The sequence below is a fragment of the Carya illinoinensis genome, chromosome 4 (genome assembly GCF_018687715.1).
Source record: "Carya illinoinensis cultivar Pawnee chromosome 4, C.illinoinensisPawnee_v1, whole genome shotgun sequence".
NCBI lineage: Eukaryota > Viridiplantae > Streptophyta > Magnoliopsida > Fagales > Juglandaceae > Carya > Carya illinoinensis.
This window is the reverse complement of record NC_056755.1, coordinates 1,043,727-1,152,706: the sequence shown is the minus strand read 5'-3', so window position 1 is coordinate 1,152,706 and position 108,980 is coordinate 1,043,727. Positions and strand designations below refer to the sequence as shown.

The window sequence follows — 108,980 nt, the reverse complement described above, 5'->3', positions numbered from 1 at the left end:
AGTGGCGCAGGTCTAATAGGCTGGTCAAAGGATGGCTTACAACCACCTTGTATAAGGAAGTGTTATGGATTGTTATTGGCCTAAACATTGCCTCAGAGGTTTGGAGTGCTCTTGTTCATGCTTTTGCAAGAGTATATTATGATCGTAGTCTTGCTCTTAAGCAAAGACTTACCTCAATCACGAAAGAATCTAATTCCCTGAGTGAATACCTGAGGAAATTTAAAACAATTTGTAATGAACTTGCTACTATTGACAAGCATGTTTCTGAAAATAAGAAGTCTTAGTAGCTTCTCAATGGTCTTAGTAAGGACTTTGAAGTTTTTACAGCAACAATGCTTAGGCTTCTTGTTCACTCATACTTTGAAGTAGTAACTCTGTTGGAAAGCTATGCTGATAGATACAAATCTAATACTGCTCCTTCACTTATGGTCTTCTATGGATAGAAGTAACACAAACAAAAGAAACCACCTGCCAACACAGGTTCTTTTACATCCAAAGGTCATGGCTTTGTCCAAAGCCAATCCATTGGATCCAAATCAAACTACATCCCTAGCAATTAGTCATGTGGTCAACCTTTATCCTTCAATCTCAAGTTTGTCAATAGAGCGGAAATTATTTGTCAAATCTGCAACAAAAGAAACCACACTGCACTCAAGTGTTTCAATCGCTTTAATCATTCTTTCACAAATGACAATCTTCTTTAGAGTTTTACAGCAATCAAGGTGGATGAAGCTCCTGACACATCTGCATGGCATCCAGACACGAGTGCCACTGACCATATGATTGCTAATGAAGGTAATCTTCACTCTTTAATTCCATATAATGGTCCTGATGGTGTAATGGTTGGAAATGGCAAAGTCTTACCTATTACTCATGTTGGTCATGCATTGGTTGGCTTCTCTCACTCTCCAATTCAGTTGAATGATGCGCTTGTGGTACCTAACATTAAGAAGGATTTATTATCTATTAGTAAGCTCACATCTGACTATCCACTGAAATTTGAGTTTGTTCGACATGGTTTTGTGATAAATGACAGGATAACCATGAAGACAATAGCCAGGGGCAGGAAGAAGAAGGGTCTATACATTTTTGATGATGTTGTCCCGACTCCTCAGAATAAACAGACCTATTTCTCTTCAAGATTTCGATCCACCAATAAAGAGAACTGGCATCTTAGGCTTGGACACCCAAACTCTAGAGTATTAGACTATCTTTGTACAAAGAAGTTTATTACTCTTGATTCAAAACATGTTTCTTCTGAAACTTGTATAAGTTATCAAATGAGAAAAGTTTGTAAATTGCTTTTCTTTCAAGAGAAAATACTGTCAGTATTCCTTTTCAAAAAGTTCATTGTGGCCTATGGGGACTTGCTCCCATTCTCTTTAGAGAAAAAATAGATTCTATGCTATTTTGTTGATGAAGCTACAAATTTTACATGGTTGATTCCTCTAAAAAACAAGTCTGATCTTCACTCTGCCTTCATTCAGTTTCATATGTTTGTCATGTGCCAATTTAATGCCAAAATCTATATTTCAAACTGATGAAGGAGGTGAATTTAATGACAAGAACCTCACCCAATATTTTCACCAACATGAAATTCTTCATCAATCTGCCTGTCTTAAAACACCTGAACAAAATGGCAAGGCTGAAAGAAAACATAGAAGTGTAACCAATTTAGGTTTGACTATGATGTTTCATGACAAACTCTCATCTAGATTCTGTTTAGACCGTTTCTCTACGGCTGTTTTCCTGCTTAACAGACTGCCATCACCTGTGCTCAATATAGACTCTCCTTTCTTCAGGATTTATAATAAACATCCTGATTATAGCATTCTTAGAACAATTGGGTCTAGATTCTTTTCTTATCTTGGAGATTATAGGTCAAATAAACTTGAACCTAAGTCATTGCCATGTGTCTTTATTGGATACAACATTGAACACAAAGGCTTCAAATGCCTTTATCCACCAACTAGTTGAATCTATACATCTAGACATGTTGTGTTTGATGAATCTGTCCTACCTTATTCTAAGCCCACTATGCTATATGATTCTCTTCCTGTTGAAGGGGAATTCTCTAGTTTCCTTGAATGGCACATTGGCACTTCCCAGGAACCTGTCGTGCAGCCTTTGCCTTTACCCTTTGACTTTGCTTCTCTTCCCATATCATTAGCTCTGCCAGAGAGCAACAGTTTATCACCTCCTATGATTATTGCATCACATTTTGACCTAAGTCCATTGCACAATATAGATTCTCCTATTCCTGCTGTGCAGAAACTCCCAATCCAACATCCTATGCAAACCAGGGCAAGGTGTGGAATACACAAACCTAACCCACGTTATGCAAACTTGCATAATCTGGTCTCCATTCTTGCTGAGTCAAAGTCTATCAAATCTGCAAGAAGTCACTTTGGTTAGTCTGCTGCAATGGAAGAAGAACTAGCTGCAAGTGCAGCTAATAAAACTTGGGAATTGGTACCAAGAACTTCTGACATGAATGTCATTGGCTCAAAGTGGGTGTACAAGGCTAAGCTAAAAGTAGATGGCACACTTGAAAGACTTAAAGAAAGATTAGTTGCCAAAGGGTTCAATCAAGTGGATGGTTTGGACTTCTCAAAAACATTTTCTCCAGTTGTGAAGCCTGCTACTATAAGGGTGGTTCTCACACTTGCCACTATTAAAAATTGGGCACTTCATCAATTAGATGTTAGGAATGTCTTTCTTCATGGCTTCCTTAACAAGCCTGTTTACACGCAACAACCACCAGGCTATGTCAATGAGCTTCATCCTCAACATATGTGCAAACTCACTCGAGCCTTGTATGGCCTCAAACAAGCCCCTCGAGCCTGGTTTGACAGACCTTTGAGTCACCACTGTTGCGGCAAAATTCACGAATAATGCACGCCATGGTGCGGCTACCTTCTAAGCTAACCTTATTATTAATTTTATTATTATTATGAGTAGCTTCCCTTAGAATATTTTGAAGGAATTGACACAACACAACAATGCACATCTTGTTAGGCGTTTGCAATTGTATATGCAATCTGGATAACCAAGCTAACGTGCTCCCAGTTGAATAATCGTTGCATGTAATTAAAGATGTTTTGAGAAAATAATATCTCTCGAGTTACATGAGAGAATATTTTGTCATTCATATATATAGTGCCATGTACAAACAATGCTATCTAAGGAAACTATACAAAATAGAAAGAATGCTAGAATAAAGGAAATTACACATTAACTATATACAGCAGAGCAGGATCAAATAGAATTGACTTTCCAAGTTTGTTCATGTTGTTGAGATATTGCTTAATTGTAGCTCATCTGGTTTATTGTTGATTTTATTCCTTATATTCCCCCTCAAACTTGGCTGTGGTAGGTGACAAAGGCCAAGTTTATCTCTCCTCAATTTGAATGGACCTTTAAGCAAGGGCTTTGTAAAAATATCAGCAAGCTAATTAAGGAAAGTCACATACTTAGTCTCCAATGAGCCGAGTGCTACTCTTTCTCTGACATAATAATAATCAAGTTCTATATGCGTTGTTCGAGCATGTAGAATAGGATTTACTGACATATACAGAGCACTCATGTTATGACAGTGTAGAATTGGTGCTTTTGGTAGTGGCACTCCAAGGTCTCTGAGAAGGATTGAGAGCCAAGTTAGCTCAACTTCAGTAGATGCCATGGCCCTATATTCAATCTCAGCACTTGATTTGGACACTGTAGATTGCTTCTTTGCACTTCCATGAGATACAATTGCTTCTTTGCACCCCATGTTTATATTGGATTATTTCTTTTTAAAGCTTATAATTATATGGTTCAAGTATATTTAACCAAAAAAAATAGCTATTTACAAAAAAATACCTGTCCAGATCTCAATTCAAACAATCTGACAATGATATTAACCATAATGATCTCACTAAATAACATGGTTGGTTGGTCAGTTCAGTCATGGCACCTATCAAATGAGTCGTGAGTGGCTTTTTTATCCATCTCAATGGATTTAGGGAAGGATAATAAATATTTTTTAAATTATATAGCATACATTTTTAATTTAAAAATGAAACTATAAAATATAATATCTTAGTATTATATTAATTAATTTTAAAACTTAAATTTAAAAATATATATATTTAAATAGATAAAGAATATAGTACTGAAAATTTGAATTTAAGATGTCTTATGATATTATGTGAAATTATCACTTATACAAAAAATTTAAATTGATAAATAAAAATATATTTATATGATTTAATTTATATCTTAATATTAATTGAGATCTTTGGGAGTATCAAGAATATTAGACCACATTATTAAATAAACGAGAATTTAGAAAATGTTTGAATAATGAGTTAAGATGAATTGATATTATAATTAAAAGTTGAATAAAATATTATTTTTTAAAATTATTATTATTTTGATATTTAAAAAAATTAAATTATTTATTTTATTTTATATGAAAATTTTAAAAAATTATAATAATTAAATAAGATAAAATAAAGATTTATTTTTAACCTAGCCTTAACAAATACAATTTTTCCTTCAAATAGAATTCCAAAAACCTTTTTGCCTCAACGGGTCAACGGTCGTATATATTCTGGCGGGAACTTGCAGACGGAGGTGCAGTGGTCCATCCAAACGTCCTTTTTGCAGCCCCGTCCTTCCTAACTTTCATGGCGGAGGCGTCATCACGGACATCACCGCCCTCCGCCATGATGGTGAATATGTTCATATTTCTCGAATCTTCTGGTCAATCATCTATCAAGGGATCGTAACGAGTATTAGCAACATCGCACCCCGTTTTTTAATACACAACAATTTAACAATTACAAAGACTTTTCCTTCGAACATCACAGAAACCGTTTTGTATCAACGGGTGAATGGTCAATATATTCTGACCGGAAATTGTTGACGGAGGTGCAGACGTGCAGTACATGCAAACGCCCTTTTTGCAATCAAATGCTTCCAATATTCATGCCCGATGCGTCATTACAGACATCACCTCGATGATCCGGATGTTCATTAAACATTAACTTATTCGAAGACTTTTGCATATTTTCCGCACAAACATTTTTGGTACATTATTAGTGGTTACTTATTAATCTCATCCCCACTAGGTGGGGATTCCATTGTTATATTATTTGTTTTTCAAAAAATAATACGTATAAAATCAGTTTCGTATTTTTTTTTAATCCAAAAGATATTTTTAAAAAATAATTAATAAAAGTTACATTATTTTACAGAAGAAAAATATTAAAATTATAAAAAAATTATATAAAAATAACTTACAAACCGACGTGACTATATTTTTTATTTTTATAAAAATATTCTCAGTTTATTTTATATTTTTTTGTGGGTCTGATTTTTGTTGTTTTCCTTTTGGGTTGGTCCACACCATTCTTGGAGGCTCCCGTTAGGTTAAAATATTTTTTTTTTGCATAATTTTTTAATACTTTTAAATATTTTTAAAAAAATTATAATATTATTAAATAATATTATCTTAATCACTAGATAAATAAATAAAAACTTTAAAAAAGAAAATTTGGAGCTGTAGGTCCAAGCGGAATCTCCAGCATCCCTAGCTTTTTCCATTCCTTTTACAGTCGTTTGGTTTTTGTTGGTGAAAAAGCTGTGCTCTGGACAGCCTAAATATGAATTTATGGCAATTCTACGTCCAAGTTCAGAATTATGACGATTGACGGCATTCACGTTGCAGTTTATTGTAAAGTACTAACAAAATAAAGTTCGTGATTAAAAATAGGAGATATTTCTATCAAATATACATAAACTTCAACGATTCATGATGAGTTTTGAATGATTCAGTTTGAATAAGATTTTTCATCAAATATGAAGTGATTTAGCCTCGTTTGGTTATTAGAAGAGATCAGATATTTTATTAAAAGTTCAATAAAAGTTTACTATAATATAATTATTTAATATTAATTTTATTTTAAAATTTAAAAAAATTAAATTATTTATTAAAAAATTATACAAAATAAATGAGATAATTTGATTTTATATTAAGATGCCAGCCAATTTTAAACGGTCAATGCATGGTCAATTCAAGCGGCAACTTGCGGAGGGAGGTGCAGACAGTCTAAACGAACCTCCTATTAGTTTGCAGCCACATGCCTCTAATTAATCTTCATGGCCGAGGCGTCATCACAGACATCATCACCGCCGGCGGAAAAGCTGATGATAAATGCGTTAATATTTTAAGAGCACGCAATCTATGGTCCAATTGTATAAATCCCCAGTTGGGTCTGGCATTTTATTCATCCCACTTCTTGTTGAAATCAAGTAATACGAGTATAATCATCGCAAATGACTGCTAAAACTCCCACCATTCCTCTTCTCACTCCTTACAAATTGGGGAAGTTCGATCTATCCCATAGGTATGCACCTTGCAAAGTCCTTTTTTTTTTTTTTTTTTTTTTTTTTTTTTTCCGTATTGATTATATAAGTTGTGAATATTGCATTCACAAAAGTTGAAGCATTTGCAATGTGTGAATGATGGAGAAATCATGGTGGTCGAAGGACCTAGAGGATCTCTTCATTTCCACTCTCCTACTACACAGATTTTTCCTGAAACTTCTCTGTTTTGCATGGAAATCTGGCTGTACTTGAATCATGATTAATGAACTCAACGAAAAATTTCATGCTATTATAACGAAGATAAAGAGGCATATCATTTTATTCTTCTAACTCTCAACGGGCAACGAATATGTGCTCTGTGTAATGTACCTTATTCCCCAGGTTAGAAAGATTTGTTTCTCAATTGAGTTAATGTGTCATTTACTTTCTATTTTCAGAGTAGTTTTGGCGCCAATGGCCAGAAACAGATGTTACGGCTATGTTCCTCAGCCACATGCCATCTTGTACTATTCTCAAAGAACCTCCAAAGGTGGCCTTCTAATTACTGAAGCCACCGCAGTTTCCGACACTTCTCTGGGGTAATTTTATCTTGTAAAGTTCTTTCTATGGTCCACACTTGATGGACAGCTAGAATTTTGAGGATTCCCTTTCTTTCCTTGTAAATTTTGTATGACTTACTTTTGTTTCTTTGGCGTTGTAAAGGTTTCCGGAATTACCAGGCATATGGACAACAGAGCAAGTTGAAGCATGGAAACCCATCGTAGATGCTGTTCATGCAAAAGGGGGGATCTTTTTTTGTCAAATTTTGCATGTTGGGAGGGTTTCAAATCAAGGTTTGTCTTTAAAAGTGACCTTTACTTCTTCTCTTCCAACATTGAACAATTGGGCTGCGCTTTTTGCCTGTGAATGGAGAGAATTAAATGTTGACAAGGTATAAGTGACAAAAGCTTTATACTTATTAAGAAGGAAGCATTGTAGAAAAGAATGGTTCTTTCAGTCAGTTGTTCTTTTGTAAAAGTGATATTTAGATAATTTTTTTTTCTTGTTTTTGATAGGCAGATACCACTTGCTTTATTTCAACTTAGTCAAATACATGTTTTGACCCTTAATCAATTCTAAAACCAGAATATTTTGTATAAAGAAGGCATAACAGCTCTATCATCTCTGTCTCTCGCACTTCATTTATTTCTTCAATGTTTTAGCTTTTTTCTTTGTGGGGCTTTGTGAAGGAACATCCTGTTTTAAGTACATATTAACAGATCATAACTTTTGTTTTTTAGTTCTTAACTTTTTAAGGGGTGGTTTCTGATTTCTTTTCAGACTCGCGTGAAGGAAACATTGTATTAAACATTAATTCTAAGCTCTTGTTAATTTGGATTTTTTTTCCCCCCCCTCTATCACATTGTTTTTCTACAGCTCCAATCTCTTCAACTGACAAACCTTTGACCCCACAAATGATAAATAATGGAACTGATGTTCCACGTGAGTTCGCTACTCCAAGGCGGCTACGGACAGATGAAATCCCTGGAATTGTCAATGAATTTAGGCTTGCAGCAAGGAATGCTATTGCAGCTGGTAAGTTCTTTTCATAAAATTACTATACTACATTCGATTGTTGCGGGGGTAAGATACAAAGTTTATGGACAAATATGAGACCTACGGGAAAAAAAAATTATTTTTTTAATAGTAGTAAACTCTACTTTTTTCACATGGAGTATGTTGAGTTTGCACGTCCTACGATTGTATCTAGTATTACTCTTATATTAATACACCCAACGGAATTCAAAATTGACATGTATCAATCTTGAGAGCAGCAGGAAACATATTGCTTTTGTTTGTTTATGTAATCTGGGAAAAATGAGATGTGATTTTTTGGCATGTGTTGCCCCTCGGATAAAGTCAGTTTCTCTTATTTTGAGATTTTCTTTGTTAGGTACTCACGATAAGCATTCTGTAATTAATTCCATGAATAAAAAAAGTTCACAAATGCTCGTCGGATTGAAATGAGATTATTACAGCTTTTTCACAGTTCCTTGTGTCTAGTGTCAAAATATAGCCTTTAATTTTATTTCTTCCTTTCTGAGATATTTTTTGTCTTTTGCATAGGTTTTGATGGAGTTGAGATCCATGGAGCTCATGGTTTCCTAATCGACCAGTTTATGAAAGATCAAGTGAATGATCGAACGGACCAATATGGTGGATCCCTTGAAAATCGTTGCCGATTTGCTCTTGAAATTGTTGAAGCTGTCGCCAATGAGATAGGAGCTGAAAGGGTTGGAATAAGGCTATCTCCTTTTACAGACTATATGGAATCTAGAGACTCGAATCCAAAAGAATTGGGACTTTACATGGCTGAGTCCTTAAACAAATATGGGATTCTCTATTGCCACATGGTTGAGCCAAGAATGAATGGAGTTTGGGAAAAACCTAACACTTCCGACAGTCTTCTACCCATGAGAAAGGCTTTTAAGGGTAGTTTTCTTGTTGCTGGAGGTTATGATAGAGAAGAAGGAAATAACGCCATCATAGAAAACCGCACAGATCTTGTTGCTTACGGTCGTCAATTTTTAGCCAATCCAGATTTACCTAGAAAGTTTGAGCTCGATGTTCCTTTCAATAAGTACAACAGAAAAACATTCTACACCTTCAATTCTGTTATTGGTTACACTGACTATCCATTTCTTGAAGATTCTGCTTAGATCTCCACAAATAATATTAATAGTCTAAAGTAATCCCTCTTCTAAATCCTATGTTTTTTTATTTTTTATTTTTCCTGAAGTTGTTTCATTGTGTTGCACAAGTGCAATGAAGATATGTTTATAGATTTATAATATAATAATTTTGTCATCTTTGTATAATTTCTTTGGTTATTTTGTAAATACAAGGATGATTACATGTAATTGCAGTATTCTTTGGCCATAAGTAAGGATTATCAATAAAAATTGAGGTCTTGTCCTCTTTAGTTAAAAAGGGCTAAACACATGTTGGTCTGAATCTGCATGCATGTCTGGCTATCAATGGGATTTGTAATTTGGCTATTACAAGCAACAGTTCTTCAGCATGGGAGCACGTTAGCTTGGTTATCCAAATTGCATATACAATTGCAAACGCCTAACAAGATGTGCATTGTTGCGTTGCGTCAGTTCCTTCAAAATATTCTAAGGGAATCGAAGCTACTCATAATAATAATAAAAATAATAAGAAGGTTAGCTTAGAAGGTAGCCGCACCATAGCGTGCATTATTCGTGAATTTTGCCGCAACAGTAGCCGACTCAACAGCATAAGCTTTTAGCGGCAGTCAAGCGTCGCCATAAAAGGATAAAAGTAGCCACAACAAGTTGTGACGACAATACTCCCGCTGCACAATGTTTCTTTACCTGTAGGTTTTTCACGGCAAAAACTCAAATTTGTGGTGATATTTAGCTGACGCCGGAAAGAAATTGCCGCTATGCTAAAAATCACTTTTTGTGGCTAAAAATCAGTGGCCGGAAATAACTTTAGCCACAAAAGCCCATTTCTCTATTCTTTTTTATGAGAACAGTTGTTTAATTATCGAGATTGGAGGTAATTTAGTAAAATCAATGAGCATACACTCTAACGAGGCCGAGGCCCCAGAAGGCTCTGCCATTTTTTCTTTTCCTGAAAGATTTATCTTAGTTAAATTTATTTCTTGTTTTATTTTAAAATTTTAAATTAAGATATAATATTCTTATTATATTATTTCTTTTTAAAGCTTATAATTATATGGTTAAAAGTATATTTAACAAAAATCTCCACTTTCACTAAAGAGCTAGCGACGCAGTATGTAATTGCGTTAAGAGAGACACTTCTAAGAGGTGTCACCTATAAGTTGGTTTTATCGGAGACCAATAAAGAGCTGCCACGTAATGGGTTCTTCAAGAGTTGACTTTGGACGCATAACTGGGGATCAAACTCTCATTCGCTCTCAAATTGAATCTAGCCCCTTCCAATCTCTACTCTCTCTCAAATTCTCTCTCTCTCTCTCTCTCTCTCTCTCTCTCTCTCTCTCTCTCTCCCTTTCACGGTCTCCCCTTCCCTCTTCCTAGAACCGAAACTCCTCTAACCTCATTCTCTCTGTCTCTACGTCCCTCTCTCTATCTCTGTCTCCTTGCTATCTCCCTCCCCCATCCAAGAAACCAGAAACCCCTCTAACCTCCTTCTCTCTATCTCTGTGTCCCTCTCTTTGTCTCTGTCTCCTTGCTATCTCCCTCCCCCATCCAAGAAACCAGAAACCCTAAATCAACTCCTCCCTCACTCGACTCCTCCATAAAACCCGAACCCTCCCTCACCCAACTCCGCCATAAAACCCTAACCATCCCTCACCCGACTCACTCCTCCATAAAATTCGAACCCTAACCCTCATTCGACTCACTCCTCCTAAGGGAAAAGTTCAAAAAACAAAAGGAATGAGAGAGACGGAAGGTCGGTAGTGGGATGATTCCCAAGGTGAATTGCTGCGTTTGATCGCTCGCCCAAGGTGTGAGGACTGCGAGTATCATCGAAGGGAGGGTGCCGCACTTGTTGCTCTTGGAGATTATGACAGATAAAGGGGCTGGAACTATGATCACTGGGAAATAAAAATGCGACTTGGTTTTAATGTTCTTTCTTTTGGTTTTGATGCATGCATAAGGAATTGGAAATGGAAATGGAAATCTCAATTACTTGGAGGATTTGTGTTATGTGGCTTGTAATGCTTTGAAAATCTCTATGATGTTGTTATGTGACTATGTTTGTGACAAACTAAACAATTTGCTGATGAGAAATTGAGGCAACTAATAATCATATATTGATTTTTTGAAGTTGGGGGGAAGTATGTGACTATAAGTAATATATATGTGGTTAATCTCAGGTCACAACCTCACGTCTCGAAGCACATCATTTTCAGTGCGACTAAGCCTAACCCTCATACGACTCACTCCTCCGATGGTTTTTGAAGGAGAGGGAAGGAGAGAGACGGTAGGGGAAGAGCTAAGTTCCTGGGTTGGGGATGATTTTCATAATTGGAATGAGAGAAACGGAAGGAGAGATTTGGGGGGAGAGAGAGAAGCGTTGCGTTTACACGTTAGAGACGCTTCAATCACCTGCAACGCAGCTTCTGGCTGAGAAATTGTAACACTCACGTGTCACTTAATTATTGGACTCCGATAAGTAAACTTAATAGGAAGCACCGGTTTAAAGTTATTCTTTTGCGCTAATTAAAATCTTTTTGAATATGTCACTTCTATACATTATTCATTGAAATAAAAAACTAGTTTATGGTTTACGTTTTTTTATCACTTTATTAAATGTATTTTTAAGAAAAAATCAATTTAAGCATTTATTCCAAGCCTAAAAATATCCAAAATTATAATCTAGTTTCCCTGAGCATAGACATTGGATTTGACCAGAAATCAGAGTCTGCTTGACTTTTTAACACATGCATGAACCTAACTACTAAAACTTGAATTTCCCCTCATTGATAAATACTTAGATGGGCCTGCAAATACTTACTGAGAAATACTAATTCTATCCAATATGTGTCTTAAATGTGTCTCAATTTTTTTTTTTTTTTACTTAGTGTTTAAGGACGTATTTTTAATAATGTTGTGATTTTTTTTTAAATATTTGTGATGATTAAAAAATGCATAAAAAAAGAAAAGAAAAATAAAATAAATGAAATGCACTATTTAGAAAACTTTTTCGGAAGATTCTTTCGATGACTATAGAAGGACTCACAGCTATTTACAAAAAAACACATGTCCAGATCTCAATTAAGAAAGTCCGACAATGATATTAACCGTAATGATGTGACTAAATAACATGATTGGTTGGTAAATTCAGCCATGGCACCTATCAAATGAGTCGCAAGTGGCTTTTTTATCCATGTCAATGGATTATTCAGGGAAGGATAATAAATATTGTTTAAATTATATATCATACATCTTTTAATTTAAAAGTGAAACTATAAAATATAATATCTTAGTATTATATTAATTAATTTTAAAACTTAAATTTAAAAATATATATTTAAATAGATAGAGAATATAGTACTGAAAATTCGAATTTAATATATTTGTTATGATATTAGGTGAAATTATCATTTATATAAAAAACTGAAATTGATAAATAAAAATAGATTTATATTATTTAATTTATATTTTAACATTAATTGAGATATTTACAAGTACAAAAATATCGAACCACATTATTAAATGAATGAGAATTTAGGAAAGGTTTAGATAATGAATTGATATGAAAGTTGAATAAAATTTTGTTAGAATATTATTTTTAATATTATTATTATTTTAAAATTTAAAAAAATAAAAAAATATTTATTTTATTTTGTACAAAAATTTTAATAATTAAATAAGGATGTATTTTTAACGTAGCCTTAACAAATGAATTTTTCCTTCAAATAGAATTCCAACAACCTTTTTGCCTCAAATGGTCAACCATCGTATTCTGGCAGGAACCTGCGGACAGAGGTGCAGTAGTCCATCCAAATGTCCTTTTTGTGACCCCGCCCCATCCTTCCTAACTTTCATGACGGAGGCGTCATCACGGACATCACCGCCCTCCGCCATGATGGTGAATATGTTCATATTTCGCGAATCTTCTGGTCAATCATCCATCAAGAGACCGTAACGAGTATTAGCAATATCGCACCACGTTTTTTAATACACAACAATTTAACAATTACAAAGACTTTTCCTTCGAACATTACAGAAGCCGTTTTGTATCAACGGGTGAATGGTCAATATATTCTGACCGGAAATTGTCGAGGGAGGTGTAGACGTGCAGTACATGCAAACGCCCTTTTTGCAATCAAATGCTTCCAAGATTCATGCCCGAGGCGTCATCACAGACATCACCTCCGGGGAAAAAGAAGACGGTGAATATGTTCATACTTTTGCAAGAACGCATATATTGTCGTTTGTATAAATACCCAGTTGGGTATTGCAGTTTATTCATCCCACTTATCTCTGAAATCAAATAATACCAGTACTATCATAACAAATGGCTGCTAAAGCTCCCACCATTCCTCTTCTCACTCCTTACAAATTGGGGAAGTTCAATCTATCCCATAGGTATGCACCTTGCGAAGTCCTTTTTTTAATTATATAAGTTGTGAATATTGCATTCACAAAAGTTGAAGCATTTGCAATGTGTGAATGATGGAGAAATCATGGTGGTCGAAGGACCTAGAGGATCTCTTCATTCCACTCTCCTACTGCAACACAGATTTTTCCTGAAACTTCTCTGTTTTGCATGGAAATCTGGCTGTACTTGAATCATGATTAATGAACTCAATTGAGTTAATGTGTCATTTACTTTCTATTTTCAGAGTAGTTTTGGCGCCAATGGCCAGAAACAGATGTTACGGCTATGTTCCTCAGCCACATGCCATCTTGTACTATTCTCAAAGAACCTCCAAAGGTGGCCTTCTAATTACTGAAGCCACCGCAGTTTCCGACACTTCTCTGGGGTAATTTTAACTTGTAAAGTTCGTTCTATGGTGGTCCACATTTAATGGACAGTTTTCATTTTGAGGATTCCCTTTCTTTCCTTGTAAATTTTTTATGACTTACTTTTGTTTCTTTGGTGTTGTAAAGGTTTACGGAATCACCAGGCATATGGACAACAGAGCAAGTTGATGCATGGAAACCCATCGTAGATGCTGTTCATGCAAAGGGGGGGATCTTTTTTTGTCAAATTGTGCATATTGGGAGGGTTTCAAATCAAGGTTTGTCTTTAAAAGTGACCTTTACTTCTTCTCTTCCAACATTGAACAACTGGGCTGCGCTTTTTGCCTGGGAATGGAGAGAATTAAATGTTGACAAGGTAGAAGTGACAAAAGCTTTATACTTATTAAGAAGGAAGCATTGTAGAAAAGCATGGTTTTTTCAATGTGTTGTTCTTTTGTAAAGGTGAGATGTAGAAAATTCTTTTCTTGTTTTTGATAGGCAGATACCACTTGCTCTATTTCAACTTAGTCAAATACTTGTTTTAACCCTTCATCAATTAAAAAACCACAATTTTTTGGCCAAAGAAGGCATAACATCTCTCTATCATCTCTCTAGCACTAAATTTATTTCTTCAATGTTTTAGCTTTTTTCTTTGTGGAGCTTTGTGAAGAAACATCCTGCTTTAAGTACATATAACAGATCATAACTTTTGCTTTTTAGTTCTTAACTTTTTAAGGGGTGGTTTCTGATTTATTTTCACACTCACGTGAAGGAAACATTAATTCTAAGCTCTTGTTAATTTGGACTTTTTTTTTCACATTGTTTTTCTACAGCTCCAATTTCTTCAACTGACAAACCTTTGACCCCACAAATTCCATCTAATGGAGCTGATGTTCCACAGTTCGCTCCTCCAAGGCGGCTGCGGTCAGATGAAATCCCTGGAATTGTCAATGAATTTAGGCTTGCAGCAAGGCATGCTGTTGCAGCTGGTAAGTTCTTTTCATAAAATTGCACTTGGGTGCAAAAACATTCCTGAGAAAGGAAAAAGGATGCCGTGCTGAGTTTGTTTTACAAAACAACACTAGCTACCTTCTATTGCTGCAGGGGTAAGATACAGAGTTTCCCATACGGTTCTGTTGAAAAATGAGGATAAATATGAGACCAATCTGAAAAAATTCATCTTTTAGTAGTAAACTCTAATTTTTTTCACATGGAATATGCTGAGCTAGCACATCCTAAAACTGTATCTAACATTTATCATATATTAATGCATCCAACGAGTGCAAAATTCACAATAGACATGAATCAATCTTGAGAGCAGCAGGAAACATATTGTTTTTATTTGTTTATGTAATCTGGGAAAAATGAGATGTGGTTTTTTGGCATGTTTTGCCCCTCGGATCAAGTCAGTTTCTCTTATTTTGAGATTTTATTTGGTAGGTACTCACGACAAGCATTCTTACAGGATTAATTCCATGAATAAAAAAAAGTTCACAAATGCTTGTCGGACTGAAATGAGATTATTACAGCATTTTCGTGGTTCCTTGTGTCTAGTGTCAAAATAGCCTCTAATTTTGTTGCTTCCTTTCTGAGATGTCTTTCTGTCTTATGCATAGGTTTTGATGGAGTTGAGATCCATGGAGCTCATGGTTTCCTAATCGACTAGTTTATGAAAGATCAAGTGAATGATCGAACGGACCAATATGGTGGGTCCCTTGAAAATTGTTGCCGATTTGCTCTTGAAATAGTTGAAGCTGTTGCCAATGAGATAGGAGCTGAAAGGGTTGGAATAAGGCTATCTCCTTTTGCAGACTATTTGGAATCTGGAGACTCGAATCCAAAAGAACTGGGACTTTACATGGCTGAGTCTTTAAACAAATATGGGATTCTCTATTGTCCCATGGTTGAGCCAAGAATGAATGGAGTTTTGGAAAAACCTAATACTTCCGACAGTCTTCTACCCATGAGAAAGGCTTTTAAGGGTAGTTTTATTGTTGCTGGGGGTTATGATAGGGAAGAAGGAAATAATGCCATCATAGAAAACCGTACAGATCTTGTTGCTTACGGTCGTCCATTTTTAGCAAATCCAGATTTGCCTAGAAGGTTTGAGCTCAATGTTCATCTCAATAAGTACGACAGAGAAACATTCTACACCTCTGATCCTGTTATTGGTTATACCGACTATCCATTTCTTGAAGATTCTGCTTAGATCTCCGCAAGAAATATTAATAGTCTAAAGTAATCGCTCATCTAAATCCAATGTTTTTTTTTCCTGAAGTTGTTTCATTGTGTTGTACAAGTGCAATGAAGATATACTTATAGATTTATAATATAATAATTTTGTCATCTTGGTATTAATTCTTTGGTTATTTTGTAAATACCAGGATGATTACATGTAATTGCAGTATTCTTTGGCCATAAGTAAGGATCAATTATCAATAAAAATTGGGGTCTCGTCCTTTTTAGTTAAAAAAGGGTTAAACGCATGTTGGCTTAAATCTGCATGCATGTCTGACTATCAATATGAATTGTAATTTGGCTATTACAAGCAACGATTCTTCAGCATGGGAGCACGTTAGCTTTGTTTGAACCCCCATCTCAAAATTCTTCAGCAACTGATGAATATCGACTCCAGTAAACTCAGCCACACTTACGTGCCTTGTAAGCATTCTTATTTGTGCTCCCCGCATGCACTCCTCCAGGGCGGCTAAGGACATACGAAATCCTGAATTAGTTCTAAAATTTAATATAACAGGGGTAAGATACAACGTTTGGTTTAGGCTTATTTGAAATGATGTCATTTAAGTTTATATTAATGCACCAGAAGAAGATCGAGGGCATGCAAAGTCAATCTTGACAGCAACAGGAAGCATATTGGTATTATTTGTTTATGCAATGTGGGAAAATTAAGAAGTACAGAGTCTCTTTTTAGGCAACAATGTGGGAAAAAACAACTATTTAAAAAAAAAAAAAAAAATCATGATTGCTTGGCGCCTTCCCGGAATGAAATCAGATTATCACACCACTTTCATGGTTCCCTCCCCCTCTTCCTCTCTCTGGACTTCCTTCCTTCTTTTAAACTTACTATTTCTTTTTTCTTTTCTTTCTTAGTTTTTAATTAAATATGGATATATGCATCTGCCTCATGCTTATTGCGGGAGTGAAACTGATCTGTATTTCTTAAATTAAAAAATAATTTCTGTTTAAGTGATATTTAAAAAGAAAATTATAAAAATTCTTTAGATGAAATGAATTATTTTCAACTCACTTCTGAAACATGCCCTTTCATTTCATGGTCGAGGCGTCATCACAAACATCATCACTGCAGGCAGAAAAAGCTAGCTGATGATAAATATGTTCATATTTCATAGTTTAAGAGAACACAACATCATGATATGGTGCAATTGGATGCATCTACCTGCTTATGTTGATCCATGGAACTCCATTTTTTTTTTTCTTTTGAAAAAGTAAAATATTCCTTAGATTTTGTTTATAAATTCTATAAATATAGAAAATACTCCAACAAAATTTAACAAAATTTATAATGCCTATATAATTTCTATATATATATATATATATATATCTATTTTTAAGGATGTGACCCCATCAAAATTAAATTAAAATTATTATTTTTTTAAATAATAAACTTGTTAGACCTAATTTTTTTTATTATACGTACAATATTAAAAGCAATATCCAAAAGTGAAAATACAATGAAAAAAACATTTAAGCTGGTTCCGCCACTGGTGAAAGTGATCTGGCCTTCCTTAACATTTCTCTTTCTTGACACTCTCGTCGTTTGTATATATACCCAGTACTTGGGTCTCGCATTTTATTCATCCTACGTACTTCTTGTGGAAATCAATTAATACGAGCATATATGATCATCGCAAATGGCTGCTAAAACTCCCACAGTTTCTCTTCTCACCCCTTACAAACTGGGGAAGTTCGATCTATCCCATAGGCATGCACCCAAAGATATGAATTATCAGTATATGTGATGTGTTTTGACTTCTTGTACTCATGTTAGGGGCGGGAATAGTTCTGTTCTCTTTTACTTTGCAAGAAATGTGTGTGTTAGGGGATTTTCTTGAAATCTCCCACCCCTCCCACACACCAGGCATATGGACAAGAGAGCAAATTGAAGCATGGAAACCCATCGTAGATGCTGTTCATGCAAAAGGTGGAATATTTTTTTGTCAACTTTGGCATGTTGGGAGGGTTTCAAATCAAGGTTTGTCTTTAAAACTGGCCTTTACTTCTTATCTTCCAACACTGAACAATTGGGCTGTACTTTTTTCCTGTGAATGGAGAGATCAATTAATTGACGAAGGCTTTATACTTATTAAGAAGGAAGCAATATTGTAGAAAAGCATGGTTCTTTCAGTGAGTTTTTTTTGTGTGAAAGTGATATATATGTAATTTTGGTCACTTTTGTTTCTTTGATATTGCTTTCTACAGGTTTTCAACCAAATGGACAAGCTCCAATTTCTTCAACTGACAAACCTATGGCCCCACAATTTCCATTTCATGGAACTGATGCTCCACAGTTCACTCCTCCAAGGCGGCTGCGGATAGATGAAATCCCTGGAATTGTCAATGATTTTAGGCTAGCACCAAGGAATGCTATTGCAGCTGGTAAGTTGTTTTCATAAAATTGCACTTGGGTTCAAAAACATTCCTGAGAAAGGAAAAAGGATGTCGTGCTGAATTAGTTTTACAAATTAAAACTAGCAACCCTCTGTTGTTGCAGGGGTATATATATAAGATACAAAGTTTGGCGAGATGATCTCATTTAAGTTCATACTCATCAAGGAAAATGATTTGTATAGTCCTAAGATGTGCAATGATGTTTTTTGTATTATGCATAGGTTTTGATGGAGTTGAGATCCATGGAGCTAATGGTTTCCTAATCGACCAGTTTTTGAAAGATCAAGTGAATGATCGAACGGACCAATATGATGGATCCCTTGAAAATTGTTTCCGATTTGCTCTTGAAATAGTTGAAGCTATTGCTAATGAGATAGGAGGAGAAAGGGTTGGAATAAGGCTATCTCCTTTTGCTGACTATTTGGATTCTCGAGACTCGAATCCAAAAGAACTGGGACTTCACATGGCCAAATCCTTAAACAAATATGGGATTCTCTATTGTCACATGGTTGAGCCAAGAATGAATGGAAGAAGGAAATAACGCCATCATAGAAAACCGCACAGATCAATTTTTAGCCAATCCAGATTTGCCTAGAAGGTTTGAGCTCAATGTTCCTCTCAATAAGTACAATAGAGAAACATTCTACATCTCTGATTCTGTTGTTGGTTACACTGACTATCCATCTCTCAAAGATTCTACTTAGATCTCCACAAGAAATCTTAATTGTCTAAAGTAATCCCTATTGATCTAAATCCTATGTTTTTTTCTTCTTCTTTGTTTCCTTGAAGTTGTTCCATTTTGTGTTGTACAAGTGGAATGATGATAAGTTTATAGATTTATAATTTTGTTATCCTGGTATAATTTCTTTGGTTATTTTGTAAATACCATGATTATTAGATATAATTACAGTATGTTTTTACTACAAGTAAAAATTATCAATAAAATTGAGGTCTCTCCTCGTCATCTTTAGTTAAAAAAAGGGTAAGACTTGTTGGTGTGAATCTACATGCATGTCTGACTATCAATGCGAATTTTGTAATGAAAATTGATAAATCTACAACTAGTCTATAACCATTTTAAAATTTTATTTAAAATAAAAGGTATTTATGTAAAATTGAAAATATTTTTTTAATAAAGTGGCACAATTACATGAGTACATTCTTCTGCTCAACGGCTTTACACTACACATCTGTTGAGAAAAAATAAATAAATAAAAAAATAAGAACAGGTGGTGTAGAGCTATTGAATAGAAGTTTTCCAATTTCTTTAGTTGATTTGAAGTAAATAGTAAAATAATTATATAAAAATTGTAAAAGAATTATCCTTTTGTAACATGAAAGAGCATATATTGGGATTTTGCCTAAAGCCCTACTATTTAAATTGCGTTGAACTAGCCGGAAACCTTTTCTCTGCCCCAATGGCCATTACACAGATTTAATGGCCCGAATCCAGGTGACCCCTGGCTCATAATTCAACTTCCTAATCTAAGAATCACTGAATGGGCTTGGCACTTAGGCTTATTTTCAATCCCCACTCACCTTTTGAAGGTTGCACATCGGAACATCAACCATTTCCAGAACACGACAATCATCTTCATGGTCATAGAGCTGTTTGAAAGAAAGATCAATAGTCAAGTTCATCGCTTCCAGCAGATATATATCCTAAGCCATGGCTGCACCCACCTAAGCTTTATTCATTAGCTTTATCATTAGGAAAAAATTCTAGCCACATAATGATTATATAAAAATAATTTCATAAATTAATTTAATTTAATGTGATTCGTCAGATTATAAAATTATTTTTATTATAAAATAAATTTAATAGATCATATAAAATGATATCAATTTATAAGATTATTTTTATATAATTATTTTATGAGATATAACAGTGATCTATTATCCTGTATGCGACTCTTTTAATACAGATGTGAGTCATGATTGCCACAAAATCCAACCTGGGCCCAATTTAATTGTTAAATTTAATTGAAATTAATTTAATTTTAAACTGAAAGTAATATTTAAACACTCAAATCTTTTAAATTATTAAACTTTTAATAAGCCAGTTGATCTCTATTTCCGATGTATAACATTAAATAGAACTTTGCTAGATGCAGTCGGTAAATACAGTCGGTATACAAACGGCTGTACAAAATAAATAAAAAAAATTATAAAATATAATTTTTTTCATGGTTATACAAAATGAATAAAAATAATTATAAAAATAATTTTTTTTTCATATAAATTTCATATTAATTTATTTTTTTCAAAATGACTATACGCTAACTATATTTACGATTGCAAAAATCATTTCTCCATTAAATATAGATTTAGAATATCAAGACTCCATTCAGATCATTTTAATAGAAAAATATATTTACGGTGAATCGCACGCTTTTCAACAATTTGTCCGAAACACGACAATCGAACTTTAAACAAGCTACTTTTCTTTTCAACAGCAACATCTTTGTTTATGAGAAAAAATAAAAATAAAAATAAAAATCTCTGTTTATTACGGTTTTCGTTTCTTAGAATTATACACATCCTTTATGCTTAGTTTCGATACTCAAATTTAAATTATTTTATCTCATTTTTTATAATTATTATATAAAATATAATAAATAATTTAATTTTTTTTAATTTTTAAATAAAATTAATATTAAAAAATTATATTATAATAATATTTTATTTCATTTTTAATAAAATATCTCTTTTCATTTTATTTAAACTTTATAACAAAACGAGGTATAAGGTTAAATAAAAAATCTTTCTCCACTACTACAAAGAAAAGCGTATCTTTTTACTGTTCATTCACGGTTCCATATTAACCCTAGTTGGGGATGTCAGAAAGATTCTGAATATAAATCCGGCAACCCTGTATTACCTTCCCTTCCCCCAATCATCGTTCTCCAAAAAAAAAAAATATATATACATACACATACAATTAAGCAATAAAAAATTATATTTTTTCACGCACTTTGAACGGTTGTTAGGATATATTTTCGAATTAAAGTGGAAAAAAGATATTTTTTAATATAAAACTATAAATAAGTTGTAGGGTAGTTGGTGTTGTATTCTAGTGAGATTGAGATCATAGATCACCGGACAACAGCTAGCCACAGACCCACGTACAGGCCTGGTCGGGGAACTGGAATTTCTCAGGCACTAAACTGGCATGCATGACCCAGTGGGTCTCTGTGCGAAAGGGCTCTCGACTGAGACAATGACTCGTCAGAGTAAAAGGACATAAACCACTTATTACATTCACGTTCGAACAAACTCAATTAAACCCCGTACATGTTTGTCATCACAATGTCTTACTCCTTCATCCCATCTTAAATTGAAATCGATGTGGTATTTTTGATTCAGCCAACAGAAAGGAATGCGTGCATATGCCATGGGCCTTTAAGTTTTCTTTATCGATTATTTCTTAAATAATGTAAGTTAATGATTCAGAAACCCCACTGCATGCAACTTGGCCAACTTCCTCCGTCTGAGGGTTGGATTCTTACAAATTCATTAACACAATAGCAAAACGATACACTGCATGAATTCTTTTACTATCTTTCTTTTATATATATAATTATGTTTCGAATTGAGAATATTATTTTTATATAAAAATCCTTCATTTAAAACAGAATTATGAAGAATATTATATATTTTTCTCGATACAAATATTTTATTCACAAAACTAATAAATAACTACGAAACCAACTTCGACTTGCATGCATAGGAGCGGGTCCAAAAGGTGGGATTTTAGCAATGAAAGCCACTAATATTAACTTTTTCTTTCAATTTCCATATGCTTCAGTGCTTCACATTATCAAAAATCAAACAGAATACGATGTTGTGCGTAAAGAAATGAACCAACATCATATTTTTGCCGAAAGATCTCGTTAGTTTCATCGATCCAACGGGTAGAAATATCCCCAAAATTTTATTACCAAAGTACGAGTGTGGAATAAAGAAGCCAGAAAGAATCATCCTAGACACGCAAAAATAAAAAACGCAACAGGTAAAATCTGCGTAAAGATGCGCGATTATCTAAGCAAACTCGTAGATGAGGGAAGGTTAGGTACAAACGTGGAGGGGTTAGGTACAAACTCGTAGGTGGCCGGAGGGGAAGCTCTGCCGCTGGGGGACTTTCTTTCTTTATTTTAGATTTTATTCCATTTATCGATGTGATATTGAGCGTACATATCAAGAATTTGAATAGTATTTATTTATTATGTTTTATATAACATGTGTGATTAGATAGGAAATGAACAAATTAAAAACATTTGCTATTTTAATTTTAAATGTGAAGGGAAAAAAATAAAAATAAAAGAACACAGATGGCCTGCGAATTGCATGTCCGTCCGTGTTATTAGATTCCGTATAATAAATGAATACTGATACACTAACCACCGGTCCACAGTTGTTTCACCATTTTATAATAAAAAAATGTTAGATAAAATTATAAAATATGGAAATTTTTTGTAATTTTTTTAAAATAAGGTTTATTATTAAAAAAATAATTTTTTTATATACATTCTAAATTTATCTATTTTTTTTAAATATATGCACAGCGAGATTTACATATCTTAAGACGGTAAATATCATTTTTATTAAAAAAATGATTTATTATAGAAAAGTAATTTTTTTTTATATATAGTTCTTAGATTTATTTATTTTTTTAAAAGACATGCACGAGACTTACATATATATAATATTATTTTTTAATTTCAAACATATCAAAATAAAATTAAAAGTCAAAGAAGATCTTAAAAATTAATTTATTATCATTAAGTTGTAGAAAACTTGTATACGCTTATCATTTTTTTATAATAAATAAGGAGGTTATCTCTCATGCACATCTAAATTCAAACGTATCAAAATTAAATTAAAAGTCAAAGAAAATTTAAAAAAATTAATTTGTAGAAAAATTGAATACGCTTATCATTTTTTATTTATAATAAATGAGGAGGTAATCTCGTGCACATTTTGTATACGAAAAATGTTTACTCTGCATGAGAATTTTATAAAATGAAATTTATTAATTAATATAATTTGTTGGGATATATTTAATTGATAGTTTTATCATAAAATTAATTTGACAAATAAAAAAATGTTAGGTGAGTTTATTCTATTTTACTTTTCTTAGCATCTGACACTGTGGACAGAAGTGAGGGATCTGCGGGAGCTAGCTGGTCCACCGCCACTCACGTGATGCTGCATCCACCTGATCCAGTTTCACACATAATCAATTAATAATTAGAACATTAAAAAAGAAAACAAAAAGGAGTCGATGAGAAACTGGATTTCGTTTCGCAATTGTTAGTGTAGACTGGGGGAAGAGGGCGAGATTTGATAAGTTAATTGCCTGCGTACTTTTTGGAGAGAGAAAGAGGGAGAGACCGACCCTTCCAGCTAACCTTTTCTGCCCTTCAAAGTTTCTCTCTATATATACCCAGTTGGATGTCACGTTTTTCTCATCCCGCTTCAGCCAAGTGCAGAATTGAATTGCAAAGAAGAAAGCACACACAGCATAATCGTTACAAATGGCAGCTGAAGCACTCGCAACCATGCCTCTTCTCACTCCTTACCAATTGGGAAAGTACAATCTATCCCATAGGTATATACGTACACGCATATATACTTTTGTTAAGCTATGTTGGTTCTGTTTTCTTGGGGTGTTTTTGATGCCGAATCCGCATGTATCCCATCCTCTGATTTGCCTACTCTTCCAATTTGCAGAGTAGTTATGGCACCATTGACCAGACAGAGATCTTATGGCTATGTTCCCCAACCACATGCTATCTTATACTATTCTCAGAGAGCCTCCAATGGTGGTCTTCTAATAGCTGAAGCCACTGGAATTTCCGACACTGCTCAGGGGTAATTTTAACTCTTATTAATTAGTTTTGTAAAGTTGTTTCTATGATCCATTACACTTGAAGGACAGATTAATCCATTTTGAGGATGCCCTTTAATTATTGCCTAATTGAAAACCGATCTTGACTTCGGCATTGTAAAGGTATCCAGACACACCTGGCATTTGGACCAAAGAGCATGTTGAAGCATGGAAACCCATCGTAGATGCTGTTCATGCAAAAGGTGGAGTCTTCTTTTGTCAACTCTGGCATGTGGGGAGGGTTTCAAATGAAGGTTTGTCTTTGGAAGCCATCATCTCTTTCCTTTCTTGCATGATCTCTTCTAACAGTGGCGTACTGAATCACTGGGCTTCTGCACTGTTAAACATTATGACTAAATATTGCTAATTTGGAATTCTTTTTTCAATTTCACACTGCTGTTGTCTACAGAATTACAGCCAAATGGTCAAGCTCCAATTTCTTCCTCAGACAAAGCTTTGACCATTATACCAACTCCAGAAACCGTATTTGGTCTTTCCCATTACTCTCGTCCTAGGAGGCTAAAGACAGAAGAAATTCCTCAAATTGTTAATGATTTTAGGCTTGCAGCAAAGAACGCTATTGAAGCTGGTAATGAAGTTTTATTAGTTTGTGCATTTTGCGAGAAAAATTAGATGATGTACATAATGTTAAATAGCCTTTAAATTGTAAAATAATATTGTTTGCCTTTTTACATATATAGGTTTTGATGGAGTTGAGATCCATGGAGGTTATGGTTACATACTGGAGCAATTTATGAAAGATCAAGTCAATGATCGAACAGATCAATATGGTGGATCAATTGAAAATCGTTGCCGACTTACTCTGGAAGTAGTTGAAGCTATTGCTAAGGAGATAGGACCAGAGAAGGTTGGAATAAGGCTTACTCCTTTTGCACAAAATATGGAATGTGCAGACTCAAATCCACAAGCATTGGGTCAATATCTGGCTGAGTCCTTGAACAAATATAACATTCTTTATTTGCACATGGTCGAGTCATTTACTGGTGAAGGCAGTCTTGTGCCACTGAGAAAGGCTTTTAAGGGCACTTTTCTTGTTAATGGAGGTTATGACAAAGAAGCAGGGAACAAGGCAATCACAGAAAATCGTGCAGATCTTGTTGTTTATGGGCGTTCGTTTTTGGCCAATCCAGATTTGCCTAAGCGATTTAAGCTCAATGCTCCTCTCAACGATTACGACAGAAAGACATTCTACATTCCTGATCCAGTTCTTGGCTATACCGATTATCCTTTTCTTGAATGAACACTTGGGAGTTGGAATTCAGATTTTCTAAAATAATATCCCTTTGATCATGAGGAATCCATTAATGCTTTATTAATTTGTTAGTTGTATTTTTATTTCATCTTGTACTGTGTCAGTGCTCATTGAGAACATATTCCTAAAGCCTAGTATTTTCAAGGCGCAAAGCTGGTTGTCATGCGCATCTTTTTGTAATGTTGGCATGCATGCATGCGTGCATGCCGGACTAGTAATAATATTTTGAATTAATGCTGTCTGGCTTTTTGATGCACTATCTGAAATTGTCGGGTTACGGATTATTTACTTGGATTTGAAAGCCTATTGAAATTTGAGTAATGATTAGGGAAATATTGTTTTGTTATCTTTTTTACAATTCTAGTAACCAATGAAAATGCTAACCGTGCGCCCATGCGATTGCTTCTTATATTTTTATGTTTGCTAAAAAATTATGACAAGTCATATGATCTAATTTACACACACGTACGTGTGTATATATCATTATAAGAAAAATAAATTTTTGCGTTTAAAATTTTGTAATTAAAATGCATGATTATTTTAATAAAAATGTAATTGTTTTAATCGAAAATAATCATTTAGGTTATAAAATTTTAATCGCAAAAATCTATTTCTCTTGCAATGTATTTGTGTGTGTGTACACAAGGGCAAGAAGATCATAATACGTAAGCTATTACATACGCAATAAGCATATATCTCGAAAGATACAAGCAGACTCAGGTCGTGTTTGGCAAACACAGAATTTTCAAGAATTTTCAAATTTTCTGTAACTTCATTCCCAAATATACGGCAGATCACTAAGGCCATGTTTGACAACCAATGAAAATTCTAACCGAACCGTGCGCCCATGGGAAAATATGAGAAGTCTCACTTACGTACGTACGTGTATTATATATATATATATATATATAAGAGCTAGAAGATTATAATACGTAACGTGTATTTTATATATATATATATAAAAGAGCTAGAAGATTATCATACGTAAGCTATTACATAAGCATGATATATCTCGAAAGATAAGGTCATGTTTGGTAACAGAAGATTTTAAAGGTTTTCCACCATTTCTCAAATTTTCTATACATCAAATTCCAATACAACAATTTTAAAAATATTTTAAAATTTTTAATTCCCCAAAACCTAATCTCAAACGAATTCTCATATATTAATCTTACACATTTTTTGTATATATATATCCAAACTCACTGCTATTATGTATGGGAGATTCCTTATAGTATTTACAAAAAACACTCAAAACACAAACATTTTTAATATGCAATATGCATGTGTCAATATACAATTAAGTTTGGACATTAATTAAAAGATTTTTTAATTTCTGACATAAATTTTATAGTATAGTATATATGTAGTAAAAGTTTGGTGTGACACGCTTCGATCTATTTTTTATGCAATATTATACGTACGACGTGTCAATCTGAGTTTTAAACTCTGCTCAAATGGATGGGACCGTGCATGGGACGTACGTAATTCGGGTAAGCATAAAACTACGATGATAGAAGCATTCGGCCCAAAGGCAAGATGATCAATATGCATGGTACCTGTACAATTTAGTTTTTATTCACATTTTCCTTAATTATGAATACATATATGCAACACGACATGTAATATATATATATATATATATACATATATATATTATTGTCCATTAAATGATATCTAAATATATATTTTTGTTTTAAATTTTTATGATTGGTTGTATAAAATCAAGGAAAGAAAAAGAAGAAGAACCAAATGATCAATTACCTTTGTATCCCGGTCGACCTATATGTGCTGATCATATCCCGGTTGATTTATGATCTTTTATTGCGTTAGCACCTGTCTTCCGATAAATTATCGTAGAAATTGGCAATGAATTAATATTAATTTAACTAACCCATCTCAATGAGAAAAAATATCATCATATATTATTATATATACATATATATAAACTCCTGGCATATTTGGGACTTGCATGCTATTTTGATTAAAGAAATGTTTTAATCATAAAAAAATTTTATAAAAATAAATTCATAAACTAACGTAATTTGATGTATTACGTTATATTATAAAATTATTTTTATTATAAAATATAACTGATTAACGTATTAGATAAAATCACTTAATACAAATGGTATGCTTATTCAGACTGTGGGCTGCTCAATCCGCCCGAGGAATTGCATGCAATTACCTCTGCCTGTTATTTGGCTACTACTACTACCTGTACGTGTAATATAATAAATATCACACATACGAATGACATATTTTGCGATTGCCTAAGGCTGCAAGCTGGCTGCATGATTCCTTGCACGAGATAATTAAGCGTGCATACAAATCATGAGGAAGCTTCCTAGGCCTGTGCATATGACCCGGCAAACTGAGTGACCCAAATCAAATCGACCCGGTAGATGACGGGTTATAAATCATCGGTTCACCGATCCGACAAAATAGACGGGTTAGATTTTATCGTTTAACCGACCGGCAATCTTCAATTTTCTCAAATCGGAGCCTCCAAGTATGTGAAGCTCAACTAGGATGCGATTTCCTTTACCTAAGACTCAACCGAATCAGGAAATGGATTTGTTTCAAAACCAAAAAAGGTGAACAAAAACCAAACCAAAATACAATGAACGGCGAGTACTCCGGCCAAAATACAACGATCTCAGCCCAAGAAAAGCCACTAACAGACCGAGCTTCAACGGAGAAAAAAATCCATAATTCAGATCTACTGCAAAACCATAGAAACCAGCCCCCATGAACAAAAACATGAAAAAATTCAAGAAAAATTCGGATCGATCAAAGCCCATTAAACAAAGGGGTTTGAAGATACCCAAAAAGGAACTTCGTTTTTTATCAGAAGAAAGACATGCTGGTCTCCTCGCTCTCTCTCTCTCGCTAGCATGCTATGGTTTTCCAGCCTAGAGGCTTATAGATCTAGACACCGTTGTTTTAAAGAGTGTTTTGGGGAGACTCGGCTACTACTGCCGCCGCCGCTGCTGGATTTTGTAGTGTGACAGTCTTCTTATTGAAGAGTTGATGCTCGGCAGGTCGAGGCTAGGGGGTGCCTCACCTTCTCAGCTCAGGATCTTCTATTTCGCCAAGACCACTTCTCTCCCTTCCTCTCTCTGTGAAATATGTTTTTGTTGCTGCCATCTATTTGTGAGTTTTTGTTTCTGACCGCATGGAAAACGACGTAGTTTTTGAAGTCGGGTCATACGGGTTCGACCCGGTTTGGTTTTGTTCGGATCAAGTAGGTTCGGATTAGCGCCTAAATTGTGGTCTTGCGGGTCGGGTCAATTACAAAACCGGCTTTACCAGCCGGGCTGCAGGCCTAAAGCTTCCCATGTTTCTGGCCTTTCAAATCTTCTAAAGGTTGACACACTCTTGTATCATGCACAAGAAAATAAATATTCCTCGTAAATTTATTCTTGAGACCCAACATATATATATTTGTATATACGTTCATCATGTAAACGATCGATGTTCAAGTACTACTTTTAGCTTGTGATCAACGACACCGTCAGTAATATTAGTATCCACGCACGGCCAGTACTTCCATGCATGCATATTATAAAGTATATATAGCAACGTACGTGAATACAAAATTGAGTACTTAAGAAACTCCCTTATTCGAAGAATCAAAATAACTTTAATCCTCAGCCAAAGATTAATGGAATCTAAACTTTATACCTCGAGGAAAAAAGAACGCATCCACTTGGCTTTCTCTAAGGAGAATATCCACGTGGCAACTGTTCACGTCTCTCCATACATGCAGACTATGATTTTTTCACATCATGTTAAAGAAAATATATATTTAAAGATTTGTGTTGAATCTATATATCCGATTTGACAGGATCAGTCTAATTGCCTTCATAGTTAAGATGTGAGAATTAGAAGATGGTGAGGAAAATAATATAAAGAAAGAAACATCCAGCAAAAGGTTAAATGAGAGTTGGGTGGGGTGCATGCTGTGCTGACCATCCTTAGTGTTTAATTTGTTTATAAAAGTTCAGAAAAGCAAATAAGCTTATGATTAGTAAGCTTCCAAAGCTTCTTTTTTTCTTTTTATAGCTTGAAAAGTAAAAAATTAATAAACGAGGTTTGTGATCATCACAAAAACAAATGGCAACGCGCGGCAAGAAATTTGGAAAAGGTAGTGCTAAAAGCCAAGAAATCCGTCATGTATGTGCAGCTCATTGGCTCATAATCGATGGGTCACGCTCACTACAAGAAAATTAGATAATTATTGCCACTAATTTCTTATAAAGATGACTATATCTTGTTAAAATGAGACTGTTTTAACATAATATAATCATTTTTACAGAAAATAAATAGTAATACCAGGTCAATTTTCTTGTAGTGACTTGCAAATGTAATTTGTATGCTAATCACTATGTTTTTATTTTTTATTTGTTCCCCTCGCTTGAATTCAGATTTCATACTTTGACAAACTAATTAATTCTTGGATTTGTTTTTGTTTTGGAAAAAGGCCTATACTAGATCGATGAATGCTGTGAATATATTCGGATGCAAATATATATGATTTTTTTGTGAACTTTGAAGCAAAATATGTGGGAGCTGCGAGTACTGTGTGTGTGCGAGTGGAGAGAGAGAGAGAGAGAGAGAGAGAGAGAGAGAGAGAGAGAGAGAGAGAGAGAGAGAGAGAGAGAGAGAGAGAGAGAGAGAGAGAGTACTACACGAACAAAGCTTGGTGATATGTAAGGGAGTGAGTGACCTAACTTATAATAGATTAAACAAATATTAGTGATATGTAAAAGTAAAGCTGCAGACCAAATATTATTCATTCGCCAGGAGAATGGAACCATGAAATATGAATTAATATGAGAATTCATATGGAGGTATATAAAGCCAGGCAACTGTCGGAAAAGTTTGGAGAGGGCAAGAATTGCAACAACCTCGAAGCTAGTTCAAACTAGTGGGAGGTTACCTGCAGAAAATAACGGACCTCAAAAAAATTAACAGAAAAGGCTCCCAAAATCAAAGGTAGATATCCATGGCCTGTGGTAATTGGCTGGTACTTCAGCTGAAGCGGATCGAGAATCCCGTGCATAGGCTGCATGCAGGTTACCTTCTGCAGGCGCCAAGTAGGGCTAGCTTCTTAAGAAGGCCAAGGAGCTTTCTGTGCTGTGTGATGCAGAAATTGGCCTGGCCTGTTCATAGATCTTTCAACGCGAGGAGAGACTGACGACTGACGAGGTCAATTTCTGTTTCACACAAGCACTGAAAGCTCCTTGACCTTCTTAAGAAGCTAGCCCTACTCGGCGCTTGCAGAAGGTAACCTGCCTCGATCCGCTTCAACTGAACGGCCTTACCACAGGCCATCGATGTCTTCTTTTGAAATATTTTCAGTTAAAACACAAAATTCTCACATAAAAGGCAAATTTTTTTTTTTTACTGAAAATAAATTGTAAGTATTGTTGATGTATTCTATAATTGTAGAGGATTCTAGTAAATCAGCTCTTGATTTACGGAATCCTCCTTTATTGTAGGAGATATAGTTTAGGAGATATGTTTTCCATTATAATTATCTTTCCTATTCCATTGTAATTATCCTTCCTACTTTATCTCTTTGTATTCAAACTCCATTCTGTTTTATGCGTCTATATAAATGGAATACACCACTCAAGATAAGTGTGGTAGTTTTACAAATATTGTTATGGTATCAGCCTCTTTTTTGGATTAACCTCCCCGATCCCCTCATGGCCGATTCTTCCTTCTCCTTCAATACCACGATCCACATGGTTACTATTAAACTCTCCTCCACAAATTACTTTTTTTGGCGAAATCAACTTCTCCCTCTTCTTCAATGTCAGAATCTCCTCAGCCATGTTGATGGTTCTGTTGCAGCGCCTACACCCACTCTTGTCTTTGATTCTTCTTCTCAATCGAATCCTAAATTTGTGGAATGGCACCTTCAAGATCAACGTCTTCTTAGTCTTCTCTTCTCTTCGTTGACTGAAGAAGCTATGGCCAAAGTTCTTGGCCTCACCAACGCTCGTGATGTCTGGCTTGCTTTGGAGAATTCTTTTAGCCACATCTCAAAGACCCGTGAGCTTCACATCAAAGATGACTTGCAGCTCATCAAAAGGGGCACGTGAAGTGTCACCGATTACTCTCGTTCATTTAAGGCTTTATGTGATCAACTCACTGCCATGGGTCACTCGGTTGATGATATAGACAAAGTTCACTGGTATCTCAAAGGCTTGGGCGCTGACTTTGCAAATATTTCTACTGCCCAGATGTCTCTCACCCCCTTACCAGCTTTCAAAGACTTGGTTCCCAAAGCTAAAATTTTTGAGATTTTTCAGAAGTCACTTGGGTCCTCCTCCCCTGTTTCGAGTTTACCAGCAATCGATTCCAATCTCATCTTTGACAATTTGGTATCCATCACCAAATGTCTTGCCCGTACACTCCTTCCCAAAATGGTAGAGCTGAGCGCAAACATCGTCATGTGATGAAAACTGGTCTTGCTCTCCTCTTTCACTCTCACGTTCTCCCTCGGCATTGGCTTGACGCTTTCAGCACAGTGACCTACATTATCAACCGGCTGCCTATGCCCGTTCTTGGTGGTCTTTCCCCTTTTGAAATTTTATCTGGTAAGTCTCCTAATTATGAGAATTTCCACCCTTTTGGCTGTCGGGTTTACCCATGTTTACGTGATTACGCACCTTACAAATTTTCTCCCCGTAGTTTACCATGTATTTTTCTTGGTTATAGTTCTTCCTATAAAGGCTTCCTTGTTTTGACACTACAACTTCTCTCATGTATATTACACGGCATGCTCGATTTGATGAGCAATTTTTCCCATTTTCAAATACTTTCAGTGCCCTTTCTCTTACTGATATTGGTTTCTCAAATTTTTTCGAGCCTTGCTCCATTGAACCCTTTCTTCGCACATCTTCTCCTACCTTTACGCAGGCCTCTGCTATTTCCCCTTGTCATTTTTGTGCAAATGACTTTGCTGTTGAGCCCTTGCAAAATTCTTCTTCTGCTACAGAGTCACTGATTTCTTCAGATGCAGTTGCACCCAAACCTGCGTCTACTACGGACTTAGCTTCTTTTGCAGCTCTAATGGACCAACTTCAAGTCTCCACTTCATTAGCTCCTTCTAGCTCTCATCCCATGATTACTCACTCCAAATCTGGAATTTTCAAGCCACGGCATCCTGCTCATCTCAGTTTTGTGCAATCTTCTCCTTTGATTCATGCATTGCTTGCCACTTCTAAGCCTAAGGGATTTAAATCAGCTGCCAAAAATCCAGCTTGGCTTGCTGCTAGGGGTGTACAAGAAATCGAAGAACCGCCCGTGACCGACTCAGACCGGCCGCAACCGCCAAGGAACCGATCGGCGGGCGGCAATGATTTAGAGAAACCGCCTATCGTCGGTTCGGTCGAGGTTTGAGGCCAGCTCAAACCGCTGAACCGGCCGATGTAATAACACTCTTTTTTTTTTTTAATTTTCTCAATATGAAACGACGCCGTTCCACTTAAGTTTAAGTGGAACGGCGTCGTTTTACCCTAGGTGTTTGTCTCTCACACAGATTAAACGACGCCGTTTGTTATTAAACCAAACGGCGTCGTTTTGTCTATAAGGTGAGAAAAAAAATTAGAACGGCGTCGTCTGGTATTAAACCAAATGGCGCCGTTTCAAAATTACACAGTCGTCGTCTTCCTTCTTCCCCGTTTCTGCGTTTCAGTAACCCTTTCTCTCTCTCCTCTGCAACTCTCTCTCTCTACTCTCTCAGATGAACGATGCCGCCGGAGGGGAATCGAGAACCGACCGTAAACCGCTAGAGAACCGCCGGAGTCGATACAGCCGGTTGTCCTCCCTCCCATCGACTGGTTACAGTCGGTCCGTCCACCGTTTTCCCCCTCATCGGTTGGCGGCGGTTCTGCCCAAAAACCGTGCCGAAGGGGTCGGTTTTCACCCCTACTTGCTGCCATGGATGACGAGATGAAGGCGCTTCAATCAAATCATACTTGGGATCTTGTTCCGAGACCCTCTAATACTAACATTGTTGGCTCCAAATGGGTTTTCCATACTAAATTCTTTCCGATGGATCCATTGAACGCTTCAAAGCATGTCTTGTTGCAAAGGGCTACACTCAATGATGTGAACCCCAATAGACTTGCTTTGAGACCCAACAACAATACTGGAAAAACAACTTCAAGAAAGCCAAACTCAGGTATATGGATGGAGAATCTAGACCCAATGAGAACCCGTTCAAAGAACCTAGATTATATCAAAATCTAGACCCATTGAAGAACCCGTCTCAAGAACCTAGATTACAAAGGAAGAACGCCACAAAGGTTTTGATTTACCCTTGATAAGTTCAGAAGTTCAAGAAGAACAAGAGGAGGTCACTCAACTCTCAATCACAATTCCATATAGTCTGCCTCTCAAATGAGGTTACAATTGGTTTAAATAGACAATCCCCAAAAACCCTAAGTAAACAATTCGTCTGGTACTGTAGCGTGAACAGTGCCATACGCCGCGCTACAGTAACTTCTGAAACCCTAGTAAGACATAAAATTATAACTTTCCAAATAAACCCTTGGCCAAAATACAAGGCCTTCCCCAAACCCTAGTTTATTAGAAATAAGACGTGTGGGCTGGACATCCCCGGAGCCCAATTATTCTTGATTAATTCATTTGACTAATAAATTAAGCCCTTTTAATGAAATAAATAAATCCATGGTCTTCCATAACAATAGGCCCAAGTCGTGTCTTCTATAGCTTGGATCAAGTGGAGCAAAACTGGTTCTCCTTCTTTCAAGCCCGTCATGAGTGTTGAGCTCTTGCTAGCTTGATCCCAATTGGATTGCACCAATTCTTGCATTGCTCTCTTGATCTTCGTGGCTCTTAATCTTGTAATTGATCCTTAAGACTTGGTCCGCCTTGGGGCCCATCATTCCCCCTCTCCTCAAAAGGATTCGACCTCGAATCTCCACCTGGATCAAAGGGAAAAACATCAATAACATTGAAAATAGCAAACACATGATACTTACCTGGAAGATCCACTAGATATGAAGTATCTTTAACTTTATCAAGAATTTGGAAATGTCCATCCAAGCTACTTCTGTCATCAACAGGTAAATGCATTAAATCAAAAGAAATAAATGGATTAAAACCATAAATAATTTCAAAAGGACAATATGAAGTAGCGTTATGCATGATCCTATTATATGCAAACTCTATAAATGACAAATGATACTCTCGCAAACGTTCATGTAACAATTCAATAATTGGAAAATGATACTCCTAGAAACGTTCATTTAGCAATTCAATAAATGGAAAATGATACTCCAACAAACGTTCATGAAACACATTTAAAGTCTTCCTTACACCAAAATGACCATTCCAATTATATGCGATCTCAATGAATGGCAAACCATACTCCCAAAAGTTTTCATGTAATACACGTAAACTCTTCTTTACACCAAAGTGACCACTCCAACTATATGCAAACTCAATGAATGGGAAACAATACTCCCACCAATATTCATGCATTATGTCTAAAATATTCTTTATACCAAAGTGACCACTCCAACTATTTGTAAACTTAATGAATGGCAAGTAGTACTCCCACCAATGGTCATGCAACACGTCTAAAGTCCTCTTTATGTCAAAATTTCTCAACAGACCACATCCATGCACAAGCGACTCACGCATAAGACTAGTAGGCACACAAAGTCTTTTCTCTCTAAACAAGTACCAATCTAGTCTATATAATTGAGAAAACGATGCTTTCTTACGTACTCCATACACACTAGCCAAGCCATCATCATTAACAAACAAGTTCTTATCATATTGAAATCTCAATAACTTTGCATCCAAAATGAAGACAAGGACATACCTTCTTGATAATGCTTCAAATACAAGATTTCTCTTACCATATGTGTACTGAATCACATGAGGAAAGGTCTCAATGAATTGAACCCACTTGGCATGCATTCTATCCAACCTAACTTGTCCCTTCAAGGGCGTCAAGGACTTATGCTCTTCAAATAAAGGTCGGTTATGTGACGCCCCCAAATTCCGTTTGGGATTGGACGGACATTTGAAGCGTCGAGACATGCAACACAAGGTTACCTGCCCCCGTTCATGACATATAAGATGCAATAATCCTAACATGCATCTAACATTATGCAATATTCGCAGCGGATAATTTTTTTCTTTAGCAATACTATGCACCAAATTAAAATATCCCAAATACTTAAAACATACTTCATATATAAAGATACATTGAATAACTAAGATCACAGAACTATTCCAAAATAGTTATGATCTAAAAGTACTGGAGATGCAACTCCATCGTACAAGTAGTAATTTAACTACTATATTAACCTTAACGACGCACCGTCGTTCAGTCGACTGTATCTAGTTGGTCAGCTCCTGATCTTCCTTCAGGTCCTGTAACAAGATCTACCATTCGGGGGGAATGGTAGTTGGGACTACCACAGTGAGATTTGATTACAAATCTCAGCAAGTTAACAAAAAACTTCCATACAGACTAATGATGCATGTATGACAGTAAAAGCATAAATGCATAATCAAATTCATAAGTAATTAAAGTATAACTTAGCGTACAACATAGCATAATTGACATAGCTTAAATTGAATCATGAACTAAACTTGACTTGACATGAATTTGATCTGAAACTTGACTTAGCATGAACTTGCTCTGAAACTTGAATTAACATGAAAAATACATACTCCACAGTTGTTGTGGCCCCATGTATTGTACATGTAAATACATACTCCACAGTTGTTGTGGCCCCATGTATTCTACATACTCCACATACTCCACAGTTGTTGTGGCCCCATGTATTCTACAATTTACATTCCTCATGTAAATTTTATCCTAAACTTAAATATCAACTCAGAAAAATTTAAAACAAAACACAACTATGAAGAACACACTATGGTTGAAACATCCATAGGCCATTTCCCTTTATTTTTGTTGCAATTCCTTCCAACTTCAAAACTCATGTTTAAACCAAAATTTTGCAACAAACATCTTCCAATCCTAAGTTCAAAACCATACTTAAAACATCCATTTAGAAAAAGCTAATAATCAACACCAAACTTTTTTGTAAAAAGATCCAAGCACTTGAATCACAAGTTTTGACATTAAATCAAAACATCTCCAAGAGTTTCAAAAAATCAAATCTTACTTCTAACATATTCATAATATCATCCTAACATCAACCATGCTTTAAATCATCAAACCAAAGTCACCAAAATCACAAAATAACATTTGGAGTTTTTGGTTTTACACTTAATCCAAAAACAGAAACTTTTTCCTCAACTAGTTTTGATAAATATCTTGATCTATGACTTATAAATATATGATCTTCAAACCAAACCATCACATGGTTTAAAACGATGTCCTAAAACATATATAAGCTTCTAATTCAAGATCACATGGTTAGAAATTAACCAAAACATAAATTTAGCCAAGAATATCCACACTTTGGCTTGTTTGAATATCTCTTTGCATAAAATTTCATATCTTTGAAACTAACATCAAATATCTTCAAAATAATAATATAACATGTATATAAGATACTTAGGATCCTCCAATAAAATTATTAAAGTCATTAGAATAGGTTTAGACCACCAAAGAGTTAAACTTTCTCAAAACAGAAATTGTTTTTCTTCTTCCAGTTTCTAAGTTTCTAAATCTAAGTAAATCTTTCATCAAAACCTTTAATCATGCAAAAATCCTCAACCAATAGTCACATATACATGTTAACAATACTCCATAAAAATTTCGGACCAATATCTATCCATTAGCTTGGTCAAAAACTCCAAACTATAACATATTCTCCAGTTTATCTCCCAGAATGACCTTTCTATAGTTTATATAATATTTGACTGACCAAATGATCTTCAAATGGGGCAAATAAGATATCCATGTAAACTAGACTAAAAAAGGAACAACTTATATGAAGGAGATTTTATGATAAAACACTTACAACAGCTTCGCAATGGGCGTGCAAAAGACCTCCTAAAAGCTGTCCGAGAGAGAGTGTTTGATAATCTTTTATTGGAAGGTGTAATTAGATAATTTCGTGGGGAGAGGTGGCTGGAGATAATTATGGATGAGATATGGAAGAGATGAGGCTGGAGTTGAGAGTTGAGTGTAGTTTTCTCCTACCCAAAATATCTATAAAAGATTATCTCATAATATTTTATCTAATAATATCTATAAAAATCAACTCAAAATATTTTTACCCAATAATATTCATGAAAATTACCTCAAGATATTTCTTTTTATCCAATAATATCTACAGTTTTAAACATACGTTTTGACCGAAAATATGAAAAAATGTTATTGCGCCATAAGACTTTAAATAACCCTCCGAGTCTAATGGCACAAACCATAATACATTTTGACACTTCTAACTATCTCCAATAATCAAAAACACACTTATGATACCATAGTAAATAATAACACTAACTATGTAATTAGACAAAAACCTATATGATTAATGGATTCGTGAAAACTTATGGGGTTTTCACGAGGTTCTTAAAGTTAACAGAAATTTCACAATTGAATTTCTAGCGGGCTGTTACAGGCTAGGGATTGTCACACCTGACACAAGATCAATATATTACTCTATCTCTCCAATAGGTGGCAATCCACTAAACACACCGCTAGGAATCATGACCTCATATCCCTGCAACAAAGAGATAACAACACTAGGCAAAGATTTGTTAAGTCCGTTAGTATTAAAATTTGCCTTAGCATAAAAACTCACTTCTCTCTTTGTTTTTCTCTCACTTTCTTCGCTCTCATTTTTCTTTTCACTCTCTTTTTTTCTTGTGGTTTTAACATCACCCTCATTTCTTTCACTCTCTTTTTCCTTTACACTCTCCTTTCTTTCAATCCCTTTTTCAACATCTTTTTTTGAACTCTCAGCCTCACAATTGTTTTTCAACTCATTCTCTCTTTTTCTTGGGGTTTCACTATTTCTTTCTTCCCCAACCTCACTTTTACTCTTTCTTTTTTGATCAACCTCACTTTTCAACTTGAGTTGGTCCTCATGGACCTGTGTTGGAGTTAAAGGAGCAAGTTTGATTGTTTTTTCATCATTTTCAAAACTGTACATGTTCCTAAACCCATCATGGATCACTCTCCTATCACACTGCCACGGCCTCCCCAACAAAATATGGCCAGCATGCATAGGCACTACATCACAAAGCACCTCATCTTTGTACTTCCCAATTGAAAAAGAAACTAGCACTTGCTTATTTACCCTAACTTCCCCACAATCATTCAACCACTGCAACTTGTATGGTCTAGGGTGTTTCAAGGTAGGTAAATTCAATTTCTCAACTAAAGTAGTGCTAGCAACATTAGTACAACTTCCCCCATCAATTATCATACTACATACCTTGTTGTTGATGTGGCATCTAGTATGAAAAATGTTCTCTCTTTGTTGCTCTATATCATCCATCTTAAATTCTGTATTGGGAGCACGCCTAACAACAAGGGACTCGCCATACTCTTCATTCTTATCAAACTTATTCTCAATACTAGGCTCATGTCTCCTCCTATCTTTCCCACTTTGTAGATTTTTAATCACTGCACCTCGTTGATCCATCCTATCCCTTACTTCTCCCAATACCATGTTCAACCGCTCAAATTGTTGTTGCATGGCTTGCAGCACAAATGAATTATTTGACATCCCTTTTGGTTATGAGTCACTTTAATGAGTCATTGTATGTGCTGCACAAAAAAGAATGTTAGTGGAAAAAGACATCACGCTCTCTATCTTACGTGTTTACACTCAAATAATGGCACTCCACTCGTGTTTCACACTTAATTGGCTTTTTTTTCTGATAATGATCTCACACTCTCTTGCCTTTTATCTCAAGAGTTTTCCCACTCAAGTTCTTTCAGAACTAATTGAACTAAATCAAGACAATACAACCTTGTCTTATTCCAACTAGTAATTAAGTCCAAGAAACAAGAACAAGAGAAAACACTGAAAGAATAAAATGACACAAGACTCAAGGAAATGCTACAAGGGAAAGAGTACTCACAAGACAATACACCAACTATAAAGATATATGCAGCCCCTTTGAAATAAAATAAAAATTCGGATTTTTTTTTTTCGATTTTTTTTTTCTTTTCCTTTCCTTTCTTTTCTTTTCTTTTCTTTTCTTTTCTTTTCCTTTCCTTTCTTTTCTTTTCTTTTCCTTTCTTTTCTTTTCTCACTATTTCAGTCAAAAACAGCAATATTCAATTGCAACAATCAAACAACTGAATTCAAACACATAAAAATTGGCAAGGAAATAGAAGAGAATCAATGAAACGACACTCCAAGGAATTGACAAACTTAAAGATGCAAGAAACTCCAGAAATTTCCAACCTCTATATGGTGTAAATTTTGGCAGCTCTCAAACCAGCAACTTAGCCAACCAATGTTGATAAACATGAAACCAAAATGATAGAGTAATCTGGCAGCCCTAGGAAAAACGAATTTCTGCACTTTTTTTTTTTTTTTGTTTTTTTTTTGCAACCCTAGAACAATGAAACCTTAGAATTAAAGATGCAATAGATAAAAGATAGAATTACACCTGATTGGAAAACCTTGCTCTGATACCAAATGATGTGAACCCCAATAGACTTGCTTTGAGACCCAACAACAATACTGGAAAAACAACCCCAAGAAAGCCAAACTCAGGTATATGGATGGAGAATCTAGACCCAATGAGAACCCGTTCAAAGAACCTAGATTATATCAAAATCTAGACCCATTGAAGAACCCGTCTCAAGAACCTAGATTACAAAGGAAGAACGCCACAAAGGTTTTGATTTACCCTTAATAAGTTCAGAAGTTCAAGAAGAACAAGAGGAGGTCACTCAACTCTCAATCACAATTCCATATAGTCTGCCTCTCAAATGAGGTTACAATTGGTTTAAATAGACAATCCCCAAAAACCCTAAGTAAACAATTCGTCTGGTACTGTAGCGTGAACAGTGCCATACGTTGCGCTACAGTAACTTCTGAAACCCTAGTAAGACATAAAATTATAACTTTCCAAATAAACCCTTGGCCAAAATACAAGGCCTTCCCCAAACCCTAGTTCATTAGAAATAAGACGTGTGGGCTGGACATCCCCGGAGCTCAATTATTCTTGATTAATTCATTTGACTAATAAATTAAGCCCTTTTAATGAAATAAATAAATCCATGGCCTTCCATAACAATAGGCCCAAGTCGTGTCTTCTATAGCTTGGATCAAGTGGAGCAAAACTGGTTCTCATTCTTTCAAGCCCGTCATGAGTGTTGGGCTCTTGCTAGCTTGATCCCAATTGGATTGCACCAATTCTTGCATTGCTCTCTTGATCTTCGTGGCTCTTAATCTTGTAATTGATCCTTAAGACTTGGTCCGCCTTGGGGCCCATCACTCAACTTCCCAGCCTTGATTACACAAACATTTTCAGCCCTGTGATCAAAGCCTCAACGGTTCGTGTTGTTCTCTCCCTCGTAGTGTCACAACAGTGGCCCTTACGTCAACTTGACGTAAAAAATGCCTTTCTCAATGGCATTCTTCATGAAACTGTCTATATGAAGCAGCCCCCGAGTTATGTTGATCCGCGCCATTCTCTTCATGTTTGCAGATTAAAGAAGGCCCTCTACAGCTTGAAACAAGCACCTTGTGCTTGATTTCAACATTTTAGTTCATTTTTACTAAAACTTGGTTTTTTTTTGCAGCTGCGTGGACACTTTTTTATTTGTCTTTAATCGGCATGATAATCTTATTGATCTTATTTATCTTTTCCTTTGCGTTGACGACATCATTCTCACTGGGAATAACTCTACTCTCATCAACCAATTTATTTCCCAGCTGCACTCTAAATTTCCTGTCAAGGAATTAGGCGCACTGAACTTTTTTCTTGGCCTTGAGGCATCTTATATTCCGGATGGCATTTTCCTCAGCCAAGTTAAATATGCTACTAATGTTTTGGCTCGTGCTCAACTGCTGGATAGCAAACCAGTTGCTACTCCCATGATTGTCTCTCGACAACTCTCTTCTGAAGGTGCTCCCTTTACGGATCCAACCCTCTACCGTTCACTAGTTGGCGCTTTGCAATACTTAAAGATTACACATCTTGATCTTGCCCATTTAGTCAACTCTGTAAGCCAGTTTCTTCATGCGCCTACTGATGTTCACTTTGAGGTAGTCAAGCGAATTCTTCCCTATGTAAAAGGCACACTTCATTTTGGTCTCAAGTTCACTTCATCCCCTTCAATAGGCTTAGTTGCATACTCGGATGCCGATTGGGCTGGCTACCCGGACACTAGACGTTCCACCTCTGGCTACTTGATTTTTCTTGGCAATAATCTTGCCTCTTGGAGTGCTAAGAAACAGCCCACGGTTTGTCGTTGAAGCTACGAATCCGAGTACCGCGCTCTCGCTCTTACTACTGCTGAAGTTTTATGTTTCACTCATCTCATCCGAGATCTTCGAGTTACTCTCACTCACAAGCCTCTTCTTCTTTGCGACAACAAGAGTGCAATCTTTTTGAGCTCAAATCCCATGTCTCACAAGCGCGCCAAGCACATCGAATTTGATTATCATTTTCTCTGTGAACTCGTTGTTGCTGGCTCTCTTCGTCTCCAGCATATTCCATCCAACTTACAACCGGCCGACGTCTTCACCAAGAGTGTATCACGGGATCTTTATGTTTTCTTTCGATCCAAGCTTCGAGTTTGTGTTAATCCCACTCTTAGCTGGCGGGGGGCTGTAGAGGATTCTAGTAAATCAGCTATTGATTTACAGAATCCTCCTTGATTGTAGGAGATATAGTTTAGGAGATATGTTTTCCATTATAATTATCTTTCCTATTCCAATGTAATTATCCTTCCTACTTTATCTCTTTGTATTCAAACTCCATTATGTTTTATACGTCTATATAAATGGAATACACCACTCAAGATAAGTGTGGTGGTTTTACAAATATTGTTAATAATCTATGTCTAAGTACAAAAAATATATTATTGCAATCATCACTTAATTAATCAAGAGACGTAGAATTTTAGTATGTCGATGTTTCTTTATAATATGATTTTTAAAATAACATTAGATTATATTGATCACTAGGTAATTCGTAGTATATCTACCAGATCATTATATTCATGTCCCAAGTTTAGTAGTACTATTCTATTGTTTATTAATTATACTAATGTATGATCTAGCTGTGACATTAATTATATCTTTCATGTCTAGGATGCAAAAGAGGAAATAATTAACATGCTGAAAGTAGAGATCGAATACTTCAAAGCAAGGCTCTCGTGAGGTATTAAAACCTTCATCTTCAAATGTATTTATATAAAAGTAATATATTATCCTTGCTTTAGAATAAATACTACTGTTCTTAGAGAATATCTTTTAATTTTTTCTTAACAATCAATTAAATCCAAAGTTCTGTTTTGTTTTATCATGGCCATGTTTATGAACAATATATAAGATAATAAGTCTAATATAATTGCGATTAGTTTATTTAGAACTATATTCGGATTGGAGCCTTCCAAGTGAGACTGGCATATTAATATATTTTCTTTTCTCGGGAAAAAAAAGTTGGAGGGGGCAACCAAATATAGCATCCCTACTAAGACGTGACCATGGCTAGTAGCACCCAATCCGTTTAAAAGCCAAATAAAAAGGGTCTAGACGGTGAGAATTGAAGGCAATTCCTACAAGTAAGACTTGAATCATAAACTGATCTCAATCCCACGAAGTCATCAATGATCTATAAGCTAATGGGTCATCAATATTGTTGGTCTCATCAATCTTATAAAATTATTACTCAAGAGGTTAAGCCAAGGATTTGGCGCGAAATTATACAGCGTCAGTACCAGACAGTACTATGCTGTCTAGGCGCACACTGTTAATAATTTCTTGCAAAATGAAAAAGGTCATATTGATCGAACCCGCTTTCAAAATATCAACGAAGTCAAGTTACCATTAGCATGCTCGTAGGTATATGTTTGGAGGTGGATCTTCAGATTTGGATTTGTAATACATGTACGTTCGAACAAAGGTATGTACTAATCAGTGGCCGACCCACGTAATTCGGCTTTGGGGTGCCATGGACCCCTAGCTTTTTTTTTTCTTAATTTCAAAATTTTTCTAAATTTTATTTATAATTTTATAAATATGGAGAATAGCCCTCCAAAAAAAAAAAATTTATAATCTCATATTAGAGTTTTTTTAAATTTCAATGAGTAATACTTCATACGTACAAATAATCATGGAATATGAAAGTATCACGTAATACTGACTTTATTATTAAAAAATTAATTTTTTTATATAAATATCTTATTTACTCATTTTTTTTTAAAAATATTATACTTCCCTTATGCACGGTACGATAATATAATTTCTCTTTTAATCTTAAAGGAAGCCGAAAGATACAAATATATATCCCCAAGCTGATAAGGTAATGAAGTATTGATGCCAATTATCAATCGTTTAAAAACTGAATTTTATGCTTTTTTTTTTTTTTTTGTTATATGCGAGAAGAAGCTTCGCCTAGCTAACTGCTGACATTGCAATTGAATGTTTGTGCAGATAGAAGAGAACACTGCTGCAATTACTGACTTTGCACCAATTACCAGTACTAATTCCCCATATCCACTAACATTAATAAAAAAATGAAATATTTTAATTCTAGCATTGGCTCAAAAAAATACAGAGGTATTTTACGTACGTACTGATCATGTTGTACTAGTGTAGGACTGTAAGCCAACGTCGTACGTTGTGTAAAGTCAATTCCCATGGACAAATCTTGTCGATTGATGATGTTTTGCCAAATGCCAACCTAGCTAGTACTGCTACTTATGATCTCCCTCGAGACTTGTGGGTGGTTTAAGATTCTAAAGCATATTATTCACTGAGCGGTGCTACTCTGCGCCGCAATTGTTATCGCTTTCATATATTGAATATTTTTTTAAAATTTTAAATTTTACTAATATATTTAAATATTTTTTTAAATAAAAAAAAATACAACATCACACTTAAAATCACCTTTTTAATTATTAAATAAAAAAAATTACCGAAACGATCAACTAGAACAATAAATTTGGGGAGACATAGTAACTATTTTCTTATTCGTTTCTTGGATCCAGCATTCTCAAGATGTACGTAGTTTTGTTCAAAGTCGTGGAAAATGGAAATGCTAACGATCGATGTAGTGTTGAAGTATGAATAGAGAGCGAGCACGTACGAGGGTACCCCTTTTTGGGTTCTTGACCAAAGGCTCAAAGCAGAGTCCATCAGTATGATTAACGTATATATATATATATGCTATCATATGCATGTTATCTCAAAGCGTAACGGGGAAGAAACTGTGCTCATGTTTAACAAAAATATTGGTTGGCATGGGGGGTAGCCATTTAAGAAGAATAGAAAGAAAATGAAGAAGAATTTAAGAACGCATGCAGCTTCTGGCCGGTAAGATGCTTTCAGTGATAAATCTCAAGAGAAGATCATCATACCATATTAATTACTAGCATTTTCATGGACAAAGACAGAGCACCAAGGCCTTTTGAGTCTTTGACACCCCCCTTCTCTCTGATCTTCCCTCTCTCTCACTCTCTAAATTGGCGTAAATGTTATGAGGTTTCTTAAATTTTTATAAACAAAATATATAACGTGAGTAGATGCGACAAATTTAGTACCCAATAAAGTTAGTTTGTAAAAAGGGTTTTGCTAGATGCAGTCAGAAAACACAGTCGGGATCCAAAGGGCTGTACGGAATAAATAAAAAAAATTATAATTTTTTTTCATAGGGGACTTACATGAATAAAAAAAAGTTATAAATTTTTTTTTTCATATAGGTCCCATATTAACTCACTTTTTTCTTCATGATTATACATCGACTTCAATTTTCGACTGCACAAATCATTTCTGTCGTAAAAAATTAATTTCAATCCCAAATTACGAGTACTGTCCAATCAATACATGAGACTGACGTGCTTCTATCTCCTGAACAAGTGCTCTTATTTTATTTATTATTGACTCATTATAGAATGACAAGTCATCTGCATTAATTATTTATTTACTATTTAAAGGAGTTGTTGTATTATCCTAATTTCTCTTTATTATTTTCAAACCTGCCAGCTGCCACTACTAAAAGTAGAAAAATTAATCGATCATATAATTTGTTTACAATTACACCTTAATTTATTACTTTCATAATTTTACTTTTCTGGCCGCTTAATTAATAGCTAGCAAAGCTCTGATCAATGCCCCTACACAGGGCGGCACACATGCACGTGTCCGACCGTTCTGCGTGCATGGCGATGACGACTAGGCGGCCATGATTATTGTTATTATTATTTTCCATTAAGCAGCCCGCTGGCCAATTCTCTTGGGAACAGCAAAAGGATCTGGCAAGGGATAGGAGGTTTGATGGTCAATTGCGTGAGGGCAATTAATGCATGGGGTTTGCGCAAACGAGCTGTGTTGAAATTTATCGGCCTCTCTCTCACTGTCTCTCTCTCTCTCGACCTTTCGTCCAGGGCTAAAACACCGAGTAATCTGATTTTTATGGCACTGGTACTATGACCATGTATGTCTGACTACTGACTGCCATTTTCTATCTATATATCTTATCTTTCCATTAACACAGCTTCTAATTCATTAATTTTACGTGTGTTGACTTTCTTGATGGTGGAACATTAACTGGCAGGCATTCAGATTCAATTTTAAACTCCGTTTTAAGAAGTGTCTGAAAATGATCAAATGATCGATATTCTTTAACGTGAACGCGACTTAATTGAATTGGAAAATTATGTATATATGCATCCAATATTAATAAAAGTTGATATTTTCTAAGTGCGATCGAGATCGAGTTGAATGTGGTAAGCTAGCTTATGTGATATGACAAGTAGTACTAACGTGACCGACCATTGCACTGAATTAATTGTAAATTGGCCGCTTTATTTGTTTGTACCATCTATAACAATGAAATCAATGCAACCTTCATTCAACAGTAATACTTCATTGAACTCTCGACCAAGTATATATATTGACTACATTATTATTGCAATATCTATACTTATGATAAAATTAACGTAGAATTTAATGATCAAGAATTTAAAAACCCGATTAAATTGCATTAATTTTGAAAAATAATAAAAAAGATTACATTGATGAAAAGAGCAAGCAAAACGGGAAGAAGTAAAAGATACCCTGCACGCATTTGTTGGCTGCTTTAGTTAGTGAAATTACTGCAATGGAGAGAACAGATGAATGCATTTATTACTTTCAACCACCATCTATGAATTTTTTTTTTTTTTTTGAGAAAACCATCTATGAATTAAATAGCTATGGCGAGATCCTACCTTGGCTATTTACCTATAAAACCTCCCGGCCATTCACTGTCTCAAACTCGACTTTCATAAGGTTTACAACAAAACTCTCTCTCTCACATACGCCGTCACACACAAACATACACAGAGGCACAGACCACAAATAGCCATTCATGGCTAAATATTTGAGGTCATCTACCAGCTTGCTGATGTTTTTGATCTTGGTGTTCATGATGATCAATGCAGCTTCAGCCCAAGTTGGAAGTGGGAGAGAGATGGTGCCTGCCATGTTCATATTCGGAGACTCCCTCATTGACAATGGCAACAATAACAACCTTCCTTCCTTTGCCAAGGCCAACTATTTCCCTTACGGCATTGATTTCAATGGCGGTCCTACCGGCCGTTTCTCCAATGGCTACACCATGGTCGATGAAATAGGTACTCAACTCTATCTCTCTCTCTCTGATCTATAACGGGTCTCTTTTTCATTTGTGTCCCTGCCCTCTCTTTTGTCAAGACGAAGTAGCAATATTGGAGCTAAATCGACATACTAACCAGAGGGCAGAACCTGAGAGAGATCAGAAGGATATATCCAAATTTAAGAGTACATAAGTAATTGATCAAACAAAGTGGTCATCATAAACTTGCTCGTTATAAAATAATTCTTTGCTCTCTCTCAAGAGAACGTACCGTACGTAGAAGTGGTATTCATGATTGTCGTCGTCGATGCTGAGAAAAAATTCCACCATGAAATACTTTATGTCAATTAAACAATCTTTCTACGAAGAAAATGATGTGTTAGAATTTACGTCCGACGGTTCATTAATAGCTTTCTCAGTTAAAGTTGCTATCTTCGACATAGCTACCAAACCTAATTTTCATATACTATGTCACTTCATAGTTCATACGCATTAATTGTAACATTGGTGTATAATTGTACGCATGATTTGCAGCTGAATTGCTTGGACTACCATTGATTCCTGCATACTCTCAAGCTTCCGGTGAACAAGTTCTTCATGGAGTTAACTACGCCTCTGCGGCCGCCGGAATCCTCGATATCACTGGAAGGAATTTTGTATGCACCATGTTTTCCCATTTTTCATGATTTGCATCCCTACATTATACATATGGTTCATTTGCATTATTGCATGCATATATGTCTTGCTGTCTGTAGTAGATCTTTCTTCTTTTGGACATTTTACTGAGTTTGATTATTCCTAAACCATGATTCCTAACTATTCATAAATCATGAACATGAATGACACTGTAAACCTACATGTGACTCTGCCGTTTCACTTATAAATTATTAATGCGCTTCAGCAATTTACTGTTGCCGGACAATTAATCGTGGCATGCACGCATCCCCCCATTAGATATTTTACTATTTTCTACTCAACGGCAGTAGCAACAATATTTAATGCATGCAATATTATCAAAAATGAATATATATACATATATATATATATATGTGTGTATCTCAGTATTTAATTAATAGCTAATATATTTTTTTTCATTATTTGATCAGGTGGGTCGTATACCGTTCGATGCACAGATCGGAAACTTCCAGAGCACGCTCGATCAGATAACAGATCGTCTAGGTGCAGATGATGCTGCCCGGGCAATCGGACGGTGCATATTTTTCGTTGGGATGGGCAGTAATGACTACCTAAACAATTACCTGATGCCCAATTTCCCAACCAGGAATCAGTACGATGCACAACAATATGCTGATTTCTTGGCCGCACAGTACACCCAACAACTCACCGTAAGATTTTTACAACCCTTTGTTTTTTCTACGTGGAAGTATATCCAGATTTTCATTTTGTGGTTTTGACGTTTAAAACAGAAACTTTACAATCTTGGAGCCCGGAAATTTGTTCTAGCAGGGCTTGGCTTAATGGGTTGCATTCCGAGCATCTTGGCTCAAAGCCCAAACGGAACTTGCTCAGAAGAAGTTAATCTTCTTGTTCAACCTTTTAATGCAAACGTGAAGACAATGATCAACAACCTTAGTGCCAATCTACCAGGAGTTCGATTCACTTATATCGACGCTGCACGTATGTTTGAAGACATCATCGCCAATGCTAGAACTTATGGTAATTATCATTCTCTTGCTCCCAAAGACTAGCTTAATTCTACTGCGCAAATACGAAAGATCTAGGCAAAAACTGCACCTTTCGGTTCATTATCTTGAGCTCCTTTTTAATTCCAAATATGATTTCATTTTTAACTTCCAGGATTTAGTGTTGTAAATCGTGGGTGCTGTGGCATTGGGCGAAATAGAGGTCAGATCACATGTCTTCCATTCCAAACACCATGTTCAGACCGAGACCAGTATGTGTTTTGGGACGCATTTCACCCAACAGAAAAGGTGAACATCATCATGGCGAGGAAGGCTTTCAATGGAGACCAAACCTTTATTTATCCGATGAATATAGAGCAGCTTGCAAATCTGGATAATGAGATTAATTAAGTATTTAGTGTCTTTATAGCCTTGCAATCCTTAATCCTAGACGCATCTATATATAAATATTTAGCAATTTTCGTCGGCAAATTTGAGCAGAGAGAGTGGTAACTAGCTAAAACAAGTCAAAGAACTATGTTGTGGGTGTACGTACTGCTATGATATCATTGCAACTACTTTGATTTCTATGATGTCCATTCTCATGTTTGCTACGTTGGAATTATCTAGTATATGGTCACGCCTATAATTTGAAAAAAATTACAAATCCCACTTGAGTTTACACAAATTGAACACACACACACCCACACACACACATTGTGTTATATTTCACTCAGTTCACATTGTGGCATGCATTAGCAAGCCACTGTATCTCTCCAACTGTGAAATTTGAAGACAATATGGTCCAAGCTCGCATGAGATTGATTTGATCTTTAGAACAGAGACTAATTATCCATCATCGTTAGTTAATGGATTCAAACAAAGCTCGTGTGATATGTGAGCCTCATTACGTCCTAATGGGGCATGTGTCTCACTTTTATTTCATTCAAGGGACTAAACAACTTTCAGCTCATGATTATAATTAAAAACCATGGGATTTTTATTTATTTATGGAATTACCAAAGAAAGCAGAAAATGCTGAAAGACACCGGACCAATATAGGAGTAGCACGCATGTTCCATCTCCAGCATTGCTAGTTGTTGTATATTAATTGGATATACACGACTGTTTTCGAACTGTGTGAACTCTTGGGAAATTAGATCTTAGCCACCTCGGTGGATGAAAGGCATCCCAGAACAGGTACTTTCTATGATCCTCACATGATTGTTGAAGCGGAAGACAAGTAATTTGCCCATTGTTCCTCCACACTCCACAGCACCCCTTGTCTATCACTTCAAAGAACCTTCATCATTTCCAAAATTTCAAAGTATAGTCAACCAACTTCGTTCATGAAAGCATTAATGCATAAATAGCCAGTAAGAGTATACCTGTTTCCGTAGAGTTAAATCTTACACTCATCTCATCTGCTCTGCTACATGACACGAGCTTTTGGTCTCATCCAAATTTCATCACAGCATATAAACATATAGAGAATTCACTCTCAAGCATTGATTATGAAAGCGAACTGGTGAACTTACTCAAACCCTTGTAGCTCATGTCGCAAAATCTATTTGCAAAATCATGAATTTTTATGACCCTGTAGGGATCCCGTGGAATTTAGAGATTACATTTAAACTTTAATGAACAGTGTCAAAGATAAAATAAGTTCAACTAAATTCACACTGCCTTGCTCGATGCCACTCCTCATTCATCTAACTCGACGAGCTTTCTCTTCCTGTCCTATCCCAAGTGATTTCTGGGCATTTTCAATACCTTCTGGATCTGCAATGCAACGACTCTCATAAGTTATATTGCACCGAAATTTAGTTAGACTGAGATAGCACATAGCAGAAATAAATTTTAGCAGTCTTATAATTTTTTTTTTTTTTTTTATAAGTAATAATCTTTATTGAATATGAAGAAACTATGCAATGCCCAAGTACACCGAAAGTATACAAAGTGAGACACCTAGTTACATTCTAGTGGACTATAAAGAAAATAGAAACTCATGAACATTCCCCCCTTTAGAACAATAGCAGAAAACCATTGAAACAAAGAGAATACAAAAAAGTTCCAGATTTCCCCCACTCCACGCTCCTTATCATTAAAGCAGCTCTCGTTCCTTTCCGACCATAAACGCGACATTAAGCACAAGGGCATCATCCGCCATACTGCTGCCAGTTGAGCGCTGTTGCGTGGTCTATTCCAGCGTGCAAGTAACTCCTCCACACTCCTAGGCATAACCCAATTTAGCCCGGTTCTACTAAGTATTCCAGCCCATAACTCCCCAGCCACCTCACAATGTAAAAGCAGGTGATCTATTGATTCCCTACTCTTTTTGCACAAATAGCACCACTCCATGACAACCATACCTCGCTTTCTAAGGTTATCAATCGTTAAAATCTTCCCCTGAGCAGCTGTCCAAATAAAGAAAGCAACTTTAGAAGGTACTAAGTTACTAACACCTTCCATATATTCTTCCACGGAAAGAAAGTTGCTGTTGGATTGTCAAGGCCTTATAAAGTCTTATAAATTTTAAACACTGGAAAGGGAAAAGTGACGGGCTTTGGTCACAAGACCTAATCCTTCAGTCTTTCAATGAACTCGGATGCAATCATGAGACCAGAGCTAACTATATTTAAAGGATCAAATTTTTTGGTTCGGGTGTAGCCTCAACCAATTCTGAGCTTAGAAGTTTGATCAGATAAGGTACCTTCATTGGAAATATTGAGGGTCTATCTACCCCATTTTTTTTCTTTTTATTTACTATTCCTTCTATTATATATTTATTTGAGAGAGAGAGAGAACCATCTCCCTGAATTTATGTTTGTTAGTCCTTAAAACAGTTCTGGAACTCTAGGGAATTGAAACTTCCTGAGAAATATACTACTTCCACCTTCCAAGCATAATAGCTTCTGTGAAAGAAAAATATTAGCTCAGAAGAAAAAAGGGGGAAGTTTTTGGTTTTTGGGGTCGGGGGGGACGGACAGACATAGTACATTGTAGTCACTGAAACACTGAAAATGATAGATAAGAACGAGAATTCGTTTTTTATGGGTAGCTGAGAATGAGAATCCTTAGAACTAACAGGTTGAAAGTATTGTATAGTATCGATTAAATTGTACTATTTTCCACATTCTTAATCCTCACCACCAAGAAATGCACAAGGAAATTAACTTACCAAAGAATTGGGTGAAAATGCGAGTGAAGAAGTTCAAGTTGCGGGAAATATTATAGGCCATGGCAGGTGGAAGAGGTTTCACAATGGTGTCAATACTGAATACCCGTTGAAGAAACTGTACAAACAAAAGATTATTACTCTTCAAACTGAAGTATGAACAAATTCAGATGCAAAAATATAATGAAAAAAAATACAAAAGATAAATGAGTTATTTTTTTTAATATGTAACAAAAGATAATAAGTATTAATTTCAATGACGTGGAACCTACAAAGGTAGGGCCCTTTGAACCCACCATTGGGGAGTACACCTGGATACATTGTGTGTCACCTGCCAGAACTGTGTACCAAGTAATCTAGGAAATTCCTAGTGTGGAGTCGAACACAAAATATCTGAATCCATAACCACCAGCTAGGCTGCACCTTGATAGGTAGGAGTAAAAGTTTCATCAACGACCAATCAAAACACATACAAAAAGCTGTCTGTATATATACTTCAAGCAGCAAGTATCTGGAAAGCTATAATCGTCTGTCATCCACAAAATGATCCTGCTCACTATCAAACCTTGTCCGTCCCATGTTCTGGATTCATAAAATGTGTTGTTTTTCAATTATTCAATTTGATTTTCGATATTATGCTATTTTTTCTTCTGGCAGAATACTTATTTTATAAGTAATCGGCCCTATTGATGTGAGTATCAGGAATTCAGATTTACTCCCAGTGATCACTGTCCACGTTTAGTTGTTTTAAGCAAAATTTCTTATGGAGACAAAATTAATGCCGAAAGGCAGTTGGTAAGCCCACTGGGTACCTGTGTAACTTACAATCAAGGAAGGAAAGGAATCCACCAAAATGGCTCTAAACACTCTAGTGCTCTCTCCAACGTCTATTCTTAAGATGTACATGCATGGACTAGTGGAATATGTGGAGTATGTTAGAAGACCAACTCTGCGAGTGCGAGCTATTTATTTTGTGGACATGGACTAGTGTGTCATGTTTTGTGCAACAACGGGAGCTGGAAATGGCAACTCCTAAAAATTTAGATATGGGAACACCAGTGAACATATTGCCAATTTGTATCAAAAAAGTTCGACATAGCATGACCTGCCATGGTCCATCTCTTTGAAACTTCTTTCTGCAAGTATCTTTTGGAACTCCGACGAGGTAAAAGTTCTAATCCACTGCTAGAAATTGTGTGCCGGTATTTTGTTCTCTGTTTGGCATTGAGCGGTAATACTAAGGTTCTAATAAGTTACTCAACCTAGAGTCACATTATAGAGCTGACATCGTTCAACTGGTCGAATATGGGAATCAATATGGAAACTTTGTATCAGAGCTCACATTCCAAAAATCACCTTTGAACAGAAACTTAAATAAGCTATGAATTAACGCATAAATCAATTCTATTTAAATATTACGAACTACCATGACAAAAAAACTCCGAAGGAGGGTCTACGACTAATGAAAATACGTACTTTCAACAGCAGCAGCCAAGTAATCAATAAACTACGAATTGGGTAACCAAAGCTACAAAATTTCAAGCAAGTAATCAAGAACTCTCTTTATGAACCGCAAGTAATCAAGAACCTGTATTTAACCTACAATTTAGCCAACAAAATATCAACTGTTGACGAGAGAGAGAGAGAGACACCTGGTAGTTACGCTGAAAGCTGTAGCGGAGCTGTGGATCAATCTCGACGAGGGAATTATCGTCTTCGTGGTCGTAGCGTTTGGACTTGTCCTTCTTCTTTTGGGGGACGTGCATCACCGGTTCGGCTCCAGGCTGCTTCGTAACTTTGAGCTTCGCGTCTCGAAACTCCTCGGTGGACTCCTCTTCAACCCTCCATGGCGCTGACGACATCAACTCCCTCTTCGCCTTCCCCATTGCTGTATCTCGAATTTACTATCATAGACAATCAATTAGACAATTTACCATGCGTCTCACAGCGAGAGAGAGAGAGAGGCAGACAGTTCTTGCTGTCCGTGGATGATAAGGTTTCTGTTTCGTTTACTTGGTTGGGGGTCAGAATTTCCATGCAACTATCTGGGTTTAACCCTATTCCAGTTCAGCATTTTTTTGGGTTATTTGATCCATTCAAACGTTCTCGGCCACTACTAGGCCTGGCCACATTTTTTTATAGGCTACTGGGCTTTGGCTACATATAAGCTGATTAAAATTTGTCTTCACAAAAATCAATAATCACTCGTTTAAAAATTAAAATAATTTGGCTAAAGCCCTTTTAAAAATGATTTGGGGAGGGGATTGAAGCCCAAACCTCTCTTTTGGAGGTGGGGCTTCGTGCCATTAGGCCTTAGGCCTTTGGTAATTTGGTTAAAGTTTTGGTACCAAGTTTTGATATATAATTTTATATATAGTTATGAAATGTGTAGATATTATATAATCTCTTTAAAAAATAATAAGATTTATTATTAAAAAATTAATTTATTTTTATATTAATCTAATATTTATTTTTTATTTTTTTAAAATGATTGCAGTGCGCTTGTTTAGCCATAACTGTAAGTATAAGTTTTTAATATTTTAATAATTTATACTGTTTGAACCATTTTTGTTTTTAAAAAAATCATGTCATCGAATAATTTTGGGCATATGCTTTTCATCAGACGGAAAAAATATTTTCAGAACTTGACAAAGACGGAGGCTTCAAAGGAAATACAGGATATGGAAGACGGCCATACGGAGAGGGGGTTATATGTGCGATCGAGCTAGCTCCTTAATCATGGCAAATTTCTTGCCCATTTCACCATGAACATGGCGTACGCACACAACAAATGGAGTAGCTGAGTTCTGACTTTCCCGAAAAGGAACAACCATAAAAACCTGCTTTTCATTTGCATGTTAAACATTGTTAAGTCCTCTGTCAATGTCTTTTGTGATTTCTTTTTCACTATATTAAATTTATTAATGTAAATAATGTTCTACAACAGACTGTAGTGTGGTTGTTAGGATGATCATTGTCTATACATAATGGCAAACATTAATATATATATATATATATATATATATATATGCTTTGACAAGTCTTCACATGAACTGTCAAGTAATTAATCAAATATATGATCTACCTTCTTTCTTACAGATCATCGTGAGAGCATTAGGTTCATAAAAGCGATGCTTTATCTGCTTCTCCTTGTTACACCGTTTTAGTTGGGAACGCTTTTTGACATTTTATGTGATAGGTTTTTCTTTGTTTTGACGATCTTTAGATCGGTTTCTGTGGTAGCTTTAGCATTTGGGATGATCCCACTCTATATTTATCTGGTGACATTCCTCTTTGGAGTTTTCAGGTGTATACCACTGATCATGTTGATCCATTAACAGCTACAGATATCTCGTAATTACAACATTAATTGCGCCAAGAGATCGCATTTTCACCCAGATTGATTGTGTTATATCAAGGGTAACCCACACACATTGTGTTTTTTTGGTAATGCTTATGGTCCGTTTAATCTTCTAAATAAATAATTAATTCTCTAGAAAAATAAAACAATCTGAAAATCTCAATAATATGTAACTTCATTCGGTGGAGACAATTAGTAACATTCACAGAGAATATATGAGAAGCGAAAATCGCAGCTCCAATTCCCTCCAAGTAATTAATATATCTATGAGCTGCAAACAAGAACTATATGAAAAACACAGGCAACGAAAAGAAACCAAAAAAGGGGGAAAAAATGAGGAAGAAGAGTATTGAAATCTCTATGGGCAGAAGGGTCTGCCCGGGCGAGCCCTATGACTTGGAATGGTGAAATGCCTTATCCTCCCTTCTTGTTCGCTCAAGTACCCTTCACAAAGAAAAGTCCTAGAGAACTTTTCCTCCACAACTCTATCTACATCATGAACAAACACATCCGTCTCCCCCGCCTCTCTATTCCTAGCCATCAACCCAGCAGTGTAAATGGCACTCATCCTCCCCGGTGCATCCTCATGATACCCAGTAGGCGCATCAACCATTATCAAGTCCCACTCTATGTCGTACACCTCATTTGGAAAGCCCTTGAGGGCAAGTTTGCACTTGGAGAATCTTGGATCACTCACATCTTTGCATTCTTCTTCCATTCCAATCCTCATAAGCTCGTCAGCCTGGTGAACCTTGGTGTCATATACAACGTGGTATGACTCTAATGTGGGTAAACGTTGTTGGATTTGCCCGATCCAGGCCTTGTCTTCTTCCAGGAAAACAGTGCGACCACCGTGGTTGAGTGCTGTCCACATGAGGCTGTCGTGGCCAAGGCCAAAGACCAAGAAGTTACATGGGGATTTCTTTGCTAGGACTCTTGCTGATACTGAGATTTCCTTCAAGGTTTGCTGTGGGGTGATGTTGGTCGTTGCATAGTGGATGAGAGCGTTGGCCAGGGAGGGTGGGGTTTTGGTGCAAGTTGGTGTGAGGAGGGATGAGCATGCTGAAGATGTTGCTGTTTCTGGCCCTTGGGTGGGGTTTGTTGAATTTGAGAGGTGGATTTCTGGGATGGGTGACTGGGAAGGTGAAATGCTTGATCTTACTATCAAGAGGAGGAGGATGAGAAAGAAAAAGCAGAGGAGGATGAGCTTGAGGTTAATGGAAAGTTGAAATTTTGACTTCATGGTTCTTGATGGTCTCAAATTTCGTTCTGGGGAAGAGAGAGAGAGTATAATGAATTCTTCGATTTTGGTCTGAATTGAAATTGAAAAAGGTGAGCTAGAGGGAGAGAAGACTGTGAAATTGTGAATTGTTTGTTTGTTTCTGGTTTGGTTGGAAAGAAAATGGAGATCAGCTAGATGGAACTATTGGCATCTAACTTCTGTTTCGTGTAAAGGTCGGTCCAATACAAACGTTACACGAGCTAGTAAGCTACATAGGAAGACACAAGGAAAATCGTTACGTTCAAGGCCAGAGATCCAACCAGACTTTGATGAAGATAGGACATTGAGACCCGAGGTTATGAAAGGGGGTGACTTGAAAGGAAAGGAGGAGAGGCAGAAGCAATCGTGATTTCTATTTTTTTTTTTTTTTAAATAAATTTAGTAGAGATGAAGCAAGGAAGTTAGCATGATGTAGACACGAAAGCCACTAAGGTATCCGTCTGGTATAATAGCACGGTTGGTAGATCCACAGGTGTTTTTGCAGTATTTAAGTCATTTTTGCCCATGTGGAGATTTTATGTAGTTGGAGAGGTTGATCCTTTGTACAAAATAATGGGTTGAAAGGTATCGATGTGGTGGTTTCAAGGAAACATAAAAAGATCCAGTTGTGGAGTTTAAAGGAAAAATAAAGAAAAAGGTATAGAGTAGGTATGACTTTATGCCTTTAATTGTTGGAAAGTGAAAGTATTGCCTCCTAATAATGAAACCTTCAAAATTTATCGGCTTAATCCTAAGGAGAACCGTTTCTTGAAGCAAATGGGTCATCGACTTTTGGATACAGATGTACATTTTTGGCTGGTTTTATCTCCCTGTCCCCCGTCTCTCTACCCTCTTCCATTTCACAAAAGTCAAAGCAATCAGGACTCCACCATTCAAGGGTCATTCTCCACCATTCAAGGGTCATTCAAAATATAAAAACACCCCTAGCGTCTTTCTAACCTGTAATTTATAAGGTGATACTGTCTTCCAACGACAAAAATCGTCTAATGCTCAGGAAAAAACTGGACATAGAATTTGTTAGACCATCAATGGACACGCGGTTAATAAAAAACTTGTCACAAAGACCTCAATTGAGCGAAGAAAGAGACTATCCTCTAAGAACATTTTGTCCTACATTTTATTAGTACAAGTGCCAAGAAAGTGACTGCCTTGAAGATGATTGCTAAAACAGACTAAATGCTATGTAACTTTAACCACTCAAAAAGAAAAAAATATTGAAAGAAAATGACAGATCTGTCTTGTGAAGGGGCAGGGGAAGGGGGAGGGGCAGGGGCGAAGGAAAAGGGGAGGAGGGATGGAGAAGTTGGAGGCTTAGAGCTCCTTCCCTGGGAGAGGGGTTTCTTCAAACTTTTAAGTTGAGGGAGTTTCGTAGGAGCAGCTGAGTTAGTTTTTTATCTGATCTTGGTGATTTTCCTTTACAGCATATAAAGAATTGATTTGATCATATCAATATATATATATATATATATATATATATATATTTTCCTGTGGATGAGTAAGAAGCCACATCAATATCTACTTTCCTCTATATTTCTTCGGGTAAGCAGGTAAGAAGCAATACACTACCAGAGGAAAAAAAAAAAAAAGAGTGCACAGGCACTGAGAAACGAAGAAGGATATATACACAATTTAGCCCTATACAGTGGCTGCCGCATATGTCTGGAACAGATAAGACAAGATCTTCTTGTAGTTGCCAAACCGAACACCGGTGTTGGGATCAATGAAGTAAGGTACCTGTGAGATAAGATAACAGCCGTAGTCATTCTCAAAGTTGCCCAAAGTGAAAAAGTGCATGCAAGCAAAATACATCCAACATGGCATGAACCTTATAAGATGGATACACAGTGTATGCGCAGTTGTCTTCTTTCTGTAATCATGATCATGTAAGGCCCATGCCATAGGATCTTCAGGCCAATGGAAAGGCACAATGACTAGTAAAATACTTGCATAATTGAATTGTCTCAACTAAAGTACATTCGTAGATAGAAATTATATATTGCCTAAAGATTGCCAACCTCATTTGATCCAGATACATCAAGTAGCAGCCTTGTCCGCCCAGAACCTTCTCCCACATTATGGAGAATGTATGGTAGCTCCAACTCACATAGTGCCTCACGCACAATTCGTGCATACTGGATATAAATTATGGTGGAAGAAAAAGTAAGTGAAACATAGTAGGTATGACAGAAGATGCTTTAAACTGCCAGAAGATACTTGAAGAAAGTATAACAGGCATGGGAGCTCTAGAAAATGATTTTGTGCACAATAAAGATCCTAGCATTCTCAGAAGGTGTAGTAGCTCTCTGATTGAGGAAAATGCCTTGACTTGGCCAAATGAACGTCATAAATCAAACTTAGGTACATATCGAAGAGCCCATCCTCTATGTCTTACAAGGAACAGATAGCTAACCCAGGTTAAGAGCCTCCACTGACCCTCTCCCCAGCATCCCTCCTTGATTTTCAAGCATCTATAGATTTTGTTAATTTTTATTCCACCAGTTTTACCCCGTTCAACTACCTCCATGGGTGGTTCCCTTGTTCAACTCTGATAAATGAGATAGGGCATAAACCATCTGGCCCCACTGCCACCACTGCAGCCTCCCTCCCTTCACTGGGCCCCTCTCTTTTTTCCCCCTTAGTTTTTCTCTCTCATTCCTCCGATCTGTCCTTTTCTGGTCATTTTTGTACACCACGCACAACCCATCCCCATTGCCTCATCCCAATCTGCCACCCCACCCTTTTGACCACCACTCCATGCAACATGGGGCGCCCACACGCCGCCAAATCCGCTGGCCTTTTCCATAGATCTGTTCCTTCCCCTCCATTTTGCAAGAAATCCAGTAACAACATTTAAACTTCTCCATATAACCTTGTTTCTTATTAATATATAATGCTGTGATTTGCCCAAAAAAAAAAAGAGACCATTTAAAGTATAAAACACAATCTATCTCAAAAAAAAAAAAAAAAAAAACAAAACTGTCAAGGGATTTGAGAAGCATTAACGTACTGGATTGTTTTCATATGAGAAAAGTTCCAATTTCTTGGGTGGTGGATCTCGTCTGGCCTTTTCCCACAATGCCATTCCTCTACCTGCTCGAAGAATTGTAGGCATCCATCCCGTGAACAATGTGCTACATGAAACATGAGAGAGACAGAGAGAGAGAGAGAGAGATTTAGATTGAGAGCTAAATGAATCCAAAATTGGTATGGCTGACAAGTAGGTATTGATTTATGGGTATATATATCCCAACACATGCCAAAATCTATTTGTACAAAAAATGTGACATCTTTATATACTTTTTGAAATGCATATAACAATTATAGACCCAAAATAAACTTATTGCTTAATACTTTTACATTACTTGAAAATTTTAGCATAAAAACAGGAGTTACAAACAAGTTAACAGCATAGTCACGTGTGTAAATGACGATCTGAAAAAATAAGATATGGTATTCAACAGCAATCGAAAACGTCATCCCAAGTCTCAAAGTTGTACTTATACAGAATATGTTATTCTTGACCAACAAAATAACTTCTGATATCCATTACCTTTCCAAAAGTCCAGCGGATGGGCTTCTCCCACCGTATTGCTCAAATAGGTAATTCACAATATCACCTATCAGCAAAAGTTAGAATCCCTGTCAAAAACATCTGAACACAATGAAACTAGGTCCAAGAACTTCACCCCTTTAACTATCACTCCTTTTGCAACATGATCACCGAATTATCAAAACAATCTGTCTATACCACAAACCACCACTCCTTTTGCAATTCAGTCCCTCCTTTTAGTGGTGCTCGTATTGCAAGGGTGATAATTTGGAAGGGGTAGGTGTAATTTTGATAGTTTCGTGATCATTGCAAGAGTGATGTTTGGAAGGGCTAAGGTATTATTTTCCCTAAATCTATTTATAAGCTAAAATTTACAAGTTATGCTTCTAGTTATATTCACAAAATCAAGTATGGGACTACCAAACAAAGCATAAAACTATCCCTTCAAGTATGCATCATGTAAACAATGAATTCATATTTAAACTCAAAATGTCAAGAATGATTTTATTCAATCAGTCCTCTCTGCTGAGTTGAATAATGTTTCACCTCATTTTCAAAATCAGACCCCAACATGACATAGTCATTGTCAGCACCATTACCATGACCATTAAGGAAATGGCTCCATGGATATACTTTATCCAAGTAACTTTATATTTCAAAGTCAAATTTCTCTTTAGCCTATCTTTGTATATGCTGATCACACTAGATTGTCCGATTACCCAATCAGTCTGGGTTCTTATGGCTTCAGGATAATTATAAGAAGGTTCACTAACTGGCAGTCCAATGATTATTACCTATGAGCCATTCGTGGATTTGCAGAATCACTGTGTTTTCTGAATTATTATACATACTGAGCCAAAAATATTTTGGGTTCATTCAGTGAGTCTGGGTTCGTTCAGTGAGTCATAGGATCCATCTTCTTTGTCTTTCACTGCTGCAACTAGTCTAACAAGTTAGCAGTTGGTAGCTTGTTTGTAAGAAAGATACTATCTAACCCCTCTCGACACTCTCATCAAAAGTCTTAAACCTATGTAAAGATACTATCAAACAAGTCAGCAGTTGATAGCTTGTATTTTCTAACTTATAAGAGCACTGGATTAGAGTACACCAAATCCTGTAAGAGTTTTAAGATGTTTATGCATCTAGTCAGTCCTGTCCTACAATTCAGAATGAGCTCCTAATATGCATACTCCTATGCAGATATCTTCTGGAATTTTAAGAATCTTGCAGTTTAACTCGTAAAAAAAAAATCTTGCAGCTCATGGCTACAGTGTAGCCAAATTTGTTCATGAATATCTGACCTTATACAAATAAATCACAAGTAAATAAGACCACATGCACGTATGTGAAAATTAGCTCCTTGCTTACCGCTTTCATACAATGAAATATCAGAATTTGGGTCAATGAGGAAAGGGAACCTGCACAGAAGTTCTGTAACTGAGGAAAGAATACCTTCATGGAAATTTTATAATGACAAAATTGAGGGAGGTGAAGAAGACACAAATGATGGATGAAGCTTAATCTTTTTGATCAACGAATGCATGTCCAGAATAGATTAAGAATGTCAATACCACTAAAGGCCCATATTTGACCAGTCACATTGCATGTCATAATTATCTTTATTAATAAAATTATGGCAGAAAGAATTACATACTGTTCTTTGCCCCCGGATCTTCTAACAATTTCTCTATGCCTTACAGAGCCTTTTGGACAGGGAAAGACCTATGGATACTTGCCATTGAGTTGAAATCAGGAAACTGAATGACAAAGGAGCACCAGAAGGCAAATACTTTCAAAATATTACAAACAAACCTAAAAATTTGAACACGCACTTTCAGTTAGTAATGCACTTTTAGAAATAAAGCAGTTCGGATTTGACAAGCATAGAGGGTTGATGATTGAAATTGAAATCCTTCTCTTCTTTTTTTGGCAAGTAAAATTGAAATCCCTTCGTAAGCAATGAAATTAATATCAAGGAATTTAGCCACTTATGCCAAGTTACAGGATGGAATAATTTTTCATGAGATAGCAATATAACAGAGCTACCCCAACCGTCTAGAAGGCTAAAGCTGGATATTCCCCCCCCCCCCCCCCCCCCCCCAGTGTATAATAGATGAAAATGGACCTAGAATCAAGTCCATATTTCTCAGTTTAAGCAGGGGCTCAAACCATCTTTGATTTTCCCTTTCTAATTAATTTGTGATTGAGTAATATGCCTTGGGCACAAAAATAGAATGGTGTAGAATCAATGAGGCAGCAAAGAAAATGTGAGCAATCACTCTAACATAGGTCAGCTACCAGCAAACAGAGTCAGATAACTAAGGAGTTGGTAATTGCATCTAATGTATAACTTTCGCACCTCTACAGAAAGATCTAGTTCTGTCATGGCCTCCCGAACCCTCCGGCAAAAGGGACATGCCTCTGTTGACAAATTATATTTGAAGAGTTAAACTTACAAAAATATGCCAATTGCTGAAAACATTACTCTTAAGTATACAATAATAATTAACAACAATCTGTGCTCCACGTATAAGAACTTAGTTGAAGAATCCTTATCTTTAAAGGTATCAGGACTCCCTTGAACAAGAGTTTACTAGCTTCTTCATTATTGTACAAATACACCAATATCTAAGCTTTAGGCCAATGTTCAATCATCTTGACCCTCATAACTTAAAAACCACATGAAACAGAGGGTATTTTCCTGATTGCAATAAACATTGACTATGACTTTGTTGATGTATACCCCGGCTGTAAAATCGGTGAGAAGCTTACCAAATTCAAAAAGTTGCAAACGCATAGGAGGATCTGTGGTGATCTCTTGGCTGTTTAAAGTATTCGATAGCACTTTTGCTCCCCATGGAAATCTAGCCAAGGTGGACATGGAAGATGTTGCTACCTACATTCAGAAACAAATCAGAGGTGCCTGAGTGAGCTAGAAGGTGAAACTGTTGAAATTGAAGCCTGCCTAGTGCAAAATTGACATTATTACACAAACACGTGCATGCATGAATACATACAGGGACGAAGCTATAAATTTAAATTGGGGGAGCTAAGGTACACGTAAAACTTTATATAAAAAAATATCACACAACTCCAAAAATATAATAAAAAATATATATTTTTTAAAGTAAAAGTTTGAATGCATAAAAAAAGTGAAATATAACCAGTTATGCTAATTGAGTTCATCACTCTTTCATTTAATAAAATTCATCAATTATGGCATCCATGCTAAATCTTTCAGCAATTTCCTTCTCAATGTAGGCTGCTAAATAATCTCCAAGAAAGTCATCCACCATTTTGTTTCGAAGCCTTGTTTCCGATTAATACACAGTTGAAAGAAAAAACTGAGTAGTGAATTTACAGAAGAGTACGGTGCAAGAGAATATAATAGGTATGGAGCTTGCAGCACTGGTTTTTATACCTTTTCAAACTCATATATAAAAGTAAGGCAACTGTACGTTCGTGCTCTGGCCCCCCTAAACTTCGTCACTGAATACATGCATACATAACGCATACATGCAAGTGCAAGGACAAAACAAGATACCAGTAAAGTGACATATATGTTATAGTTAATGAACTTTAAGATATAGTAATTCAAATAGGTTTATTGTTTTTAAATGTTTTATCTTCTACCCATCCAAAGCAGTTGGTCAATAAGTTTATACCACAATATGCGTTTAGCATTATAGTTATTTATTCACTGTATCTTTTAAATTCGTTTCATTTTCCATGTCTCTTCTATGAGACCAAGAAAGGAGGAGACATCATCTAGGAACTAAAAATAATGAAAAGGAAACTTTTTTTTGGAAGTATGGAACCTGAATAAAGAAAATAAGACAGCTCTTAAATGAGATTACCTCCAAACCATAATTTCGCTCTTGAGAAGGATCTCCCCCCTGCAAGAAAGAAGAGAAATATATTGGTAAGTTAAAATGACAAACCCAAAAATAAGGAAACACTAAATAGGGAATGAATTACAACAACAAAAGGTTGTCCAATCAAAAATAGTACATCACAAAGCATGCATACAAAGTGTAAATTTAAAAGACATTTTCTGATGCTCTCGCTAGGCTTGCAACCCTTAAAGAGTACCTGGCATAAACTCAGGCAATCCAAGTTGTACAGGCTCCTTACATCTCAATTTGTACAGCTGGATTTCTGTGGTTGCAGCTCTCTATGCTAACACGCCAACTGTAACTTTTTTTCTTCTTTCAAAATTCATCCATTTACTTTATGAGAATACAACTCAATACATACCAATTGATCAGCACCACTTCACCCTATCGTTACATAGTCAGAGCTTTTACCTTATTCGTTAAATTGTCGGAACCTCGTTCCTTCATTTTAGTCATAAAATAAAGATATCTATGCGCTCATGTAACATGTAAAATTGACAAAGTCCGAAGCTTCTCTGTACAACCACCACCCCCCCCCCCCCCCCCCCGCCCCACCCCGCGGCGCCCCCCCGGGGGGGGGGGGGGGGGGGGGGGGGGCGGCGCGAGAACCGAAAATGATTGTAATTTACAGGGGATGCCATTATAATTCACTTCAGCAGATTTTTTTTATGTTAATTCAATCCTAGAATCCATTTCCTGACAAGTACCGGTGCCATGTACACATTTTCTTGAAGCAATTAAGACATGAATATCCATCTCTATGACCAATATTTTCGTCCTATGCCAAAAGATGCTATAATAGGCAATGGGTTTCCAAAAAAGATGCATAAAGGTTCCAACTTACAAAATTAATAGGAAAAATAAAGGGGTAGAGACTTTACAGAGAAGAGCTTGAGCAGGGGACAAAGAATAGACAAAATACTGGAGGACGGGTTGCCACCACTGCTGCGAATTGTAGCATTTTCCTCGGACAACCGGGCGGATGGATCGCTTGTATTGGGTTCCGAATCCGTAGATTTTGCATGAATTCTGTTCTCGTGAAGAATCCAGTTCCCTTTTCCCACTAACCTTTGAGAAAGCAGTGAGAATTTCAGAGTAGGAACAGCAGTTGAAGTGCTCGGGAATGGGAAGTTCCTAACTTTTGTAGGAAAATGTTGAAGTGGTGAGGTTGACAAATAGGACTGAGAGGATGCCAGATATAACAACGAGTCCGACATTCTTTTGGAATTTGGATGGTGAGGAGGCCGGCGTCTGCTTCGCTATCCTACTGATAATGCTGCATAAGAGCAATGAAAATAAGGTAGCCTATTTAGCAAAAATAAGTAATTAAGGCAGGCAACAAAAATAAGGAATTAAGGCAGGCAATTCTCAACTTTTGACCGTCTGTGGGTGATGGGACCGACCATCCTAATTCCTATGTAAAACGTATCGTTTTAATTTATTTAAAAAAAGGAAAAAAACCTTAGCCCTCAGGAACTGATTGAAATTCACGTCGCAAGACTCGCAATTTCCTTGACTTCCTCCCCCCCCCCCGAGAAAAAAGATGAGGGCCTTCTCTCTGTATCAGAGAAACTCATTGTCACTGTGGAGAAGAAAAAAACCGTGCTGTCTCTACTCCTCCGGTCCACTCTATTCGGACGCCAGCACTAACAACACCGATGAGGTCCAGAACTCGAGGGTTAAGGTTTTCGATCGCCACCTCAAACGCAAACAGGTCAATTCTCCGACCATTTCAGTCTTTCCTGCTCGTTTATTCTGAAACCTCTCCAAGGGTCCGTTTAGTTGGCCTTATTCTTGGGCACCGTTTTCTTCCTTTTTCTCAAGGAGAAATTTAAGTTTTTTTTTTTTTTTTTAACCAATTAAAATACTTTTCCGCCTAGTTGACCAAACAACAAATCATTTTTTCGGTTTCAACTCTAAACTTGGTTTCTGGATTGAAAGGGATTTTTCATTTTGAAGATTTGTACGAAGTTCTTAGTTTTAATTGTGTAAACAGCTTTCTATTTGTTGGGTTTTAGAGTCCGCCGCTTTCCTTTTGGTAGCGAATAAATGTGGGAAAGGAACAGAATGTTGAAGTTGAATTTTATTTTCGCTGAAGTTGTTGTCTTTATTTATAAAAAATTTGAGGAAATGTTAGGAATGTATATGAAATTTATTCATCACTGAAGCCTTATTTTGGATTGCTCGGGTCCCAATTTTAAAACTCTCCTCGGAGTAGTAAAAACTGGTTTATTTGGTTTCTGAGGGAAAAAGTATGGTGTTTTTTTTTTTTTTGGTCAATTTCTTCTGGTAAAGATTGTAGGCCTGAATTCATTTTCCTTTATTATGCCATGGCTTCATTTAATGCAAGCCAAAGTATTCATACTAGATAATTATTACATGAGCCGTAAGGTCCAATCAGGAGATGGGAAATTCTGGATTCTTTAATAGTCTTTTGGATAAGTTTAGACTTCAGAATCAGACACCCCTGCTTTATAATCTTTTTTTGTTTCCCTGTTTTAGTCTCTATTTTATCGTCTCTGTATCTGTTCCTGGGTTGTACATATGTTTTTGGTATCCTACTGTTGATTATTTCTTGGTGGCAGCGTGATCGAGCCGCTTGGTTGATGCGTCCAAAGGATTGTTTGGTTGATACTGTTGCTGACAATTTATTGGATCGCTTGGAGGTCGTTATAAGCATCTTCATTATTTAGATGTTTTTCATGTTATTCAGTAATACTAAAGGGTTTAGGGCTTCTACAACTTTTTTTTCTATAACCATTGTTATTATTAACATATTATGATGCCCCTAGGCATTTTCTAATTGCTTTTTAATAATTGGTAGAAACTCTTTCTGAATAAGAGCTGAAACTACTCGTAGAAGTTATTTTAGTAGTTGTTAGTTGCAAAAGAAAAGGGGGGAGTGGTCATTTTAAAACCTTCATGGTAAAAGGGTCCATAGATTAATTTTTGCTTTGCTTAGTAGAGGAGCATTCTTCTTGTTGTTTCTGCTGATATCATCATCATCATTATATCTACTAACAATCATTAATTGCTTCAAAAGCTTATGCTATTAGACTGTTGCATGAAAACTTGTATGTAAGACCCCCCCACCCACCCCACCAATAGTAGTTGCTCTGGAAAATGCTTTTTCTTGTAACCAAATTTTTAATAATGGTATTAGAGCAGGTGCTTTTGTATTATAGTATTGGGGCCTGCCTAAAAAAGGTTTTAGGGTACGAAATCTTTCTGAATTTATTTTCCCACGCTGATGGGGTCCTCATGAATTGTCATTGAGTATATTTTCCTGTCTTTGTTTCAAGCTCTTTGGAAATGCGTTTTGCATTCTTGTTCAAATATTACGTCCTGCCTCATTCTCATTTTTCTATTTCCAGTAACTTATATTCTTGAAAATAATTGTTTGATTTTGTTTCTCTCTTTTTTTATTCTTTATGAAGAAAAAAAATCATTTTGATTTCAGCACCAATATGTTTTTATAGGCCATTGCAAATTCACTTACAAAGTTTGAGAATATTCTATGCCGCAGTCAAAAGCAAGTCTTAAATATGTTGTGACCATGTTAACCATGTGGTTACCTTTTGGCAGGATTGTAAAAAAGCATTTCCAACAGCATTATGTTTGGGGGGTTCATTGGAAGCCATCAGGCGCTTGTCACGAGGTCGTGGTAAGATTTGAATGGTATCGTTTCTCTTCCAACCACGTATCTAGCTTTTGCTAGGAGTTTGTTGTCCAATAGTCTAATTAGTTATTTGCAATTAGTCTATAATTTAACCAATTTATTGGGAGGCGAATTAGGAAGAACAATATATCATGAATGTGATACTTTGGAGTTTCTAGAATTTTGGGCAATAAAATTTGCATGAAGGCGGCTGTTTTTAGTTTTTATGCATTTCTTTTTCTTTGTTTTGCAAAGTTTTGAGTCCGTGATTAAGGAAGATGCTACTTGTACTATTGGAGCTATGTGGTCAGTTGTCTTCATATTGATAGTTAGAGCCATGTCGTATTTTGTTGACCTCCCTCTTTTCCCCCCCTCTCTTATATGTTAGTTTTATCGAAAAGATCCTCTTGTGGATTCTAGAATTATAAACACTTTCCATGATGGCAGGTGCCATTGAAAAGCTCATTATGATGGATACATCATATGACATGGTAAAAGTTTGCAAGGACGCTGAGAAGGATATGCATGACACAAACATTGAAACCTCCTTTATGGTTGGTGATGAGGAGTTTTTGCCTCTGAAAGAAAGGTGTGCATATAGATTTACATTTCCTTCTATAGATTCATGTTAAATTCACTGTAGTCTATAGTAGGGGGTTCGATTTTACTTATGTACTTTTCATTTGTGATTTGAAGCTCTCTGGATCTGGTAATAAGTTGCTTGGGGCTCCACTGGACAAATGATCTTCCAGGAGCCATGATACAGGTGCATCATCTTGGTTTTGAGTTTAGGTGGTCTGTCATGCAACAAATCACATTTATTTCTTTTCTTTCATCCTTCAAAAACTTTGAATAGTTAATTCCAAAGCAATGTCAAAGATAACTTGAAAAATAATTTGACTACCAAAAGTAAACACATGCCCCCCTCCCCCCGCCAACAAAAAAACCCAAAAAAAAAAAAAACAAGTATTTTCCCTACTAAACTTGCTTGCTGTGTTTATTCATTATTGTTGCGTGAATATGTCTGGATGTGGGTTGCAATGTCTAAAACATGCTTATCCTTGACAGTGTAGATTGGCATTGAAGCCTGATGGCCTGTTCTTAGCAGCTATTTTTGGTGGAGAAACCTTAAAGTTAACCGTTCATATTCATTTATTTGTTTATTTAGTTGAAGTCACACTATATGGCAACGCAAGAAATATATAACTGCTTTTTTCTTATTGCTCATACTTGTGACTAGGGAACTGAGAATAGCCTGCACTGTGGCACAAATGGAGCGTGAAGGAGGCATCAGTCCACGAGTATCACCTTTGGCACAAGTATGCTTTATTTGTTGAAAATCTTCCCCTTTTTTCATTTTCATTCTTAAACATTCCCATGTTGTTGGGTGATTTGATGTATTTTATATGCACATCATTCTTGTAATTATTGTTTTATTGTCCTTGATTCTCTTTCTTTTATATTCTGTGACCTCAAACTATTTTTTATTTTTATTTTGAGAATTCAATTTGAAAATAATAGAGTAAGAAACATAAAATGAGGAATATATGTCAATTACAGGCCCTATTGGACATTCTCAGATTTTCTTGTTTAGGTGCGGGATGCAGGTAATCTTTTGACTAGAGCAGGCTTCAGCCTTCCAGGTGTTGATGTCGATGAACATATTGTTAAATATCCAAGTGGTAATTATTTTCCTTTCTCATCTTTTGATGTATGTTTTCATGATAAGAATAAAAGGTTATTGTTGGTTTGCCAATTCAGTAGTCTAGATACTGGTGTTCACCAAAATACCTCTCATTTGATATGAGTCACAAGTGTCAACTTAGTTCAAGTTAGTGATTCCATGTTTCTATTATGCTCCACTTGCTTCTTCTTTTTTTACCATTTCTGGATTATTATTATCTCTCTCTCTCTCGCTCCAAAATCTACTTTTCTGATAGCTTTGATGTTCTAGACTATTATGTTGCAAAATTGATACGGATATCTAATCAATCTCCTGCAGTTTATCTTCACAAGAGGGTAGAAGCTTGGTGATTAATGTAGCTATCTCATGTAAATCACCAAAAAATAAAGGCATATGAATAATTTCATGAGCATAAAAGCCATTTTGGCATCATTACACAAGGGAAAAGCCTGTCCTCATTGTCAGTGTCCTTTGGTTCAGGAAGTAGCTGGATTGCACATTTCGTACTGGGATGTTAAATAAAGTCCAACCTGGAAAATTCAGGATCCCCTTTGCAACTCAATATACGTGATCCAAATACGTGCCTTTTAGTTTTTGTTATGAATCAAAGATTGGCAGATTTATTCTCATAGAAAAGATTAGCCGATTCACATAGCAATGAAAAAAATAATCTTCACTTGACCAACTTATACTTGAACTGATCCATTATCTCGAAGCTGTTTGAGATATAAGTTACCTTTCTGTCTCAATTCTTTTTCTTTTCTTTTCCTTTAATATTCTTTTCTCTACTGTTTAGTGTAGCTCTGGCGCTGATAGAACATTTGCGTGGAATGGGGGAGACTAATGCTCTTCTACAAAGGAATCCTGTGAGGACTTTTATCTCTTTATTTAATACTGAAAATCCTTTCTTTCCAATGAATATGTTATAATGAAGCCTCTTTTAAACGTTGGTATGTTATCGATGAAACCAGATCCTAAAGAAAGAAACAGCCCTGGCAACGGCAGCTATTTATGACTCAATGTTTGCAGCAGAAGACGGAACCATCCCTGCAACCTTCCAGGTGAGCGTGGTAGAGTAGTTTCTTTGTTAATAACATTGTCCACATCTAATGAAACTGAGAAAATTCTGAATAAATGCCATATGCTATAACATGATATTGCCGTCTATAATAATTCAATAAATGCACAGATAAAGACTATGGAGTTATTTGTGATTAGTACCACTTTTGCCATCAACAATTGCCTAGGGTACTGTAAAAGCAAATCATTTTTTAGTCTGGTGGCCATCCTACCAAATTTTGGAAACGAGTAAAGGTATAGTTTCCAGGTCACACTGTGTACATGTGTGTGCACGTGGATGTGTGTTTGTTTGTGTGTGTGTGTGTGAGAGAGAGAGAGAGAGAGAGAGAGAGAGAGAATCTAATTTCCAAGTCTTCATATATGATGATACTCGCATGCAATTGTTTGCTTAGAATGTATCATTGCAGGAATTGTTTGGTCATTTGTGAGGCAGTTATGCATATTTAGATCTTTAATTCCACTCAAAAAAGGAAGGATCCCAAAAAAAAGAAGCTTCACTACCTAAAACATTCAGGAATGTTCAAATCTCTGTGGGCTAGTATTCTCGAATTTAAGGGAATTATCTTCGTTTTTGGCTTGGGCACACTAAATCAAGGCCGGTCCATTGTATCCTGATTTTTGGTGCGGCTCTTTGCTGTAGGTTATTTACATGACAGGGTGGAGGGAACATTCTTCTCATCAGAAGGCCAAAAGGAGGGGGTCTGCCACCATATCCTTCAAGGACATTCAGAAGGAGTTTGGAAGTGAGAGTTGAACCCTCTCTCTCTCTCTCTCTCCATTTTCCTTTAGATGAAAATCTCAAATCAACCTTAGTGTGAACAAAAAAGCTTATATAACCTTCTTTCTTTCTTTCTTTCTTTCAATGCCTTTTTCTTTTCTTTTTTTCTTGTTTAAAATTCCCCACCTGTTAGACTTGAAACATTTTCAATAAAATTCATGAGTTTTTCACCTGGTCATGAGAGACAATACAGCATATGCAATTTTTTTATATGAACAAGAAAAGATTATCTAAACGGGTCAGTGATGATCAGCAGCAAATATTCGTGAAAATCTCAACTTGCTGAGAGATTATTCTCGAACTTGCAAGCTTAATAATGGTCACAACAACCTGTACCCATTCTGATTCATATCAGCGTTAATGGGAAATAGACACGTTCGATTGTGGCATGACTAGCTTCCCCATACTCATGTTTTGGGGTTTCCAATTTGATTCAAGATTTGAAACACACACGAACACAGATATATATATATATATATATATACATATATATATATGTATTCACTATTTCCAAGTTTCTACGAAAGGTAAAGAATGAAGGAAAAACAAATCACGATAATTCTAGCAAAAGAGTCTCGATCAAAGTTTATATGTATCCTTGATTTAAAAAATATATATATATTAAAAAAAAAAAAAAAAAACTAGGAGAAGATCTTGTAGGTCTTGGCCGAAACGATAATTTGTCTTAATCCTCCTATGGGTGCGAAGACTGCAATCATGACGCCCAGGATGATCGAAACCTGAAATCAAGCACACATGCATGTTAAAGAATCTACATACACAACACAAATCATGTGCTAGCTAGTAACATAAAAATATAGGATAAAGCATAAACAGATAAAAAAAATATCAATCGTACCCAAGACGCGACCCAATGAAAGCTCCATGTTTTCGGTTTTCGAATGATAAGCCAGATTATGCATGGGAGCTGCATGAACAAGATACAAAGTAACAATCAATTATATACCCACTGTGGATGCATTTGGGTTTTGTAGTTAAAACGGGGTGAATATCAACTCACGAAGAATGATGTTGACGTAAACACTAGTCCTCCAAAGAATCCCAATAATCCTCCAAAGAAAGGAACGCACATTGCAATAAATCCTGCTAGGGCTGTCATGAAATTCATTATAAACAGGAATTGGTGATCATTGAAACTTATAAAAGTCTACTTCTTTACTAACAATACCCAACTACGCAGTTGTAATTGGCATCAGCACAAAGAGTACTACTGAAGATTACTACGATTTTGATTTTTTGTAGCTAGCATTCTTACCAACATATGTACTACGCCCAATGAGGCGTAGAGCTCGTCCAGGTGTGAAATGTAACTTAAGGACCAAAAATGACTCTAGCAAGTCGAATAGGGGCATAGCAAAAACCTGGAAATTAAACAAAGTAAAAGAACATGATCATGACCATAAAGTTGGCTATCTTTGAAAATCCATGGAAAAAGAACTATTATTATATAGATATTACGCACCTGATAACTTCCTAGGACATGGAAAAACACCATAAGGTTAGCAATGGCAATAAGCAAACGTGGTTTTTCCAGTGAAACGAGAATATCGTCATCCACAGCGTTGCCAAAAGCCCAGAAACCTGATATTGAGACAGAGAGATAGCAGAAGGCAACAATGATATAAGCCCAAAGGCAACCTCGCCACATTGGCTTCTTTGAGGGCTTCTGTGGAGATGAAGGGATTGTGGCCTGAATTTCTAGGGCCACACTGTGTGCTGCAAACGCAAATGCTACGGTCCCAAGTGCATTTAGAGCATCAAAGATTTGTCCCCCTGTCGAGTGAGATCGAACTCCATATGTAATTAAATGGTGATCATTATGACTGCCCCTAATGGTTGATGCCACAAAAGCCACCAATGCATAACTGCAAGGACAATTCAAACATGGTTGTAATCATTAGTTTTGCTAGCTCCTAGATTAAATATAAAAAGTACTTAAGACATGACTTATCTGAGATATCAGATTATAACCTTTTTTTTTATTAAAATTAAACAATTAATGAGAGAAATCAAGAGTCTAATTTTGTTGTTACCATAAAGACATCACTGCAGCAAGTAGGGAAATTCCTTTCAAGGAATTAAAATTAGGGGTTTGGGAGATAACAAGTTGCAGGCAAGAAAACATGAGGATGAAATATGTTTGTCTAACACCATTAGCGCTCGGAATGAGCAGATCAAAGAACTTCTTCAACGACTTCCCGCCCGTAACCGAATACACTATGGTTGTAGCCGCCTGAACGCAGGCTTGCTGGGGGACAACAATCCAGTACCCGAGTTTCTCACCAAAAGCATGCTGTCCCAATTCATGATACCGATCAAACCGTTTTCCGGGCACTGCTTCATGCAGTTCAACCAGTTGCCACAACGAATAGAAAGTGATCAACCAAGAACCCAATATGGATACGATTCCAGGGATCCTACACGTACGTACACATGATTTATTAATTAATCTTCCATTTTAATTATATAAGAATATTATATGGTTAAAAAATATACGAACGTACATTAAAAATGATATCCAACCGAAATTAATTAACTGATCAGTAGGAGTAGGATCGAGGACACGTATATACCAGCCAAGTTGGGATATTGCAAATGGCAAGCCTAGTATCCCAGCACCCACCATAGCAGTAACATTGTGGAAAGCTGAGTACCACCACTTTGCTTTCCTGGATGCAGTTACTGGTAGCCATTTATTCAGATCTGCTTCCTGATCAGTTCCCCGGCCAGTTTGAGCCTGATCTCTGTCCACATTTGCACCGTTTGCCTGAATTTGGATTGCATAGCATTAGATATATATATATATGATCAATGCTTTAACCATATATATGTACATATATATATACATATATATATATATATAGAGAGAGAGAGAGAGAGAGAGAGAGAGAGAGAGAGAGAGAGAGAGAGAGAGAGAGAGAGAGAGAGAGAGTTTTAGAAGTGAAAATATATTTGCATGGATAAATAAATCACACTAACCATGTTTGGATCGAGTCTCGGGGACGTTACACAAATCTTCTTCAGCAGGGTACGTACCATCCTTTGCTGAGATCCATTACTAATGCAACCAGCAAATTAATTCATCTACTGTAAAAAAACTCTCCGAAACAGTGTTTTAGAGCATTAGGATCAAAAGAAAACAAAAACAAACAAAGATTTTCTTTTACAGTCGAAAGTCTAGGATGCATATATGCATGTTCTAAAGATCTGCGTGAACCCATGGCTAGCTAACTAGTTCAAGAGTCAAGACCCAGATCATTTCCTTGATTTGAAAAAACATATTATATATCCTGACTAGGTATCGAACTAATAAGCAGGCTCAGCATGAATAAGATGGTCATCATGTACACATTCTGATTTTCTCAACGAGGAGGATTGCATCTGTATCTTCCGAGTTTTTTCCTGTTTTTCTTCACAAATTCAGAGGATACATAGTTCTTAATTACTTCTTGGCTTATAACTAGAAACACTACATTAAGAGAAAACGATTACTTTGATTATATATACGTACCTCTTCTTCCTTAATTTCTTTATCAGCTTCTTCCGTCAAGTCTCGTCTATATTCGCAGTTACAGCCGCCAGGTATATTAGAATTTCTAGATCATAGCGAGGTTAGAAGGAAACATTCATAACCTTCATAAGAATCAGAATTCGATCCGCCGTTTTTATCGGAAGGAGTTGAAAAGAATACAAATAGTCGTACTTGACGGATCGAGTAGGATCGATAAATCATAATTAAGATCAATAAAAACTAGGCAGAACATGATAATTAAAGTTTGGTTCGGATAATTAATTATAACACTGTTGATCTTATTCCATACAAGTTCTTTTTTCATGATCAGATCACCTTCCAATATTTTCTGTTGAAAATTTAATTTTCATATATATAGCAATATAATTACGTACTCTTGTTATAAATGTAATACTATTATTACATTAACCATTTTGGACGACCTGTCCTGGCCGGCCGAGCGTCTTGGATATTTATGTTGTTCTAGAATAAAAAATAAAATAAAATAATCCTGTAAACCTTATTTTTTCCTTGTCATTGTATATAATCTTGTACGTGTACGTACCTTTTCAAATCCACGGGTGTACGACGTTAGAACTTCTCGTTGGATCGTTCTCTTAGTAGTAGAAGTTTAGAACATGATCTAGTTCATGCCCTCTTGTTCATGATCGATCTCTTGCTAATACCAATGATCTAGTTCTCTAATGAATCCGTTAGACTAGTTCATGACAAGAGTGAATCCCCTCATGATGCATGTTGTGATCATTTACCCCCGGCCCGGACATGATGAGGATCATTTATTTATCCTCGCGTACGTACAATATTCTAATTTGTTCTTTAATTTATAGCTTTTCATGTAATATTGGATCAGCTTACTTGCGTACGTATCTCATCGATCCCTCCTGATTGATCTGTGCCCACTGACATTATTATAAAGATATGATCATTTGTTCGAAAAGATGATAAAAAGTAGTAAATAATCCACCATGCATACATGTAGCCTAAGGATCGGAAGTCTTGACCCACAGTACTAGCAGCTAATTGAAGATCATGAACATTCTATGGATTCCGCCCCCTTATAAGGCTTTAATCACTAAGAATGCTGAACAGTTATTGTTACTTACTTTTTTTATAAAAAATGATTATTTTTTGTTAAAAAATATTCATTTTAACATAAAATAATTATTTTCATAAGAAATAAGTAATAATAACTGTCTAATTTTTTTTGTAATAAATTTAGAAAATCAACTAGACATGATTTAACCACATGACGACCCCAGTACTTCACCATGCAGCTTATTATCTTTATTATTGGAGACTAACGTATATAACCCATAATCCTTTTATAAGTCGGTGAAGCTGATCAAGCTGCCTTACGTATGGAGAATCAACAACTACATTATAGGAAAAACATGTCATTTTTTAAAATGATTCTGTTATTAATTGGGATCCATCTATCTCAGACCATTAAATTCGGATCCCTAATTACGTGAATTACTCTATCCAATTTTCAAGTGAAATTCAAAGAATCTAATATTGGCCAGTGAGAGTTTGTGAGATGCACTTATTTTGGATCGGTGGCACTACATGAGCTAATGTGTCCAGAACAGACGAATCTCATAAACTTCCTGGCATATGAACAGCTAATTATGAGAAATCTTAATGCATGTCCATCGGCCAGGACAAGATTGGTTTGCAGTCATGATCATCAGGGTCTTGAATGCTCACTTATACACAGGAAAAATTAGGAGAATGCTCGTCTTCAGCTGTGTGATTGAGGATAAAGACAACAACCATGATCCCATTCTTATGTTTTATCGTTTTTATTTTTAAGAATTAAAAATGTAATATTATCGTTGATGGATAATTTTACTGTTTTACAACATAACGACAGTAAAATGGGAACAATAAAGCACGATAAATCCTAAAGTGCCGAGCAATTACTATAAGCCGCGCGCGCACTCTCACAAGAAGTCGCAAGAAATCCTACACAAATAACTCTTTTTTAATAGGTGATCGATCATACACACTCGGACACACCCGTCGACATCCAAAAACGTAGTGGCACAAACACAATTCGGTTAAAAATAAGCATATTCCCTCCCTCGTTCTTTTCCAATCTATCTCTCCCTTAATTTGCAGTTCGCTCTGTATCCGTGTGTGTGTGTGTTTTTTTTCCGTTACAGACTTTCGCACCTTTCTTTTTCCTTCTCAACGTTTCCAACGTCAGCTAGAGAAAAAGAGAGTGAGAGAGCCACACAGGGACAGAGTGAGCCCGAGAAAATCCGAGGCCTTTTTCCTGGAAATCGTAGCGGAGGAGGAGAGATGGATCTGTGGGCCTTGCATGTCAAGAACACCACTCGAACCCCTATCTTGCTCCGAAACTCGTCTCCCGAGATACCCATATGCTTGAACCTGGGAAAAAAAGTCAATTCTTTCCGCAAAGTTGGGGATTGTGGGTTCTTTGAGATCAGGGTTTTGAGAAAGCGCAGGGTTTTCACTTCTTCTTCGTTGGTTATCAGAGCTATGGCGAAGAAGAATCACGAAAACTCCGGTATGCGTTTCTTTTCCTTTATTTTTTTTATTTTTTTTTGCGTTAGATTTCTGGTGTAATCCTCGTGAATTTCGGTTACTGGGATTCTCGGATTTGGTTTCAATTCTGGGTTTGTTTCGGTTCGGTTGGTGTGTGTCTGATTTTCGGTTCGACATTTCCAAGGTTGACTCTCAGTTCCGTTTGGTAGCCAACATAACTTGAGAGATAGAAATGATAATTATATTAGGTATATATTTACCATTTAGAATTGATTTGAAAGTGTAAGGGTTTATTTTTATTTTTTGTTTTCTCCTTATGGGCAGAAAATTATTTACTTACAGCAGAAAATAACTGATCCAGATCTACTTTGCGTTTTCAGATTGCCTGAATTTAAGATTTCCAACTAGTTTAAATTAATTTGAGTTGAATATTTTATTACATGATCAAGCTCTTGTAATTTCTTCTTTCTTCCTATTATTTTTTGCTATTGCTATTTATAATTTATAAGGTTTAATAATGTAATGTGGAGAAGTGAGTTTTTGTATGCACCAATGATAGGAATTGGTCATGTCCTGTATCCCTGATGCAGAATGAATTGTTCTGCATTTCTTTTCTCAGTCATCCGAAAAGAATTTGACCTAGGGACAGCAATAATTATGTTTTTATTCTTCCATAAGGTGGACTGTTTTTCAATCTCTTGTATTCCCTGATGATTCTCGAGTTGGGAAAGCTGGTTTCCATAGACAATCTTGTATTCCTATGCATGTCACCTTATGAATTCCTTTGTGTAGTTTTATCTATATCATCATTTTTTTTTTTTATTAAATTTCACAACTTCAGCTTTGTTTTTAAGGTCTTTTCCTTGCCTCTGTGGCACCTTGTGCTGCTGTGCATGTATCACATTACAAGTAGTTGGAGGTGATTCTCACATATATGATTTCATTGTCTTTTCACTCCGACTTTGTTTTTGTTTGTCATTACCAGTTCAGCTTAAAGTTTCACAGTAATTAGATTTGTTAAATTCGAACTTTGACAACTGTATGGTTAGCAAGCATGTACCTTGGGGCATGATGACTAATACAGAAAGTGAGGCTTCACATAACCCTTGGCGTAAGCTTATGTGAATGGAAGCTTACTTTCTCTCCTCTAGTTGTTTCTATGGCACTAATAGTCTATTGCAATTGTCCTTGATCATGTTGAATTATTTGCTATGATACATTTTTAAGGTTCGACATCATTGTTTCTCTGGATGTATATTTGTAGTTTTTTTTTTTTTTTTTTTTTGTCTCAAGACATTATGTGGTGGCCGTTTTCTCCTATAAGGTTCCTGTCTCTAGTCGGAACATTGATTTCTTAGCTTCATATTTTTTGTTCTGAAAATGTTTAATAATAAATTGATGCAAATGCAATAATTGTTTCATGGTATTCATTAGCTAAATGAACATTTGCTTCGTGAATGATAATTCTCTTTGAATAAAGTAACTATGTGTTCAACCCCTTGGGAACGATGTGTTTTGGTCTCCATGTGAGAGTGACATTTTAGTGCCTGGTTGTTGTCCAAGTAAATTAATGGAACACTTGCAAAATAGTGTTAAATGCTAACTTTCATTTGGCTAATCCTCCGTTTTGACGAAATAAACACAGGAAACGGTGATCGATCTATTCCAGAAGGAGATGGTGTGAAAAAGAACAATTCTTCTGATGGCAACAAATCCAATGACGCTGCTTCCAATAAATCACACCGTATAAAATTGGACTGGAGAGAGTTTAGAGCAAATTTATTTGCTCGGGAACAGGTGATGCATTTCTTCTTTCTCGAATGAATGGTGTAGCTGTTGCCTTCCTGAAAACGAATGATATTATTTTGAAGGCCTAAATGTTTTAAGTCCTACACATAATGTGTTTTACTCTATGTGCTTACACAATATTTAGGCGGTGACATACGAGCTTATGGATTGTCCCTGTATGTTTTGGGCTTGTTTGGTTTGTTTGTAGTAATCATAGGCTTCCAAATGGCCTTGGGAAGATTAATTTGAGGCGTTCTTTAAGGATTTTTTGACATGCCTTATGAGCTGGTACTCGCATCAGATTTTTCTGTAGTTTGTTCATTGTTGCTTCCTGGCACAAATGAACGGTGTTGTAATCATGGTGTATGTGTTGGAAAGTCCAATTAAATGAGGTTGAGCTCTTTGCATAAGGGGCTTCAAAATGTCTGGGCACTTGCAGCTCCCCATGTCTAAACGTGCAATGCTGGCACAAATAATTGCAAACCATGCTCTGTTTTAAAAAAAATATATTGAGAATGTAAAATTTTGCTCTTTTACTTTTCCTAGAATATAAAATGTATACTGTGAATGTTATTTTGCAGTCAGAGAAGCCAGAGTCTGATGCTCACGGTGAAGGTGTGAAACCCCACGAGTCCAAATCTCTCGGCCTAAAATGGGCCCATCCTATTCCAGTTCCTGAAACTGGCTGTGTCCTTGTTGCCACAGAAAAGCTTGATGGAGTGCGAACTTTTGAAAGAACCGTTGTTCTCCTTCTCAGATCTGGAACCAGACACCCACAAGAAGGCCCATTTGGAGTCGTCATCAACCGCCCTCTTAACAAAAAAATCAAACACATGAAACCCAGTAATCTTGATCTAGCAAGCACTTTTTCTGATTGTTCCTTGCATTTTGGAGGTCCTCTTGAGGCAAGCATGTTTTTGTTAAAAACCGGAGAAAAATCCAAGCTTCCTGGGTTTGAGGAGGTGATCCCTGGCCTCTGCTTTGGCGCTCGAAACAGTTTGGATGAAGCTGCGGGGCTGGTAAAGAAGGGTGTTCTTAAGCCTCAGGATTTCAGGTTCTTTGTCGGTTATGCTGGGTGGCAGCTGGACCAATTGAGAGAGGAGATTGAATCTGACTACTGGTATGTGGCTGCTTGCAGCTCAAACCTGATCAGTGGGGGTCTATCTGATTCTTCATCAGAAGGTTTATGGGAGGAGATTTTGCAGCTAATGGGCGGTCCCTACTCAGAATTGAGCCGGAAGCCTAAGCAAGATATGTAGTTATTGGACGAGTCTATGGATGCTTACTAAATAAAAATCCAATCCAAGAGTTGTAGCGATACGTGTAATCAAACTCTTGAGTAAAGCCAATTGTATAGGAAGTTCTCTGGCTCTTCAATTCCATAGATCTTTCCGTTTCTGAGCAACACTTCGCAATTTTTGTTTTTCCCCATTTTCTCTTGGTTTTATATTTTTAATTAGGGTATCTATATATATATATTGCATATTGACACTAGGTACCTCATTGATAATAAATTAAGCAATTACAAATCATATTCTGGAGCACACTGCGTTATAGCGATCCCTTTGATAAATTCAATCACAATTCAACGAGTTTGATCCAGCCTTAATATGATAGCAAATGATAAACTTGGTACGAAATGAGCACCTCTTTCCCTGTAGGATCATGTGAAGGAACGCAGCATTGCTAATGATGCAGAAGTCAAGTAGGAAAAACTGGCCTAGAATTTGAAATACATGAATCGAATGTAGGGATTATTGTCACTGACCAACCTCGTCGACTTCAAGTAATATCTGCAATCATTTGTAAACATCAATGCGAGAGCCTATAACTTTGTGCAAAATTTCACCATTCCATCCTCTCCATTGACGTATACCTAGTTAGATTTTGCAATTTTCTTTCCCAGTTTCAGATATATTATCCCTTTAAGCTATTTCCCGATATCCCCATATTGACTATTGAACATGAACTTGAGGAATTTTCTCTCTCTTTTTCCTTCAAAAGGGCTTTAGCGCAATAACAGAATAGCTCTGTTCTAAGATTTACTGCTCATGAGAAAGCTGGGTACTAATGCATGAGATTGTCGACAGTATATTTCCATTCTGTGAGTACAATTAAAACAAGGAGATCGAATATGATCCCGGGTATACATATGTACTGACGGACTTCTATTGATTAAACCATTTCCGCTATACAAAGCAACAACCTACCCAGACTCTCTGAGCAACCGAATAAATGCCCAACTTGACAACTTTAGTAACAAAAACCACCAGAATTGCCTTCCTTTTTTTTCTCCGTACTTTTTTCCTTCTTTTTCGGTTTTCTGTCTTTTTCGGAGAGGAGAGGAGGGAGGGGGCCCAACTATAATCACCTCATTCTTGGTTAAACCTCCACCATGGCATATTATCTGACACTAAACCAAAGAAGCTTCCTGCCGGGTTGCAGGTTGCAGTAACCAGTCAGCACAACAGCCAGGTTCTAGTTTCAGATTTTGGAAGTCACCGAACATTTCTTCAGTGGTCATTATCATAGTTTTTATTGGTCCTCGTCTTGTCAAGGCGCGCTTTACGTACTGCCTGTTGGATTTTTCTCTCATGCTCTTTGAGCATGTCTTCAATGTTTCCCCCAGCAGGCATCAATGGTCCAGAGTAGTGGATTCTATTCTTCTTTGGTACATATCCCTGTAATTATTGGAGTGATTGCCATTAAATGCACAGAAGCGAGTAAACATCAGAAGATATATGAACGGAAGGAAATGACAATTTGGAAAATAACAAAACCGTGAAAAATAGGTAATAGACAATATTGGAAAGAGACCATTACAGGTTCTTTTGCAGACATTCCTTCATCCTTCTTTAGAGAAGAGTTGGATGGGTCTGGGGTTGCCTGGGGCATGTGAGACCCCTGCATCTTTGACTCACCATTGCTCCTCGTAGCGGTTGGCATCTTATTCCATGATGATCCTACTGCATTATGGTGTACCGTTGAATTAGAATGAGAGAAGCCATTCTGGCTCGCTCCTCTAGGTGGCTCCATCCGGAACCCAGACCCACAATCCTCCAGGGGATCGTACTTCTGACTTGAGATTTTGGTATTTGACTGTCTCTGACATGTTTATGTTTCCCATATGAGTGGAAGGCAGAAATGGGAAGTAAAAGGATCATAAACAGGAGTCTTTCAAGACCTAAAGTAGTACCTTAAAAGAAATATCACCCCGGGCATTGAATTCTGGCGTTGGCACTATCTTGGTATTTCCTGGACCCCTTCTAACATATTCTGAACCATGACCTTTTACAGTTTCAGCCTTTTGCCTGAAATCAAAAGAGAGGAAATTTATCACAAAGTCCGAATAAACTTGATCACATTACCTTCAGGAAATAAGGAGACAAAAAAGGAGGCCAAGATTATGGCATTGTCAAGCCAGAGGAAGTATATATTTAACAAGTCCATCCAAAGCTTGAGCTATTTATGGATGAATGAATAAACCATTTTCTTTCTGCTTCTGAACCAGAGAGAGAGAGAGAGAGGCCCCAATAGCACACCTTCTTGCTTCCTCATCTCGAAGCTTGGCATCAAACTCCTTGCTTGGAGGATATTTTGGTAAATTTGAAGGGTCATCAGGTAGGGGCTCTGTTTCGAAGAACTGAAATGGAAAAGTAAAACTTATACAACTATACCCAATAATTACGACAAAACCATAAATGAAGTTAGTAAAAGGTTACCTCGCTTCTTAGTGCAGAAGCAGCCGATACACGGTTCTCTGGTTCTACTGAAAGAAGATTATCAACAAGCGCTAAAGCTGAAGAAGGGAAGTCTTTGAATGTCTCAGCAACACAACTCTTGTATTGGCGTTGAGGTTTGAAACTAGTTGCATGAGGCAATCTGGATCTCTGCCAGTAGTCCTCAGAGGGTGACCCACAAAGCTTAAAAATCTTGTGCATTTGTTCCACCTGATGATAGTTGGGATGGTTTGTGCCCATAAGTTAAAAATAATTGAAGGTAGAGACGACGCTTAATATATTAGCCCAGGTTCTGAAAAACTAGAGTATGATCTAAGTTTTAAACGTTGATTAGAAGGCATATGTATTTAAAGTACGAAATGACACAATGAGCATAAATGGAAATGTTCATCACACCCTCAAAGTATCCATAAGGCCCAAAAAACTAAAACATAAAAGAGACTACCTCCGTTCTCCCTGGCATAATAGGCTTCCCAGCAAATAGTTCTGCAAGGATGCAACCAGTGCTCCACAGATCAATAGCAGCTCCATATTCTGTATCACCAAGCAAAAGCTCAGGAGCTCTATACCACAGAGTCACAACACGACTAGTCAATGGCTGCTTTTGATCAGGCTCATAAAAGGTAGCCAGGCCAAAGTCTCCAATCTTAAGTACTCCGTTATTGTCTATCAAAAGATTTGAACCCTTGATGTCTCGGTGCAGGACACCACGACTATGGCAGTGCTCAAGTCCTCGAAGTAATTGTTGCATATAACATTTAATCTGCAAGCGCGGCACATAAATACCCATTTACTAACATCATTGCAAGTAAAGAAATGTGTGGTTTTAATGGAATAAGCACAAAAAAGGAAACTTCAGTTCAATTTTTTCTGTCCATGAAAATTCATTGAACCAAATAGGTGTACAGTTTGGTGTACAGTAGAGATACCCATAATTCATTTTTTTAATACCCAATATTTTTATTTATTTTGCATCCACAAATGATTTTAGTCCATGAATGATTCAAAGAACGAATCAAATGGCCAGGAGAAAAGGACAATACCAACAGCTAATTACCTTGAATGATAGTGAAACAACTGCCTGAGGCAAAATAAATACAATCAAAACCACAAAATATTGCTGCAGTTTTTTACGGTTTTGCCAATGAGTTTTGCTAGATACAAGCAGAGTTTGTATACCAATTCACACACCGATAATCTTTTTTATTTAAAAAAATATAAAAAAAAAAATTGAGAGAAGAAAAGATCTCCTATCTCATAAAAATTATTCTATCTTCAATTCACATCATTTCATCAATCATATAAATTACATATCAATATCAATGCGTGAATTGGTGCACAAAGTCCGCTTGCAAGAAGATTTTTCCTTTGAATTCCATTTGCTGAGTGTATCGCTTTTTTATTTTTGCCTTTTAAAATAAACTCATCAAACGGTTTTTGATTGTTTAATAAGAGATGGGGAAAGATCTTAATGAATGATGATATCATTGATATGTCTACCATTGATTGGCTAACAAATAGTCCATGAATAATTCAAAGAACAAATCAAATGGCCAGGAGAAAAGGACAACGCCAACAGCTAAGTATCTTGAATAATAGTGAAACAATGCCTAAGGCAAAATAAATACAATCAAAACCACGAAATATCGTGATAGTTTTTTTTATGGTTATGTCAATTCCAACTCAAATTTTTAAAAGTGAAAGATGGAAGCAAAGGTACCTGTGGTTCGGTAAACTTGATGCCACGTGTAGCTGCAAGCCCAGCAAGATCGTGTTCCATGTACTCAAAGACAAGGTACAAGGTGCTTGACATCCTTGAAGTAACTAGTCCCTCAAGCTTCATAACATTTGGATGATCAAGTTTACGCAGAACATGAATTTCCCTAGCCATGAAACGGACACTTTCTGGATCCATGTTGACAAATCGAACTTTCTTCAATGCGACAATTTTGCCAGTTTCAAGGTCACGAGCTTTATATACATTGCTGTAAGTTCCTTGTCCAATCTGCATCACATGTTAATTAACATATCGAAATTTATACATGCTCAATGTTTAATAAATCCTTAAGATTTATGTCCAAAATAGCATATCAAGATTTTCATTTATGGTCCTGTTCTACCAATATGTTTTTCTTTCTTCAGTTCAGTGTATTACACTCCTAACAGATACCATTCCTCAAACATTCCATGCACTTGAAAGAAAATGATATCGATATATGATAAATGTGTAGAATTCTTATTGGTTCCCAACTCGTGGTTCATGCGACATTGGCAGGTCCACGGAGGACTTGATCCAATACCAAACAACGAAATATTTTGAAACAGAGAGCAAAGATATCTCAAGAAAGCAGCCACTGATGACAACAAACAAAGACTGTGTTCACTATTCAAGACAAGATTTTACTCATATCAGCGGCATATAAAAAAGGCCAAGGCCGCAATAAAGAGAAAAAAAAAGAACCAAGAAAATTAGAACCAACCTTGTCCAACTTCTCAAATGACTCTGCTCGTCGTGGCACCAACCCTTTGACGGCATCTCCAGCAACGGAAGTCAACCAAGACGGCCATCGCGCTAAATCTTTCTCCCCTTTAGCACCACGGGGCGTGCTACCGATCCTAGACATCTCCGGATGACCTCCACTCGATCCCATATCCGTTGTGGCCCGTATATGACCATTGGTTGGTCTTTCCACAACCATACTTTTCTTCTCTTCATTGCTTGCTGCAATTAGGAACCCCAAACTCGCTTGAGAGGTTGTCCTAACCATCGGACGCAATGAGCCATCAAGCCCTCCACCACCAACTCCATCTACGAAAAACTCCCCCCTTTTTGAGGAAGCGGGAGCCACCGAGTTAACCGAAGACTTGTTAAGCTCTTTCTCTCTCTCATACTCGTCAAGTTTTTCGTTGTCTGAGGATCCTTTGGAGCAAATGCTGCCCATATTCTCCCCTCGCGATGTTCTAAATATGTACAGCCACCCCTTTGCAAATATGTAACCATCAAACAAAACAGAAAACCTGCAATTTTCTTAGGAAACTCAGAGCTTCTAGTTTCTGCCAATCGTATCTTCTCAAATTCTCTATCTGGGTGCTCCAAAACTCAACCAAATCATCAATCGTATTAGAAAAAGACTCAAAATTCTTATTCCTTTTGCAATCATAAATTCTTATTTATGATTGCTCTGCATTTTGATTAACCTTTCCTGAAAATTCACAATAAATGAAATTGCAGCACAAGTCCCGGAAGTCTCTTCTAACTGAAAATGCTCCGAATTTAGATGCCCAAATTGCAAAGTTTCAATCTCTAACGAAAACAGGGGTGGAAAGGTAAGTAAACAAAAGGATAAAATGTGATTAAGAATGTTACAGAAACTGCAAAATTTGAAACTTTCTTTTTACGATAAAAAAGCAACAAACAGGAAGATAATTTCAAACGAAAAAACTTGAACACGAAAAAACCATACCAGAAATTCCCGCACACAACCCAAAAGAGAATAAAAAGTAAAAAAGATAAATGCTCTTCGTGCGCGGGAGTTTCTAGTTGGCAGCCCTTTTCCGCTTTATTTCAGTTGAACAATCAATCAAAAGAGTCAAATCTAATTTCTTTTCTCCTTTTGTATAATCGGAGATTAGAGATGGAAGGAAGCAGAGGACATTAGTAGAAACTCTTAAAATTTTTAAAAATGGAAAAAATAAGGGAATTGAATATTTTTCTGAGTCAGTGATTTGCAACGTGGGTCGTGAGAGAGAGAGAGAGTTTTGCAAGGGGTAGGTTAAGCTAGAAATGCGAAAGACCAGAGCTTTTTGGGACTTGACAGCATGGAGGTTGTTTGGCGGACCGCCGGACCCAGCTCTCCGAGAGAGAGAGAGAGAGAGAGAGGGAGAGAGAGAGAGGGCCTGAGACCTGCCAGAACATGCATATATTACAGGGGAAATAATATGGGAATGCTACACATCCTTTCAACATTTTATATTTTATTTTTTAAAATTTTTTAATATATTTTAATATTTATTTTTAAATTTATTTTTTAAAAATTAATTTAATTTTTTATTTATTATTTATATATTAAATATTTAATAAAATATAAAATAATAAAAATTAAAAAAAAATATGAAGTGGAGCGTTGAGAGGTTATGAAAATTTTTTCCAAATAAAAGGAACAAAATTTATGAGGAAGAGAGAGAGCATGAAGACGTGCGAAGCAGTACCCATGTACGCCTTGACAGATAAGCTCCACCACACTAAATTTTTTTATAAAAAGAAAATTGTAAATTTCCTTAAAAATTGTATGAATAAATAATTAAACTCTTTTTTTAAATAAATAATTAAACTCATTGATTGGGCTGCAGTCTGCACCGCTGGCAAGCTCTTTTTTTTTTTTTTTAATCAATCAATTTAATCTTATTATTATAATTTCACAAATTTTCATATAAATATAATAAATCATTTGATTTTTTAATTAAAAATAATAATAATAATAATTAATATTTTATTTAATTTTTATTTAAAAATATTTAATCTCATTTCATTATCCAAACCACATCTTAATAAATTTTTCTATTCATCAGATATATACATATGAGTAAATAAATAAATTCATTAAATTTTTTTATATTTTTTTAAAATATTGAAAAATATTAAAAAATAATTTAAAAAAATAAAAATTTTTTTTAACTTAATGGGAGCCACCAACTGTACCTGTAGCACAATCTTTAATTTTAATACATGTGTAATTTCTTCGTAGTAATAAATCAGAGGTTAAAGTTGTAAGTTACTGTATCCATTAGCGCAGTTGAAGAACGATATTGGCACATCTCTGACACTTTACATCTATGAAATATCTCTACTTTATCAAGACATGGAAAAACATATCAGGGTCAATATCTAATTAAAAATCAATAAAAACAGAAAGGAAAAGAGTCACTCAAATGGACAGGTGTTGATAACTTGGTGTCGAAATTCGACAAAATAGCTTCACTGTTTCAGTCTTACCGAGTTCAGCAGAAGTATTCATGCAAGAAAATCCAAAAATGTCTTCCATTCGTCGCATCATAAGCTTGTGAACAACACGTGTGTTCACAGCCCTCATGCATGTAATCATGGTGTCGATCAGCTAGCACTACATGTCAAACCCAAAGCCCTCCTTTCTTATCTCCTTTCGTTCTTTCTTTCTTTCTTTCTTTCTTTCCTTTCTGTAATTTCTTATGTTTGAACTGCAGAACCAGATCAAGCAAATCTCTTTACTACTCTTAGCATTTTTGCAGGAAGCTTTTTGGGGATGGATTTCTTTAACTCTATCTTGAATTGGGTAGTGCCTCCAGCAAGCTTTGTGATACTAGCCTTCTCATGGCCAACCCTGTGTTTCATCAATGCCTGTGAGTGGCTTTATAGCTCTTTCTACAGTGAAAATATGGAAGATAAAGTGGTTATAATCACTGGAGCTTCTTCTGGAATAGGGGAGGTAAGTCTCCCTTTTCTCAGTTTTTTATTCGGATAATCATATCGCTTTCCTTGTTTTTAATTGTCTTTATACTTAATGCTATTATAATCTAAAGTGGGAATCTTATGTTTCCAGCACGTCCTTATAAAAATTTAATTATTGATACTATAACTTCACTTATTTAATAGAGATGAGACGATAGTTGAATAAATAAAATGAGAAAATGCATAGACAACATGATTAAAATACGTGAGACCGACGGTTGAAAATGAATATCCCGAAATCACTCAACTAGGCTTCAAAATGAGACAGTCATGAACTTCCTGTGAGGCTGTGAGAACAATTCAATTACTAGAAGTTGCTCCCGTTTGATTTGATGATGAAATTTGGAGTAGGAACAGTTGTCGTGCTGTTGCGCTAACTTCCACGTACAAATCATTTTCCTTGTTAATTCAGACACGGACTAACGGTCAGGCTATATTTGGCCATCTGTGAGTGCAGCAAATTGCATACGAATATGCGAAGAGGAGAGCAAATCTAGTATTGGTGGCAAGGAGAGAGCAGAGGCTTCGAGTGGTCGGTCAGAATGCAAGGGATATGGGTGCAAAGCATGTCACAGTTATAGCTGCAGATGTTGTCAAGGAAGAAGATTGCAGGAGATTCGTTAATGACACAATAAACTTCTATGGGCGTCGTATGTCTCACCCCCAAATACTCTTGGATTCATTTTGACGCTACTTGACTCTTAATAAAACAAGTTTGTATCTGCACTACAACTACAACTCCAGCAACTAGAGTGCATTGCATTCCTGCAGATGAAACAACTAATTGCAGTACACCAACAATCGTGCGCGCTAGGCAGACTTGCAATTTTCCATGCTCTCTTTTAAATGCTTGCATGGTGAAGAAAGAAAATAACCAACATGTTGGTTAACAACTACATTGTAATATCAGGAGTAGTATGGGAAAGTAATGAATGGAATCCCACCTTATCCGGAAGGGATAAGTTCTTGTGTCATAACAACAAACCCCCCCCCCCCCCCCCCCCCCCCCCCTCCCAACCCACCACCCCACCAACCCAAAATATTTGACATAATAGATAAACTTGTGTTAGATCCCACTTTCTTCGAAAATTACTGTTGCCTTCTCTTTTTATTTCGGTTCTCTAATATTATCATTTTATCTCCAATTCTGCAGTCGACCATCTTGTAAATACAGCCAGTTTGGGACATACATTCTACTTTGAAGAAGTCACCGATACGTCCGTGTTTCCCCTTTTGCTGGTAAGGATTACAAGTTGCATGAGTAGTTAGGAAAGTAAGTGAAGTCGTCTTAAGACTGTTCTAGGCTTGTCACTAGCTAGTAATTAATATTGGTTGGAAAAAAAAAATACTTTTGATACAGAATGCACTTTTGTTTTCAATCACCAATATGGGATATTTTTTGTTCTCAGGACATAAATTTTTGGGGAAATGTATACCCAACATCTGTTGCTTTACCTTACCTACAACAGAGTAATGGTCGAATCGTTGTTAATGCATCGGTGGAAACCTGGTTACCTCTGCCAAGGATGAGTTTATATGCTGTGAGTAGAGATGACTGAACCAATTGGCTTGTTTGACATTTTTGTTAGATGAATACTTGTTTCTTTTGTTAATTTTCTCGAGCACAATTAATTGGATATTTATGTCTCTTTTAGAGTATAATTAATTGATTTTCTTTTTTAATCACTAGGCAGCTAAGGCTGCTCTTGTAAACTTCTACGAAACACTGAGATTCGAAGTGAAAGATGATGTTGGAATAACAATTGCAACACATGGTTGGATTGGAAGTGAAGTGACCGGAGGCAAGTTCATGCTAGAGGAGGGTGCAGAGATGCAATGGAAGGAAGAAAGAGAAGTAAGCTTTTCATTAATGGATTTCATATCTCCACCAAGTTACGTACTCTGTATTCAAGAATGAAATTCTGCCATCCTAGACCTTCAATGCATGTTTCTGTTTTAGGTAAATGTAACTGTGGGACCTATAGAGGACTACGCGAGGTTAATCGTATCCGGGGCTTGCCGAGGGGATGCATATGTCAAGTATCCAAGCTGGTATGATATATTCCTTCTTTTCAGGGTTTTTGCACCCAACGTTCTCAATTGGACGCTCCGGTTTCTTCTTGCCACCCATGGCGCGAGAAGAACTTCTCTTTTGGGCACCGGAAGGCCCCTTTTGGAGTACACTGGAAAGCCTTTATTGGAGATGAGCCCCTCTCCTAAGAAACTTCTTGCTAGTCCCACCCACTACTCCCAACTCAGTCCCCTGCAGCAGCCAAAATGGGAATGAAAATAATACTGATCTCCCCTGTAGATCGTGTTATACCGATATTTTGTGTGCTTTGCTGTGTTCTCTAGCTGTCTTGCTGAAAATTTGAGACTGATGAGAGACATGTCTATACTTTGTTCAATAAACAATAAAAGCCCCCCCTTACGACTCTTTTCAGGTTAGAGAGAATTTAATCAACTTCTGTATGTACTAGCTGGCTATTTCAGCTTTAAAAGATCTGGAATAAGTTCAAGGCGCATATCTGATTGTAAGAATAAATTTTTGAAGTTTCTTTAAGTTGCCGCAATGACACATGGCCAGGGGGATGATGTTGAAAGAACTGTGGTAAAGATTGACTTGGACCGATTCTAAAAGTAGGACCGTAGGAGAAGTGAATCAGCAGCAAGTTGCAAGAGTGGAAAAAAATGAGATTTTACTTTTTGTGGGTAGCACTAGCTTTTAGTTGATTAGTTGATTACCTTGGTCAAAACAATAAATGGTGCATGGCATCCAAACCACAGCTTAATTATCATGGGTCAGTACTGGATGAGGTGGACCATTGAAGCCTGATCAATTCAAAAGTCAAAACTCCAGTCATTATTTCAATGGAAATTAAATTATTAAATTCATTTTTTCTCATCTATTTTTTTTTTTTAAAAAAAATAAAATTGGATTTTTGAGTGGATTGATGTTCTAAAATGGTTTCTATTTAATGCTCCAGATGGTTTCTATTGTTATATCCATTCTTATAACCTGCTGTTTGCAATATTTTTAAAACGAAAAATGGGATCAGAAAAATGCAAATAGTACTTAATGGCCTTGCAGACAAATATTGCTAGATCTCTACGGATTGAACTCATTAAGGAAAGCTTCTCCAAAACAAAGTCCATAAAACTGGCCGTTGGTTTTGAGTCTATAAAAATTTATGTATCGATCATCAACTTACATATACAAAAAGACGTGCTTGATATGAGGGCATATTAGCATTCTTTTCTTTTTTTTAAAAAGAGGTTGGGTCACATACCCGTCTCCAAATTTATTAAAAAAAAACCCTCACACAGAAGAAAACCGTGGAACAAATCAGACACTTGAGTGCTACATGAAACACCCAAAACCCAAACCCAAGTGTAAAAAGGACCTTTTAATCTAAAGCCAGAAACCAACAACAAAGAACCACAGACCAACAAGAGAAAAGCTGGTTAGGGCATCTATTACCTTCTAAGGGCATACAGGCCCATTTTTGTCAACTTTTAATATCCTTTCAGGTTGTGAGGGCATATTAGCATTCGAGCTGGTTAACGGATCATATTTATATACACGGAATTTAAAAGCCATGCACGTATAAAAAACCGGTACTACTGCTTAAATATAATCTTCGACGCATATGCTGAAAGCCTGATCATCTCCTTCTTTCAACTCGCTGCCTTCCCATGTTCCACAATTGTCTCCCGCGAACTCCCAACACTCCGTCTGCAAGCCATGAGCGCCTACATGACCACTTTTATCATCCTTCAGTACTTCATTTTCGGGCAACTTGTTTGTGATAAACTGTGCATCGATAGCCAGACCAGCGTCGGAGGCCGCTTTCTGGACCGATCTCGGCGACATGCCGGGCCGGACACCAGAAGGCAACGTAAGTGGGAAGTTGAGGTTGTCCAACGTCGATGATCCGCGCAGGCAATAATAAGCAACATCGCGAGCCACCGCAGCAGCCTCGGGTGTGGCGAAGGAGCCGAGCCAGAGGCGTTCTTGGGAGCCGGGGACTCTGATTTCGGAGACCCACTTGCCCCATTTCCTTTGGCGCACTCCCTTGTATTTGATCTTCTGCTGAGATGTGCTCGCACCAGTTCTAGCACCACTCTCTTCGGAACAACTCATGCTGGCAAATTAGGAAGCAGTCCAGCATGCAAGTTCAGGCCGGATCAGCAATCTTCCTAGAATAAGCTATTGACGAAAGAAAATTGAAGAGGTTGCAGTATATATAGGTTGAATAAATGGAAAGTCAGAGGGATTTATGCAAAGGAATGGTGGAGACCATACGAGAGGAGTCAAGATTTTCAAAGGTCAAGGGTGAAGGATGGGCTGGGTTCAGTAAGGAAAAACAGACGGTGGATTTAGGTTTGACTGCTTTGTTGCAAGTTGGTCGGTATTAATGATAACAGCAAGACTTTAATTTTATAAAACGTGTTGGAGAATTTATGCCACGCCCTGTCGACGGAGGATCTAGAAAGCACGTACAGGGACACGTAGATCTAGTAGTTGATATTTTCAATTCGAAAAAAAGAAATTTACGAGAAATGCAATAATTTTATAAAAATAGATTTATAGATAATTAAATTATTTGTAAGTGACTTATGTGTATATTAATATGTCGTATTAAATTATATTAATTTATAAATTTATTTTTATAAAATTCATTTATTAGTAACTATTGTTGCATCAAACATATTGTTCTTATAAAATTTTATTAAATCATCCGTAAGAATATAATTATTTTATGTGTTTATGAATGACTTATTCATAGTATGATTCCTACATTAAATTTGATTCTTACGTTAGTTCTATATAATATATATATATATTGTCGACATGGCTAATTCTCTATCTAATAAATGATGCCGTTAGGAATTCAATCAATCATGTCTCTTTTATATATTAAAGATATTGTGCTTTGGGACGATTACGGGAGCTGGGAGCTACAGTTAGTGTAAAATGAAAATATTTTTTTTATATTTATTTAGATGTATTTTTTTAATATTATTAAAGAAATTTTTTTTTAAAAAAAATTATAATATTATTTAAAAATATTTACTTAATTATTAAGTAAAAAAATTAAATTTTTTTTTTTTTGGGTCAAGCATGATGACGAGGATGCTGGTGTCACAGAGATCAATTAATGCATCAAAATCCGGTGTGTCTCGGACGTGTTTCTCGTACATGCAGTAGTACTTTGACCCAACTTTTAGGAAGGATTGGGGTAGAAAAAAAGAATTTTAAATTGGGATAAAAGTTTAAAATATTAATTTTTAATATTATTATTATTTTAAGATTTAAAAAAAATTATATTAAAATTTAAAAAAATTAATTAATTTATTATATTTTGTATAAAAATTTAAAAAAATTATAATAATAAAATAAAAATTTTAAAATTAAATTAAAATTTTAAATTATCAAACCTACCCTTTTAACTCATTAATATCTATACCAAATTAGGAACTGAGTTTGACCAGATCAGCATGCATATATGCTATATCCATATATAGAGAGTACGTCACTTCTCATCATACGCAGTATGAGCATTAATATATAAAATTTAATTCAGATGCCAGGCCAAATCACGTGTCATGGTTAATAAAATATTATAAATGTACGTACATGCACGCGCGCGCCAAAGAAAGAAAGCCCATCGGTCGGTGGGTTTTCCAGCGACCTTTGACTAATTCTATTTATCATGATTTTAATATTATTATAATCGAAATCAGTAAGACCGTCGTCATCTTCGTCATTATCATCAATATTATAATCAGACTCGTCATTATCATTAATTAATGTATTAATAGTTATAATTTTTTTCTTTCTTTCTTGTTTGAAATATATAGCAATATATATATAATCGTTTTTATTTTTCTTCTAGGGGCCGCTTGACATGATAATCTGTAAAATGGTATATTTTAAGTTTTGAAAAAAAAAAAGAAAAAAAGAAAAAAGAAAAGAATACGTATTGAGAACTAAGACAACAAAAAAAATTACATACTAGGATAATAATACTTTGACCATTTATTAGTTACTTATCAAGTATAGTAAAAAATAGGTTTATATATATATATATATATATGAGTCGAGCTAGTCTGCCGCGCTGCAAATGACTGTTAGTATAAAATTTATTTTTTATTTTTATTTTATTTTTTATTCATTTTTTTATCATTTTTTAATATATTTAAAAAATAAAAAAATATATATCAATATATTAAAAACCATTTCCTTAATTGTTAAATAAAAAAGCAAAATTTACTGAATAGTCAAATGGAGCGATCTCTAAAGGTCGGCATAGTAGTTTTTTCTATAAATAGATTCCGTTTACTTGTTCATAAATATTTCCATCGATCGTTGTAGACTTAATTAAGAATCAACCTACAGTATACAATTTTAAATAATCAATATATATGGCCACCAATAGAATATAAAATACTAGGCAGCATACACGCTAATCAATATTTTCTATCAAAAAGTCTCGCACTATAAGAAAAATGGACAATTGTGACTAATTTATAGTAATGAAAAGACTATTAACAATTAAATTGATCGTAAATTGATCGTAAAAGTCTATTTTTCTTATAATAATGTCTTTAAGCATCGAAGTCTATCGATGGAGTAACGATTGATCATGATAATTACCGATGGCATTTTTCACTGGCCACCAATTGATCTCGATCAATGACCTACAACAAAAAAGAAAAAGTGACCTGGTGTGCCTGATGCACCAGTGTTTATATATTGATCCCTTATATTAAAGGGGTGAATTGATGCCGGATAAGAATGGTATATTTTTCTTCAAATTTCGGAGTCCTAATCATCATATTTTTGTGATATGATTTCAAGAAAAACGATTTGCCATCTCGGGAGATAATTTCTCGAGTATCTGGCTGTTTCCCCAGTAGTATGTATTGTTAGTAAGGTAGGTTATCAAAATAATATTATCATGAGCGATATGATCTTGTGAACCTAGAGTACTTACCGTATTCTTGTAGGTTTCTTGTGCTAAAAGGCTCATTGTACATGCCTTTTACTCTGTATCAATATGGGTCTATCTAGGCAGGAATTTAAATGACGCTTCAGTAATTATATATTGGATAGAAAGAAAAAAAACTATATAAAATTTTTATTGAGACCTTATTCAAATAGTCAATGTTAAAAAAAAAAAAAAAAATTGTACTATTTAGACTAATACCGTTTGTCAAAGAACTATATATGGCAAAGACTGCTAGCTGCAGCCACAAAAGAACGATTATAATTTCAACCTTGGACCTTCCATTCATTACCAAGAAAAAGTTATTTCAAATATTCCAAGTTGTTCACTTTTAAAAATACTGATTATTATACCATGAGGTGCACGTGCCCTTAATTAGTGTCATACATAATTTATTGGAGTCAGTTATTTTTTCTCAAATCTGTTAATATACTAAATTATTGAAGACAGTTGCTTTATATATAAATATATATATATATATATATATATATATTTAATTACTACACCATATATAAATATAATTTTATGAAAATTGTTATGAATAATAATTTGAGAGGGAGAGGCAGGAGAAAGTACTTCTCTATAAGATCATAAGTATTTTGTGACTAAAATATTTTTCTATAAATAATGAGCGATGAATAGTGAGCTTCGATACAAGTCACATGAGATATTTGATGATGCTTTGAATCATGCTTATTGTTTTCTACAATCCAGATGGCATGTAGCCATAGGCGGAACCAGAAAATCTAATTTGAGGGCCAAGTTACAAAAATGTAATTTTGAGTGGGTCAAATACTAATTTTTATATAGTCTACTTTATAAAAGTACATTTTCAACAAATTTTGAAGTTTTTTTTTGTTTGGGGGGGGGGGGTGCGGCGAGGCATGTAGCACAGTAGTCACTTTAGCGGAGGACACTCGTACCCATCGATTCCCTAAAAGGTAAACTCAGTACTTGCCCAAGTAAAGTAACACACCAGGCCCATCGTCATATCTACTTTATAATTCAAGCTTTTGCATTATCGTTCGATTTGCAATATCATACATAATTAAAACAGAATGATCGGTATTGTGAAACGTTAAGAGATCTAAGTATGAGAAAAATAAGAATATGAAATAAATTTTATAATATTAATTATTATATAATTAAATTCTTATCATGTTTAGTTCTTTTTTCACTTGAGTTTCTCAAATGCAAATGATAACTTGAGAAGATCTCAATCTCACAATAACAGAAAAACATATCATACCTATCAAACTGACTCAATATCAGTATGTGGCAATTGAACAGTAATTGGCATAAATATATAGTGCACCTACATTTTTCTTCCCGGCCCCAATGGTCTAGATCACGCTTCGATGGGGTTCCATCTAATTCCTAGATAGGATAACGTACCTTACCCTGAGCTCCATAGGTCATTAGTGCTGCGTGGTCATTGATCAATATGCCTTTATGTCTTAAAGAAATTATATTGGATTTCATTTCGGATAAGAAAGCAGCTCCATCACTCCTGATAAAGCTACTAAAGCTTGGATGAGCATGCTCTCGTTTATCAAAAACGATCGTATCCAATATTATTTGTTCCCAGGCAGGAAACAGCCTAGACTGGCTTCCATCACTGCATATTAGTCAAACGAAAACATGACCCTCTTTTTGGCTTAGCTGTGACACCACTAGTTTTTTTTTTTTTTTCCTCATCAAGTAAGGTATTTATAGATAAACAAGTGGATACAATATATAAGTTCGATAGGGTAGGAGTCTCCTACAGCTTTCTCAAAGCTAACACACATTACAACACAAAAACAAAAAAAAAAATAAAACAGATGATCGTAGCCAAACAAATGGCTCTCACCCAATTCTCAAAAGGGAAGACCTCTTGGTGAATGTTTTAATATAGTCGAATGAACATACTATAAAATTGCAGCTGGAAGCCACAATATAGAGGAGTGTGCTTCAACTTGTTGGTCTGGACTGACCGGAAAAAACTATCACATCTACTTTTACTCGATCTTGGATTAGGAAAAGCTGGAACATAGCGTAGCAATCAAACACTATAACGAATCACTGGCGAATGGCCAACACTAGCGGTGGCAGCACATGTAGGCCATGCATCACAACTGGAGAGAGAAAAATAGTTGGATCTGGAAGATTCAAAAGTGCTGGTCCCGAACCTGTTGCGCGTGGTGGAAAAAAACTCCCCAAAATAAGGCGACGCGTGGATCTCACTCACGGCATAAGCCACACATGAGCATAACGAACTGCACAAAAGAGTGGATTTCTTTCGCTAACAGGACGATCAGCACTTGGGGAAGCTGGTTGAGGGGCGCATGTCGGCCTTTGATGATTGATCATCAGAAGATAGTAGATCAGTAAGTGATGGTGCTAACTAAAAAACACCAAAAAAAAAAAAAAAAAAAAAACCAACAACAACAACAGAAAAATGACATAAATAAACAAAGATAGATACTACTGTGACTGGCGAGGAGGGGAGGGAGGTTGGTGCTTTGGCTCCAAAAATCGAGTGGGGCAATGGGAAGGTATTTACGGGAGAGAGAGGTAATTGTAAAAATAAAAAATAAAAAAGAAAAGAAAAAAAGAGTAGTAATGTCTCTATGACACCACTAGCTTTTTTATGCCTTCTATGCTAAAATGCTGATTTGACACTTTTTTTTCTCAATTTTTTTCAAGAGGAAATGATATATCCGTTCCACTTTCTATTTTATGAATAAAATTGCTTTAACAGAATGAATAATATTAAATATAATTGTGAAGTATATAAATTTATATAAAAAATAAGAAATATTTTAATTATAAATGGATTATATAAAAATAAATTTATAAACTGATATAACTTGATGTAATATGTCAGATTGTAAAATTATTTTTGATGTAAAGTAGCTCTAACGCATTACATAAAGCGATATTAGTTTGTAGGTTTACTTTTATGTAATCTCTTTGTATATGTAACAATCCTAAAAAAAATTAATAATAAATTTCACTCTTTTTTAAATAAAATGTATGGCGTTTTATATACTCTTTGTTACAACTAAGATTACTCACTTGAGGTTAATTTTCTTTGGATGTCTCTTTACTTGGAGATTAATAGTATGGTATGCAGAAGACATCATTGTATAGTGAAATATATTTCCTTCGTGTTATTTTCCTTATTCCCTCATCACTTAGCAACCAAGAAATAAAAATTAAGACAAATTAGTTTTATTCCCTCTTTCCATTATATAGTGGGAAACGTCGATATAAGATGCAACAAGCATCACTAATATTCTCTTTGATTTTCAATGCCTTGATGACTACTCGTAGAGTCATGCAAAGAAAGTGTTTCGTGGACACCACTACGAACGCACTTAGCGAGAGACTCCTTTTTTGAGTCAAGGAGTGAAAGCACGTGAAACATATGAAAGTATTGATTACGTTAAAAAAAAAACACGTGCCAATTACTTTGCGAGGACTAAGAAATGATGGTAGATGAAGAACAGTGTTTCTTCAAAATTCAATTTTTTCTTTCTAGTGCTTAATCCCTTTCACAAATGCACTATGAGTCATGTGCGTTTACTCCAACCGAGTGAGTTATAATATACCATAGGTACGCAAATATATATATATATATATAGTAATTTTAAAAGTAGTAAAATTCTATTACACTACATTAAGACTTCACTCTCATCATACTATGTAAGATATAGTACATTTATTATCATTGGATGAGTTTTATTAGATCATTCTTTATCATTTAATAATGATAAATATGTCACATCTTACATAGCAGAATAAAAATAAGATAAAAATAGTAAAATATTACCATTTTTAAGCACGCAAAACAAAAGGGTGTCTACTAAATTAATGCTTGGTAACTCCCGGTCACGTATCCAATATTTCAACTCAAGAATAAAAATAAAAAAGAGAGAAGCTAATTTTATAGGCATTTTTTTCCTAATTCTTATTTTCATTAGAATCCAACAAATTAAAGATAGCAAAGTAATGAGCTATGTACTCTATTAGAGGAATACTTTAGTTACAAAATAATTATATACAAATAACTCATAAACTGACATGAGTACTTTTTTTTTTAGGAGAACATAATCTCTAGACTTTATTGAAAAATCCTCACATTTGGCGGAAGAAAACCGTAATTACAAGACTTTCCACTTATCATAAACATTATTCTCAAACCTTAGAAAATAATGAAATATATGATATAAACATTTACAGAAAACCAAATTACACGAAATCAAACAAATGAATTAACCATTACGGATATATGGAAGACCAAGCTTATCTATTTTTACAACACCCCATAGCCTCCATGGCAAATCTGCATAAGAATTCCAATGAGACGTGCAACCCTCTTAAGCCAACCTTGCCAACGTATATGCTAGTGCATTTTGTTACAACTTAGAAAGATATGAAGTAAAGTCATCGACTGAGAAGAGAAAATCTGATTTGTGTATTATTTGGAGTTACAACTCTGCATTTATACATGTAAAATATTGAAGGCTATAAAGGTAAATACATCATAGTCAACGTAACTAATTAACAGAACTGAACTAGTTATTTAATACAACGTAACTAACTAACAGAACTGAACTAGTTACTTAATACAACGTAACTAACTAACAGAACTGAACTAGTTACTTAATAGTCCCCCTCAAGATGAATTGCATATATTATGTACATTCATCTTGGACAAAAGAGAAAAGAAAGAATTAAAATCCAATGGTTTAGTTAGAATGTCTGCAACTTGATGAGCTGAAGAGACATGTAAAGTTCGAATGATGCCAGCTTGTATTTTCTCTCTTATGAGGTGACAATCTAACTCAATATGCTTTGTTCTTTCATGAAACACTGGGTTAGCAGCAATATATAAAGCAGCTTGGTTATCACAGAACAATAGTAAATACTTGGAAAGTGTTTGATGTAAGTCTGAAAGTAAAGAAGTAATCCAAGTGATTTCACATACTGCACATGCCATGGACCTATATTCGACTTCAGCAGATGACCTGGACACAATTTTCTGCTTCTTTGATTTCCAATACACAAATGAATCTCCAATGAACACACAGAAACCAAAAACTGATCTTCTTGTGTCAGGGCAACTAGCCCAATCTGAGTCAGCAAAGGCTTTTAATTGAATGGAAAAGGATGCTAAGAAAAAAAGTCCTTGTCCTGGAGCCTTTTTAATGTATTTCAGAATTCTCATAGCAGCTTGCATGTGTGGCACTCGAGGTTGATCAAGAAACTGGTTGAGATGATGCACAGAAAAAGTGATGTCTGGCCGTGTATTGGTAAGATACAATAATCTTCCAATAAGTTTTCTATAACTTGTACTGTCTTCTATTAGCTCCCGATCTTCCTTGCTGAGCTTACAGTGAGTATCCATAGGAAAATTTACTGGTTTGGAACCAAGTAAACCAGCACTATCTATCAGCTTTAAAGCATACTTTCTTTGACATATGGAAATGCCTTGTTTACTTCTAGCAATTTCCATACCTAAAAAATACTTGACAGGTCCAAGATCCTTCAATTTAAACTGATCATTAAGAGCAGTTTTAATTGATTCTACAGTTGTCATGTTGCTGCTAGCTAAAAGTATATCATCTACATATACTAATAAAGCAACAAATTCAGCGCCATTTTGCCTTGTGAATAAGGAGTAGTCTGACTTGGACTGCTGAAAACCAAGTTGAAGTAAGGCCGCTGTGAATTTGGAATTCCACTGTCTAGATGCCTGTTTCAGGCCATAGAGTGATTTCTGCAATTTACACACTCTAGTGTCCCCCTTTCGAAGATATCCAGGTGGTAACTTCATGTAAACATCCTCATCTAAGTCTCCATATAGAAATGCATTGTTAACATCAAGATGAATAAGATGCCAACCATGTATTGCAGCTAATGATAAGAAACACCTTACTGTCACCATTTTTGCAACAGGAGAAAAGTTTCAAAAAAATCAAGACCCTCTCCTTGAGTATATCCTTTTGCTACTAGTCTTGCCTTATATCTCTCAATGGAACCATCAGCCTTATATTTAATTTTATAAGCCCACTTACAACCAATTAGAATTTTATTTGGTGGGAGTTCAGTGAGTGTCCAGGTGTGATTTGATTCTAGAGCAGCTAGTTCAAGGGACATAGCTTCTCTCCAATGAGGGTGATAGACAGCTTGATGATAAAATTCTGGTTCTATTTGAGATGAAATGGATATGCTGAAGGCACGATGTGAGGATGACAATTTTGAGTAAGATATAAAATCAAAAATGTTGTAAGGAATACTTACTTGCTTACAGAGCATACCTTCAGGAGATGTGTTGGAGGTAGAGGTTGCAAGATGACAATGATAATTTTGCAAATATTTAGGAGCTTTATGCTGTCGAGTAGATTTTCTCAAGTGAGGAAATTGAGTTTCATCTTGAATATTGAATTGGTTTGGTATGTTTGGAGAAACAGTGTTTGGTAAATCCATGATGGTAAGCTCAAGTTGAGATACTGTTTCAGAATGAGGTGTGGGCTGTCTGTTTGTAGCAGATATTGTTTCTGGAATGTACTTGGGTATTACAACTTGAGATGAATCAGAAGAGGATTTAAGGTCAGAAAAAAATGGAAAAACTGTTTCATGAAACACAACATCTCTAGAAATGGGGAATGTATTTTTCTCAAAATCAAATAATTTGTATCCTTTTGTACCGAAAGGATATCCTATGAATATACATTTTCTGGCTCTAGAATCAAACTTGGATCTGTTTTGAGTAAGAGTTGAAGCATAACATAATGAACCAAAAACTTTCAAGCTTGTATATGAAGGAATATTTCCATATAAAACTTCATGAGGTGACTGATTATTTAAAAGAGGATAAGGAATCCTATTTATTATATATGTGGCTGTGAGTATACATTCACCCCAGAAATTCAAAGGCACATTTGATTGAAACCTCAAAGCTCTAGCTACATTGAGAAGATGTTGGTGTTTGCGTTCTACTATGGAATTTTGTTGTGGTGTTTCCACACAAGATTTTTTATGGATAATTCCTTTTGAAAAAAAGAAGTCTAACATGTTAAACTCTAGACCATTATCAGTTCTTACACACTGAATTTTTGCTTTAAACTGTGTAAACACCAAACTATAAAAAGAATTGAAAATATTCCTCACATCTGATTTAGACTTCATGAGATATACCCATGTTGATCTTGAATGATCATCAACTATTGTTAGAAAGTATCTAAATCCATCATGGGTAGGAATTGAGAAAGGCCCCCATATATCACAATGCAGTAATTGAAAAACAGAACTAGCATTGTAATTATGAGTATGAAATGACAATCTTTTCTGTTTTGCTAAAGGACATACAGAACAATGATTTGTATGTACCTCCTTATTTGAAAAAGAAACATCTGGAATTGATTTAGAAAGAACTTGCAATTTAGCTAATGATGGGTGGCCAAGTCTACAATGCCAAAGATGGAATTTTGATTTTATTACTGAGTTGGTATTTGAGAAGGTAGAAAAACTATCAACAGCATTAGCTTGTGGTTGTTGCAGTAGATATAAACCAGCAACTCTACTACCCTTCCTAATCATCCTCCATGGGGAAGGCCCTGAATATAGCAATCATTAGATGTAAAAATAAAACAACATTTCTGATTGGAGGTTAATTTGCTCACTGAAATCAGATTATATGAGAAAGATGGTACACATAACACATCTTTTAGGATTAACTGATCAGATATTTGTACACTTCCAATATGTGTAACTGGAACATTTTCACCATTTGAAAGTTGCACAGAAGAATTGATTTTCTGAGTAATGTTTGTAAAACAATCAATAGAATGAATTATGTGGTATGTGGCATCTGTATTGATGATCCAAGTGTTTGGATATGTATTGTTTGGCATCCTTACATTAAAGACCAAGCTGGAAACAGATTTATGGGATGAATTTATACTTGCTGAAGAGGATAACAGGTTTGGAATGGAAGAGACAATTGCTGCTTGATGATTATCCTGAGATGGTTGTTTGTTGTGGATTAAAGCAAGTAATTGCTTACATTCTTCTTGAGAGAGAGGCAGTGAATTTGTGCATTCAAAAGAATTACTCGCAGATTGAGCCATGACTTGATTGGCTGTAGAAAATTTCCCTTTCTGTTGTCTATAGTTGGGAGATACCCATGGATCTTGTAGCATTTATCAAGCGTATGGTTGGTCATCCCACAATGAGTACATAGCGATTTTTCTTTTCTTCCTTACTGCCTCCCAAAATTCTGTCTATGAGTTTCTATCTTCTTGCTCAAGAATGCTGTTGTTTCAACATTAGATGAACATGTTGATCCAACTTCTTGTTGTTTTTCCTCTTGGATAATCAGAGAAAATACTTTGGTAATCGGTGGCAGTGGATCTATAAGCAAAATCTGTCCTCTAATGTGAAAGAAATTTTCATTCAATCCCATAAGGAACTGAATAACATGCTATCTATGTTGATATTCTAAAAAAAATTTGACAGCACCACAACTGCAAGATTTTAATGCTCCACACGTACAGTTGGGAATCTGATTGTAGTTAAGTAGTTCATCCCATAAGCACTTAAATTTTCGATAGTAAGCACTTACAGATAACTGATCTTGTGATAGTGATGCAAGATCCTTCTATAGTTGAAAAATTCTTGGCCCGTTTCCATGAGAAAATTGATTCTCTAATTCTTCCCACATTTCTTTTGCAGTTGTTGCATATATAATTGTTCCTGCAATGTCCTTTGAAACAGAGTTCAAGATCCAAGACAGTATCGTGTTGTTGCATCACTCCCATGATTCATACAAAGGATCAGAATCAGCTGGCTGTTGTATGACTCCACGGATGAACCCCATCTTGTTCTTTGCCTTCAAGGAAATTTGCATTGATCTACACCATGTGTGGTAATTATCCCCCGTGAGGACTTGAGAAACCAACACAAAACCAGTCGAATCTCCATTCTGCAGATGATAGGGATCCGCTAGTTGCTCACGCATGTAAACTGAACTAGAGTTCAGAACTGAACTAGGGATAGAATTAGAGTTTGGCATTTCATCAGCCATTGTAGCGAAAAAATGGAACCCTATAGTTTCATCACTGATACCATGTTACAACTTAGAAAGATATGAAGTAAAGTCATCGACTGAGAAGAGAAAATCTAAATTGTGTATTATTTGGAGTTACAACTCTGCATTTATACATGTAAAATACTGAAGGCTATAAAGGTAAATACATCATAGCCAACGTAACTAATTAACAGAACTGAACTAGTTACTTAATACATTTCTTTCTCTATACACGTGGGATATGCGAATACTCATACCAGCCATAATCACTTTCAGCTCCTCCTAGTAATAATATACCAGAGACCAAGCTCTGATTTTCTTAACCGATTTACAACAATACTATAGTCAAGTTCAAGACCAATAAGAGTCAAATCCATACATTTTGCTATTTTGAGTCCATGAAATACAACTATAAACTCAGCAAAAGAACTATTTTCATGTCCCATAAAAACCAAAAAAGCTGTCACTAGATTCCTCTTAGAGTCTCATACCATTCCTCTTGCCCCCGTTGCTCCCGGATTGCCTTTACTATTGCCATCCGAATTAATTTTATATCAACCAACCGGTGGATGACACAATCTAACAATCTACATCTACTTATGGTTTCCAGCTTGAGAAGGAATATCTAGTCCATTGAGAATCATTTCATCTCTATGAGTTAATATATTTTCGGCCTTTAGTTTTTCACCACTCTTTGCCACCCAGTATTTTATACTTCTCCACACATATTCTACGGATTCTTCAATCCCTTCCATTCGTGTCTTATATCGCCTAGTCCACAATCTCCACTTAATAATAGAAGGTAATAAGCCCATAATTTTCCCTACTATGGTCGATTTTTTTGCTCTATTATACAAGCTTGCAACAATTTCATGCCATGACCATCCATCTCTCACAGATATGCCAATCTATAAAGCACATTTCTTCCATATAACTCTCGTAAACTCTCATTCAGCAAGGACATGACTCTGATCCTCATAAGCACCATATACACAACAATTGCATTTTGAGACAATAGGAAGCCCAACCTTTCTAATTCGATCATCCACACTCAAAGCATTATTAAGACCCTTCCACACAGTGATTGCCATAAATTTAGGAAGACAAGAATGCCATACCCATTTAGCCCACAAAATTCTAGGCATTTTTACCCAAACCACTTCCCAAGCACTTTTAGTAGTAAATTTTCCATTTGGATTAGGCAGCCAAATAAGAACATCTACTCCAGACTTCTTGCCCCTCAAAGACCTCATAATCACCTCCAAGCATTTAGGTCCAACCAACCGACCAATATAATCAAAATCCTAACTATCCTCAACCAAAAACTCCTTTAATCTCAAATTAGAGTTACCTACCGTATTGTACTGTTCAAAAAGGGGAACTTCCTCCAACCATTTGTCATGTAAAATATATATATATATATATAATATATATATATATCCTGATTTGATTTTTCATTTTGTATGTTTGAAAATGTCTAAGATACATCCAATGACCATCTTCCAAAAACTTGTCCCTTTTGAAGGATTGACTAGAGAAATAGGAGAATTCTTCACATACTTGGTTCTGAAATACTATGACCATAAGGAGTCTTCTGTCATAAGTTTCCAAGTAAATTTCATATGAAGAGACTTTTGTATATCTTTCAAGTTATGCAACCCAATTCCACCTTCTTTTTCAGGTTGACAAACCACCTCCAATGCTTTTTTGGTTTTCCTTTATGTAGACCCCAAAAAAGATTACTAAACAAATTGTTCAGTTTAGCAATAACTGATTTTGGAACCTGCAATATAGAAAAAAGGTGGATGGGCATACTTCCAAGAACATATTTCAAAAGTAGAACCCTTGCTCCACTGGATAACAAATTTTCCTTCCAACCACCAATTCTATCTCAAATTTTTGACAACATCTCAACAAAATGAATGACCTTAAGGCTCCCAAAAATAATTGGTACCCCCAAATATTTAAAAGGCAAAACTCCTTCAAAAAAACCTATTAGACAGAGACACACTCTTTGTCTTGCAAGGGTGAATTGCTTTGAAAACATCATTGATGACTTCTTTTTACTAACAGATTGACCAGACCATTTCTCATAAGTCTCTAATGTTGCCGAGATACACTTCAAAGATGCCTTACTTCCATTTGCAAAGATGACAATGTCATCTGCATATAATAGATGGGAAATAAAGGGAGTGCTGCGAGAATGATAAAAAGATCCGATATTACCTTGATCGAAATTATGCTTTAACAGCCTAGACAATATTTCTTCTACCACTATAAAAAGATAGGGAGGAAATTGATCTCCTTATTTCAAACCCCATCCAGCCTTAAAGAAGCCCATAGAAACACCATTCATAACAACTGAGAACCAAGGAGAGGAGATACAATTTCTGATCAAATCACAAACCATGTTTGAAAACCCAAAAACCTTCAAAACATGAATTAAGAAATCACATTCAATACTTTCATAGGCCTTGACCATATCTATTTTAAGAATAACATTACCTCCCAGATAGGCTTATGTAAATTGTGTGTCATCTCCTTTATTAGGCTAATATTATCAAATATACTCCGCCCAAGAGTGAAGGCTCCTTGTTCCATAACAATAAACCTAGACAGAAGTGAGAAAATTTGACGAACCATAATTTTACTGCAAATTTTGTAGAACATAGAGCACAAACTGATCAAATGGAATTTATCAAATCTCCTAGATTTGACACTCGGAAATAATCAAGAACCGCCTCCACTACATCCACTAAAATAATATCTGAACAACATTTATAAAAACTACCTCCAAATCTATTAGGACTTGGGCTACTATATGAGGGAATGGAAAAAATTGTCTTTTTAATTTCTTGGATCGAATGGAGCTTAATGAGCTTTTGATTATCACTATCAGTAATAACCTACAAAGAAAAAGCAGAAAGAAAAACTGCATCCACTGACGTGAGTACTTGACGTGATATTTTAGATTGTAAATCTACTTTTATTATAACATAGATCTAATGAATCATATGAACTCATATTAATTTGCAGACTTGCTTTTGTATAATCGTATAAATTCTATTAATTGCATGGACTTGGACTCAAATGAACCATTTTTTTCCTGGAGAATTGACATTATTTAAATTATATTATAAGGTCACATTTAAAAAAACAAGTCAGGTTGAATTAATTTAGAAAATATTAGAAGAGCTGGCTAGTTGTGAAAATGACTCGTATAAATAGGTGATGATTATGGGTTTAAACTTCTATGAATATGACCGCGTGATTCATGATATCTATTGTTTTCTATTATCGTTATACGTAACCTTAATAATCACAAGAATAGGATCAAATTAATTATGACTACACCTATTTCATGACAGAGCCGTCTAAATACCAAACATCCGTTGCGAGGATAAAAGAAAGACAGTACGCTATAAAACTTGGTCCGATTGAGGCATGTTGACGTTTATTTCCGTTAAAAAAATGTATATCGGTCTTTTGCTATTAATTTTATATGTTATTGATCTTTTGTCTATTTCTATAAGTTTCTCTCGGTTTTAGCCGTCAATTGGACGAGCACTTCACGATCAGTAGGAATCCCACCAAACCTGTACAACTCTATCTCATCTTTGACACGTTTCACAATTGATAATAATAACCTTACGAAACAATATAGATCTTTCACGTATTCATTGATCCTAGTCCAAATTAAATTAGATAAAAAGTTGGACTTTAATGCACAACATGACCAACTTTTGTTATTAAGTGTCCATTTGTCTTGATCAGTTATTTAGTAATTAGTATCAATCACAACATATATTTTTTATATGTAATTTTAAAGGCAGCTTAGATTCTCATCATGATCACGTTCAAATCCATACAAATCAAAGCAATAAAAGTAATTGAAAATAATAATAATAATTATTATAATAATAATTATGATGATCATGATGTGATAATGATAGGATACATGATATATATTTATAATCGATATCTGATATATTTTATTTTTTAAGAAAATGACGTTGTAAATTATTTTATTTATCTATTTTGAGTTTTGAATACACACCGTAAAAAATTATAAAAATTTTATGTGCAGTTATTTTTACATATTCTTTATATATTCTATTAATGTGATTAACTGTATCATTTTTTTAATATAAAATAATTAATAAAACTAATCATATTAATAAAATGTATAAAAAATACATAAAAATAATTAATATAACTAATTAAATAACTTGATATATTATTATTTTGGATTTATTTTTTTTCCCTTTAATCAAGT

General features: G+C 35.8%; 13 protein-coding genes and 2 pseudogenes across 19 annotated transcripts; 9 read left to right on the top strand and 6 right to left on the bottom strand.

Moving 5' to 3' along the window:
* Positions 1-6,088: 6,088 nt before the first annotated feature.
* LOC122307976 (12-oxophytodienoate reductase 2-like) lies at positions 6,089-9,280 on the top strand. Its single transcript, XM_043121114.1, has 5 exons — positions 6,089-6,392; positions 6,810-6,950; positions 7,075-7,205; positions 7,789-7,947; positions 8,479-9,280. Exons 1-5 carry the CDS (start codon positions 6,322-6,324, stop codon positions 9,069-9,071), a joined length of 1,095 nt encoding a protein of 364 aa, XP_042977048.1. The 5' UTR covers positions 6,089-6,321; the 3' UTR covers positions 9,072-9,280.
* Positions 9,281-13,270: 3,990 nt separating this feature from the next.
* Positions 13,271-16,834, top strand: LOC122307070 (annotated as a pseudogene).
* Positions 16,835-17,700: 866 nt separating this feature from the next.
* LOC122308100 lies at positions 17,701-19,338 on the top strand (annotated as a pseudogene).
* A 4,598-nt stretch (positions 19,339-23,936) lies between these two features.
* Positions 23,937-25,910, top strand: LOC122306655 (12-oxophytodienoate reductase 2-like). The gene is made up of 5 exons (XM_043119101.1): positions 23,937-24,099; positions 24,222-24,362; positions 24,502-24,632; positions 24,788-24,967; positions 25,080-25,910. Exons 1-5 carry the CDS (start codon positions 24,026-24,028, stop codon positions 25,637-25,639), a joined length of 1,086 nt encoding a protein of 361 aa, XP_042975035.1. The 5' UTR covers positions 23,937-24,025; the 3' UTR covers positions 25,640-25,910.
* Positions 25,911-30,662: 4,752 nt separating this feature from the next.
* Positions 30,663-31,767, top strand: LOC122307438. Its single transcript, XM_043120332.1, has 2 exons — positions 30,663-30,821; positions 31,483-31,767. The coding sequence occupies exons 1-2, from the start codon at positions 30,663-30,665 to the stop codon at positions 31,765-31,767; spliced, it is 444 nt and encodes a 147-aa protein (XP_042976266.1).
* A 15,309-nt stretch (positions 31,768-47,076) lies between these two features.
* On the top strand, positions 47,077-49,661 carry LOC122307593 (GDSL esterase/lipase At1g71691-like). Its single transcript, XM_043120556.1, has 5 exons — positions 47,077-47,444; positions 47,960-48,081; positions 48,532-48,771; positions 48,853-49,102; positions 49,244-49,661. The coding sequence occupies exons 1-5, from the start codon at positions 47,180-47,182 to the stop codon at positions 49,477-49,479; spliced, it is 1,113 nt and encodes a 370-aa protein (XP_042976490.1). The 5' UTR covers positions 47,077-47,179; the 3' UTR covers positions 49,480-49,661.
* Positions 49,662-50,555: 894 nt separating this feature from the next.
* On the bottom strand, positions 50,556-54,291 carry LOC122307595. 3 transcript variants are annotated; one of them, XM_043120558.1, is made up of 4 exons: positions 53,899-54,037; positions 52,543-52,663; positions 52,250-52,364; positions 50,861-51,485 (listed from the first exon to the last, which is right to left on the bottom strand). In XM_043120558.1, exons 2-4 carry the CDS (start codon positions 52,543-52,545, stop codon positions 51,037-51,039), a joined length of 567 nt encoding a protein of 188 aa, XP_042976492.1. In that variant the 5' UTR covers positions 52,546-52,663; positions 53,899-54,037; the 3' UTR covers positions 50,861-51,036. The 3 variants fall into 3 exon arrangements, with proteins under 3 accessions (XP_042976493.1, XP_042976492.1, XP_042976491.1); XM_043120559.1 differs by lacking the exons at positions 50,861-51,485; positions 52,543-52,663 and adding an exon at positions 50,556-50,850 and having other exon boundaries at positions 53,899-54,279; XM_043120557.1 differs by lacking the exon at positions 52,543-52,663 and having other exon boundaries at positions 51,022-51,485; positions 53,899-54,291.
* Positions 54,292-55,764: 1,473 nt separating this feature from the next.
* LOC122307387 (glucuronoxylan 4-O-methyltransferase 3-like) lies at positions 55,765-57,309 on the bottom strand. The gene has a single exon (XM_043120257.1). It carries the CDS (start codon positions 56,848-56,850, stop codon positions 55,966-55,968), a length of 885 nt encoding a protein of 294 aa, XP_042976191.1. The 5' UTR covers positions 56,851-57,309; the 3' UTR covers positions 55,765-55,965.
* A 1,072-nt stretch (positions 57,310-58,381) lies between these two features.
* On the bottom strand, positions 58,382-65,662 carry LOC122307384. 2 transcript variants are annotated; one of them, XM_043120254.1, is made up of 11 exons: positions 65,217-65,662; positions 64,297-64,335; positions 63,212-63,335; positions 62,799-62,860; positions 62,094-62,161; positions 61,808-61,857; positions 60,440-60,506; positions 59,897-60,020; positions 58,905-59,021; positions 58,715-58,793; positions 58,382-58,623 (listed from the first exon to the last, which is right to left on the bottom strand). In XM_043120254.1, the coding sequence occupies exons 1-10, from the start codon at positions 65,550-65,552 to the stop codon at positions 58,716-58,718; spliced, it is 1,065 nt and encodes a 354-aa protein (XP_042976188.1). In that variant the 5' UTR covers positions 65,553-65,662; the 3' UTR covers positions 58,382-58,623; position 58,715. The 2 variants fall into 2 exon arrangements, with proteins under 2 accessions (XP_042976188.1, XP_042976187.1); XM_043120253.1 differs by lacking the exon at positions 58,715-58,793 and having other exon boundaries at positions 65,217-65,660.
* A 152-nt stretch (positions 65,663-65,814) lies between these two features.
* Positions 65,815-71,705, top strand: LOC122307386 (putative methyltransferase At1g22800, mitochondrial). Its single transcript, XM_043120256.1, has 11 exons — positions 65,815-66,049; positions 66,921-67,001; positions 67,921-67,999; positions 68,441-68,582; positions 68,690-68,759; positions 69,062-69,126; positions 69,234-69,312; positions 69,588-69,675; positions 70,479-70,543; positions 70,649-70,738; positions 71,398-71,705. The coding sequence occupies exons 1-11, from the start codon at positions 65,879-65,881 to the stop codon at positions 71,509-71,511; spliced, it is 1,044 nt and encodes a 347-aa protein (XP_042976190.1). The 5' UTR covers positions 65,815-65,878; the 3' UTR covers positions 71,512-71,705.
* A 256-nt stretch (positions 71,706-71,961) lies between these two features.
* LOC122307383 (lysine histidine transporter-like 5) lies at positions 71,962-74,742 on the bottom strand. Its single transcript, XM_043120252.1, has 8 exons — positions 74,536-74,742; positions 74,130-74,323; positions 73,590-73,973; positions 73,019-73,421; positions 72,812-72,917; positions 72,557-72,648; positions 72,395-72,463; positions 71,962-72,275 (listed from the first exon to the last, which is right to left on the bottom strand). The coding sequence occupies exons 1-8, from the start codon at positions 74,593-74,595 to the stop codon at positions 72,177-72,179; spliced, it is 1,407 nt and encodes a 468-aa protein (XP_042976186.1). The 5' UTR covers positions 74,596-74,742; the 3' UTR covers positions 71,962-72,176.
* A 2,321-nt stretch (positions 74,743-77,063) lies between these two features.
* Positions 77,064-80,792, top strand: LOC122307385 (UPF0301 protein MAB_4928c-like). Its single transcript, XM_043120255.1, has 3 exons — positions 77,064-77,621; positions 79,245-79,396; positions 79,969-80,792. The coding sequence occupies exons 1-3, from the start codon at positions 77,393-77,395 to the stop codon at positions 80,644-80,646; spliced, it is 1,059 nt and encodes a 352-aa protein (XP_042976189.1). The 5' UTR covers positions 77,064-77,392; the 3' UTR covers positions 80,647-80,792.
* Positions 80,793-81,455: 663 nt separating this feature from the next.
* LOC122307382 (probable serine/threonine-protein kinase At1g09600) lies at positions 81,456-87,046 on the bottom strand. 3 transcript variants are annotated; one of them, XM_043120250.1, is made up of 9 exons: positions 86,592-87,046; positions 85,608-86,431; positions 84,848-85,132; positions 83,573-83,890; positions 83,110-83,337; positions 82,930-83,030; positions 82,584-82,698; positions 82,205-82,492; positions 81,456-82,068 (listed from the first exon to the last, which is right to left on the bottom strand). In XM_043120250.1, exons 2-9 carry the CDS (start codon positions 86,067-86,069, stop codon positions 81,901-81,903), a joined length of 1,965 nt encoding a protein of 654 aa, XP_042976184.1. In that variant the 5' UTR covers positions 86,070-86,431; positions 86,592-87,046; the 3' UTR covers positions 81,456-81,900. The 3 variants fall into 3 exon arrangements, with proteins under 3 accessions (XP_042976184.1, XP_042976182.1, XP_042976185.1); XM_043120248.1 differs by having other exon boundaries at positions 85,608-87,046; XM_043120251.1 differs by having other exon boundaries at positions 82,211-82,492; positions 85,608-87,046.
* A 1,255-nt stretch (positions 87,047-88,301) lies between these two features.
* On the top strand, positions 88,302-91,137 carry LOC122306080 (11-beta-hydroxysteroid dehydrogenase B-like). 2 transcript variants are annotated; one of them, XM_043118460.1, is made up of 6 exons: positions 88,304-88,589; positions 89,070-89,262; positions 89,766-89,851; positions 90,022-90,153; positions 90,303-90,467; positions 90,573-91,137. In XM_043118460.1, the coding sequence occupies exons 1-6, from the start codon at positions 88,407-88,409 to the stop codon at positions 90,897-90,899; spliced, it is 1,086 nt and encodes a 361-aa protein (XP_042974394.1). In that variant the 5' UTR covers positions 88,304-88,406; the 3' UTR covers positions 90,900-91,137. The 2 variants fall into 2 exon arrangements, with proteins under 2 accessions (XP_042974395.1, XP_042974394.1); XM_043118461.1 differs by lacking the exon at positions 90,022-90,153 and having other exon boundaries at positions 88,302-88,589.
* Positions 91,138-91,760: 623 nt separating this feature from the next.
* LOC122306081 (ethylene-responsive transcription factor ERF020-like) lies at positions 91,761-92,969 on the bottom strand. The gene has a single exon (XM_043118462.1). The coding sequence runs from the start codon at positions 92,754-92,756 to the stop codon at positions 92,241-92,243; it is 516 nt and encodes a 171-aa protein (XP_042974396.1). The 5' UTR covers positions 92,757-92,969; the 3' UTR covers positions 91,761-92,240.
* Between the last annotated feature and the right edge of the window lie 16,011 nt (positions 92,970-108,980).

Bases quoted from the DNA above. Each gene is read 5' to 3' on its own strand.
- LOC122307976 (XM_043121114.1), top strand. From the start codon at position 6,322: ATGACTGCTAAAACTCCCACCATTCCTCTTCTCACTCCTTACAAATTG. The intron at 7,206-7,788 runs GTTTGTCTTTAA...GTTTTTCTACAG, and splicing joins TGGGAGGGTTTCAAATCAAG to CTCCAATCTCTTCAACTGAC. The intron at 7,948-8,478 runs GTAAGTTCTTTT...TCTTTTGCATAG, and splicing joins AAGGAATGCTATTGCAGCTG to GTTTTGATGGAGTTGAGATC.
- LOC122306655 (XM_043119101.1), top strand. From the start codon at position 24,026: ATGGCAGCTGAAGCACTCGCAACCATGCCTCTTCTCACTCCTTACCAA. The intron at 24,363-24,501 runs GTAATTTTAACT...GGCATTGTAAAG, and splicing joins ATTTCCGACACTGCTCAGGG to GTATCCAGACACACCTGGCA. The intron at 24,633-24,787 runs GTTTGTCTTTGG...TGTTGTCTACAG, and splicing joins GGGGAGGGTTTCAAATGAAG to AATTACAGCCAAATGGTCAA.
- LOC122307438 (XM_043120332.1), top strand. From the start codon at position 30,663: ATGGCCTGTGGTAATTGGCTGGTACTTCAGCTGAAGCGGATCGAGAAT. The intron at 30,822-31,482 runs GTTCATAGATCT...CTTCAATGTCAG, and splicing joins TGCAGAAATTGGCCTGGCCT to AATCTCCTCAGCCATGTTGA.
- LOC122307593 (XM_043120556.1), top strand. From the start codon at position 47,180: ATGGCTAAATATTTGAGGTCATCTACCAGCTTGCTGATGTTTTTGATC. The intron at 47,445-47,959 runs GTACTCAACTCT...CATGATTTGCAG, and splicing joins CACCATGGTCGATGAAATAG to CTGAATTGCTTGGACTACCA. The intron at 48,082-48,531 runs GTATGCACCATG...TTATTTGATCAG, and splicing joins ATATCACTGGAAGGAATTTT to GTGGGTCGTATACCGTTCGA.
- LOC122307595 (XM_043120557.1), bottom strand. From the start codon at position 54,132: ATGGGGAAGGCGAAGAGGGAGTTGATGTCGTCAGCGCCATGGAGGGTT. The intron at 52,365-53,898 runs GTGTCTCTCTCT...TTGTTTGTACAG, and splicing joins GCTTTCAGCGTAACTACCAG to TTTCTTCAACGGGTATTCAG. The intron at 51,486-52,249 runs GTAAGTTAATTT...TTATTTGGACAG, and splicing joins CATTTTCACCCAATTCTTTG to CTGCTCAGGGGAAGATTTTA.
- LOC122307387 (XM_043120257.1), bottom strand. From the start codon at position 56,850: ATGAAGTCAAAATTTCAACTTTCCATTAACCTCAAGCTCATCCTCCTC.
- LOC122307384 (XM_043120253.1), bottom strand. From the start codon at position 65,552: ATGTCGGACTCGTTGTTATATCTGGCATCCTCTCAGTCCTATTTGTCA. The intron at 60,021-60,439 runs GTAATGGATATC...TGTTTCATGTAG, and splicing joins TCCGCTGGACTTTTGGAAAG to CACATTGTTCACGGGATGGA. The intron at 58,624-58,904 runs GTTGGCAATCTT...CTTATCTCACAG, and splicing joins ATGTATCTGGATCAAATGAG to GTACCTTACTTCATTGATCC.
- LOC122307386 (XM_043120256.1), top strand. From the start codon at position 65,879: ATGAGGGCCTTCTCTCTGTATCAGAGAAACTCATTGTCACTGTGGAGA. The intron at 66,050-66,920 runs GTCAATTCTCCG...TCTTGGTGGCAG, and splicing joins GCCACCTCAAACGCAAACAG to CGTGATCGAGCCGCTTGGTT. The intron at 68,760-69,061 runs GTGCATCATCTT...TATCCTTGACAG, and splicing joins TTCCAGGAGCCATGATACAG to TGTAGATTGGCATTGAAGCC.
- LOC122307383 (XM_043120252.1), bottom strand. From the start codon at position 74,595: ATGGTACGTACCCTGCTGAAGAAGATTTGTGTAACGTCCCCGAGACTC. The intron at 73,974-74,129 runs GTATATACGTGT...ACGTACGTGTAG, and splicing joins GCAATATCCCAACTTGGCTG to GATCCCTGGAATCGTATCCA. The intron at 73,422-73,589 runs GTAACAACAAAA...TTGTCCTTGCAG, and splicing joins GCTGCAGTGATGTCTTTATG to TTATGCATTGGTGGCTTTTG.
- LOC122307385 (XM_043120255.1), top strand. From the start codon at position 77,393: ATGGATCTGTGGGCCTTGCATGTCAAGAACACCACTCGAACCCCTATC. The intron at 77,622-79,244 runs GTATGCGTTTCT...AAATAAACACAG, and splicing joins GAAGAATCACGAAAACTCCG to GAAACGGTGATCGATCTATT. The intron at 79,397-79,968 runs GTGATGCATTTC...GTTATTTTGCAG, and splicing joins ATTTATTTGCTCGGGAACAG to TCAGAGAAGCCAGAGTCTGA.
- LOC122307382 (XM_043120248.1), bottom strand. From the start codon at position 86,069: ATGGGCAGCATTTGCTCCAAAGGATCCTCAGACAACGAAAAACTTGAC. The intron at 83,338-83,572 runs GTAGTCTCTTTT...AACTATCATCAG, and splicing joins TTATGCCAGGGAGAACGGAG to GTGGAACAAATGCACAAGAT. The intron at 82,493-82,583 runs GTACTACTTTAG...TAAACATGTCAG, and splicing joins GGGGTGATATTTCTTTTAAG to AGACAGTCAAATACCAAAAT.
- LOC122306080 (XM_043118460.1), top strand. From the start codon at position 88,407: ATGGATTTCTTTAACTCTATCTTGAATTGGGTAGTGCCTCCAGCAAGC. The intron at 89,852-90,021 runs GTAAGGATTACA...TTTTGTTCTCAG, and splicing joins CCGTGTTTCCCCTTTTGCTG to GACATAAATTTTTGGGGAAA. The intron at 90,154-90,302 runs GTGAGTAGAGAT...TTTAATCACTAG, and splicing joins CAAGGATGAGTTTATATGCT to GCAGCTAAGGCTGCTCTTGT.
- LOC122306081 (XM_043118462.1), bottom strand. From the start codon at position 92,756: ATGAGTTGTTCCGAAGAGAGTGGTGCTAGAACTGGTGCGAGCACATCT.